This window comes from Venturia canescens, chromosome 6 (assembly GCF_019457755.1).
Source record: "Venturia canescens isolate UGA chromosome 6, ASM1945775v1, whole genome shotgun sequence".
NCBI classification, from domain to species: domain Eukaryota; kingdom Metazoa; phylum Arthropoda; class Insecta; order Hymenoptera; family Ichneumonidae; genus Venturia; species Venturia canescens.
The window spans coordinates 10,307,403-10,451,581 of record NC_057426.1 but is presented as its reverse complement, the minus strand read 5'-3'; the positions used below and the strand labels follow the sequence as shown (position 1 = coordinate 10,451,581).

The following is a 144,179-nucleotide window of genomic DNA, read 5'->3' as shown; positions in this document are numbered from 1 at the left end:
TTTATTAATTAATCGCCAATTAATCAAACGCGGCTCTGTATACGCGCAGCTCTCAGCCCACAAACTCGATCTCAGATGCGAATGTAAATGCCTCTTAAGCTTCCTCTCTTCTACGTGGTGACCCTTCAACTCGAAAAAAATATAAAAAAAAATACATAAATATATAAATATATTTTTTATTTACTGGTTTTACGATGAAGAAAAAAGAAATTAAAAAATAAATAAATAAAAAATACAAAAAAAAAAACGTGGAGAGAAAAGAAATAGACAAACTGATAAATGTGGTGAATTTTCGTTCGCTTCTTTCCTTGGTGCATCTTCTTTTTCGATAACGACCCGCCGCCCCCTGCCCTCCTCGCCCGAAATGAACTCAAGTTCAGCCAACCGAGGTTGTTGAAAATTCATATAACAGTTGTCAATCTTCAATCCGAGGTAGAAAAAGATTGACAATATATAACAATGAAACTAGAAAATCAGTATTTCCAAGATTTAATCACTAATCGTAATACGTGGAATGTGTGCGTGTGAGTGCATGAGCAAGAAAGCAGAAGAGAGAGAGAGAGAGAAGTGGCGCGATGATGAAAAAAAAAAGTCGGAAAAGCCAGTGAGATAAAAAAAAGTGAGAAAAGAAAACGAAACGAGAAATAAGCAAATTTTCAAAGAATCAACGATAAGTCGATCATTCTCGGGATATATTAGATGGAATAATAAAATTTAGATAAAATTCGAAGGGTTAATAGGCTTTTGAAATGATGCTGGTAATTAGATAAATTCGCCGCAGGCCCAGGCAGGAGCATTGAGAGCGGAAAATATCGTATTGACTAAATAATTTTATCGTACCTAAGCAAAATTCATCAATTTTCGTTTTTTCTTCATACTTTTCTTCCCACATAAAAACACACACACACACATACACGTACACAATTTACGATTGTACTTAGATGTGTCGACGTGCGTGCGATTGTGCACATCTAAATACACTCGTGTCACCCATTATTACAATTGTCATATTACTTATTATTATTATCACGATTATTATTATTATTATTATTATTATTATTATTATTATTATTATTATTATTATTATTATTATATTATATTATATTATTATATATTGAATGTTGTGCGTGGTTTTTTTCTTATGTTTTTCACAATCTCATGATGAAACGTGGGACGGATAAAGAGACAGAGAGAAAAGAAGTGCAAAAGTGAGACAAATATATATTTACGAGTGTGCGTAGCAAAACAGAAGGGGGGAGGGAATTAAAAAAATAAACATGAAAATTTGCTAATCACGAGTTAAGAAGCAAACAAAAATTGAGCATTAATATATGTAGTGAAGATATTTTATATTTGACATTTTATCATCACATTTATTACTACTATTATTATTATTCTTATTATTATTAATTATTATTGTGAATGATCAATATTATTGTCATTGTATGTCATTGCCGATATTATTAGAGAATAATTCTATTATTGCCGTAGCATGACCCAATCGCGAGCAGCACTGAATCATTATTATTATTATTATTATTATTATTATTATTATTATTATTACTATTATTAATTGTAAACAAAGGGAAAGTGTCTATTCTGAGTTGTTCCGTCGGGACTGACGGAGAGAATTTGAAAAAAAAAGTAAAGTAACTCTAACATTGGATAACAAGAAAATAGGAAATGAAAAAATAAAAAAAAAAAAAGAAACTAGAAAAAATATTAAAAAATGAACCCTCGCTGGATTGACGATGCTGCTCGCTCTGAGTCGTGCACTTGTGTTTACTTTTTCAAATATTTTTTTTCCCCTTTTAATTTTTTTGTTTTTGTATATAATTTTATAGACAACCGGAAATAGAAATAACCGAGCGTATCAATTATTATTATTATTAATATTATTTTATAGTATTATGCAAAATCTCAATCTAGTAATGTGCTCGTAATACGAGAGCACGTATTGCATTGAAGGGAGAATTGGAAAATGAAGGAAAAGGAGATTAAGAGAATTTTTAATGACGATAATATCGAGGAGCGAAAAAAGATAAGGAGCTATGAGAAACGGACGAGAAACAATAAAGATTCGAGAGTAATGAAATTTTGAGTGACGGGACATGAGCCCAGTGTTTATTTTTATCAATTATCGCTGTCGCATATTTGTTTGTTATATTTTCCTTCTCATATCGTACGAAAACAAAAGAATTGAAAAGAGTTTCTATTTTTTTCTTTCCAAATTTATTATTATTTATTTGACACTTTATTTTTTTAATAATAATCTCATAGAGAGAGAGAGAGCGAGAGAGAGAGAGAGAGAGAGCAAACTCTTCTCAATAACCAAGAATTTTTTCGACATTGACAATTTTGTGTGTCATACGAGCTTCATAAAATAACAAACAAATAATACGAAATAATAATAATAAAAAACATCACCGTTGCTGATTTATTCAATAAATTTTGACGCTGTAAAAAAACCGACTGAGAGACACGTTGCATTTAAAAAGGCAATATTCTATGATAGAGTTTTGCTTTTCGAACTTTGTGAAAAAAGAAACCGGCGTATTGAAAAGAAACAGGTTGACTCGGGAGTTTTTGTACGCTCTTTACTTTTCGTTTTTTCTTCTTTTTTTCATCCGGGGCATTAACAGCATTCGAAACACTTGACGGTTTTATCATTTTTTTTCCTACAAATATATTAAAACTCTCGGGACACCGAACTTTTGAGACGGAATAATGAGATTAAAACTGAACTTGATACAGTTATGTTGAGCAATCGCAAAAATTAAGGCTCCAACGATAAAGAAAAAATGATTTTTTTCATAAATGAATATTCTCAATGCGCTCATACTGACACACGAAAAAAAAACAACAACAATTCATCGAAAACATAAAAGAGAATTCGGTATATATACATGATTTAATAGATGATGCAATGACAGCCATGATAAGAAAAGAAACAACATCACACATGTGTACCGATAAAATACTACCTATTATCATTATTTTTATTATTTTTCCCTTACTATTATTATTATTATTATTATTATTATTATTATTATTATTATTATTATTATTATTATTTTTATGCATAACTATATCTAAACTAGCCGATGACCGTGAGAAAGAAATACAAGTTGCGATAGAAATATTTTCGAAAGTGTGCAGAGACCGAAAGAATTAAAACGACAAAAATAAAGCTACGAGTTTATTATTTTCTATATTTTTTTATGTAATTTTACGAACAAGCGATAATATATTATGATTATTATTATTAGTATTATTATTATGAATATTTTAATATATAATATGATTTTAATATAACGTGCACTTATTATTATTATTTTTATTACTTTTATTATTCAATTTCCTGTTTTGTTTTTCTCCCTTCCCACCTAAATTCATCATCGTTTTATAATTTTGATCGGTTTTGCCGAATGATTTTGTTCTCTTTTTCAATCGTTTATCATCCTGATCTTCTGTCATCGTTTATTCGCTGGATTGCTCATCGCTGGCATGCTATTTTCTTTGGTTCGTTCGATCATCCGACTATATATGAACTTTTTTACTTTCGCTCTCCTCGTGTTTCGGGATACTGTTCGTCTTGAGACTCGACGATATTCGGGTGAATAAAATGTGTTGATATTCGGAATCATTTACGGAATACTCACGGAATAATTGTGCGTGCGTGTCTGTGTGCGTGTGGAACTCGATGAACGACGCGATTATCTTTCACCTTGTTTCGTCATTAATGCCCCAATTATTCATCATTTTATATTCATTATAATACGGTAGTGAAAATCAAATGGTATAAACGAGAAATAAAATTGAACGAGTTTCCTAAATGACAGAATTAAACTCATATATAAAGTTATATTTATATATCTATACGTATATTCGTGAAAGGCATGATGTACATTTGTTTTTATTACCGACATTGAGGAAAAAAAGAAAGAAACAAAACAAAAGATGGAAAAAAAAAAATCACAATTATTGCAACTCGAAACAAAGTAAATGACAATGAAAATAATACGAAAATGCATGATACTCGTCATATCTTGTCCGATAATATATTTTCGACGATTTATTTTTTTATATGATTCTACTGTACCTTTCTCGAAGTCACAAATGAAGTAACAAAAAAAAAAACAAGAAGAAGCAGAGAAGATAAAAAGCATGAAAGAGAAGACAGAAATTAGACGAAACTTGCGATGCTCATTGAAACAAATCGTTGTTCGTCAACTCCATAGTTGTACGTCGGCAATAAATCCTATTTTAACGATTATTTTTCTACGATACGTATTCTCGTGTGTCTTTCCGTCGTATTAACCGAAATAATGCAACACGTTCGTCGAGTGTTTCGTAAAGAGAGCAAAAAATAAAAAAACCAAATAATAATAATAATAATTTAAAAAAAAAAAGAAAAAAAAAGGAAACAAACGAAAAACAATAAAAATAACTAAGTTTAATATGAAACAAAAATGCGATAGATTCGATTGAATTTTCAATGAAATCGCGACGATATTATTCATCACGAAAGTATCGGTGAGTGTCAAATTGAAGAAAAAAATAAAAGTAAAAGTGAAAAATAAGGTCGTTTAGATTTAAGTATTTATATAAATTGGTATCATATATTTTAGTAAAGAATAAGAGGAACTCGTCCAAATGAGATTTATACTCTTGCGACTGAGCAAGTGCGACGATGACGAGAGAGAAGCGTTAGAAAATCCACTAATAACATCGTAACACTTATATGAGACATGAACCAACAACAACAATAAAAACAAAACAATAAAACGTTATGCAATTTTTGTAAACCGAATGAAAGCTTTTCTTAATTTATCTTACACACTTAACTCTATTTAAATCTCCATCGTTAGCTCGGTTTCGTACATTCTTTAACGATATCGAATCGTCTAGCACTAATCGTTCCTCATAGTCGAGGAATAATCGTCACACACGTACTCATTTAATTGATTAATTAATCGCAACTTCGTTAGAGTATGTCACGCGTTTATAGGCGAGTATAAAGTCTCCCCCATTTTCGTGGTCATGCACCTGACTGATGACTGAGAAACTTTGAACTAAGCTAAGCTCGCTCGATTAAGAGTTTATTCGTCTCTAGACTAAACATCGAATCAGACTACCTTGAGTTTGTGAAAATGCGAGTTCGCTAGTTGAAGAAAGTTTGAGAATTATGGATGAAGCAACGAGAGCAAGAATGAAAAGTAAAATCGTGCCGCTGGTCAGTGCAGACTCTCGGAGCGGCTCCTCCTGCAAAAGAGTCGGGGAAATGAGGAACAAGTGTTCAGTCTCGATTTTCCTGGGGATTCGATCAGCCCCGACGACGTCCCTGGCGAGGAGTCACGTGTGCCTGAGCGTCTCTCCGACTCGATATCGAGGCGCTTCTATTGATCGATAAATTCTCGAATAGTCGAGAAATTTCGGTAGAAAGTGAACTGAATCATCCGGGCGAGCGGCGGCGTTTGGCTTGGGAAGGAGAAACCGAGGGATCAAGAAACAATTAGCAGATCCTCGAAACGCTCATTTGACGGATACACGTTGCCGGTCGCGGTACTCGAACTCGACCGAGTGCGAGGCGCCGGTGTACAAAAGTTTAGAGAGATTCGTGTGCACACGCTCTGATGAAAATTCCCAGCTAACCGAACATCTCCGCACGAATAGACGGGAGAAAAAAGAGCGTAGGAAAAATAGAGAGGAACCGAGCTCGGGGAGTTTCCCGCTCGTTTTTCTTTCTCACTTTGATAACCGAGACCACGCTGGATGCCCGGCGTTGCAAGGGCTGTTGCCCGTTGGGATGGCAACGTCGCATTGCAGCGTTGGGGGCTGCGGTCGATGCCGCTGGGGCGGTAGAACGGTGTGGAGCAGAAACTCACCAGGGCTGCCGGCATTTCACCCTCTCGCACTCTCTTTTTCTGCTCCCTCCCTCCTCTCCGTATCTCTGTCCCCGTCTCCCTTTTCCTCTCGGCGATGTCGCTCTCTTGCGAGAGGGTGGCGATGGACGTCGGCACCGGCATCACCACCGGTGAAACGGGCGAGGCTCCCCAAGGGGTGCGGAGGAAAACGTGGAGGGGTTGCTTTGCCGGCGCCGTCGAGGGAGGTCGACGCCGCTCCTCGCGCGTTACGTCCATGGGGAGTTCCACTCCGAATCGATGCAACCAACATTCTCGCATCTTCGAATGAACCCCGCCACTTCTCCAGGCTCTCGCACCTCTGAATAAAACATTTCATCCGCTGAGCAAGCGGAAATTTAAAAATGGAAAATTCTACCTGGATCTCACTGTTTTACATCGTCTTTCCGATTCCCAATTCATTTCAAGCCGTTGACAACATATTTTGAAACGTTCGCTCATCAACTTCGTGCCCACATCGATCCTAGTTAACTATGAAATCGGAAAGAATCTTCGGAACGTTCAGAACACCCCGTAGATTCAACTGCCAACGGCTCCCACATCATACGCTTCGTTTCAACTGTAACGAATAACCACCGGCTTCTTCGCTCCCCTCTTTTTTCAATCGGTCTCTCAACGCGGCACTATCAGTCTCCCTTACTCACATTCGCTTCTTTTAGCTATTTGCCGTACTTGGACGCGCCTTTTAACCCTCCGGACATTCGTTATACGCGCGCCGCCGCGGTCTTGATACTTTACGGAAACGTCGAGAGCGTTTCACCGCTGTAAGCGCAGTGTCCAGGCCAGCGGATTCTCGTCGGTGGGAAAAGAACGGTTTGAGTACCAAAGGAACGAGAAGTAGTGACTTTATTCGTTGCATCATTTGGGAGTATAATTTTCACCTGAATTTAGCCTCTCCAAGACCTGCTCGTGTAATGAAGCTCAACACTTTTATTCCCTACGCAATGAATTTATAAAGCTCAATTCCCATGTAATGAACTTCAACGCTTAAATTTTCTATGCAACGAATTTTAACCTTTCAATTTCTTGTCCAATTAGAATCGAGACTTAGACGAGCCTTCCACGAGGAAGCTCAATTAATAAAACTAATTTGGTTGGGCGATTCCTGCGTCAAACGAGCCTCCAGCCTTTCAAAGTGATCCGAATATTTATTCGTACTGGTACGATCCTACTGAACGTCATCTCGAACGGTAGTGGACGCATGAACGTCAGGGGATTTATGTGTAGGGCTCGTCTATTCAACGGCTTTTAGTGAAAATCGATAGGAAACCGCCCTTTCTCGTAATCCGCACTCGCCTGTGCCTACGAAAGAGAACGATGAAACGGCGAGTTTGCCAATCCCGTTTTATATTGCTCCGAGGACGAAAATGTATATCGCGGTAACCGAGAAATTTGACGCCTCAATTTTCCTCGTTAATATTAATCGCAAGCGTGTAAGTGCATTTCGAGCCCTCGGAGTTAAAAACGAGTCGCTGCGAGCGCTCAGCGCACCGGGCTTCCGTGAAAAATAAGCCGATCGGAGGGCTATTCGGCAATTCTCAAGATCAAGATCGTTGCGTACTCTTCGTAAAACTTGGTCTCTCAAAGCTCGGCGTCGGGTCCCCACGGCGTCACTCGACGAGCGCGAATTCCGAGCAAACCTGTGTCGCATCAATGTTCATACATTGTTGGCAGTGCTCAAGGTTTGAATAAATTTTATTATTTTTACATCGCGGGAAGGCTGCTTCCGATGGCGCACGTGGGCCGTCGCTCAAGGCTGTACAGAAAACGAGCTGACACGTATGGACGATCGTATGTAAAGTCGAGGGCGATTTCTGGCTCGGGTAACGCGACTCCTCGATCTCGTGATTTAGAGCGAAGCCGTACAGCGATTCTCTCTTTCTCCATGTCTTCCTTGGCGCACGATGAAACCGTTTACATTGATCCCCAACTGATTTTACGATTCGTTATAAGTGGTGCACCCTGCGCAGCTCATTTCTCGTGGTAACCTCGATTTTTTCGTCCCCCGAGCACCGTTGCCGAACGAGCGAATTCGAAATATCCTCCCTCACAATGTCGAGAAGCAAAAACAATGCCAGCAGAACGTAACTGCTGGAAGCAAAGTGAGGAATTCTCGGTCTCTCCGCCCCTCCGATCTCTCCTCTTCTCTTTCCTCCCTTGCATTGTCTGCACATATTCTCATTCGCCGCCATCTCCCTCGCACTTTTTCCCTCCGTCTTCCGCAACCCTCTCCGCTTTTCCCGTATCTCTCCCCACTCATTTGCAAAGAGGCGTAAACCGTACGATCGCACAGGCTTAGTCGCCCGGGCTCGCGTCCCTTTTCCACCCAACGCTTGGCGATCTATACGTATATTCCTCTCTGTGCATCCTCGTCTCTCTCGCCAGTCTCGGTCGATAGCTCGTGGGGGTCGCGGTGGAGAGACGCGGCGACGCCCTGCCCTCCGAGCCAACCCCCTTTAGCGATTCCCCCGCAGAGGTTCTCATTCTCTTAAAGTGCGGACTATCGTTTGCGAGAATATTCCCGGCGTTGCTTATTCGTTAGGACCAACAATCCTGCCACTCTTCGTCCCGTGCTTCGGGAATCATTGACGATCGTTTCCATAAAGTTCTCATTCAAACGATTTTTCCATTGCTCCAAGTACTTACATCTTTCGCACGTTCTCAAACTCACGGAGTCGGGATTCCAGTTTATTTCGTATCTCGCATTCTTCGAGATTATATCACGAGATTGAAATATTACGCGAGCTTCGTCACACCGAGCCGAGCTAACTACTATTTATTGATCAGGCTTCTCACGTCAGTTTCTCGAGTAACTTTCTTCTTACTGAATCAAACCTTGAAAGGTGTCAGAGTTTCCACAGTTGGATCATTTTGTACACGCATGAATTTGCAATTTATATGAACGATCGTCGAAGCATACAATTTTCCCGAATAAAGTTACAAACGTCTGCTCGTGAAGGTGCGAAAGATTAGCTCGAACTTTTTCTTTCGTTCTATTCCGAATAAACTGATCCATTCCCAGAAATCACGAATCCTCGTGTGTAACCATTCGGAATGAAAAATCTCGGTGACATTTCATTCCTCCAATAGCACAACTAGGTAGAAAGATTTTTCGGTTGCCTCAAAATCTCCCGTTGATACCATCAACTTTGTAACAGCGCGAGATCGTTCGTGGGGAGGAGGGTGAACTAGAAGAATCTTACACGCGACGCTCAGTGGTTCTCAAGTGTTTCGAATCGATATGAACTTCCGTTTTTGTAGCGAGTACGACTCCCAGAAAACACAAACATGCCCAGCGTACATATTTGGGCAATAATTTATCGAAGGGAAGATAACTAAATAGGGGATGATTCGAATCTCATGTGAACGATTTTCACGAGTCTCGCTTCTCTCTCTCTCTCTCTCGTCGTTCCCCCTCCGCCCGTTTCCCGCTCGCCTCTTTTCTATTCCGCTGTTAGAAAAGCATCATCCAACGTTAACGAGGCTGGTAATTTTTTTTTCCAACTGGAGTTTTTTCTTAATGCAATAAGCTGGAGAGGTGAGAATAAATTATGGCAGTGGTACACACGAATTTTAGTACGCGGATATGGGGCGAGGATTTATTTAGCGCGTCGTCTCTCTTACTCTCAGGCGAACGATGCGGCTTGAACATATTGATTAAACAGGCACAACATTCTAGAATAAATGGAACGACTCAGGCGACGACCGTTCTCTCACTCTCTCTCTCTCTCTCTCTCTCTCTTTCCCTCTCGCTTCGGTTCGAGGGTTGCTATTTAGGTTCGACCCTTTCAGCGACGTAAAACGCATGTTTGACGAGCGCTAGTTTGCGGAAGTTAATTGAAAGCACAACGCAAGGGAATGGCGAGATAAAAGGAACTTTTTAAGGTAGGCGTATACGACGGGTGTTTGAAGATTGTTTAAATTTATATTTCCACGCGTCTATTGGAATCTGCTTTCTTAAGCGTCCATTTATTCGCTCCGGCAAGCTTACTTCATATTTTCCATGTATTGAGACTGAAACATCATTATTGCTTGATCGAAAGGGAAAAAAGTAACCCGTGAACATGCCACTTGAACGGAAGACGTCAATCGTCGACGCGGCGAAAACTTCCAATTAAGATAAACCGAAGAAGAAGCATAAGAAAGATAAATAAAATAAAGCATAAATAATCTCTCGCGAAGTTTCCTCGAAATGAGCGTTTTAAGGGGAGATAGTTAACAGACTGACGAGAACGTATGGGGCAAAAATTAATCCAGTTGTATTAGATATATCAAAGGAATTATGGTGTCAATGAGAGACTGTGACGGCGAAACGCGTATACTTTCATTGCTACGAGAATGAAAGATAATTATCGATGAGTAAGTATGAAGTGAGTGAAAAAAAATGAAAAAAATAATGAAAAAAAAAAAAAAAACAACAACAAAAAACAAAAAACATAATAAAATTGAATGAATAAATGATTATTATAGCAATGTATTAGGTGTTTAAGCAAAGCGAGCGATGGTTGGGGTACGAAGGGATGCAAAAAAAAAAAAAAAAAAAAAAAATAAACTAGCTTTAGCCAGTCTCGGATAGTTTTAGGGCTTTTTTCTATTTTACTATGATATCATCCTAAAGAGCGAATAAAACATTGGTACGACGACATAAATATACATGCGTATTAACATATTTAAATGTAATGGAGATGATTCGCGATGGAGAAACAACAGCTACGACTGGGCGAGGCAATATAACAGGGGTGCGTGATTTCAAACAATTACATACGTGTACACGCATATTATATATTTGTATATGCATATATACATGATATTTATTAGCGCGCGTGTGTGTGTGTGTGTGTGTCTGTGTGTGTATGGGTATATATGGATATATAATATGGTGTGCATCGAGTATATGTGAACATATATTTATATATCTATAGTCGACTTGATGATACGCGTAATCTGTCGTGTTTTTGTGAAAACACTAGCGCTAACGCGTCGTGTTGCCCCCCCCGCCCCCGCCCCCGCCCCTCCCAGCTCCCCATCTTCCATCTTCGCGGCCCTCAAGCGGTATGGAAGATCGTAATGATTACACTAAAAAAACTGAATAAATTTTACGACTGAATATTGCAATGTTAAAAGTAATATGAAAAAAAAAAAAAAAAGAAAAGTGAACAACCAATATGGCGGACAGGTGTGAATAAAATGATTTAACGATATACCCGATTCTCTCCCTCTGTTCTTTTTGACACGGAGGAGGGAGGGAGGGAGGGAGGGAGGGGGGGAGGGGGTTGGGGTTGGAGTAACGCGCAATGGGAGAAAGAACATCCGAAACTATGGGGAAAAAAAAAAGAAAAATAAAAATAAACAAATACATGAGAAAAAGAATATTAAGGATATGTAAAGAATTAATTTTGTACTTTTTCGTGTACTTTGCGAAATGCTCAACAAAAAAGAAAATCGTATCTATCGTATTTAAAATGAGAAGAAAAGAAAAACGTAATACTCGGTGTGGTAAAAAAAAAAAAAAGGAAAAATGAAGTGGAAATTCGTGTTTGAGGGCTTATGGATTGAGAACAAATTTCGGTGGTGCAATGCAGAGTTTTCGTGTGTGTATGTGGAAAAAATGTGACGCGAGTGGGTTGAAAAAACCACCCTTTTTTCCCGGTATTAAAAGATAAATAAAAAGAAACGTTTTATGAAAGATGATAATAAATGAAATCGTTACTCGCGTAACGATTGAAAATTTAATAGTTGGACGAAAAAAATCAGGGCGCTCGTACACGTCGAACTTCACGTCCAGTCTTCCGTACCATGGACGAATGAATATTTTTCTTTACATTCTCATTTTATTCGATTGTAATTCGAAAATATTTTGGCGAAAAAGGAATTAAAAGAAAAAAAAAAGAAAAGAAAAAAACAAACACGTTCGATGTGTACGAGCGCAAGATCGATTTTCGGTATGCGGAGATTAATGAAAGAGGAAAAATAATGAATAAAAAAAAAAGCAACGATTGGACAGTGATTTTCGGTAAACGTGAGACAAAATGTGCAATCGATAAGAGTCGGAGATTAAAATTGTACGGGAAATGGGGAGGAAATGGGAGAAGAGAAGAAAAAATCGATACAAAATATTAATACCTAAATGCCCGGTTTATTTTTATATTTATTTTTCGATCTATGAAACGTTATAAAAGTTTAAAAGTAATATTAAATTAAAAAAGTATATTATGAATGGAACGTATGACGATGAATATTCATTAAACCTAAACGCTACTGTACATTAATACAATATTTATTATTATACGAAAAACAACAAAAAAAAAACATGTTTCTCACAGACACTCACACGTAATACCGAATATTTGCTAATCGCGATTGTTACCGATTCAATACTTACCATTCGCGATAATGAGACTTCGATATTTCAATGAAAAAAAAAAATTCATTTTCAAAACGTATATTCAGTCGAAAACGAGCACCCTCCTGTCCCGTTACTCGCCCTATGGCCATTTTTTTTCGCTCGCCGCACGCTAAATCACCCGACGAAACTTCTTTTTTCCAGCCATTTCTCGCGACCCCCCCGGGTCGCTCCAAATTTTCCGAATCGGCAAAGATCTGGAGCTTCAAAATTCGTAACTCCAATTATAATCGAATAAACAACGTAATGGTGACCGTATTATTCGGTGTAGTGTTGTAGAACTTAAGTATTATTATTAAAAAAATACAGAAAAAAACGAACAAAAAAAAAACACGAAAGAACAAATAAAAGTAATCCAAAACAAGATCCTCGAAGTAGATATTATCTCATTCGAAGAGACACAACAAAAGTCCTTGTTTATCCTTTGTTTAACAAGTGTTCGATGTATCATTCTTATCATCATCTTTATTATTATTGATATATTATAAGCATGTCGCAGTTGCAACCCCTTACTGTAATTGGCCGATCAATAATCGCAATAATAATAATATTAATATTATTAATAATAATAATAATAATACTAATAATATTAAAATAACAATAATAATAATAATAATATGAATGCTCCAACAATTAACCATTGATACTGAGTATAGAAAAGTCGTGTTTGACATTGAGATAAACAGCAGACCGGCGACACGCGTATACCGAGATATATTGAACTTGTCAAAGTAAAGAGTTTTGCGGACACGTCAGCGAAGAGAACGCACCATTTTAACGAAGAGAAAAATAAGTACATTTAAAAGTCATTACTGCCCAATTGCTCCCGTAGATTTAGTTCGTGTTTACGATTTTTTGTCGAATGTAGAGCTGTCAAGAAAAATGCATGAATCGAACTGAACACAAAGATTCTAGAAGCAGAGTCATTCCAAAGAATCAACGACGCCGTATGAGCTCTGTGTATTCAGTTGATTAAAGAGCACACGACTACGTGAAACTGTATGATTTTTTTTTCGAGTATAAGTATATAGCGAGACATTCGTTGTAAATTTAGCGAATGAGAGAGTGCGCTGCGTTATGCGACAGGCACGAAGCTCGTAAAATCTCGTGTAACAATGAATGACTCTCCAGAATTTCAGTGCTTCGTAAGCGTATGGAAAGAGCATGAATAAACAAATAGAAATAACGAAATCGGACGAAGTGCCGAAAAATAAGAAGGAACAGACACGGAGAAAGGAGAGAATCGAATCGACAGAGTTTTAGCACAAGGATCAATGAATATTTAATAATCGATATCGATCAACCAAATTCACTCACTCATTTTGCATAACTATTTATTAATTATTAAACTAATGGCTAACGTAATGATTTGTGATATACGTATATATATCTATATATTTAAAAGTTACTCTGTATATACATATATATTTATTTGTAATATAGATGTATGGCAATGTCTCACGAGATATGGATAAAAATTGAGAAAGAAGATTTAAAGGCTGATTCTTGATTTGTTCTTATCACTTAATTCTCGTCGTTTTTTTTTTATTTTTTTTTTTATTTTTTTTTAAATATTTTTAATTAATTATTTTTTAACGATCTTTAACGAGCTGATGAGCAACTACGTATATTTCATTTTTCGGACTCGAAACATTGATAAGCCAATCCGTGGGATATTCTGTGTATGTGTAATACGCGCATAGCTTTTCGACTGATTATCGTAACTTGATCGGGAATTATTCTATGAAATATTATATTTGAAAAAAACAAGAAAAAAAAAACCACATTTGAATGATATAATGAAGTTGAGTTTTATGTGGTCGAATGAATAAAAAATGATGGAGAGACAAAATTGAACACACCAAAACTGCTGATATCCCATAATCAGCGGTACTAATTGCTATTCCTCGGGCTTCTGGTGGCGTTATTTGATATATTGAATAAAAAAAAGAGATCATCCCTAAGCGCTCCGCCGAAAAAAATGAATAATAATAATAATAATAATAATAATAATAATATTAATGGTACTGATCATTTCGAGGGTGGACGATTTGATTTTTTTTCTCATAATCAGAACGTTCGTATGAGCCCTCTAAACGAAATGAAAATTATGAGAAAAAAAAAAAAAAAATTAAAATTAAAATTCGTGTCGGATGCACTCTTCGATCGTCCGTAAATTATTTTTGATAAATTCGCGCGGGAATGAGATTCCCCCGATGGCCCCACCGCACCAAGGTGACTAAAAATCTAAAGACAAAAAAAATAATTAGAAAAACAAAAACGAAGAAAGAAAGAAAAGGAAAACCAAAAAAAGCATGAAAAAATTGAATGACGGTAGAGCTGATCGAGAGTAAAAGAGCTCTTTCCCTTTCCTCGCGACCCGTAAATTCTTGGATTATCGAATTGGCTGATAAATTTATGCACCACTGTAAAAATATTCCTTCTGACAAACGTGCAAAAGGGTTAAAGGAGGTGGGACTAAATGAAAACACTACACTCCAAAATTGGACAGAAAAGATAAGGACGACGATTGAGGGAGGGGAACGAGCCTTCAATGCGGATATATATATGTATACATAAAATATTATATATCTATATTCTCATGATGCATGGTTAAGGCCTAAATTGAAACAACACACGTATACATTACACGAAAAAGGAAAAAAAATCGTAAAGATAGAAAAATGTGAAAAAAAAAATAAAAAAAAAAAAACATTACATTCTGACACTGGTACACTGATAGATATTTGTACGTACGTGAATATTATTATATGGGTATATAAACGCATATATGAATATATATATATATACATCTCTGTAATAATCGTTACGATTAACTATTGATTTCTATAAGGAGTCTCGTAATTTCGTCATACCCGAAAAAAACCCCCCATTTCCTGCCCCCTTAAACTCCATTCCATGTCCCTTTTCCCTCTTCCTTCATGCTCCCGCAATCCCCGTATAACCGATCCTGACGTTTGCTCGGTTTTTTTCACGTAAACGACACGTCTTCGATATGGAATTTCAAAGCAATAAAGTATGAGAAAAATTGAATAAATAATGGATCTACCTTAAGGTTTACCGTAGGACGAGATTTAAGGATGCAAGAGAGCGAAAGAGAGAGCGAGAGCGAGAGCGAAAGAGTTAGGATGTTGAAAAATGAAGAAACTAATGGGAAATAATTAAAAAAAAAAAAAAAAAAAAAAAAAAAAAAAAATTTAGAGGAACATACGAAAATGATGTGAGAAAAATATACAATCCTCGCGCGTAAGGGTAGTATTTGAAGATTGTAGAAGAAAACTAATTAGAGAGAGACTCATGACGCCATTGTTATGTAATATCGAAGTCTGTTCCGTCGAAATGGAAAAAAGTCGGATCAGTTTTATGATTTTTTTCTTCTCCGAATTCCTTACATCTGATCCTTCATTTGAAAATATTATTATTCTTGCTCCTTCCTTCTCTCTTTTTCCCACTCGCTCTCTTTTTCGTGTCGAGAGTGTTACACCAATAACTTTTTCCTCTCGGTACTGCACAAGCAACAACGAGAGCTTGAGAAATAAACTTAGTTTATTTTCGCATCAATTCGTAAATGCACATCGAACAGCCAAAAGTGGAACTGTGCTGATCCGCATTCGTCCTCGGAAAAATAAAAAATCCAGCGTCACGAATCCGCGAGTCTTGCAAAATAAAAAAAAAAAAAAAAAAAAAAGAAGAAGAATGATACCACGTCGATTTTACATAATCTAATATTTTTTACTCAAACAAATATAAATATAATGTGTCGTAATGTGTGTCGCGATACAGTAGAGAAAATGAAGTAATTAAGGGTGTCTTCTCGGAGTTCAATCCAGGACGCGTACGAAAAAATAAAAAAAATTTTTTAAATAAAAAAATAATAATAAAAGAAACAACTGTACTTATAAACAAAAAACTCAACCACGAAACCAAAGCAATATTTAATCGCAATCATGCGACTGAGCTTGATAAAGAAAAAAAAAAAAAAAAAAGAAAAAACGAATTAAAAGAAACTGAACGATTTTTACCGGGGTTTGTCGATCCGCAATAACGTAAATGAAAGAAATTCTTTTCCAAAGCTTTTGGCCGTATTTCTCGAGTTGAAACGTTCCAAAAGAGAATCTCATGAGCATTGAGGAGGTCAGGGAATGGACCTTAAATGGTATGCGTGCTCGAGAAAACCGTGGATTATTCTCGTCAAAGGCCATATCAAAGCTTTCTGTGATTAACGAAGACTGATCATCCGTTTTATTTGGAAGCGATTGAAGCGCAAGAAAAAGTGTAAATGAGATTGAGCAAAGAAGTAACTACGGAGGAAAAAAAATTGGCAAAAACCATGAGAAATTAGAGCCAAAGGGAGGAAAAATAAGGACAAAAGAATAGAATGAAAAAACGAGAGAGGAAAAATAACGTTATGAGGGATCGACTCGTTACAGTTATCGTTCAAGCGTCAGTTGCTTTCTCGTCCTGCTCACTATTGTACGACTCGCGGAAGGTATCGACGAAATATCCGAGGATTATATCAATCGCGAGACAGACTATTCAAGAGGATAGCGATATGGCTATATATTTTTTCTCCCTTATTTATTATCGAGAGACGAAAAAGGAGGAGATGAAATATAAAAACACGAGGAATTTCAAGCGATTCGAGCAGTGTACACTTCGACTTTTACATTTTTCCCAACAGATATAAATACATGTATGTATAAATATAAAAGCAAATCTATGTTTATATATACATATAAATTATCCTCAACTATTAACACACACACACATGCACACACACACGCACGCACGCGCGCGCGCACACACACACAGACACACACACACACATATTAAATGAATATAAAAAAATCTTTCTCTCTCTTACACAGAATTGACTTAAAAGATAAACATAAGAGAATGATGAGAAATGAAAGAAAATGAGAGGAATATGTGAACAGCAACAAAAAGTGAGGGAAGAACAGAGAAAAGGAAAGAAATTAAATCGATATTGTAACGAAACAATATATGAGTATAAAATAAACTATATGAAATAACACATATTATATATTTATGAAGAGAGGGTATATGAAGAGATGTATTTAATTTTCATTGGTTTACATTACAATGATTTATATGGAAGAAATGAATCTATATATATATATATATATATTAAAAAAATAGGAATATTATATATGTATGACAGAACAAAATATAACGATAATAATATATCTATTTTAAGTGGCACGATTATACGTGACGCTATTTGGTCTGTAGTCGATATCCAATGACCTTTTTTGCATCGATTAACCAACCAGTTTACTTAAAATTTAGTGATTAACCTTGAAGGAGGGTTTGGCCGTATATAATATTAATATTGATAGTTGGTACGATGAGACTGTCATCTCGCTGACTAAAATACGATATTGTCATGCTCGATAAATCGCCTGTGCTGATCAGCACAGATCCATTTCCGGCCTTTTCGCGTAACAATTACCCTCGCTCATCGCCCCATCCCCTTTGCTCCCGTTTTAATCCATAAATTCAAACGAATACGCGGCGACGCACTGACACACATTAACACGAACAAATTGTCACTATGATGTCTCAAAGTTTTACTATATAAAATTACGTTTTAACCCGAGATAAACACACGCACAAATCGTTTGAGATTGATCAAATAAATCTCTCCTGTACGCTACCGTAAAACAAACAAACTGAATCATCCCGATCGTCTCTTGTTGGAATTACGATGAGCATTACGCTGGGGAGAATGAAAAATCGAGGGAGATAAAACAACTGGGGAATGTTCGTTCGTTCGAAAAACGATATAAAAATTACTGTCAGCTCGAATCTCCCTTCGTTCTCTTGAAACAATGTTTTTTCTCCTCTCTTTTTCCTCCTCCATAAGATTCAACGATTTTTTCACAGTTTCAGTATACTCATGAAATATTCAATAAATCGAGAATATAAGAAAAACGATAGGAAGGAGCTGCATGCAGAAATCGAAGGGAGAAACGACACGGACACGATCGAGATGCGCGAATGAAATGTCTGGTATATTACGTACGTATATTTCTCTAAGGCTTAAAAACAAAAAAAAAAAAACAAGTGAATAACTAAATTAAAAAAAAAAAAATCGTGAAATAAGTTATTGAAAGAAAATAAAAAAAAAAAAATACAGAGACAAATCTAGTTTTGGATAATATTTGATCGCAGGCGAGCGTTGCGCACAAGACGACGAGAAAACGTTGATAGATAATTTTTTAAGCACGCCTCATCCTATCGCCAAAAGTTTCATCGTTGAAAAACAAAAGAAAAAGAAAGAAAAAAAAATAACGATTGAAAATGAGAAAAAGAAAACATTCCATGAAACCACATGAGCATCGATATAATCGTTTGTCATTGGCTTACTCTATTGGTGAAAAGAAACGTAAAATGCCTAATTAAGGAACCAAAATTCGCGAGCACCCAAAGTGTTGCTTGCCACAATAAATTAGAATTTGATATCGAAAGAAAAAAAAAGTGAAAACATTTGTGAAAATTCGAATGAAAAAAAAAAAAAACAAACAAACAAATCTGATTTCGTATGATTCGGCTTGAATAATGTACAAGCAAGAGGAGAATAATTGGTATATTTTGTGTAACGACTAATTGCGTATGATGAATCTCGCTTAGGAAATAAACTTTGAAGGATTAATTGATTGTTTGTATAACCTAGCCGCGAATGAAAATAATTGATGAAAAGCGAAGAAAAAAACAACGAGAAGAAAAATTAATGAACTTCAAGCGCACTCGGTCCGAAAATAATCCACCGTATGAAAAAAAAAGGCAAACGAATTCTCCCGAATTTTTCAAAAACCCTTGTACCATCTGACGTATAAAATAATGAATCCTTAGCGATAAATATTCCCCTGAAGAATGATAGCGAATCGATTTGAAGAAAGAACGAGGAAGGGAGTAGGCCCTGGTGCGGGTTAGGATTTGCATATTCTCAAAGAAATTTTTTAATGTTCGACTTTTTGATAAGATACCATGACAGTAAAGAGAAATTAAAGCTGAAAGTGGAGGAGGAGATGAAGAAGAAAAGAGAAAGAAAAATGATGGAAAAACCTTGAGCTCAGTAGAATGGAAGATTACCGCGGGATCGAGACTCGCGAAATTCTTTTTGGAAAATCACAATGGGCTCTGGAGACATTTTGAGGGATCGCAGGGGTTGCACGATAAAATGGAGCGAATTGAAAAAACAAAACAAAAATAAAAAAAAAAAAAAGAAAAAAAAACATTCTCATTGCCATGTCAATAGGAAAAAACGGGCGGCAGGGCGCATTCGCGAGTTTTGTAATATTTCTCTCTCTCACAATCTCGATGCAATTCGAATAAAGGGGGCTGACAAACTAACACACGCGTACACACATATATTTGAGACACTCGTTCTCGGCCTCTCGTCGAACGTCTGTATCGATCGTACCGTTCGAGTCTGGCGATAGAGAGAACGAGAGAGGAATCAAAAAGAAAAAGCGAGAGAGAGAGAGAGAGAGAGAGAGAGAGAGAGAAAGGAAGGAGAGGGCGAGGGGAGAGAAGAAGAAAAGAAAAAAATACAGGAGCAGCAGCAATGGAACTGCTGGGGTGGTTGGTAAAAAGAGAGAACTTGTTCGAATTCGCTGGCAGCCCCGCGAGACGGAAAGTCGCTTCAAATGTTCCCAGTGATTCTCAATCTTGCTGAAACCAAACTAAAATCCGAAAACCAATAAAAACAAAGATTGTAAAGTTAATTGAAAGAAAATGTGAGCGAAAGGAAAAATGATGTGAACGAAAATGGTTATAGTTTTAGGAAATTTTTACTTATGTATGTAGAACCCAATGAAATTAGGTATGCAGAAGATCAACTCGAAACACACACATTTACATGATGTACGCATGCACAACCACCCACCCACCCACTCATAAACACGCACGCACACACACACACACACACATACACACACGCAAACAAGAAAGCAAAACCAAAAGATTACCCATAATCCCACAGCTATATTTAAAAATCGGTGCCAAAAATTTTTTCACCTAACGAAACAAATTCAAAAAAGAAAAAAAAAACACAAAAAAAACATGTAATGTCATAAAAAATAAAAATAAATATTTAAATTTTAAAAATACAAAAAAATAAGGACGAATAAGAAGAAGAAGAAGAAGCAAAACTATCCTAAACTATAGAAACGTGTTTGCACGCTCGAACTTTTGCAAGTTTGACGGGGGTTCGCTGTGAGTGTACTTTCGATCGATAAAAGAAAAAAAAAACAAAAACGGAAAAACCACTTGCATGTGTCAAGCCGTGTGAGATAACGAAAAATCTGTTGCTTTCTGATCACGATTTCTGAAGATCTAATTTTGAAATAAAATAATTATTTGTTCTCGTCGTCGCACAACAGTATGATTGAAGTTGATCGTTGAATCGTTCAACAGCCTCGACGTTCGATTGGCATTGAGTGAATAAAAACGAAGGTCGTATAAAACAAAAAATGTGCAACCAGCTCGCAATGATTCTTGAAAACGTTGATGGATTTTTGCCCCCCCCCCCCCCCCCCCCCCCCCCCCCCGCCCCACCGCACGAGCATGATCATAATTTTGTAACGTCGACGCTCCATCGATTATATTCAGCACGAATCAACGAAACTGAAATATTTGACCTCCGTGAGTTCGCGAAGAAAGTAAAAAATTTTAAACGAAAGAAAAGAAATCAATGAAAAAAATAAAAAGACGAAAAAAACGTCGCATCCACCGCCTGTTCATCATTCGATCGCGCTCACAAAAAAAAACAAAATGTTTCACTCAACCAATCGAGTGAGAATTGAAAAAAAAAAAAAAAAAAAAAAAAACATAAGAGGCAAAAGAAAAAATACGACAAAATATGCATATATATTTTTACAACGGTCCCATACGTCTCACGCATCATGCACGATTTTGGGACAATCGTTTTCGATATGTAATATTAATATTAATAATAATAACGATAATATTAATTGTAATACATGATTAATGATAAAAATAGATTCAATTTTATGCGCTCTTTGGTCGCGGTGGTCGTTGACCGTTTGAGCGTGCATACTGCAGCAAGTAGTACGAGTCAATGCAACCGCACTCGGTGACGTCTGACGGTGTACACTTTACGCTCACGCTATATATCTATACATATATATTTATTATATTTATATAGCTTTTCACTCGTCCTCGCGTTCACTCTGAGGTCACATATTACGTCTATATTGATTGTTTCCTCGCAGCTCGAAATTCCGTGGCGTATGAACGAAAAATAATGCTTTCGGCATTCGGAGTTGATGGACGATTAAACGTTTCGGCTCTGTTTCCGAATGGATACAGGGCATAAAAATAATCATGTCGAGGGATTTTTCATTCGAATGGCTTTCAATTGACGGTTCTCGGTGGCCAATTGTCGAGTGAAAACAGAATCCATTGAAATAATTGTAAACCGCTATACGTAGAATCTGGCTTCACTCAATTTTCCAGTTTTCTCAAATTTGAAAAAAAATATTTTCAACGTCTCCGATACCATGGATCGATCGCCAGAGAACAAGAGACTACGATTCAACGATTTTATATCGTTAAAACACGAGCGAACCCCCGCCAATCTCGAAATGAAATATAGAATGGAATAACGAGAATGCGGAAAAGAAAGCGAGAGAGAGAGAGAGAGGAAGAGAGAAGGAGAGAAGAAAAAATGTAATCGAAGTAATCGACAGCTGTAATCCCAATCTATCAGGGTTTTATGTATGTTTAACAGTAATGTAATACGGAAAAAATATATGAATAAATAAAATAACAAAATAAATGAATGAATATATGAATAAATAAATATATAAATTTATAATATATATATATATATGTATGTGTACATGCATAAGCATACGTATGTTTATGTATGTACATAATGGAGCATACATACACACCCACTTATACATGTATATATATTACGAAATACATTATATTAATAAATAATATCATATCTGAGCCAACTTGTATTTATTTTTTTCCTGAGTGTGGAAAAACTCAAGAAAATTCCAAATATTCCTGACCCATTTGGGGCATGGGAAAAACGTTCGTATGGAAAGTCGATTGCCAAAATGCAGTGTGTGAAAAAGTTGGAGTTTATATCTGAGAATGGTAAGAAAAAATGTCGTTAGTTCTTGTTTTTATAAGCGTTGTTAGTTTGCCTGAGTTTATATTTCCCAATGAGCCCCCCATAAAGCCCCTCGATTTCGAATCCTCGATTTTTTTCGGCAATGGGAAGTAGAAAGAAAAGCTCGAAAATTCGAGTATCCTGGGCGCGTCGGGGGATGAAAGTAGTTTGCGAGAGGGAGTCGCCCTGTCTGGCGGTTGAGAGACATCGAAGCCAGTAGTGCAACGAGGACTGTCGATCGAGCGATGCGAGAGCGAGGGAGACACTCTGGCACAAGTTTATGAGAAAGGGTGCAGAGAATACGCCGTTTGCCAACGGCGCAGCGATGGCGGAGGTCGGATCGATTTCGAAGGGCTCGTAAGGCTGCTGCACCTCTCGTCGTCGTCGTGGTCGTCGCCCTGCATGTATGTCTACAGCAATCGCGCGTCTCTCTTTTCCCTAACCAACCGTATTTACTGCGCCGGCAAAGCTTTATCCTTTTCTCCATTTTGACTTATTTCCTTCCCCTCGTCCTGGCACAGTCAGCGTGCTCAGGGTGTTCCTGGAGACTTGGACTCGTCGTAAGCTATATACGCGTGCAACAAACGTCCCAGACATCACCGGTGTTCTCCAATTTATGTAGCCACCCATACATCCACACTTATAAGGTTGTTTTTGCATGGGGGTGCGCCGATGCTGATTGGGAGAAAAGTTTTGCTTGTGTCAGGGCACACAGTTGTACGTAGCTTTTCCTCTCCTCTCTCTTGGCCTTTAACACGCAGATAACACAGAGTGGGACGCTTCGGTTGCGTCGCTCAGTCTGGCGATGTTGAGGACCGGCTCACGCTACGCGACGAATCTCTGTCTGGTCTGGAAAGCGGCACGACGTCGCCATAGCAACGTACCCAGGAAACCCAGCCGCGCTATATATCTTCCTCCTTCTCTCTCACTCTCTGCCACCATCGAGCCCCGTGCTCCCTCTGCGCCTCAACCTCCGGTCCACCCTCCGTCTCTGAGCCCCTCTCACACCATCGCCTTGTTCAACCCTCGTCAGCTCTGTCTCGCTTGCACCCTCGCTTTTCTTCTCTCTGCCTTGGCACGTATCTGTGTCTCTCTCTGTGTGTGTGTGTGTGTGTCTTTCTGTGTGAATGTCAGTTTGCGCGTATCCATGCAGACTTCTGCGACTGGTGCCCGGTTCATCCACCTCCCAGCAGTCGCTACAAGCACACATCAGTATACTACCACCCCTTTAGCTCAACCTGTGTTTAGAAACTCGCATTCTGAGACACTTAGAGGCGTATTCTCGAGTGCTTTCATTGAATCAAATGGATTTACTCGAGCCCTTCTGTCTGATAGATTCTCACTCGTCGCGGCTCGCTGCATCGCCCCGTTCATAGGATCGCCCCGTAAGCGCACACGCTCTCGGATACGTACATCGCCACTGGCAATGCCCAGGCTGTGCGCAAACCCGAAGAACCGAGCCAGCAACCCCTGGAACCTCTCCGGCCGGAATTTATCCCGGACAGAAGAGAAAAGAAGGAGAGAAAGAGAAAAGGGCGCCGACATCAAGCTTTTCCGCTCCCCACGACCCCCCGCCGGTGCTCTTCCTCTTCATCCTTTCCCTCCGTCGACGTCGATCGCGCCACGCAAAATCTCCGGGAATCGCCCCCGCCGCCGCGGAACACCATATCCTTCATTTACCTTCTATTAACAGGAGAAAAAAAAAACGAAACTTCCGGAATCGACTTGACGGAATTTTAAATTCTATGCGGTCTACGTGTTGCCAAAATCTATTACCAACTCCGGCTCAAATCCGAGCATGGGGTATCATAGTTCCGCCAACTTCCGACCAAGTTTACGTGTCCATGACCAGAAGGACGACTCACGACCTATCCCCAAATCCTATCCTTCGGTGAGCACAATTCTCGTTATAGCAACTTTGCTAAGAAGCTTCCAACGAACCAACCGAATGGAAGTGCATTATGCAGAGCTTGTTATTGTTAGTAACGGTTACGTTCATAACAGAGTGACTACGGAGTGACTAATTATAACAATAAAAAACGTTTGTTTACACTGAGAAAAAAATGATTGGTTCAATGCTATTGGAAGGGTTTTCTGGATTTAAGATAGCTTATACGCGAAACGATTTTCTTAAGAAAGCCTTGAAATTCACAGAGAACTTCAATGGGTAGTCGACTCACACGCATAACAAATTTTAAAGGGTTCGTCTTACTAATTGAAGTGATAATATCTTTAATTATGAAGTAGAAATCGACCGAATTTAGACACCGATAAAATACGACCCGACCGGCACGCATGATCTACCTTAACTGCAATGTTTTCGGAAAGAATGAATCTGCAGTTTGATCTAAAACTCTTTTGTTCGTTTGATCATGTTTAACCTTGTGACGACCGCGCATATTTCATTGGCATTTCGTAATGCCACATTTCGTTGTTCCAATGACTTGTTTTCTTAGTGTAGATCCGTAAGATTTAGCATATTTTACTTGTATGATGGTCATAGCAAATAGTTGAGAATGGATGAATGTCAAATAATCAGTAATTTTCCTCAATACATGGGTTTTCCAATATTTAAGGGTATAATCCGTGCCTCGCCTTTCTACGATGAATTTTCTTCTTAATCTCTGAAGAGTGCACTTGCACAACGGGAAATCAGCTCTTGAAGTGAGCGGCGAGATTTGGAGAGTTTTTCTTGAAATTTTTGGCATTTCGTTAGTTCGTGAACCCATCGGCTCGCGATTTTTTGAAGGATTTTTTTCGTGTACGCGTGAAATCCACTTTTTAGTCTACTTAACGCCGTAAAATCAGCCGGAGCACGAATCGACAGTGAAAAATTGAGAGCATTGGAAACTAATGGTTCCCGTTTTTCATCCTGACGGCGAGGGTCGTTCCGCGATTTTACGGGATTTTATAGCCACGATTTTGTTTCACGTTACATGTAAAAGCAACGAATACACATCAAACGGTGAATTGTTGTTAAACATTTATAAATCCAATCGCAAAGTCTAGCGAGAAAAAAGTGTTGTTACGAATATAGTACATGCAACATTTCTGTGAGTTCTGTCGTAGTCGAATTCTCACGAATGAAACGAAACCGGAGAAAAGCCAACGTGGAGATACTCGGAACAGGATAACTTGCTTGCTTCGATTAAAATGTTGATCCAATCTTTGGCGAGTTGCCACTCGACGCTACACAAACTTGGTACGCACGATTATAATCTCAATACGAACGAATCTTATTACGTAAGGAATCCTGGTTATTCATCGAGTTCGAAAAGTTGTCTCGATTCGTAACTGAATTCCTGTGCATTCCCTGTTCACTGTTATACGAGAGAATGGACCAAAAGTTCCATGTTAATATGAACCGAACTCAGCAGCTAATTATTGGAAAAAGTTGGTATTCGAATAACCGCGAGCCGAGAGACCCTTCGTTACTCCGAGTTCGTCGACCTGGCCCCAAACACGAGCAATTGCGTATTTACGTTTTATAAATAACGTAGCATCGTTTTCGGCGAATATAGTTGTCTCGTTCACTCGCCAGATACAAAAACTGTGAATATTCTCAGTCCCATGGACAATCTCCGGGCACGAAGAAAATAAATAATGCATAAAGAATTGAGGGGTGAAAACCGGGAGGAAAATATCAACCGCTTTTGTCAAAATACTTCCCATTTTTCTTCCCATTTCAGCATCTTTATTCAAAACGCTCGTGAAACTTTAAAAATCCGGTGAAAGAGCCATGAAGTATGGTCTTTGAAATGGAAGTAAATTGAGTAAAACGAGCTTGATCGATTCGAAAAATGTCGTATTAAAAAAATGCGTTCATAGGCTGTACGAAGGTGCTCGGTGGCTCGAGGGAAGACGCTTCACTGAACCAGCTCTAACAGCATTACGTACAGCGTTGAAATATTCCACAAACCATGTAGGTCATAATTCAATGAGTATCAAATTTCTCGAATAAGAAAGAAGCGTTTCATTTTTAAAAAATCTCACAGGTAAGCCTTGAGAAATTCTCAATTATTTGGGAGCATCGAGGGCGAGATGGAGTTTACAAGAGAGCAGTTTTCTCTCGTGGCGACGCAATGAAGTCACCAACAGGGAGTGGACAGCGCTGGTCAGTGTTATCAGGAAACTTGGCTACATATATGTTAACATGGTCCTGCAATGTGTGCTGTACACACGTATATATATCGCAAGCATGTGGACATTGTGCTCTGCGAGGTACTAGCGCCCGGTTCATCCACCTCCACGAGGCGCGCCGGGGCGTCTTGCCGGGATGCCGCATCGCCGAACGTGGAGAGGGATCGAGATAGAACCGGGTGAGGAAGAGAGCGAGGAGGAGGGAGCTCGACGAGGGGAGCGGAAACGCGGAGGGTAAGAGGATTGCTATGCGCCATGCACGGGGGAGGGCTGCGAGGAGGAAGTGAGGAAGAAGGGTAGTTGAGCTTCCAGCCGCGCCGTCGAGCCACCCTTCCGTTTCACGGATTCGCCACAGAACGCGATCGACGCCGAGCACCCTGAGCTCAAAACGCCCGTGCGAATATCCCGTCCTCCTTTCCCCAGAAGCTCCGGAAAAGCCCTTCCCGTGTCCCAAAAAGAGTAACGCAAATGGAAAATATACTTTCGCGGATGATTGTAGACATCGGAACTGGCAAATTTCATTCCCCACGGTCTACCCTGCTCGGTTATTCCTTCGCACGAAGCACGAATTTTATCGGAAAGAACGAAACTGAGCCACGCGACTCTTCCAGATCTACAAAATACATAGCTTTCCTTCGAACGCTGCCGATTTTCGTGTGGGCGCGCGTGTACGTATTTTACGCCCCATCTGAGTCTTGACCTTTGCCAACGAACAACACTCTTGCGCAGCTCACGGTTTTTATACTCTCCTCTCAGCCTCTTGGTCTATTCCCTCTTCCCTTGCTCATAGCCAACCTCGTAAAATCTTCCTCACATTTTCTGCCTCTCCGTACAGCTTGATATTGCTTCTGAAGACGTTGAGACTCTGGAGTGGGCTTCGTGCTACTTCTGGTTAATTAAATGATTCATTTAATGGACGATCCATTTTGTATAATTAACGAAACGTTTTCAGCTATATTTATGAGACTATTTCGTACTGGATATTCATTTTAAATATGTCGACCGTTGTTCATCTCGCTGACGTTGTTTACGTTGTGCAGACTCCGAAGCACGCGCGTCGTCCGTGCAATTTAATCAAGAGATTTTCTCCCGTTTTAATCCTTTCAGACTGATCTCTCTTTCATTTTGCAACGCGCATTGTGCGCCAACCTGCGTGCGATGACAGACAGTTTTTCCGCTTCGACGACAACATCATATGTTTTTTCGAGAAAATATTCTTCATCGCTATATAAAGTTCGAGAAAAATGTACAGATATTCGGAGCGCCGGAGGTCTCCCGGATCTGCCTGGAACGGGAGGTTCCATCTTTTTTCACGCTCCCAGGGCTGTCTCACTTCCGTTCTTTGCCCAGCATTCAACTCTCCTGCGCGCTTGGACTGTGTCACTTTGCAAAGTAGCTTTCTCATTCGACTCGAGTATTCCCGGCGTATTGAATCGACATTTATTTTCGATCCATTTCATTTTCATCGCTTTCAAACTAATAGCTTTCCCATTGAAATTGAATTTTCATTAAAACGCATTTAAGACGCAATCGCGCGATGCAATTTTGTCACCCACCGAATCCGACGAATTCTATCCCGGTGCAATGACTCCAATGAATTTTATAAAATTGAAAATCTCAGTGCTCAAAGTCGAGCATTCACAGCTCGAGCATACGCCGACGTTTCTGCAAATGATGAAAAGTATGCCTATGTATATGCTGTGAGAACAGGGTGCAACTACCCCTGCGGACGGGCCCGGTGCGAGGTGCATGGCCGCCGGTGGTTCTCTCGGTGGCGCTAGCTCGCTCTCTTTCTCGCCTCTAGCTGCCGGTGTATTCGAGCGACCCCGCGTGCACCAGCTCCGCTTGGCAATCCTCCTTTTCTCCCTCTGCCTTGAGCCATCCCACGTTTTCACCGGCCGCATCTCGCGCCAAGCTCTTCCGCACCCAGCTCGTAACTTGGAGAGACTCTTGGGAAGTTACATAAGATTACCGTCGGCCATAAGTCCTGCGGAAGACTTTTCCTTGTTTCTTCTTCTTATTGTACGTTTTGCTTACATCCGTTTCGCCCCGCGCAATCTCCTCGCGACGGGCTTATCTTTTTATTTTCAATCGTCTCGAGGAGAAAAATTAAGATGTTTTTATCTTCAGCCCCCCCCTGGAATCGTGCTCGATCCTGAGATCTCCAAGAAAGCTGTTCGCGAACAGAATCACCTGCTGTTTTCTTTTTAATTTCTCGGAACTTTCGAATCCCACGCATTTTTCCTCTGCTTATTTTCATTTAACGTTATTTTTCGTCTATACTTATGCGCCAAATGGTGGCAAGGGATGGTGTATCGATTTACGAAAAGAGCCGCTGCCACCGACGCTCCCGCACACCATCCCCACGATGGTTATTTCCATACGAAGGGAGAAGAGAACTTGGGAAACGAGGATTGAGAGAAAGAGAGAAACGAGGAACGCGAGAGGGCGAGATGAAAGTATATAGTGAACGCTCGTAAATAGCGGACTCCGGGACGTGGCCCACGGCGGCTCCGAGCTCTCTAACGGAAGGGCGTTCACCAAGCTTCCAACCCCCCTCGTCTCTCGAATAGCACAAAGCTCGCCGTCATTCTCGCACAGAAACTCACACACAAAGTTGAGGCTTCGTACCTTCTGTACGTGGCTTTCCATATCGAGTTCAATGAGCTCTCACGATTATTTATTCGCGCAGCAATGTTCATTTGTATATAAACTTCGTTGGTGCAACACCGGTCAGCCAAAGTTTGCAATTGTTTACCAAAATATTGCCGGATTTCATAAGAGGATACTTGAATTAGTCGCACGGTACTTTCGTGAGGAAAAAAACTTGATAATTTGTCGTCAAATTGATTGGGGACAAGAAAATTTGATCAAAGCAAGCTTCGCGAATTCTTTTACCGTATAAAAAACGCAAAGAAATTCGACATGGAAGATTCGTCTTTTCCATCCGATAATTTCGAGCACGCTGCACCGAAAGATTTGTTTTTATTCTGCAATCAATTATTTTAAGAGCGATAAATTTTTTTCTCAGAATCCTATTAGGCTTGAATTTTCTAGAGGAATTAAGCACGAAATATCCCATGCATGATACATACTACGAAGATTAACGTACACGAATGGAGGTTCAAAGCGTACATACGCATCTCGAGCGTGCAGATGAGCGACCCCCTATATCGCCAGGGATTCAGAATTATTCGTCTCGTCCTGCTGGCGAAAACGCCGTTTCATGTTTTTTTTTTTCATCCCCCGTCTGGCTTGGGATTCCCACATTTTTTATTCCTCTCCGGCGCGCATTTGCTTCGGCAGCTTTTTAAAATTTTTTCCATACGATAGTGGTTGATATTGCGCGGGATTGCGTGGGCTCGTACAGTCGATTATAATTAGCGAAGAAATCTTTCATCGAGATTCGCACAAGTGGGAAAAAAAAGTCCGGCGTTTATATTGAATGATGAAAAAAGTTTGAGCATCTGTTAATATAATCATTCTGCGGTGGCTATTATTGCGAGGAATAAAAAAGAAAAAAGTAGAAAAAAAAAAAAAAATACTGTTTGTACATCGAGTTTGTGGAAATTGCGATGGCGGTTCGAGTAGATGCAGTTTCGAGTGACCACAAATAACATTTTTCCTCCAAACCGCAGATGGCGGCGGAGCTAACTTTGTTTTTATTAAATTCTCGACATGTCGATACTTTATGTTCTATACGGGTTTCTCCGCATTCAGGAATATTCTCTATTATCCGCGTCTATATACGCGCATACGTACATGCCTATATTCATATAGGTACAGTTTTTTATAACACCGAAGGTATACGGACAGCGCGTTCGAAGGTTTATTGAAGAGCGTATCAGGCACGTACGAAATGCACCATAAAATATAGTTTCTAATACCGTACGAATTTTTTCGCTTTTTGCTTTGACGTGTATTTGAGCAATAGCTTCTCGATGGCCGACGAAAAACGAAAAAGACCTGCGATTTCGTCCCGGAAATAAACAATTCGACTGAAACTATTCAACGTTTTTTTGTTAACTCTTTTTCTTCGACAAACAACGTAAGCCCTCCAATTTTTTTCAGCCCCTCTCTGGTTGCCAACGACGAATCATTCTGCCTCAAAGGGGCGAACACGAGCGTGAATCATCGTGAAACACCACTTTTTCAGACGATATTTTTTAATCAAGAGTCAATCAAATTAACCAGTTCAACACTTCACGTTTTTAAATGCATTTTTAAAATGAATATCGGTTTCTCATTCCGCATATCGTGCAATGTTTAACTCACTCAGTAATTAATCATCTTTGCGCCAAATGTTTCTCAACGTTTCTGTCCTCTCTCCTCCTCCTCCTCCTCCTCCTCGTTTCCCTTCAGACCTTTTGATTCGTGTATCGTCAATTACGACGTTGCCACATGCAGCCAAGGCTAACACAGAATCATCAATATATTACAAGAGCCTGAGGGTATATATATATATAAGGAAGCTGTTGTGTGCTCGCCTGGATGCAGAATCGGAGAGACGATATATAGCAAGCACTACTGTACTTGGAAGCTATCAAACTACACAAGCCAGTGGGGTTGATATTGGTTTGGAGGCTTGGCAACGCTTGTGTTTCGCCATTGTAGCGTTCGCTGTAGATGGTCCATGCGAGTCCTCTCCACACGAGGATTGCGGTTGTGTTACGCAGTTACTATTCCGTTTAATTAAACAAAACGCGATTTACCGATTTCCAAGATTCAATATGCCGAACGTATTCTTTAGGATCGTCATAAAATCAACAGTTTGAAATCTCACGAATCACGATTGTAGAATATGGAGTTTGGGACCTTTAAGAGGATTGCAGAAAATCGTTCTTGGATTTCGATGGTACAGTAAAAAAAAAAAAAACGGAGCCCGCTGTTGTATCGGCGATTTAGGGTGGGAGATGTCGTTTCGCCGTTCGTCATCGACCCCGGCGTATCGGCTTTCAGACTCGATGTTCGAAACAGTGTTGCCAACACTGAAAATTTTAGAAAATATAAAAAATCGTTGATGCGGTTCATACGATAAATGATTCGTTTCTTGCTTTCAGTCACGAAGACTAGGATCACCGATAATTTGTCTTCTTTGATCCAAAAACTTCCCCATAATCGACGATTTTGATTGTATTTTTATTTTGAATTTGGACGTCGTATTCACAAGTTATTTATTCGGAGTAGACAATCTCTGGAGATCGTTACCCGTTTTTTCACTCGTCGCTCCCTGCCACAATTAACTCCCTTCGAGCGCTTCGAATTGAACATCTCAGACTTGGGAATCGTATTTTCTCTATCTCTCTTTTTTTCTCTCTCCATTGCACTCGGTTTACGACCCACCCGGCACTACGACCCCATATTTTCCTCTCTCCTGGGTCAGCACGCGCTCAAATTCCCCTCCGTTGTGCCACAGATTAACTATCGCTTTCTCCCTCCCACTTTAAGCTGCCATAACTCCGTATATTGTAGGTGATTTTCTAGCTACGATGTTACACACCATGGACGAGCTAACACCCGAGGAATATCGATCAAAGCCTGAGAGCAGCAACGTTGCACTTCGGAGCGGCCCACCATGTTATACGGCAAATTGTGTTTCCATATAGATCGCACTTCAGTTGTGGCAAACTGCAAATAGTGCGCATACACTGAACATCAGCAACGCTCATCTAATAAACTTGTCCCGTTTATACACAAATACGCGTCGACTCTTATCACTAACGAGCTTTTTGTTGCTTGAACAAAAAAGTTGCAAATTGACATCATAGTTCCATGCAGCATCTGATATATTTTTTTTTTTCTTCACTTTTTTCAATTTACAACCAAATTCGGCCTCTGTACAAATCTGTATGTATTTAGAACTTTCCAAAATATCGAAGAATCTCATAAACTATCAGTGTGACAGGCTGCTGATAATGAGGTATTTTTTGGGATTTTTTTTTTAACGGCTCGATCAAATTACTTGAAATTTTGTGTATCAATTATTGAAGTAATAAAGTATATAAGAAAATTTTTATTTTTTATTTTTAGTACGATTTTATTGGGCAGAGGAGCGTCTCTGAAAATGACGTCTCAAAAAGACTCCCTGACGGTTGACAGCATAAGTGCCCCAGCAAGCATCTGAAATAAAAAATTTAAAAAGATCATCAAATTATAATGGTACAGCTATTGCAGCATCGTAGGAAATTTGAAAATTTTGATTAGAAAAAAAACGGCGGCCATTGAAAAAAAAAATCGAATTTTACACAAAAGTTTTCTGAAGAAAATTCTTTATGAATGATGTTAATTCAACAAATTTTGACGGAGTTATGCTGCCAGGTCAAAAAACATGGTTTCGAGAAAAACGCGTTTAAAGTTTTGAGAGGATTAAATTGAATGATGTTACTTAAATATTAATAATAAAACGAGTTCTTGCCGATCAGTCTGCTATGCCTGTACCATACAGAAGCTGTTTTGCGTCCAAGCTTTTTTGTTTTCACACTGACATTCCCCCTTAAAGTACCAAAAACCTTCCTCAATTTTCGTTACCTTCGACTTTTTTGATCGATTTTCTTATTCAGATCGAATGCCAAATACTTTATGAGATTCTGTTTAACATTATTTAAAAAAAGACTTCAAGTTTCCATCACTCAGATCGGACCAAGCGATGTTTTTATTAACATTATTAGGTAACTCAATTGAAAATGATAGAAAGCACGAGAACGTTGACGATTTTCTATGTTCTTTTCCAATTTTTTTTTCGTCATTACGAGATTATTTTACATTAGTAAATATAGTCAATTCAACTCAATTGCACATTGTAGTGCATGCGTAGTAATGGGTAAAATGATTAAAAATGAACGTACACTATTTACCGTATATTCATGAACTAACAGTTTGAACGAATAATTCTGTCATTAGTGATTAGAACCGAAACGTGTAACTCGCTTGAAACATTTGAAATGTTCCATGGTTTTAATGAATATTAAAAACAGTAAAATTTACTAGCATCACAATCCATAAATCTCTACCAGATTTTCCGTTAGATTTCCGAGCACAGATAAGACTGAGATAGCAAAAAAGTATTGTTGGAGTAGAGAAAAGGAGGGGAGGGTGAGCGCACTAGCAATATTTTCTTGTGCTCACTTCTATGCAAATGAGATAGAATTTTTCAAAGTAAATCATGGGGCTTTCGGTACAGAGGTTCAAAGCGAAGAATAGGGGTAGGTCGGGGCTGGGTGTGTACGAACAGGGAGGAGCGCAAGGGTTGCTGACATCGTTCCGCCATATATAGCTTGTACGTCTGCCTCCCCCATACTCTCGTCTTTCCCCTCGTCTCTCTTTCTCTCTTCTGTCTCACTTTATTTCGCCATCTATTACTCCGTCCCTTTCCGTCTTATCCCGAACGGATTCTAAGCCGAACACAGATCAGCACTAACCCCAAACTCGACTAGGATCCCCCTGAAATCGGAGGGTGAAATAAGGGCGCGGGGGATGTAATACGCTCGTTGAATATTTTAGGGAGCAATTTCTAAGCCCTCTCTCGTCGCTTCTTTTTCACTCTTCATCCTTCTCTCTCTTCTTCTGTGAAATTGGAGAGAAACGACGCGTGCGTCTTGTTTCAAGGACGAAAATGAGAGCTCGCCTCTCTGTCTGGGACAACAGAAGACAATAAAATTAATAGGCTGGTGGTCCTGGCGTACACTTGTGAGGCCGAACGAAACCCTTCGTCCAAACTTCCTCCCTTCAACAATGTACCGTGCCAAAACGTGTCTCTAATACTCCCTGCCATTTCCTCCCCTCGTACAAGGACGAGCATACATATTATTTTATATTATTCTAAAACTATATCTATATATTTATTCAAACTGACTTTTGCCACGTTGGAAAAGACCGTGAGCATTCGGGGTCGAAACCGCCACCCGAGGCAAAATAAAAAAGCAACTTTTCGTTCTCACATTTTTCGCGTTAATTGTTACGCATATAAGCAGTGCCCGTTGGAACACAGTAAACTCTGTTAATCAGTCATTTATACCCAATCCGCCGAGAAGAGCACATTTTTTTACCCCGTATAAGATGGGCAGCTTCAAATTAAGTTTTTTCTCCTTCGCGTTTAGAAGCGGTGGAATATTTTTACAAATAAAGTAGCCCTCGATTCGCACTCTTCTTCGAAAGTTACTACGATCAGGTTACTACTGTATCACTCAGCTCATTTATTTTATGTGTCTCTCACTGTTGTCATAAATTCTCATACTGTTCATGTTAATTAAATTACATGAATCCGACGCGAAGCTCAATTCAAAGCGGAGCGATTTTTTTCTTGTGTCATCAAAAGCCAGTGAAAAAAACCGCTGGGGTGGATCTCATTCGTAGAGAATTAAAGGGAGGAATAATGAAGGGCGTGCAGGACGCACGAAAAAATCTGCATTATACAATTCTCAAGCGGTTATTTTTTTACCTCTTTCCCTCATCCTCCCGTCTCTCTCTCTCTCTCTCTCTTTCTTTGGCTTACGTTTGTTCGTTCAGTTTTTTCGCCAGAATGCGAAAGAAACCGCTGCTAAGCCGCGATAAAGCTTTCCGGTGTTCTCGTATTTAATCACAACGGCAAAAAGCAGAGAAGGAGAGAGTGGGAGAGAGGAGCGAAGAGGGAGCAAGGGAGAGAAAGGTGTAAAATTTCGTCGGAACAATATCGACTTGAGGGGGATGAGAGCGAAGAGGTTTCCGTGGAAATGCGAGAATAACGGGCGACAGGAGACAAAGTTTTTCGTCAAGATATATGTACAAGATGTACGAGGAGAGCCCCGGAAGAATAATCGGAGTACTTGGGAGGGCGAAGAACGCAAAATTACGCGAGAGTATAATAAAGGAGTGAGACGACGCCGAAAGAAAGAGGGAGCGCAAGACAAAGTAAGAAAGAGATAAAGGAAACGCGATAAATGCACTGTAGACCAGAAAAGTCGCAGAGCTGTGCAAAAGGGGGTTGAAAAGAGTACGGAGTCTAACGAGTTTAACGAGAAACTCGTCTCGACGAAGGGAAAGGGCGCAGTCACCGTCATATTTTCGAAGAAAACGTACCGAGCTTGTTCACTCTTTTGTGGACATAAATGCTTTGGGTGGTTTTGGGATTTCAGTAATATGAATTAAAAGAAAAAAAAAACAAGAAGAAGAAGAAGAAGGAGAAAAACAAAATAAACAGAACAAAACCTTCGTAATGGTCGCGACGCGAAAGTAAAAATTGGTGATGCGGTTCGTCGACATCTGCGACGTCTCTGTGTACAGAAAAGAAAAGAGAAAGATGTGCTGGTTTCTTCGCGACCCAACGAACCCTTCCTTTCCCCCCACCCCCCCCCTCCCCGCCCTCGCCCTGCTTCATTCCCCTCTCCCACACGATTCTTCGTTCTTATCTTTTTTCCTGTTCTTTTTTTAACCCGCATCACTTGGTAGGGATAATAAGAAGCAGGTGGTGGCGCGTGCTTCGAGAGCTTCGGCTCCATCCGTCTCTCCTGCTCTCCAATCGTATACTGGTGAGACAAAAAATAACGCGCGGGAATGCAACACGAGAAGAAATGTTAAAAAATGAGAAGTGGAGACGCGAGAGCAGCTCTCATTTCGGTGCTTTCGTAATGTAAACTCTCATTTTTTGCCCCTTAACGTCCTTCCGAGCGAAATTGAGCCATTTGCTCAAAGTTACAGAATTACGGAAGAACGGAGATTAAGAATTCGACGTTATTCCTTTGCTTCGTCCTCCCGTTTCTGCCGAACGATTTTTCAGCCCTGAAAGCTTGGATGCTGGGAAAAATGGTTTGCTGCATAATTGGAGACTTTAAAACCAAGTCGTATGTGGATAAGCCAACACAATTTTGTAATTTTCTATTTTTACAAATGTCATTGGTCGTAAAAGTTGTTACAAGTCTGCTTAAACTCTCAAAATCTTTCTACGCTTTGCTCGTTGACGCTGCATATATTTGAGGCCTTAATTTTCTTCGGACAAACGCTCTGACAGCATCGCAAACGCAACGCGAGCCGAACGTGTACGATCAATCAAATAAGTCAACGTGATCGATAAAATGCAAATAATGAGAGAGATGGAAAGATTAAAGGCTGCTGACTGCAGTTGGTCATTGGCCTGGATTCTGGCCAGACCTCGCTCGAGATGCCGACGCTTATGTCACGCTTGAAGCGCGATTCTTCATCGAAGAACAATGCACATTTTGGGCTGAGCCACGAGTCGAGGGTCGCGTCAAGATCACTGCGTTAAAGCTACATGAAAAAATAATAAAAAGGAATCCTCCGAAATGCGCGTTCGTCTCGTGCCGGAGAGAAAGAAACGCCTAAAAACATAATAACAGTGATGCTCGTCTGGACCGAAAGAAAGAATAGACGGAGGAGGAGGAAACGAAGAGGATGGAAAAATGATAAAAAAATGTGAAAGGAGCAAGGGGAAGGAGGATCCAACAAAAAATGAGGATAAAAATAAGGGATGTGCGTGTGAGCCTGGGTCGATGCTTTGCAAGGATGAAGGGATACAGGAGAGCACCGGAGAGCACCTGCCACGCGCACTCGGGGCACCCGCATATGCACATGCAACGGAATATAGCGTGCGATGCACCAGCAGCTCGTGTCTCGTCTTTCTCTCCGTTCTTCTCTCTCTCTCTCTCTCTTTATCCTCTTTTTCTAACCTTCCCCTCACTCTTTCTCTCTTATTCGTTCTCTTTCTTCGTTCGGCGACGGCTTTTCTTCCTCTCGCAATTCTGAAAACGGGTCCCGGGCCACAGCATGCAACAGCAGTACATCGGAGCACACGCTCCTATACCAAAAGGTGTACCCTAGGGAGAAAGAGGAATAAGAAGGGCAGGTGTTGCCAGGGCGGGCTCCCAGTCTCGTGGCTCTTTATCTTTCTCGCTCCCGCTCAACGACTTTTACCTCTTTCTCACTCCGCGAACATCACTTTTTCGTTCGTACGCCTTGCAGCTGCCTCCCACCTGGAGCCTCGAAACTGTGGTGGTTGCGTTCGGTGTCCTCGATCATCGTGATTATGATAGTTTTCGTTCTCGACTTTTCCTTCCTGCTGCACATTCAACAGCTCATGAATGAAGTTTTTCAGAAAAAAGAAAAAAAAAAAAAAAACACGATCTCAACAACACCGTTTTTGGACACTTAATCATTCGTTCCAGGTGGCTCAGATTCTACGAATGCCTGCATTACGAAACGAAAGAATTTACCTTTCTTTGGATCTTCAGACAAATTATTGAAAACTCGATTCCAACTTTCCGACACCCAATTAATTCTTCCAGGTGTTTAGCACCTCGCAAAGTTTGCATGATGAAATTTCGTCCTTTCCTCGTCGCAACTTATTCAAACAAACTTCTCGGCAAGCTATTTCGAAATTTTCAACGAATTTGTGTTTGAGATTAAAATTATTATGATTCCAGGTGATTTCAGTTCTTTCGAGTTGTGGAAGATTACATGAATAACCTTTTCTAGACACCCAGAGATTCATTACTGGGCGCAGAGTGTTATGAAGTTTAGGAAAATTTCAATTCGTCCAAAATGCATGGGAGCGACCGCTCCATCACTCAAATTTGCCTACGTATCTCATATCCAAATCTAATATTTTTTAAGGATAAGAATTCTAAGTGAAAATGTAAAGTAACACGTACGGTCATTGATAGAATCAGTAATTTAAAAGGAAAATGAACATTTACCTGCGTTGTGTCTTTTAATGAAGTCCTTCGCAGGAAAAAGGGAAGGTCGGCCATCTGGTCAATCCAAACCCTCGAATTTGGACGTTGCAGGAGGGAAGCAAGGTGGGCAAAGCGAGTAAAATGCCTCTCGTGCTTCGTGTCAAGAGCGACAGAGGGAAACACGTAGCATAATGATTTTAGAATGGTCCTTCTCACTCCTCGGTTCTTCTAATGGCCCACTTAACTGGTTAAAAGAAACACTTCGACGCGATCACGAATCCATGAACTTTATACATAAATACAGAGCACACACATGCATATGAGGAAAAGGTAAAAGTGCAGCGAAGGAACCTTATGTTGAGTGACACGAGCCACACGCTACTGCCAGGAAAATTGCCTTCTCAAACCCTTCCGGTGCGTATTTACCTCTTATTTTTGAAAATAGTATTTTCATGTACGATTAAAACGAAAAATTGTACAACAACAGCTGAAGAAAGAGCAACGTTTTTACGAGGGGCCACAAGCGGAAGTGTAGGGGCGACCGGGGCTAGTTGCGGCCAACGGGACAAGTTGATTAAAAAACAATAACATCCAAACCACGGAATGTAAACGTATACGCCCGGTTGATATAATTGTTCACTATTTTCTCATTTATATGTGTCCCAACGCGTCGGTGCGACACGTCGTTTAGGAAGAGTAAAGAATTTTCATAAATCCAGGTACAACACCAAATTTTTACGTCGATCTTATCCATCTCCTGCTGCCTCGTTTTTTTCCAATTGTTAGAATAATCCTCTACATGAATGTTCACATATTGAACTATAATTGTGCACAGTATTTTTCTCAATTATCGCTATGATTTGCTGGTAGAACGTTTTGTTGCTAAAAAAAAGCAGCGTCGGGTAAGTCGGCCAGCAGTGGTATGGGGTTGGCTGACACACGTGTCGACGTACGTGGATGCTCTAAATGGGCCCACTCAAGGTGTGCCAGTAAAAATATAATATTCTATATGTGCAAAAGCTGCAATTCTGATTTTTATGACGAGGATGAGGATCAAATGTTCCTTTTTCTCACACTTATGGAGAAAAATGATCTTTACATTGACTTATGTCAACATTTTGTATGAATTGTTCGAATCATCAAATAAACAATATTGATGGCTATCTGTTTTTATTTATTTCACTGATACGTAGTTAATTATCGGGTAAAAATAGTACGGTAGTCAACTTGCCCCGAGCGCGGGGTCGGTTTACACAAAAACAAGCGTTCGTCAAAAAAGCGATTCGGTAACTCATCCCGTTTTGAAAAATGAAAAAATTCAAATTTCCATCTGAGATAGAGGAAGGTTGCTTCTATTCGAAACAACCATTTGGTTTTTGAAGTTGTCTTTAGTTCCTTGTTTACAAGCAATAGTTTGAAAAGTTGGCCAACCAGCCCCGGCCTCCGCTGCAGGCCTTAAACGTTATTTTCAATAATTTCAACAAGAAAACTAACTTCGGTTCACGTTTCTTATCGTAAATTTCAAATTTATATCAATGAACGCGATCTGCAAAGTCATCGGTCTGAACTGGGCAGGGTGAGTCGTAGAATACGCCTAATCCATCAGGTCCTTTTACCAGCTTGGGGAATGTTAAGCACTTGGGCCATTTTGGATTTTCGGAATAATAGCGAGCAACTCCACCCCAAGACATTTGGAATCGCTCGCTTGGATGATTCCGTTTTTCGTAGTCTAAAAGGGCTTTCCAGGTATCGTGAAGAAACGCCACGTGCCGTCACACACATGCTCCAGTACACGAACGAGAGAACACGCGTGCCATCGCCCATCCCAACGAACGAAACGTTCCCATTTGCCTGTGTGCCGGTGTCTTTTGTCAGTTCACGGTCGTTTGCTACGGAGCATGTGTCACCTGCCCGATTAACGTTCTTATCTTTAAATTAACGATCGTTCGAAAGACTTTAACAGCCTCTGAAGTTAGCAAGTGCTAGTAAAAGGGTCCGCTTTTACGGCTGATCTCTTATTTATAGTAATCTGCATTCTTTCTAGAATATTTCGCAATGAACAAAAGATGTTATAAAATAAAGAAACTTGTTATTTGACAATTGGCTCATTCTTTGATTCGATGAGTATTTTAATAATAGATAAAAAAAAGGACGAAGTAAAGACGTTTGTTTACTTGGAGACAGTTTTTCTCCGACGAACGGAAAAAAGGACGTAAAGTTTATGTCATGGAAATATTCAACAATCAGTTTATCTAATATCGATATTTTGTGTTATAATTACTTCTCCACCCTTAAAATTGTACTTGAGTTGCCAAAGAACAAGAAAATTTCTTAACGTGATCAGATTCACATCTGTGTGATCAAACGAACGAGTGATGAAGATTAATTAATGGATTACATTTTTTTCTTCACTCGAATTACAGTTGATCAAGATTTCGTCAGATCATCTACTAAAACTTGACGTTTTTTTATAATTCACACTTTTATAATCATATTGTATTCGTGTGTGATAATCTCTATGCTCTATTCGATTGCTCACTCATGTTTTTTCTCTAATTCAATAAAGTTCCTCCTCAAAAACTATCTCATCGATTGTCTCAATTCCAGCATCATCATTACATCTGAAAATGATCTTATCGTGTGCGATTAGTCTTGCTCCGAATCAATCATCATAATATTTTTCATTCTAATCACTGAATCCTAATGAAATTCCTATTTGCCTTTCACAAATCACACATTTTCTTCAACCAAAAGGGCTTCATTTCAACATACAGTGACAAACTACAACGTTACGAAAGTAATAAAACGAAAAGACGACGGAGCAAGGGGATTTATAGTGATCGAAGGTCACGCCGATCAAAGAAATTGAAAAGTGTTTTTTCTAACCACAAGACCTTGGGGTATGCGGAAAAATATTCGGTTAAGGTGCATCGGAGCCATTTTGCAGTGCTCAATCCGCCGCGCAATTTTCGCGCACTACTTCCATCACTCACACCACAAAATGACCGCGGAAAATGATTAATTAATGACCCAGCGTAACTCCCTCCATTTTGCCAGGTTGTTTCTGCTACGTTCTCAGCAAATTACATGGACGAGGCTCGTGCGCGCGATCAATGGACCCACTGGATCAACTCGAGAGTTGCAAATAATATTTACTCATGTATTAAGGAAAGTTATATCCAGCACATGTGCGGAATCGTGTCGCACGCTATAGGCAACAGAAACCAAGATGCCAAGCACCAAAGAACCTTTGCCGCGATTCGAGAATAATTTCCTCGAGAATCGTGCATTCTCAACGACTCTTTTTTCTCTTCACTCGGATTCACACGCACGCGAGAAGGCTGAGGAGACTCGATACATAGTAATCTCGAGGGGATTCGAGCTCTGAACGACTTCTGGCCTCTAGCCCGTCTTCTGCTCACCGTGAATCCTTTTCTCTGGGTCTCAACACTCCATATCTCTTGAGAGATATTAGCAATCGATTCTCCAACGTGCTTCAACTCTGTTTCATGTCTGTTGGTTCCCCTGCTCGCTGTAAGCGTATCCGAGAATTCACGATTCAACAAGTTCAAGATTAATTCAATAAAGATTGTTTGAACTTCGGATATAACTCGTCGCGAAATAGCGAGGAAGAAAACTGCACGATTCGCAACGAGTGTCTAGAAAGAAACCGTCAACTGTTTTGATCTTATTCAGAATTGAAAATTTTGAAAAAGTCTAAGTTGGAATTAATCGCTTCGAAAATCATGATTTACTAATTTCTCGACAGAGTTCTCTCGTTTTCTGTATAACACGGATTACGAGAATGGGGACGATTTTTTCGCCCCCTGGATTTTTAATATAAGCAACAAATTTTCAAGTGATTTTTTTCACAAAAACATTTGTTGTGCGAGACGATAATTTTTTTTTCGCCGACCATCGAAATTAAGGCGGTGGAAGACACAATATTTGCAATGATTCAGCATTATCATTTCGTTTTTTCAACATTCCATTGAGCTCGAGCATTCACACGTTCAAGAGGAATATGTCGAGTCTGCTAGCATGCGCGAACCTCGAATTCCTCCCTGACTGTACGCACTCCGCGTCTCCGAGGCACGTACAGATAATCAAATCTTCTGCAATTAATTAAAGGAGTGTCCAGAAGGGTTCACGGGTTAACGGTCGTTTAATGTGCTTAACGCTGGTGAAATGATTAATAAATGAAGGTGAATATCATTCTTCGCGCTAATAATTTATTTTTCGCGTTATTCGCATATCTTATAAATTTTTCCAGTTCTCGTATTCATCGATTGAATGACATGAGACAGATTTCAGACAAATGGGTTTCCCGTGGGCAGTTTCAAACAAACATTGAACCAGGATTTTTCTTTTCTTTACGAAAGAATCTCGATCCGCTCTAGTTTTGGAATCCTTTCCTTGCCTTTTTCATCCTCAATCTCTTCCCTTCGTTCCTCTTTTCGGTAAGGTCCTCGTGCAAGAATGATGAAATCCTCCAGGCGAAGATCATCCTCCTTTGTTCCTTGCGAATAGAGCGAGCGAGAAGAAAGACAAAACGCCAGGTATAGTTTCGGTTTCGTTTCTCGGCGAGCCCGAAACGAGGCTGTACGATTATGGGAACGAAAACGCTTGAGATACAAAACGACGAGCAGGTATCGAAAATCCCTGGGCTAACGCCGTGCGAGATACATGTACACTGGGGCTGTTCCTTGTTCGTGTTCCTTCAGCATCATTGCCAAAGTGATCCACATCGTCTGCCGCAGACGAAATCTCGCCTCGTTTCTAACCGAAAGAAGCAAGGTCACGTTGCTAGCTTTTTTTTTTATTTCGGTCTCCTTTTTTTCGAAAGTGTCCATCCCTTTGTGCGAGTTATTTTCTCAACTTCGTCTGGATAAAACGGTCAGGAAATTTCGTAATTTTTGCTACTTCCTGAGCTTGAGTGAAATTATCGTTTCGGGCGGAGCTATCGGAGACCTCGCTTAAGCAAGCCCGAAGGAATTTGCTCCTATTTTCGTAATTCCTCGACGCAGCATGGTGTTTTACGACATCTTGACCTTCCCTCACATTTCTCGTGTCAGTTATGAAAGTTATGGCGCATTCGTCATTGTATTCAGGTCGTGAGTTTTGTATAGAAAACTGCATTTTCTAAGGGACAAGGAAGCTGTCGGCGTATATACATTCACGATAAACTGCAGACACTGTTTTACGGTGGAGCACTTATGTCGCCCGGTAGAGTGAGCAATCGCAAAGCTTTTAGGTATAAAAGGAAAACCGATGAAGTTTTATAGCTCGAGAAGAGGAAGAGCTGAAACTTTTCCACCCGGCAATTTCTTCGCCGCGCAACGATGGATACAAAAATTACCGAGTTTTAACGTAAATTATATATACGTTTCACCCTCTCCTTCGATTCTTTCCGCGACTCTGTCCCTTTTCTTCCTTATTTTCAGCAACTATTTTTCATTTTTACAAAGTGGAAAAGTATCCCAAGTTTTTTCACCAACCCCATCTCTTCGGTGCCCCCTTTTTTCTCTCCCATCCTTGATAAAACCCTCGACTCGTATTTTCACCCTCGACAAGGTTGGTTAAACGCGAGCACATATGCCAGACAGATGAAAAAAACAATAGTATAAGAGAGTTATGAAACATGGAAAAATATGAGTGCGAAACAAAACGGCGAAGAGACGCTTGAGCCTATGCGCGTCTATGTATATTTCAATCGTTCCCTCTTTGGCGTCGTTGGACCGATATGTTCTTGTCATGCGAGAAGATTTACTTAAATTATTTATTTATATTTAATACATATGACGCATCCCAAGAGTTAATCCTGCCCGGAATCGATGCTAGGAATACTACAAGTGTGGAAATATATTTCAGCTTTTCCCTAGCGTTGGCTATTTTGGTGAAAACCTGAAAGTCTTTCCATGCTTGACTATAATATTCAGCAGCAGTGAACATACCCAAGCAACTCCGAAGTATTCGAGCAGAACAAATACGCTTACATTAAATCGCCGCGGCGGAGCAAAATATATAGGAAACTTTTCCGGTGTGCGCGTACACGCAGGATCATTTGTTAAAAGGGGAAAACTCAGCCGAGTCTCGAATGATAGCTGTACAATGCGCACAGTCATACGCGTTTATGTGCGTAAGGAGGGTAAATAAAGACGGCACTAAAGATTTCCATTCCGCGTGGAGCGTCGTGCAGGGGCCATTCGAAATGAAGTGGCGCGGATTTCTTTTACCAACTGGTTGTTCGAAGCCGCGTAGTTCATCAACGGCGAGTTTGGAAGTTTGTTGGCTCCTCTGCCCTTGATAAACAAAACTTGAGTAAACAAAGATATTTAAAAACTCGACTTTTTGACCGACCCCGATAAGCTTTATGTGTGTTTTTCGAAAACTTTATGAATTTATCAATATTACGAAAAATATTAGCAGAATCGATGAGAAATGAAATTTCGAATTTGTCGACGCTTGGAACGAACGAGATGCTGCATTTATTATTGTTAAAATTCGAAAATTCATTATTTTTTATTATCCAGCACGTTTTTCCAGATATGCGGCTATAAAAAATATTCCCCTCGTTATGAATCGTGTAGTATCATGTGGAATATCCGGTGTGTATCTTTTGAGAAACGATGGATCAAGAGAAGGGAAGAGGCAGGAAGGATTGGCAAGCTACACGCACATCAGTTGAGAGAAATACACGAGTGAATGCGCGAATTGAGCCCGAGGCTCTTCTGCGAGTGAAACAGTGATAGATATGAGATTTCGAGGGCTGCACATCAGAGGGTTGTGAAACAGTGAAGGCAGAGGAAAAGATCGAGAAAAAGAGGGAAGAGTTCACCCTCTCTGCAAGCAAAGCAAAGCAAAGCATAAGGAAAGGCAGAAGAAAGTGGATAGAAAGAGCGAGAGGGAAATATCGGCGAGGAGATGAATCGAGACGACTGCGAGGAAGCTTTGCTGCTGATGGAAAGTATCACGGGGTGTGTACAATAGCAGGAGCAGGCTAGACAGCGCACACAGGAGAATCCTTGAGCACGAACGCTTTTATTCCCATCAGAATAAACGATCGATCGACCATGGACAAAATTTCACTTGAGCTGCAATGTGCATATTTAGACCTTGAGTACTGGTAAACGAAGAAGCATCCAAATATTGGGATCACAGGGGCGGAATCGGTCCTTGAAAAATTGTTCAAAAGCTACGTTAATCAATAAACCTTTTAGCTGCACTTCTCCAAGCTTATAATATTCAACGAGAAGTATCATTAGGAAAGGGGCTCCCGAAACTCGTGTTAATTAAAATTTCCTTCTTTTGTAACGGCATTGGATAGGCGATACTCGCTGATCCGCATTGCCCAATCAAATTTCCGGTAGACTGAGCGACGAACGGAATTTATAAGCGGCGAAACAGGGGACGAGAGAGAAAAAGACAGAGAAGAGGGAAAGAGAAAATGAATAGAACGAGAAAAGTGTAGAGAGAGAGAGAGAGAGAGCGAGAAAGAGAGAGGGAAGGAGGGAGACTAAAAAAGAGAAAGAGAAAGACAGAACGTGGAGGTACACACACACACACAGAGGAAAGCCTGCGAAACGTTGGATCGTTCGATGCTGCCGGTAGCAACGACCCTGGATGCATCGACTCCTGGGGTTTGTTCGGTGGCAAGGGTGAATGGGGCGGGTACAGGACTGAGGGTGTGTGTATCCGCATACATATATTCATTAATATATACCTACATTCGTATACATTCAAAGCGATATATACAGACGAACGTACAAGTATAAGTTTGCCGGTGGGAGGATGGAAGACGGAGAGGGTGAACTTATCCAACGTGAGATGAGAGTGGGACAGATTGGCGAGAGTCCGAGCTAGTAAAACAAGACGGAGAAAGATAGAAAGCTTGTACTGAGAGTGTAGACAACCTCTACACACAAGTTCCGGGCTGCATATACAGACCTAAATACACAAGTCAGTGAGGGCTCGAGAGCCTCCCTCCGTGTACAGGCTAGCAAGCAGCTCTCTGTCTCTTTTCCTCCGAAGCTAGGACCACACTGCGATATACCCAGGCAACGAGATGAGCGGAGAGAGAGAGAGAGAGAGAGCGAAAAGGTATCTAGATGTAACGGTGAGGTATACAGAATACATAATGAATGTGTGCTCTCACACATGGCCGAGAGTTTATACATAACATCGCAGCGTGGCCGGCTAGCTTTTCTCGTTTCTCTCTGTCTCTCATATTCGCGCAGTTTCTCCGGATCTTTCTGTGGAGAGTGCACTCTTCCCTCGGCATTCAGCATCCCTCGGACGATTTCCTTCCCTCCAAGGATCTCCCATAGCTCCCTTTCTCTCGCTCTCACTTCACGTATAGGTATAATAATTTGGTGTCCAAGTGTGTGTATATACATGCACGTTTTTGCTATAGTTTTGCTACGGTGCTCGTGCAACTTCTCTCAGCTCGCTCAGGCTCCCTGCTCCCTCGCTTTTTTCTCCATCCAACGGACACACTTCTCCCTCTGATTCTCCTCTGACTTTCCACATATATATTTATCTGTATATATAGCACACCCTATTCTCTTTCACCCCCTCGCAGCAGCAAAAGTCTCCGTCTCTGTTCGCCTCTCGCGAGCGGCCCCGACTACGACCGCCGACTACTGGCGAACCGACTCGCACACTCCGCTCTCGGTCCCGTTTTCTCTCTCGGTCGCTGCTTCGGTCCTCCGCTCCCTCGCGCTATTGATCCCGCAGCATCCACCGCGAAATAACGACGTACGCTCTCGCCAGTACGCTCGTTCGTCGTCGTAGTAGTAGTGCCTCGCTCCCTGCTCTCGCGTCGCTCTACGTCTCTCCGCTTTCCACAGCCAGAAGGGCGCTTCTCGTACGAGTCGATCGACTCGTAAACCACCGTTTAATGCAACAGCCCGGCCTAGGCCAGGCAAAACAAACCCGTGCAACGTTGCGATGCAACCCTGCTACGTACACGCTCCCCTCCCATCCCGTATCACCTATACGCGACTCCACTTCCCTACGGAGACCCTTTCAGTACACGCTAGTTCACTCAGAGGCCGCTTTATGCGAGATGAAGCTGTAAACTTGGCCTGCACTGTATAGCTCCGTTGAGCATTTCAACGCCCTCTTTCGTATGCATTCACAACGAGAGGAACTTCCTGACCAATGGAAATGGGTGTAAACTTCGTAATCAATGTGCCTTCACGGATATTATCTCTCATTAATTTCATACTCGGCGTGTTAACAATGCACGGAGAGAAAAAATGGTAAGAATTGCTGCCGTGGTATTGGGGTTCTATATCGCCCATTTTTAAAGTTTTTAATAATGACAAAATATTGTCATTTCCAAGTCAATTCTGCGAATGATAATTTTTCAATTGCGTATTTTGCTGTGACAAAGGTTTAAACTATGCTATGTTTTCCTAAGATAGCTCACCAAGGAAACGTTGTAAAATTTATGTTGACTCGATGATCAACTTGTTTTCACAATTGAAATTTACAGTTTAACATAGTGAAATTTGAGGAGCTCGAACACGAGGATCGGTCATACGCCAAAGTGTTTAGAAATTTACTATGGTAAATAACAGAATTTCCATAGTAGTTTTTAGTGAAATTTTCTCTCCGTGTACCGAAGCTACAACGAAACTTTTCTATAACCCAGAACTATCGAGCTACTGGCTTTTCTTACACGAAGATTTTCTTTTATTTATATAGCGCGACGAAGAAAACTTCAACCCGGTTTATTTAAGCGGAAATAATTCACATTGGTTTATCGTTTACCGTTGTCGCGTGTTGAGCAACATTTTTAATATCGCCGCCTGTACGCGTATATTTCGATACATTTTTCTTGATTATTCTGAACCACGTATTATAATGATTAATGTACGTCAAAGATAACATCGTCATCGCTTCTATAGCACCGAATGACCGAGGGAAAACATCACTGCTCGCGACCAATGGGATGACGATACGTGTGAACTCGAGGATTTTCGATGGATCAGCCGACTCCTTCGTCTTTCAGCGTTGCTATGCTATTAATATATTGTCCGTGGAGCAAAGCGAGCAGCCCTTCGAATATATTTTCTCGCCCTCCTTTCAACGCTTTTTTTTTATATACCTATATTATTTCGGCTCACAATGCACGACTCCGAGAGACACCATTTATCGCGTACTTCAGCCTCGTTTTCAGTTCAGCCGGCTCCGTTTATTTGTTTATTTGCAAATGATGTGAGGATTCGTTTTTCGAATTTTTCTTCTGCGGTCTTAAAATGGGAAGATTGATCTTCGTTTCTTTTACGTCGATCCCCGCGGCGGCAGGAAAATCCTCGTTGAAGAATCACCATGCGTAGAATCATGTGCGAATTTTTTGTTCATTTCATCTCGCACGACTATGCGAACACTAACATTCGATAATCGTTTTTACTCTGTTTTTTCATTATCACGAAACATCCTTTTCCACGATTCTTCATTTTTGTTACAATTTCACAACACGATTTACTCGTTTTGTTATTCGATGTATCGAGCTTCTCTTTGAAGTTGATGTTGCAAAATGAAAAAACATTTATTTGATGGAACATGTTCGTTCCCATTCAGACAGGGCGGATCACTTTCGCCATTGCAGCTAGACGTTCGGTGCGATATGGATACGGGGCTCTGTCCGATCTCCGCTCCGGATCAAGAGATGAGCTTAGTGCTTTCGTTCTTTATTTATCTCTGCTCGTTCCACCTCGATCATTCGCTGCTCCTCTCTCTCTCTCTCTCTCTTGCTCCGAATGTTTTTTCATCCAACTCTCTATGCATGTCCCTTTTCAGAGAGTGATCTGGCAGGCTCTCGCTCGGTTTCTCCCAGTCGTGGTACGATAATTTTCTATACATGATGTTGTACTGCGTGGAAAAGCCATTAGCTGTATTTTCTTTCTATATATAAAGTTGTATGGGAAAAAGTATTGCAATAGAGAAAACGATTCGACGATATCTCTGAGCCCGACGCGATCCTGCTCGTTCGCTCACGCATACCCGACAAAACCAGCAGGCATGCAGAAAGTTTTATCCAGTACAGCAAGGGTGACTAGTCCTATCCTCTTTTCTTCTCTCCCTCTTTCTCTTCGACTGTCTCTGTGCGTTTATCCCTGGCACCCCATCGGAGAGACTTTGCTGCTACTGCTTCTGACTACTCGTGGGATCGATCGATGGGTTGCCTGGACACAAAACCGAATGTATATATGTATATTAACGTATGCGTGAATGATACGGTTGTATGGAATCTTTTTGAGCAGCTATGAGATGTTTGAAAAATTAGTGAAAATTGTTGCGAGAATGCGTAAAATTTCGAGCTACCAATCACAATTTCGTGGATAAACGTATTTCCGTTTCACTTCGCAGGTGACGTTTATACGTTAGGAATCCGACGATACAACGAATAGCATTGGACATTCCGGTTCAATGTAGCATCGACGTTCGAAGATAATTTCCTTCGTATTATTGCTTGTTATTTTGAGCATGGGGTGGGGAAAATTCAGTATTATTCGTCAAGAAATAGGGCTGCACGATTTCCAGTGCCCTGGACATTGAACTGTCTCGTCGAAGAAAATAATGCGAGATCGAGAGCTCCTGTGTGTTAGAGAGTACTACAAGCGAAGAGCTCGTGGCAGATGCTCGTTTCACTCTGTCACTATTGATACGGAATTTTGAAGATCGGTTCATCTTGTTGGGCCATGCAGAATTAGAAGGACGAGGGGAGAAAGGGGAGAGAGATTGATTAATATATTCACACTGGCGAATGGTCCCATAGGCAAGTTGTTAACGAAATTGCGTGAAATACGTTTAGGTAATGTTTAGGTAATTTGGGCTCAAGTTGAAATTAGCTTGAGCAAGTTCGTATTGTTACTTGAATAAATATTTTGGTACGTATGGGCGAATCATATTGTAAATGGAAATTTACTGGTGACAACAATTTTCAGAACATCTCAGAACTTTTTATTATTTTGTTTACAGGATTGTTATAGAAGGGAGAGCTCATATTAGGCTGATCAACGTGGCAATTATAATTAATTCAAAAGAGAATAATTTTCATCCTTGCATCAGATACGTTTTCACTCTCTTGCATTTTCGGTGAAAAACACTGTGGGGTTATGGTTGACATAGAAAAATAACGACGAGACTAACTTGACACTGAAAACTATCCACAGCAGAACAGTTCGAAGCGTGATACGTTGTGAGTTCTGGTGGAAGTTTTACCAGCATATAACCAACCCTGGCAATTTATGGCGTGCCGGTGAACCGTATCTCTCTCGTCTCTCATTTTTTCCCTCGTATAACTTCTCCTTCGTTCTCTTCATTCCCGGTAATTGGCCATAATTTTTGCTAACTTTCCTCCCAAAGTTGTTCGAAATTTAGTCCGTGGTTTTCCGAATGAAAACGGATTAATGAACACAAAGTGGAGAGACAGCATACGAAAATGACTTCTTAACCACGGTGGTGGACGAAAAACTTATCCTCACCGGTGATGGCTCAATCATCAACGAAAATATTTGGCATTTTAACGTAAAGCTACATCGAGTATAACAACGAAAATGTGTAGGATAAGAATGAAAGTAATAAAAAATATTGCTAACTTATCGAGCCTCCATTTTGGGCTCGTATCGATAACCCCCTCGATCTCATTCTGCGCCACTTTTCGTGTATACATATTTACAAGGCCTGTGCGACGGTTGACAAATTAGCATAACAGGGAATCGACCCAACCGCCGAGTCAAGCCTGACGTCGTATCCGTAGTCGTAGTCCTCGTCGCCGTCGTCGTCGAGTTGAAAACCCCCTGCCAGGGTTACCCCGTCGTCTCGAGTACCAGTTAGGCATCAATGCGACCTAAGATCTGATATAACGTTAACCCATGAATCCACACGCACACCCGTACACCACTACTTCAGGATCATGTCCGACCACGAGTATACAAACCACCCCTTAACCTCGTCTTTTGCCCCGCTCGCTCACCCTTTTTTATTCCTGTACTCTGCTGTGCTTATTTTATTCCTTTTCACTTCCTCTCACCTTTTATTATTTTCCATAAATAAATAACCGACCCTCTTATTCGAGTCTTTTCAGAACTCCATTACCCGAGGGCTCGTTGACGAAAAAAGAAATCATAATACAGTCTTCCAGCGACAACTCCGTGATCCTTCCAGGGGTTGACGTAGGCGTCCTATTTTAGGCAATTTCGCTGAAATTATCGCTGATTTATTTAATCGCTGAATCGGATCAAGAGTCATTTATTGATCTGCAGAATTTTGGGGACTTTCGATCGTGGTTCCTATGTGAGCAGTCAGACGCCGAAGTCATTTGTGCCAGTCTTTCTGTACGTAAAAAAATGATGAATAAATACGATGGACGAAAACACTTCGACTCACGAGGATGGAGGATACTCCGAGCTTCGAGACAGACGGGATGAACGCTCGCCCGAGCCTCCAGGGGTCGAACACCTCCGACCGGAATGGGGTGCGGGCGAGCCATGGGTTTTCCCGTCGTCCCCGTTGAACTTGGGATTCGAATCCTAATCTCTTTTTCCAGGGGAATATGAAATCTGATAAATGTCCTGAATCAAAGGGCTGCCGTAGGAAATTGGATTCGTTGGAAAGGCATGAAAGGGCCACCGGGTATGAATGTCACCCCTTCAACGTAGTGCGGGTTACAAATTTGTTTCCGAAAGAAGTACGTTCCATCTACTGAATTAAAATGATTTTATCAATACCTATCTACGTACCGAGTTCTCTCTTCTGACGTTTGTTATTAAAATACAATATTTGGATAGCCAATTTGAAATATTCAATTGCACGGATTATTTTACTCTCAATAGTACGAAGATATTGCATAAATTTCACATTGAAGTATCTCCGCGACTGAAGAACAATTTAACGGCTATTTTCACGATGACGTCCCTCGCGATCGAGTTCCATCAAGGTTCAACGACCCGATTCAAACTCTCCTATTTCTATGCCCAGGTTTGCCCGGTCCTTTTTCTCGGTGCTCGAGCTCCAATCTCCCGCACAACTGGTGAGCTTTTATAAATCAGTCAACGGGGTAGAGTTCAGAGTTCGAAACCACCCCTTTCTTCTCTTTCTCTCTCTCGTTCTCTTCTCCTCTCTTTCTTTCTCTCTTTTTTTTCGTTTTCAAGCTCCTCTTTATTCTTTCACACAGGCAAAATATTAATATCCATTTGGCAAAGTGGGGTGAGAGCAAGAGAAATGACCAATTATTCAAACGAAGTATTTCGTCGAGACCAGTTTGAACTCCGACTGGCAGCTCTCTTTCTTCAATATATACACGGTTTTACCGTAATATTCTCATCCGTATTGATCGGTCGCATAAGATAAACAATAATCGATACTCCCAAGGGTAATAATAATTTTCGAGTTCTGAAATATTTTGATGCAAACGTCATCCTGAAATTCGAAGGAACGACAATATACAAGGGAATTCTAAACAGCGATTGACTCGATCTCCACCCAAAATCGTATCTGAAATTGTCATCCAATACTTTTTTTTAGTACAAGAAATTGTCAGATTGACGCTTAAATTCCTGTGTCGAGGCATACATTTTCGGCATAAACCATGTGCAGTGTGAAGACAATTATGTTTAGATGAAAATGACTAAGAAGAATATATCACATGGTGAAACATATTTAAACATTTACTGAACATTGCATACTTAACACCCCAAACGTCAAGATAGAAGCGTATTTCATTCGTATATTAACGCGATTAATAGCTGTCGCAGTTTCACAACTGCACATTCCCGGTGCTCCATGACAATTAACATTCGTTTGAATTAAAAATTCAATAGCAATTCCACTGTACAAATAGCTCTTAAATTTTAAGCATGTAAGAAAAGATGGCGATTAGGTAAGGAACGAAGAGCAGTTATCGAAATGACGTTGGTCACGTCGGATGCAGGAGCAACCCAGCGGCATAGATAGAGTCCACGTTATTTATAAGAAGTAGGGAATAGATATGTGCGGGTCTGTCCCTGGGAGTGCTGCTGCGTTTCGATGCGGTGTGCTTTGCACCGGGGGTTGGTGCTCGGTCTTTCTCTCTCTCTAGCTTTTCGCACTGGAATATACACAGACATACAAACGCGAGGTTGTACGTGTGGGGAGACGTGGGGCAGGGTGAAAGGGGCGAAAGGGAAGAGGAGGAGATTTTGCAGCAGCCGGGTCCTGTGTACCACGGCGAGGTTGAGGCAGCATGGGTGTAGCCGACTCTGGGTGTATTTGGAGAAGGGGTGGTTTTTGCTTCGTCCCTCTGCCTCCGGGTCAGTGGCCTCCGATAACATTGAACCACCCTGTGGTGCAGTCACGGGCGAGGAGTGAGCGCATGCGTTCGGGTCTCTGCCGGTACTTCGGAGTTGCGCGCGCCCTCCGAGGACGCGAGAGAATCTAACCGCCATGAGGAGTCGAGCGCTGCAACCCTCTCGCCTTCCGTCTCTTTTCCTCCTTCCCCGTATTCTCTTCTCGTTCTCTCTTGCCCCGTTGGTCTCTTTTACCTCCTGCACGTTACTATAAAACTAACCACCCTCTACCCTCGTGCGATCGCGGGCTCCCTGCACGCTTCGCCGGTACCGCACGCGGCCGGATGTCCTCGCCCTTTTAATTCCAAGTCCCTGACGCCGACGCGAACCTTTCGCCCAGATGTTATGGCGCTGCTCGCCGTGCATACGTGCGGAGAGCATCGACGCCTCAGCTCCAATTTAGCATCGCGTCCATACTCCAAGGATGCTTATTCCCTCGCCTTTGTAAGAGCATTCAATTCGGCGTTGCAAACTCGCCAGGTTGTCCGAGCATTCGGAACTGTAATGCGACTGACGACACACCGAGCCGGAGGTCACTGCACCCCTGGGGATTGCAACTCTTCTGGCTCGAATTGGCGGAAGCTCGTTCCGGCCCGTCACGCTATCTGCCAATGAAATACACTCATGATTTTATTCAATGCTGCTAAATGATTACAGTCGTTGGAAGCATTGCGAAAGATCCGTGAACGTTGACTTCGCAATCATACGTTGAGGGTCCGTCGGTTCATTCGTTCCGGCAACTATTGAAAGAAGGCACAACAAATTTGGATATCTCAATGATCCATTTGCCGATCTGGGCTCATCCCACGAGCCTCGTTTCGAGAAGGATAAACAACGGGGAGCAAGACAAAGGGTAAGTTGCCCGAATAACGTTCGATACAGCGGTGCGAGATTGAGTAAAAGGAAAATGCTGTTGCACCGAAAATTGCCGAGGGCTTTCCATAACGACTTGGAATATCGACGGGGTGAAAAACACCGCGTCGTTTAAAAGAGTTTGAACCAGTTTTCGCATCTCTCACTGCAACGACTGCCGCTCGCCTAGTGCTGCCACTGCTCCTGGTGCTGCGGCTGCTGCTTCTCCTGTTGGCGATCGGTGAGCTCGGGTAAATGGCTTATCGATCGCGTTATTATGTGGAAAATTGCTGCTGGCGGCAGTGTGGCATGTCACGTACAAATATAGGCGCGAGGGTGACTTGTACAGGCGAACGTCGCGATGATCATCTTTCCCTCTCTTTCTCGTTTCCGCTGGTCTTTCCTTGTGAGCAAAACCGAGAGGCATGCATGCCCCGATGCTATGGATACGGAGCCCTCGCGGTGTCCTCGGTTCTTCGTGCACCGAACTCTACTCTACTCTAGTGCTTCAACTAGTCGATTGTTCTAGAAGCCGCGACGACGTATCTCGGCGACGATGACGACGAGCCGGAGGCTCGAAGGGTGTAAGGGGCAATGTCCTCGTTTCCGAGAGGAGCCTCCCCGTTCAGCCCCTATCACATGTTTATATATACACCTATGTACGAACACATGTATATTTATGTATTTTACTATTACCAGTATGCTACGGGAGCCACCGGGTTCTTTTCTTTTTTCTCTTCGTGCCACCAGTTTCTCGCTTACACGCGCCACTACGTACAAGTTTCTACTCTACGGGGTATAACATTATCTCGTCGGCTTTTCTCGCTATCGTCCTATAAAAAACGAAAGCTCACTGTTCTATGTATGTGCATATAAATGGGGTGCGAAACAAGAACAGCTCGAGCAAGCAGCCCTATCACCATAAGGGTTGATGTCTTTTCTGCGTTCCATTTATTCCCTCGTTTCTCCTCGGCTCGCTTTACTTTTTCCTTATTTTCGAAAACAATGAGCCCATACGTACGCATACGCATAACCATTTGGATGAACCGTAAATCCGGAGGGAATATACCGAGTTCGGCGGATAAACTCTGCTGCGAAACACTGTGTCTACCTGCTTCTTTATGATTACACATGGCAAACGATAAGAAGCCTGAAAAAGTGAACGAGAGAAACGCGGGTTTTTGGAAACCTTTTGATGTTCGATGGTTAGAGAGACTGAGAGGTTAAAATGTGCGATTTTAGGAGGAAAATTATTGCGCGAATGTCTGATATGCGCTTCCTTTTGATTCCTGCTCTTCTAGCTCTGGCATGAGATATTTTCAAAGTTTATCATCAGCAGTATCGGCACAGCACCGATTCGATTTTGGTCGAAGTGAAGAGATTTGTAACGCACAAGTTTCCGGTGAGGAATTCGGCACTCTATTTCTCGGCTCCATAATACGATGATTAATATCTTTCATCGTTGCACGAGTCTCTCGGAAGAATAATTACCAAGAGTCTCCGTGAATGTCGTAGGAGGGTGTAATATATCTCTAGCAATGAAAGGAGCAATGTTCAAAGCACGAAACGAAGAATAAATGAAGGTGGTAACGTGTGCGTGTGGCACCCGATCGCATATCTCTCGCTCCCATTTTCCTACTTTCCTACGGGAGGCCTGAGCCTCTGTTTTTTGGCTCAGGCCGCCCCAGTTTCACGGCCTCGGATCCAGCTGATTGATGCCAAGGGATGATAAATAATTTGAACGATGGAGGAGAGAGAGAGAGAGAGAGGTTCGACGAGTGTTGGGTGGACCGACCGGATCGCATTCGATTCTGCGCCTACAATAATGAACCAAAGTACTCTTCTACTCACCCTTCGTCCAGGGCCCATGCCCACGTTCGTATATTGTTCGTTGATGAAGAGAAAAGCGGATCACTCGATCCTTGTAAATGTCTAGGCTGGAGTTTCACAGCTGTTGTTACGTAGGAGCCGACGACGCGTGAACCACTTTCGTATTTTGGTTTCGCCTCTGCGTACACGCACAAAATATCATGCCTGAATGTTTGGGGTAGTTTTCTCAGCCAGTCCTCCAACGTCTGGCGTATCAGTGGCTGCAATTACGCAATAAAACTTACGTGGAGGGTAGGATTGATGGACGCCATTTCCTCGGTTAGTCTCCGTTCCTGAGCCGCCTATCTGGAGCGATCTCGTAGATATTGCGAGCCTAGAAAAGCTTCGCAAAGCTGTGCGAATGCGAGCTGATGAATTGTCAAAGTTCTTATCTACGAATGAACCCATTTTTAGCTGCCACCCTTCGTCTTGTTGCAACTTCTTTCACCGTTACGATATCGCATCTTGGAAATGATGGGAATGCAGAAATCACTGAGCCCCTGCCAGGGCTGACTTTAGTAGCAAAGAAAAAGAGAGAAAAAGACAAGAGAAAGAGAGAGAGAGAGAGAGCGAGAAAGGAAATCAGAGAAGTCAGTGACGACGCGGAACCGCGCACCGAATGAAGATCGATTCCGAGTCTGGGTCAGCCGAGGGCGTTCACCCTCGTTGCAGCCCGGGAGAGACACACCGCGGCACACCAGGGTCGTAGCTGGGGATTTGGCGGGGTAGTTGTACGTATAGACTAGTTTCTATCCTATGCGTTTCTATTCCCCTTTCTCCCTTTCCTTCTGGCTCTCGCTTTTTTCAACTCACTCTCTCTCCCTCTTTCTTGCAGCCAGCACGACCGTGACAGAAGCGGGTGAGCGCGTGGGGCACTCCCCATACGTGGCCAAAAGGACATTTGAGTCAACGTTCTAGCTTCGACCGAACACTAGCAGCAAATATCTTAAATAGTAAAATGAGGGATAGGAATAGAAAGAGGAATGGAAATGTCAAATCCTCTCAACCGGGAAAAACAATCCACCTTTTGGCAACTCTCGCAACTTCCATTCCCCAGGAGCTCATTTTCCGGGAGCGACGCCAGAAGAACAGCAAAGTGTTGAAACTTTGAAAATTCTATAATTAGAAAACAAATAAAACAAAATTCCTTTTTGTTTTGAGGATTTCGTAAAAGTCCATGGGAACCCTAGCGTTTCTCGTCGAGTCCGTCAGTCGTCGACGTTCCGTTAGCAGCTTTTCAAGCAGTTACAACATCACGATAACGTTGGATGAGCGAACACATTTATCGGATCCTAATCGGTAGACCTAACACGGAAAAAAAGATTCTTGTCATTTTACGAGGGGGAGGGAGAGAAAAATACACGGTGCTTTATCAGAGTGACCGGCCTTCCATACTGGTCAAGCACGATATGACTTTGGGCACTTTGCAATTCGTCCCCTCTCACAATCTCCGAAATCAGTTGACCTAAAAATCTACAACGATCGTTAACCAAAGTAGAATCTCGACAAAAATTTCGAACTCAAGACTCCGAGGTATCAAAAAACTATCATTTTGAATAAAAAAACACGCTAAAAATTGCTTGAAGTTTTCAACCGAAATAAATTCCATTTCCTACATTTATCCGGGCTCATCAAGGCTGCGCATAAAATTTTCTTCTGCAAAATTGAATTCCCACCCCGGACTTTTGCTTGCCAATCGGCACGGTTATCGTCTGAAGCAACGCGACCGTAGGTTTTGTTTAAAAAATTTCAATTCCGAAAATACACATTGAAGCACGAGACCTCAAGACGAAAAGAAATGTAATTACAATAAAAAATTGAGGCAACCCTCGGATTTTTGAGGCAATTGCCAAAGGTGTTTTGTCAGAAAGGTGGAGTAAGGAATAAAGCTTTGTATTTTTAATCGGATTCTTTAAGAGATGTTTTGAGCGAGGTACAAAACTGCTAGATCTTCAGCTTTAACCTGGTTACGGAGACTGGCAGGAGCAGATCCTGGAGGATCCGAGGTGAATGATCGACAGGGCGGGACGTGACCTTTTGCACGAAGGGTAACGCGCCGGCAGGGTTGGCCATGCGGGGTTGCTGCGAGTCGTGTGCGCGCGAAGGGGCTGTCTGGGGAGGGGATGCGATATGGTTTTGCTGGTGTTCATATGACTGCTACTGCGCGGATGAGGTTAATGCACGTACTACCTGCTCCCGTTCCAAATTTCAGGCGTCCATTCCACGTTACGCTAATTGGTACCCGATAAGCTCATAAACTACTTCATCCACCCTTCCTTTCCTCTTTCCGCAACACGTACGCTCACTTTCGCCGAAAATATTGAATCGTTGCTCGGCCAGATTATCATAAATGCGCATATAAATCTCTCCGCATCTCTCGACTGCTTATCGAAGATCGATCTTCACCAAGGAGATTCAAAGACGAGAATAAATATTATGGCTTAATGTATTCCGACGTTTCTTCTGTCTTTCCACACTCCAGTGTTGGATACTCAATCTGAATAATTTATATGCAAGAGATATCTTCGTCTGTAACGAAAGGTAAAATGGTAATCAATACACCGCCCGCTTTGCGGCCGTTCGACCACAGAAACACTTTGATTTGCGAGCAACGTTCGATCTCCAGAAGTCCACCAGAACAGGGATTGCACCACGATTTTGTCAATGGCCGCAGGGGGTGCTTCTAAAATCGTCGATCAATTTCGTTACTTGATTCGAGACTTGACATGGTACGATATTTAATGGACACGAAGACACCGGATTTACAGTAATTACTTGATCCACTTGGAACAGACAAAGTTGCCAATTTGCGAGTGGAACTTTATTGCTGTTAATTGGGGGAATGTCCATTTGCCGATTTCGCTTGATTATCTGGCGAGTTGTTTCAGAAGTACCGAGCACGTCCACGGAGGCGCCACTGCACAGACGAACTGAATATACCATCAGAGCTTGTGAAATTATATTTTTATGAAACCATTGTGGTTTGACATGAGGTTTGATAAAATTTAATGAACATCGCATTGCAATAAAACGTCGGGGTTTCTCGAATGTATTTTCCTCTTATCGGGCTTGATCATTTTTTTTTCGTAGATTGATGTACAAAATTGGTGAAAAGAAAAATCGTTGTGCGGCTCAGTAATTCGAGGTACATTTGTGTGACATTTTCGTCAGTGTATTCGGAAGATTTTTCTAAGTTTTAATGAACACGAGTTTACTTCGTTTACTTTTAAGGACAGTAAAGAATAGAAAATCTGTTTCAGTTCAATAAATTTATTGTTCGGTTACGGAAAAGATGGAGCCACTCGACGGGACAATCGTCCAGTAAGCCGACTATCGAGTGCCGGTTGCATAGCAAGTCACAGTATTATATAGCACGTTGGCAACAGGACTCTTAAGGATTGCATGACAGAGAAAATTGTTCCTCGCCACCCGAGTCATTTTTCCGTCCAATTGTCAGTTCACGCATAGTTTATTATAATTTCAAGTGCAGCGGAAGGCAAATGTGCGTGGTACTTGGGTGATTCGTAGATTTTTCTGACTGCGACATCGTTTTGTTACTTTTTCCACCGGGTTTGTAAGTGTAGTTTTTTTTTACGATTCCTCGCTTTTTTTTATACGATCAGAACATTTTTGCGGTTCGCAAGATGATGCTTGATTTTGACAGCAACTTGTTTCTTTACACATTTTTATGTATTAATGTATAAGCCCACCGCCTAACCACGATCCTAACCACGAATAACCGGAACAGCGGGCGGTTCACTTCATTTGTGCACTCGCAGTGGTAAAACGAGTCCGATAAAGTAGAATTCCGCATAAATCAACCAACTTACCACAAGATTTAGTAATTTCCTGTTACATCGATCGAGAGGAGCTGACAAGAGCAGTTCCATCTGCAGTCGATAGCCCCGATCTCTGCATCAAGACTGTCATGTCTTTGAGAATCATTGAAATAATTTGTAAATTTCCATTGAATTTATTTATATTTTCGCAGAGTTCGTACGGATTGAAAAATGGGAGTCTGGCTCGGAGTTTCTCTCATAGGTTTTGTTTTACTGGTCTGTTTCCTGTTAGCTAAGAATATTCTATGGCCTGGAAAACCGAAGAGAAACATCCAAAATAAACATGTCGTGGTAAAGTTTTTTTTTCATGTCATCTCAGTCGTAAATTTCATCTGATTTATTTAATTTAGTTACCATCGAAATGTCATCAATATTCATTTGAAAGTTCCACAAAAGTCTGTTTAAACTAATTGAAATTCTGTTAAATTCAAACTGAATTATTGTTGAGTAAACCATCAAATGATTTTTCGAATGAGAGTATTTTGTAGAATTATTTTGTAAATTTTTGTAATTTACCAACAATTGCAAATCTCTTTTTCATTCAAATATCAATATTCTTGACATTAAAACCGCGATATGAAAGGAAAACCTTTTGAAATAATAGAATCGCATCCAGAGATATTTGAGTATTTCATTGCTGACAATGATTTTGACATCATTTTTGGCAATTCGTGGAAAACAAAAGTATACAAAAAGTGTCAATGGATGAACTTTTTGTTTTTTTTTTCTTTTGAAAGCGATGTAATAATTGAATAATTCTGATGAATTCAGGTCACAGGAGGATCGAGCGGGATCGGAAAAGCAGCAGCGCTTATCGCCGCGAGAATGGGTGCTCACGTAACGATAATAGCACGCGATATAAAAAAGCTAAAAGTTGCCCGAAACGAAATAGTGGAAGCTTGCCTTGATAAAGACACACAAAAAGTTGAATTCCTCTCTCTAGACGTTGGCGAGAGTTATGAAAACGTTGAGAAAGCTTTTAACGAGATGGAAAAATCGATGGGTCCCATTTATATGTTGATAAATTGCGCTGGTACCGCCATATGTGGCAAAATTGAAGACACGAGATCGGAAGACCTTAATCACATGATCAATCTCAATTTGATTGGAACTTATAATTGTATCAAAGCAGTGGTCCCCAAAATGAAGAGTTCCAGAGACGGCATAATTGTCATAACTTCTTCACTAGCAGCTTTTCTTGGTTGGTTCACAGCAGAACATCTCATTAAGATAAAAATTTATTAACTGGGTCCATTAATTTATTAGAAATTCAAAAAAAATGATATTCAAATCAATATCGTTATATGACAAATAATTATGACGACAACACATTAATTTTGTGCCTTTTTTTCATTGACTTACATTTCTTCATTGCCCACAGGAATATTCGGATATTCTGCCTACTGCTGCACTAAGTTTGCGTTGCGTGGTCTCGCAGAGAGCATCGCTATGGAGCTTCGTCCTTACAACGTTTCAGTGACCTTAAATTTGCCCCCCGATACAGACACTCCCGGTTTCGCTGTTGAAGAGTTGAGCAAACCTCTAGAAACTAAGCTCATATCTTCCAGCAACGAATTGGTCAAACCGGAAGTCGTTGCCGAGGGTTTAATCCAAGACGCTTTGGTAAGTGTTCCGATGCACGAAAATGCTTTGGGAAAGTTATTCGCTGAAAATTCAATTTTTGCTGTGATGAAAAAGTAATCAAAAGAATATTTTGATTGTTTATTTTTCGATTTCGCGCTGATTACACTTTGAATTTTGTTTATGTTGGCAGTCGGAAAAATTCTTCTCCACCGTTGGTTTCGACGGTTTCATTCTGACTGTTCTCTGCTCCGGAATGTCGCCATTCGCGTCGATCTTCGATTTGATACTCCAGTCGATTCTAATGGGCCCATTGAGACTCGTGGGTGCCTGCTATCTCATTTCCTTCCGCAAAACAATCGAGAACTGCATGAAAACACGCGACAAGAACAAAAAATCGAAATGAGCGGTTCGTACGGCCCATTACACATGATCGCTCAACGTTCCAAAGAAACTTACTAATATTACGGGCTAGAATTCGCGTGGTAAAAGTGTAAAACAAACAAAAAAATCACGTTCTTTAATGTTCAATGTTGGTGTGCTGTGAAAAATGATATAAAAATGTTGTATGGAAAATGCTTCGAGTATTTTCCTTCTTCCTTGCACAAAGAGAAGTTTGTACGTAATAAAAAAAAGTTCTACGAATAATTAACCGTAAAATCAGTTTTCTCCTCGCTACTGTAACTGATAAAAGATTAAACGTTACTATAAACCTGTCAAAACATCAGGGGAATATGGGGCAAAATGGATTCTTCAAAATCTGAAATATTGTAAAATTCATACATTTTTTTTTTCGAGCCGAAACTAGCCTGAATTGGTAAATTTTAAGGAAAAATGGGGGTGAAAATGGAGGCACGTAAAATGTGAAATCTGATAGAATTCATAAAATTTTCCTTTAGAATCCAAACCGTGTTTTGATCCTAAATTACCTAATATTGTTGGATTCTAGGGTGGAATGTACAAAAAAATTTAAGTTTGAGTCTCGAATAGACTCGCGTCGAATCCAAAATTGTATCAATTTCATAAAATTCTTATGAAAGGTCTGATTGCTTTCCACATGTCACAGGGATCGGATTTTACCCGAAAACAGTTCTCACGAAATGCGAAAAATGTCATTTTCCAATTTTTTATGCCTTTGAGAACTTGTGTTCATTTTACCCCGAAAATGTTTTTTTACCAAATTTGGGAAACTAGAACCGGAAATCAATTGGGGACTCCAATACAATTCAATCAGCAATTATACCTCAGCGCGGTCGACCCAAAATTCATTTTTTGCATGACTCAAAACATGAACCAAATTCGACTCGAGATTTCGTTCATTTTTCCTTCACCCGTGCCAAGAAATTGGAGTCCAACTGGTCTCTATTTTTTTGTTGTATTACCGTTAATATCGGTTTTTTTATTTATATGCCTCAGCGAGTCTGTGTCCGTTTTGCCCCAAGAAACTACGGCCGGAAATCAATTTTGGGACTCAAACATGGTTGGAAGACCATATGCTTATCAATAAAAATTGCTTAAATTTTTAAGCGTCGATTTTGCCCCAAATTCCCCTACTTCCAATTAATCCTCGACGATATTGTATTAACCAAAATATTTTTCTCAAAAATATAAATAATCTTGAACTCAATCATCTAAAAACCGAGCCATTAACATACAGAACGCACCCTGTTCCTTGTATTTTCTCAGATTTTTTTGACAAGTACACCAAAAATGCTTTCTCAGCGGAGAAAAAATGTTTTAGCACGAGAAAAAAATTATTTCTTTCAATTCGTTTGCGTTCTAGGCTGCTGGTTAAAATTCAAAGAATCCCAGGCATTTAGAAGTCAGCCGCAGGTACAGGATGAAAAAGCTTGCATCGAGTTGGCAGATCCGACTGGAAGCAGAAAAGAAAAATCGGAAGTGCGTCAATAAATAATCGTTTAATCGAAGCAGACCAGTGAAGACCAAAATTTGAATAAATGTTGGGGTGGAGCAAAATCAGGGATGAAGATTGGTATCGACGTTTAGTGAATTTCTCAACGGTTTGGCTTACTTTTATTTAGTATCCCGTAAGTTTCATAGTATAATGCTCTTCATTAAGCTTTATGGTTCTTACACACATAGAGCGGGGTTTCACTTTTATTTTTATTTTTATTTTATTTTATGTTTTTCTTCATTCCACGCCGCCCCTGCCACAATAGTTGTCAACGAAGCGTTCGTGTCGCGTCGTTGTTTCTTCCCCTTTTTTGTTCTTATTTTCTTCTCGTTTGTAAAGAGTACGCGGACGAGAACTTTGCAATCTTGTAGAATCAGTCGACGAGACTTCCGCTTTGAATCTCGCGAGATGAGAGACAAAAGTGTCAGCTTCGGAGGAAAAAGAAAAATTGGAAAAAAGCTGCGCTTTCGAGTACACGAGGGATCGAGTCTCCTCGCGTTGGGATTTTCGGAAGCCCCGTCGAGCGAATTATAAACGAAGAGGTTTCGTCAGTTTTCTCATGTATACGTGTCTCATGTTCGCTTATGCGCGCGCGCGCGCGTGTGTGTGTGTGCGCCTGTGTATGTGTTCGTGACCGTGTGTAGGTTCTCGCTTCTACTTTTCACTCTTTGTCTCTGTAGAACCGAGGTTGAACTTATGCGTACGAATGTCGGTAACGAATTGTCTTAAAATTGCGAATCCATGATCGGGGTATTCCTGTATTTTTTCCCCCCGTTCTCTCAAAGTCGTTACACACTCATTCATACACGAAGATTACACTTTTGCCTTGTTTCATTCACACGTATTACATTTTTCCATTATATATATATAAGTCAATCTCTCGCCGGATCCAATCGCACTGCCACATTCGAACTCACAAACTTAGCACGCACTCGCACATACACTTATTCGCGGTATTATCATGATTTATTTCGTCCTCGCTCGTCTAAGCATCATCTCGCGGATTCGATAGTGCTGTATTTACTAACATATTCGTTCAGAATTTTTCGGAAGATTTATCTTTCTGAGTTAAAGTATGTTTGGGTTTCTCTTCTTTCAAATATCTTTTCGAGAATCCGTGAGACGAGGCAAGTTCCGAGGTTTGAGTCTTTCGCGATGTCCCCTTATTCGCTCGCTCGACAATGCTTCGTTCGCGTATATTAACGAGTCTCTTTTATTCCTTTTGTTTTACATTTTATAAGCATCTTCCACAGGAATATAATTCACGGTGAAAAAGGATTTTTAATAGCAGAAACTATCGAGTGCGTTTTTCGTTGATCTTGATTCAATTGTGGAACAGTGATGAGGAAACATTTGAAATTGCGAATGAAAGTAAAATCGTATTATCATCGAACGTTCGAATCAGTGGACGAATCTCGGTTCAACGATTAATTAGACCAATCGCTAGTGAACGCAACCATTATTATCCGTAGACGATGCGAACATTTATCTTCCTTTGAATCTCTCCTCAAATGAATTTTATTCTTTGCTTATTCTTTTGTTTTCTAATAGTTTGATGATTCACACAGCCTACACAGCCCATCGAAGCTCGTACATGTGCGTGCCGGAAAACCAGTCTGTTCGAAAAAGACAGAAATGTTTCCTTCTCAATTATTCAATTTCGATTGATTTTTGTCCATTTTTCGCACTTTTTTTCCGCTATACGAGACAGTTTTTATTTTTTTTTTCGGCCAGCACTCGTCGAGGTTCAAGTTTATTTTTATTTCACAAAGTATAGGCAGAGCGTCGTCATCATTGTCGTGATTTTTTTTTTTTTTAACTCGTTTAATTACAATTAGTATCGCGATTGAATTGGACGCGACGAATATACAATCTCTGCGCAAAGTCCCGAGAATCCCGCAGGAAGCGATATGATAATTTGGTGATTTCGATCGTTCATTTGTTTGTTCGTTGGTTTTTTTTTTTTTTCGGGGGTCGTTGAAACGTCGGTCCTGCGGCAACACTCGGGACCGAGGGCACATGATCTCTTTTGAATTATTATTTTTTTCTCATTAGAAAGAATATAATGGAGAGAAAAAAAATGACTGGAAAAATTGTAAATCGTGAAATGAAAGATGAAACACATAACAGCATTTGAAACGCATACGCGTATGGGAATCGTGCATATTTCGAAAGAAAAATGACAAATCAAATGCGCGACACTTAATTACTACAATAGACATTGGTACAAAATTTCAATGCTCACTACCAATTATCTCTAGGCGAATGTTATCTCTTTTTTCTCTCGCTCCCATTTTAATTATTTTTTCTGTTTTTTTTCATCTTCTGTCAAAGGAGCGACGAGGACGTCGTTGACTTTCGTTTTTCGCGCGACGGGGCCATTTTTTTCTCTCTCTCTCTGTCTCTCTTTTGTTCTCTCGGTTAGTCCGAAACGGAGAAAATGATTTTGACGATGGTGAGAGAGCGGGGAAAGGCCTTTTCCTCGCGAACGTTCTTCCCTCCTAACGGCCCCGAGCGAGATAAGAAAGTTGCAAAAAAAATATATAGAGCAAGGTCCCTGTCGCCCCTTTTTCACATTAAAGTTGTTGTCATTCGACCAACGCGTTCAAAGCGTCAGTCCAACGAACCTCTTTTTCTCTTCCCTTCTCATTCAAATTCCTTCTCTTCACTTTTTTCTTCCTTATTTCGCACTTATCTTTCTTTCGATCCGTGTAATTTATTCTCCTTGTCTTAATCCCGCTGGTTAATATTCATCGGACAATACTCATTCGTATCATCGAATGGATTTTTTCCCTTTTTCGGTTCTGTTAATTAAACCCTTAGTTTTTCACTTACGCTACGGCGTTAATTAGTGTTACATCTATGGCGTGTGGCCTGCCCGTGCTACCCTTGATCGTGTTTGCTCAGACGATTTATCGTCATTCAAAAAGTTTTGTATTTCCCCCTTTTCTTTTGCATTTCCCATTTTTTCTATTTCCCTTATGATCCTTTGAGAAACAAACAATGCTAGTCTTCGAAAATGATGAAATTATCAAAAAAATGTAAATCCAGAAGTTTTCTGCCAATGGTGCAATTAATTTACATTTGCAGATCAAGCACAATTTTCCAATTCTCTAAATAATTTCATACGTCGAATTGATATTATCGTTGCTCGAATACATTCGAATGATTTATGCCGTGGAAGCTGAATAATTTCGTTGTAGAACGATTGAATTGTTCTCCTTTGAAAACGGCTAGAAAGTTCAGTGAATTTTTCACTGTCAAGCTTGCTCAAATCACGCACAGTTACGCAAACGTGGTATTTACGAATCGGTTAGCACAGGCGGCCAGACAATCATTACCGAGTGTGCGGTATTATGCTTCGTTATTTTCATTTCAGTATTCACCGTGTCGACTTGTTTCGTTATTTATTTCCGTCCATCCTTTATTTTTTGCTCTCTCACTTACGTAAATTACACAGTAACTGTTTGAGTGTGTGTGTGTGTGTTTGTTTGTTTTTTTTTTTTTTGTTTTTTTATTTTTTCTCATGATTTTCTGGCTGTTTCTCGTTTGTTAAATTTTATTAATTTAAACACGTACGGCATATCATAATTAACATTATGTCATTTTACATACTATTTATTTACAGACAATCACATGAATCCGTAGGTAATTCTAATATCGTTTCGTATAGTGTTTTTTGCCCACTCGTGCGGAACTTCTCCCACTTCGATCATGTAAGATCAACTCGATTTCCATTTCCCGATAAACTTTTATTTGTTAAAATTTTATCATGAATTATTCCCAGCAGTACGCAACAACAACTGAAAAGGCGAACGAATTATTATTCTTTATTCCGCGATCTTCGAGATCGATCTTTCATGAATGAGGAATAAAAATAACCACCTCGACCACAAGTCTCCTCGTTTATTAATCGTGAGAGCTGAAACTTGTTCAATACAGAAATCAAGAGGGTAATGTCAACAGAGAAAAATTTCTCTCACGCCGAATGCGATGACCGTGCGAACACGTTTATATTCTTTCGTATACTCCATTCGTATCTGCGGATACGACAGTATATTTTGGAATATAAAATTCATTTGTGCCGCAGGAAATCGGACGCCCGCGAAAGAATCAACAGTAAATAACATTTAGCTAATTTTTGCTTGTCATCAATAATTATTCTTTTGTCATAAGCGATGTATATTTATATAGATGTATAGATATAGTTATTTTCTTTCCTTTCAATAATATTGACTCGTGTGTTCGCGCGTGAATTTATGCATATTTATAAATATTTCGTAATTTGGCGAACGAATTTATTGAGTGATTCCGAGTCAATAGAACGAGTTGCATTTTTTCGCTCTCTTTATTTCTCAAAGTGTACGCAATCAATATTCAACTGGAGAATTATCTTCGACCACTTTTGTTGCCCGCCGTCTCGAGGGTGGATCATCGTCGGTTAGCCCTCCTTTATTTTCTTTTTATTTTTAGTTATTTTTTTTCAATCTCGAGTTGAGATTATTTTGAAACCAGTCGAGACGAGGGGCACCTGACTGTGGAAGTCGACTGCGTACACTATTACGATATCCGCTTTTTTCTAATTAATTTTTTCAAGATCTGCCGTCAACGATCTTCCTTTTTGGCTACATATATAATAATATACCTTGATCGAACAAGTTTCAATTCTATCGAGGAAGACTTTGACGATCCATGGATTCGTTATTGGCCGTCCCCGGAAAGCCTTTTTTGCTCTTATTCATTCGTAGTTTTTCCATTCTTCTTCGAATTCGTTTCTAGGTTTTGATATCATTGGTTGAGGGCAGATGAACGCTCAACGGGCCACAGAAAATTTCGATTTAGCCTCGAGCGTCGATAAAACGTCACGATCATAGCTCTAGTACGTATACATTCCACGTATATGACACGGAAATCGAATATTCGTGGAACATTGACGGAATTCTCGTTCACGATCACCCACCCTCCCTCCGTGCGGGGGGAACCGTAACTTTTATTGTTTCAACCTCTTCCATTCCACTTTTTTTCGTCGGCTGCTTGTGACTTCTAGCGATTTTGTCTCGTCTACTTTGTTATCCTCGAGGATAACCTCGCGAGTACTCATTACGTTGACAAAAGCGTGAGTCGAATGAGGAATTTTTTACTTGAGAAAATGATGGAACTTCAAGAAATGTATATCATAAGATAAAAAATAAAACAGCGATTGAATTTCTCTACAAAAATCGTGTCATTTCTTTTTCACAAGATTTTTCATTATTAGGCAGTTGAGAAGTTAGTTTCCTTTCGACACGATCATTCAAAATTCCTCGGCAACAATACAGTCGTGATTGAGATTTCACTATTAAAAACTATAAATTGCACGTTCGGAGACGTCAGTCAAAATAGTCGACGAAAGGCGGAAAGGAGGAAAGTGCTGATTGAAGAATTCAATGAAATCGATGGTAAAATCAATGTTTGAGTTGTTACGTGGTTTTTCCCCTGGTCGGATATTCGTTAGCTCTACCTGTCGTCCTATATTACTCGAGAATGAAGAATAGTCTCCGTGCAATGAAGGATAGATACGAGTTTCTCGAACAGACCGGTCTGTAATCAAATTTCCAGCTGCTCCGACGCCCCTTATCGTCATAATACACCGTTGGTCTTTTCCGAGCGTTGCTTGGCTTTATATTTAGCTGAGGCGCCGGGGCACGGAGGGGGAGAAAGGGGCAAATTAGCCCGAAGAACATTGGTAGAACTCCGGGCTGCTTTGCAGGTCGCGTCTTCGAAGCACCCTCTTATAAAGGCAAGGGAAGGGGAGGCTGAAAAATGTGGTTGAATTGAAATGCCCCGGGGGTTTAACCGGAAGCTCGACCCGCCTAATAGCAAAATCAATGCCACGGTTCGTTCACGTTCCTTCATATCGCTTGCACGCAAACAACCAGCTAGAAAATTCACGTTCAAGAGTTCCGGGAGCGAGTTTTCTCCTCCGAGCTTTTTTCCCCATTCTTTTTCTTCCTTCAAAAGTTTCATTGAATTTCCGCTTTCGTGCTTGATTCTTCATGGCTCATCGCGATCTCGTATCTTTCGGATAACGAACGAATTCGATTCGGAGAGCTACGGAAAAGCGACCCCAATCTTTTTCTATGGCTCACTTTTGGACTCTCGAACAACTGAATTTTCGAGCTCAATAAACCATCTTGATACAATCAAAAATATCTTTTACCCTTATTTCTAACGGCCGGATCGTACTGTCTTCGGATTTAAATACACACCCTCGGATTGCAGTTTCTCGACGCCTTTTGAGGAAAATATAAATCTTTTCATATCTCGATTTAAATACACACTTTCAAGTTGTTTCTCGTTCCGTGCTTCACTTTCTGGGAGAAACATTTAACCTGATCGTAGATCGAACAGCTCATCTTTTGAAGAAGGAAATTCCTACGAGTTTCCACAAGAAAAAACGATTATTGATTTTTGTACATTGCGAAACAAGAAACGGAGATTTTTATCTTCAGTTTTTAACCTTTTGACCCGGTACAGAAAAGCAAATTAGACAGGACGTTGAAGTGCAATTTTTCTTGTTGTTCCGAAACCGTCATTAGATTAATCGTCCTCCAAGGAACTGCGCAATCCTCGAAACTTTCGTCGTCACAATTTTTCTTCGTCTAATCATTCGTCATTATTTTCGTAACATTATCACCGCGCTTAGTGGCTATTACATTCGCTGAAGATCGATCACGTATTTTCAGGCGGTCAAACGTTATCTCGGGGGTTTATTGAACGTAAAATTATTCAGGAAGCTGATAAGATCGGTGGAGAGTTTATATAAAAATCAGTAACACGAGAACGAGCGAGTATTTGACGGAAAACACGAATCGAAATAATATGCTTTTTATTTATCGGGTTGAGTTTTAACCTCCGCAATATCGATACCACAAAGGGGACGGAAAATTAGCAATTCAATCGTATTAACAATGCGAGAAAACGTGGTGGTTACCGCGATTGATTTTTTGTCTGAAACAATCGAAAGCATCAGTGTATTTTTCTTTCCGTCAATTATCATGGGTATGAAAACTAAAGCTGGACGAGGAAGAACAAAAACAAAGTTTAATGCGTAGGAAATTCATTTGGAGAGTGGGAAACCGAGGCGCGATGGTTGCTCCATCAACTTTCCATTCCTTACATTTTTTCAATTTCTATCATGCATTCTCACGCTCTCTCTCTCTCTCTCTCTCGCTCTTTTTTTATTCTCTGTTTCACTCAGAGACAAGTGGACGTCTTGTTCGTCATAGTTCAGCACGAATCTTGTGGACTCGTGGATGGAAAGAGATCGCAAGATAATGAACCAGTATAAATTTCATTGATAAATAATGATCTGCGAGTCTGAAGTATTGTTTTCCAGAGATGTTAAACTGCTCTGGATTTTCATGAAGTATTCGAACGCTATTCGAGGCCTCATAACTCGTGCAACAGTGTCCTCGGTTGTGCATCTTTGTTATTCGCTTCTCTTTCGTCGAGAGCGAACAACACTCGTGTAGTATCTTTGCTCTTTTCACCCGAGCGTTGTTCAGTGCTTTTTTCTTCGACCTTTCCACTTGCTTCCAGCGATTTTCCAGCACCATTCGATGACGCGCAGCGACGTCTTTTCCCAATTCTCCTGAATACCAGGACATCGTGACATCGAGGTCATGATGATTATCGCACGATCGGCAAATCAGCGCTGTAAGCGAGACGCACCGATTTCTGATAGGTGAAGAGCACCAGTGACATTAATACGGCGAGAACGAATACGCGTCGTCCATGATTCGACGACAAACTGACGGAGCCTGCTAACCACCAGAGAGCCCGACAACCACCTGGCGCTGCGCTTATCCCTCTTTGAATGGCTGCCGGATGCTCGCCTACGTAATGAAATTTGATTAATCAGCTTTTATCTGGCGAAATCTTTACATTATAGATATTATGAAAACCAACAGGATTTAAAGGGTTGAACATTTTTTTATATTGCATTGAACTGCATTGAAGACTTTTGCGTATTTTCCTGCAACGAGCAAACGCCTTCTCTGGCATTTTTTGTCCTCAGCTCATTGAGGATTGTCGAGTGGAAATCTGTACACAACAAAAATTCAAATGAGGGGATGCAAAAAAATCATTTCTATCTCCTACAGAAATGATGATTTTTATATTACTTCGACGCAAAGAAGATTTTTCGAATGCTTTCTTTTCATGTATCGCCGACGTAGCGTTACGCGTGAATTCGAACAACTTAAGAGGAGCAAGTGCAAAACAAAAACGAGAAACGTGTCGATTGAATTTTAGAAGAATTACAATGCAATTTTTTCAATAATACACGAATATGGTTTTCATTTTTACGTGAGTTTTATTCAAATGAAGAAAATTCTATTTCTCAGGTCCATTCCTTCCTTAATTTGTGCGAAAACAATTACATTCAATCGAATAATCGCGATTCGTTATGGTTTCCCACATTCGAGTTACCCAGCAGATGAACCAACAAAATTTTTTTAGGCCAACTTCATACAGTTCCTTATTATTGAAGTTATATAATTTAACAATGATTTAATTAATCCGAAAGACCGGCGCGGTCGAGCAACTTCGAAGCTCAATTTATTTTCTTCTGTTACCTTGTCTCTTATCCCTTATCAAACTTTCAGGATCATTAAACGAGTCGGAAGGGAATGGTCCTCTCTCTTCCGGCAAAAACGAACGAAATATCGCAAACGAAAAATTTTTAAACCGAACAACGTAGGATGGTTTCCTTCTTCTAAGAAAAATATCGGAAAGAAAAGTATTGAGAGGTTCTCGTCGCGGCGGGCGTCGCGATGCGTGAGTGCGCGAGTTCGATGCGGTATTTATGAAAAAATGCCAAACAAAAAACGGGATTGTGAAAGTCGCAGCCCAAAACGAATGGTTAATTGGGACAAACGGAAAAAACTCTCACCAAATTGACTAGTAAATTCGAATCTCGCGTTATAATATCGCGACAGGCTATGAAAAAGTATCGTGAAAAAAGCACAATTTGTGACACGCACTTCATAATTTTATTAAAAAAATAGCGAGAGAATAATATCGAATATTTCATAAAAATTCGATAATTATTTTCAGTTTTACGTCACGAAAAATTCACGTCAGTGTCTCTTTCAAGTTAAAATTAATGAGAGACATATCGGGTTTCCAATAAAAATTTTATCATTCTTTTCAATGCTCACAGAGCGTAACATTTTTCAAAGAGCTTTATACCGAGGAATCACGTGCAGCTACGTGGCGTTTGAAGCTTTGAAAAAACTTGGTAATTGGCAATAAACACAATATTCAACCTTGTTTCCACGTCCCGGTGCATCATATTTGTTTTCACTGTGATTTACTTCATAATTTTCTGGAGTAATTGTGGAATATTAACGCACGTTATGACGTATAAACTCTCGAGAGCTTCCAAACTTGATTGCTTTTTTGTTGGATATTACTCTACAGAAATAAATATACGTTGGCTGAATAGACTAAATTTTTAACCGCCGTCCGCGTCCCCACGGAGAATTCTCAACTTCCCTATCGTCCAACACATTGATATCGATTCCTCGCACCTCCGTCCCCCCAAAAAAGCTGTTTTTCACCGAATATTTTTCCTTTTTGTTGTTACATAAGTTTTGAAGGAAAAAAACGAGCTTCCATTTATTTTCTACTCACCATTAAGAACGTGGAGGGTGACACTCGCACTGTCAAGATTGCTAGGACTGCACGTGTAATTCCCCGAGTCTTCCGGCCTCGCGTTGTGAATAACGAGGCTACTATCGAAGCCTGTCTCGGTTCTCGTCACCGGATGAATGTCAAGTTTGCCATAATGGTCGCTCAAAACTCGATCACCCTTGTGATACCAAAAAACGTACGACGGCGCCTCGAGTGACTGATTTATTACGCATCTGAGGGAAACCGTGCTCCCGGTTCTTACGTACCTGTCTCGATCACCCACTATCTCGACCTTTGGCACTGTCAATTCATAAATCATTTTATAATGTAGTCGTTGTACCAATGATCTTTTAACATTTCAATAACGAGGCGAGTAACGTTATTATTCGGGGGGAATTGAGATCATTTGTCAATTTATTCATACGGAAGCTCATCTCAATTTTGTATTTTCGAATATTTTCATAAACTTCTGCTCGTCATCAATTTCCATGTGATTTTATTGATATTTGCCGTCTTCTCGGAGCTTTATGTCATTTTGCTGTTGTCGTTACAACGATGATGCGAATTTTTATTTTGGGTGTTTAAATTAGATCATTTTTTATTCTTTAATTAAAGATAAAGATGTAATCACTTTAAATTAATGTCAGAGTTATTTATTCAGAATAGCAAATACATTTTTTCCCACTTATGTTTTTGGCGAATGAAATTACAAGCCATTAATTGAACGCGGATCCATCACCGATTGAGAATCCGCAATTTCATTCGTCCCTGGCGAAAATACTATAGTTTTTTATGTCAAAAATCGCTTTAGAGAGCTCAAGCCCAGAAGAAACGAAGTGCCGAAATAAACGAATGTGAGGTTATACGAGTGCTCGTTACCAATTTCGTTCAATCTTTAACGTAATACATCTTTATTGCTAGCAAAACAATCCTCTCAAATTTTTTCCAAACCTTCATTATATACTTCATTGTTATGGTGTACTTTTTCTTAAACTCTGTGTAAGGATAAGCGTTCATTCGTAATATGGAAAGACAAACGACTTTTTACGCATAGTCCCTATACTCCTGTGTGTTTTTCTTCACATTTAAGGACGTTTATCTAAACAACCTAATTAAATAAGACCTAAAAACCTCTAAATAAATAAGACGGAACCTTTAAAATTTGGTATGCGTGTGAGTCGACTAGCCATTCAAGCTGAGTAAATTTCAAGACTTTCTGAAGAAAATCGTATCGTGCATGAGCGACCTTAAAAGAATCGAATATTCAGAAAAGTGTTTTTCCCATTCCAGTAAAAACGCCGTTAGAAATATCTGTTCATTTTCTGCATAAATTTGAGCAGACAAAAATGAGAAAATATTACTCACCAACGACGTTGAGATGCACAAAGTGGCTCGTTTTGGGTTCGGTCGAAATTTGACACTCGTAATCGCCCTCGTCCCTCGCCTGTACGTATTTAACTTGTAAGGTCCACGTTTCGGAGCCTTCGACGAAAATCGCCTGGAATCGCTCGTCAGCGATGAACATGACTCTATCAACTGAGAGAATGTGAGCGTCCTTCTTCCTGATCCATGACACCTTTGTGTCGAAAATAAAGAGAAAATAAAAAAACATTATAGAACCAATAATTACGAGGAAGCAGAGATGAGAATATTCCTCTCGTTCTTGTTGCAGTGAAACGTTTCTCATTTATGAAGAACTGCAATCGGAGAACATGCTACGTGTGTTTTCAAGTTAAAAATAGTTCCGAGTCGAGGCAAGGGTGCAGGGTGTTCTACAGAATATTAATAAAAAAACGGAGCGTTAATTACACTCTTTGGGAAGGGTTGTACTCGAGGATTAACGTGCTTGTACGATCTACCGTACACATTTAATTATAGACCAAGATACCGTTGAATGCTCCATGTAATCGTATACGTATGTACTGTACATACATATATACATATTATTATAACCACAAGTGTGTGTTTATATCAAGTATTACACATATATTACTCCGGCTGTACCACCGTACTGATTATTATAATTTGCGTGCCACCGGATACTTTGCCGAAGTCGAGCACTAAATTTTCTCGTTACTGCGTAAAGGTCAGTCGCGTATATACATAAATTAATATACATTAGTTATATAACCATAAAACCGAGTTGATGAATAAAAATTCTATTTAGACTGTAATTGTGTCATCAAAATTAAATATGAGTAGAAAAAAAAAGAGAGAGAGAAAAAAAAAACACGAATCCTGGACAATCCATGGCATCCTGCGCTTCGGAACGGTAACGGAATGTGTCGACTGTGAATTGAATTATGCTTCGATACTTAAGTTAATCGCAGTTCGTCACGATTTCCTTTCGGGAACGAGAAGGAGAAGGATAGAGGGAAGCGAACATAATTAATGTAGGCTGAGGAAATATATTATCTGCAGTTAATAAAACACGCGATCTAAAAACGCTTTTATCATTTGGACGTTAATTTATTGTATGGGTAGAGAATAAAGTAAAAAATGGTGTTAAGTTTCATGTCGTTGATGAAAAAGATTTTGAAAAATAGCTGCTTTTACGCACACTCAAAGAGAGCACCGAAGAGAGAGAGAGAGAGAGAGAGAGAAATGGAGAGGGAGAGATGGAGAAAGACAGCGAGAGCACGGAAATCAAAGGAACAAAATTCACACGCGATATTCCAGGTCGGTCGTAATAAAAGTTTCACCAAGCACCAAGCAAAGTTTCGTGCTCCAATTACTCGTGTATATTCACAGTAGTAGTGTGTACAAGGATCTGTGAAGCACTCTGGCAATCTCCTTCATTTTCAGGGTTCGCGATGACTTTTCGAGATCCAACTCCTTGCAGAGGGATAATCAGAAAGTGGCTTGGGGCATGAAAATATGAGGGGCATGAGGGAAAAAATGAGGGATGATGGATTGATCAAATAATTTGATTAACAATAGCTCGAATAATTGGCGCGGTTAATTATGAAATTATACGGATATTCTTGGGGGCTGAAAAATGGTATTTTCTAACAACGTCAAAATAGTTGTGGAATAAATAGATCGCGACGTAGCCTTGCCTTTTGAATAATAAATTGGGCTGCTATGGAAATTAAGAGAAGCGAGAAGAAAGAAGTAAAAGAGATGAGATAAGTTTGAGGGAGTCCGTCAGGGCGACGGACAGGCCATGAGAGAGGTCTTTGCGGTAAAAGTTTTTACAGCTTTGCCAACTATAACCTGTAACGGCGCAGAAAGAAGGAAAGAGACGGAAAAGCATTGGCCAAAGTCCCAATTTCACTCGGAGCTTTTCTTTTGTGCCTTTGGAGGCAAAGCGCGGGAACGAGAGAGAAAGCGAGGGAGAAAAATAAAGCAGAAAGGACGAAGAAGGACAGCGAGCCTTCTCTCACATTTTTTTTCCATTTGTGCCTCATGAAAATTAATTTCACGACTCTTTACCACGTAAAAAAGCCCATGTGGGTCCATTCCAATCTTTCACCCTTTTCTCGCACTCCCTCTCTCCCTTTCTCCCTTCCTCTCAACACTTTCAAAGCTTTGCGTGGAATGATAATAAAAAAATTTGCGATTCACGCTGCTCGTGTTTCTCAACAGTATCCAAGAGCTCAATGCCCTATATTACTCCAACGGCGCCCTGGAAAATCGATCGACTAAAGTTTCACGAGGAGGTCATCCGATCTCTCTTTGTCTCTCTCTCTCTTTCTCTGTGGATGCGATACTCTCTGGAAGAAAAGAGGATATTGGTTTGCACGAGTTTATCGCGTGGAAATCGATTGCACTATCAAAAAGAGCTGCGTTCCAACGACTAAAAAGCATCGGACGCGTACATTCGGAATTTGGAGTAAAAGCTTCCAGATTGCCCGTGGAAAATTAGAGAATTATTTGCAAATATCTCCTTCACTCTTTCTGTCTTTCGAAAAGTTTGTTTTTATTTAAAATCTCATTGAAACGTAACTCAATTTTCAACAGTTTGAGGTCTGGCAGGAGTCTTTTTCGTAAATTCAACGAAATTATACAAACGAATTCTCCCCCCTCTCCCTGTGGATCGATCGTGGAAATTTCTAAACTTTCATCCAAGCAAACTGTTCGATCGTACCCACAACTGAAACTCGTTTTTCACGAAAAAGAGGGAAAATTGGCATTCGCTACGATGTTTGATCACGTGATAGATGATTCGTTATACTCGTTCGAGCATTGCGTCCGAGCTCACGATCTAATCCAACGAGTAATGGAAAAGTTCAACCAGTAAAAAAGACCATAAATGGGTACCAACAATCGAGTATAAAATCAATATCGACCTAACCGAGAGGTTTAAAGTTCCAACCGTTAAATGCTGTCCCAATATCCCTTGAAACCTAATTCATCAATAAAATTGGTCAGCAAATTGTCCGACACCGAGTAGGTCAATTACTGATAGATAACTCGTGATTATTTTGGTAAAGATGACCTAAAATCCGGGACAATATTTTGGGCTATCGAGAAAGTCATACTGCCACTTTGTTGACGCGCGATTTCATCTGATATCCCGCCACGGGTATCGGTTAGGAATATTACTTTATACATACATATATGCGTATTTATTCACATATTATATACGAATACACAGAATATATATATAAATATATATTTATAAGGATCTCGATATATATTCATGTGAATTGAATTTCACAAAATTATTCTCTCGGCTGTAACCGATGACCCAGTTTGATAGGAAATGAAGGAGTGGTCGAACGATTGCGGGAATATCCTAGATTATAGCTCAGCACACACAGCTGACCAGGATTATTGGTCCCTGTGGCAGGCTGATGTGGATAGATGTATACGAACTCGTGCGACCTTTCGTGGCTCCAATACCATCGCGTTTTACCATATACAAAAATTCGTGCACGGATACGAACTTTTATAGTGTTGGCGGCGATGGCACAGAGCCGGTCTGATCAGACGGGGTTGTTTCTACTTATCAGGGTGATAGTCAGACAATATTCCGAGGATCCTGGACATTGCCGATGACCTCGTAATTTCGTTCGTCATCATAAAACCGCTTTCTAAGACGTCGGGCTCACTCTCCGTTTCTTCATTTTCCTCTATTCGTCTCTTTCCTCGTCTCCCGCTCTCTCTTTAGTCGTTCTCTCATCCCCTTTTCGCTCGTTCTCATATCTTTTCTCTTTCTGTTTTTATATCCTTCCTTTCTTTGACTCTCGTCTCCACCGATTTTCTCCTATCTCCAAATCTCCCTTTCTTTGTTTTCGGACGTCTGTCTCGTTTTCTCCCCCCCACTTTCATGCCCCCAGCTACTCCCTCTTTACCGTCTTCCTTTTTTCGAGGGACAAGAGCGAGCAGAGAGCTCACGCTCTTATCTCAAGCCTCTCTCTCTCTCTCTCTCTTTCGAAGACCACTTGACCGACGCCGCTATACCTCTAGACATAAGAATATCCCCTATCGCACCCTCGCTTTATCCTAACCACTGTTATCGCGAAGCGAGTCGCCACTCCGCATATACGAGTATACTCAGATTCGTATGTCTATACATTTGTGTTAAACTGTACCTCGAGTAAATAGAAAATGTCCACGTGGCACGAAACAGTACAAAAGGAAATATTTTTCTTCAAGTTTTGCCAGAAACTGGCGAAAGAAAACCACAACCAACATGACCAAAGTGATGAAACTTTTCTAGTATATCCGGAGGGATATATTCAAATGCGATGCTGAACGTTTGTTCTACTTAATTTCGCACTTGTCCCCGCGAGTACAGATTTGTAGCTTACTACATATTTCTATCCCGTTTAATAGATTTCAAGATTACATGAAGGAATAGAGGAGGAAATAAAAAATATAGTATGGAGAGAAAAATGAGGTTGAAAAGGGACGAGGAAAATATGGTGGCACGAAACATGGTAAGGTTTTAGGGCTTTCTGATATCTATTTTTGAAATATGTGTATATTTTACATGAATATATTCGAGAAAGTATTATCGTTTGATATAGTATAATCACCGATTTATTTCCAAGCTGGCGCACTTTGCAAGGCAAGAAAGCGTGGGTGCCAAGCTGGGCGGTAAAGTTTTCCGGATTGTTCGAGTCGAAGTATGGGCCTGGATAGATGCCTGTGTATCTTTTCACCAACGAGTGCGATCTCGTGCTCACCCCTGCGAAAATAAATATTGAATAATTATTGAGAGTAAGAATACGGCGTTGGCACCGGGGCGCTTCGCTCGAATATGGCACAGAGGTTGCAATACTTTTATTTCTGCATCCACTCCAATAATGTTTGTCGCCCATATTTTTTTAACTGTAGAAATTCAACGTAACACTTTCGGTTCTTCGCAACTTTTTACATTTCGCTAATTGTAAGTCAATACTCAGTAAAACCCTCGCGGTGCATCGTGCAGGCGTAAACGTATTGCAAGTGTTACAGAAACAAGAAAAAAATACACGAGCGACGTTACGACCAATTAGAAAAATGCTTTTTTGTTGACCCACGAGGCTCTCGTGCCGGGGCACAGAGCTTCAAGGGTCGACCCTTTTTTATGTCGTCTGACTTGACATGCGACGTGGCGAATTCTGCAATTTTTAAGAAACGAACTTTCTAACTGGATCGGCGGGTCGTAGCCACTCGTCCGTCATCACTGACTCGATCAACCCGATTTTGCAATCTAGGGAAAAAAACGGAACTGATTCATAAGTCAATGGTATTCTACTGGGCGATAAATTCCTTGGGTTTCTGAAATAAAAGTCAATGTAATGAACGTTGAACGAACAAAGTTATTCCGAGTGTTCTGAAATGTCACAATGACAGCTGATTCTTTGGAATGTCGGTGCCAAATTAAATCCCTTTTTGCCCGGTCACGAAGAGAAAATAACGATGGCGAGCGAATATTATTTCCAACAGATCTCGAAGGGAGAAAATTTCATGAAAACTTGAGTGAGTGATTAACGGATAATTATTTTTTCCGTAAAAGACTTTTTTATTAAATTCAATTTAACGGTTCGATCGATCAATGTTGAGCTTCGTGTCATTATTAAAACAGGGCTGAACGGGAAAGCCCGGTCGGGAAGAGCGCGATTGAATCGCTCAGTAATACAATAAAATCGGTGAGTGGTCTGAACATAAGTTCGAACGTACTTGATCCAAACTCCCCGGAGTCTCTCGCTCCGGAGATCGAATCGGCGTCGAGGATTAAATGGAATCTGTTCTCCGCCAGTCTCATATAATTCCTTTCAAGTATATTTATGAAAATCCTCTGGACGAGAATCAACGACGTATTTTTAATCGCGTGCTTCAGAAGACATTTCGATTCTCTATTTCAGGTAGATTCATTTTACGAGAAAACTTACGGGCGAAACCGCACGAAGAAGAGAAGCGGAGAGCGTTAATATTATCTTTATCTTCACTTCGATTATAAATATTTAAGGAGCACTCCGAAGCATCTTTCTATTTATTCTTTCCCCCTCTGCACTCTCTCTCTCTCTCTCTCTCTCTCTCTCTCTCTCTTTCTTCTGCGTTCTATCGTTTCATCTATACGTATAGAATTTTGCCTGTACCGGAAGTGCTCTCGCGGGAACATGCCTCCACTGGAAGCAGCATCCATCCAATAAGAATAATCCGGTCTGGGAATAATCCAATAATACTTGGAGAATCCTACTTCCGTGCGGGCATAAGGGAGAGAGAGAGAGAGAGAGCTCAGAATATATGTATATAAGGAAAGATAAAGAAAGGAGGAGAAAAGGAGAGCGAGAGAGAGAAAGAGAAAGAGAAAGAGACAGAATTTGAGATATCTGTACTTTTTCTTGCTCACTTCCGTCTTTCTTACTATCACTCTCTTTCATTCGTCTCTTTTTCAGAATACATAATGTATACATACTACATCTTGATTTTACTTCCATACTTTTCACGGTAAATCCTATCACGCCACTCCTTCCGGTCTTTCTGTGCCTTTATGTACATATATATCGACGAGTCTATATATACATATGTATACATTGATGCTACTAGATGGTACGACACTATTGGGGCGCGGAAATGGATACTAATCCCCGGGATTCTGGGTCCGAGGATTCTTCAGACACGGTGTGAGATCAGGAGCGTTTCGTTTCGCGCATTGCACCAACGTTAACGCCGCCCCCTGCTCGTGCTTTTGTACCATTTCATCATTCTTTCACTTCTACCGCAATCGACTGGAACACTTGTAACACTCTCGTGTTCGTGTATCGTTTTATTTTAGCTACCATAACGTATCTTTTCATTCGCTATTCGAAAGGAAATTTTTAGTTTTAGGGCCCATAATATGTTGCGGGGGTTGTCATCCTTACGCGACATCGTTACACTGTCAATTTTTAGGACATCCAGACGATTCGCACGCATTTTAAGGAGTTTCGGTACAGGCGATACAATGTTGCCATGCTAAACCATGCTAAAAGCATAAAAAATTTCAAAAAGTTCAGAATTTTATAAAATTTGGTGAACATATTCTTTAGTGCCAAATTTGACAATACAAATTTTTTAAGATTTTTCTTCTACACAGTTATCGAGTAATTGATCACTAAAGTTGACGTGTATAAGCATAGCGTTTCCATATATATAGGTATACATTCCGGGCATAAGAAATCTGCTTTAATGCGTAATTACTCGATAACTAAGTAGAAGAAAATTTTGAAAAAATTTGTGTTTTCGCACTTGATGTTGAAGAACATTATCACCAAATTTCATCAATTTCTTAATATTTAGACTTTTGTACCGAAACTCCTTAATGTTGTAAATCCAAGTACTGGTGTGTACGTTTAGAATAATACGAAATGGAAATGCGGCTTATTCCCGCGGCGTTGTACTCGGACTGGAATTTGTTGTGTCCTCAGGTCACAATCAATGTTTTCGTAGCAACCGCACAATTTTTTGGGTTCTGAGGAAAGCGATGGAACAAAGTTTTCTCACACTCTGCGGCAGTTATTTTTCTTTTCATATGATTGTTAATATTCCATGTGAAATTATGAGTTTCATATATTTTGTTATGGTCCAAACTTTTGCAACGTCGATTATAAATAGTGGTTGAATGTAAGTAGTAATTGTGTGACCCATCGAGGAAGGAGTATTTTGATTTCATGAGAACCTGCGAACTCGGATTGTATCTGTGTTGGAATTCATTCATCTTCAATTTGCGGTTAATTTTAATTTATCTCGGTCTGCACTCTAAAGAAAGAAAAAGTTAGATCGAATAATTACTCTAAATCAGAGGGAAACCATTATCGAATCCTCAATGAAAATGCACTCGTAGCATGGATCGTTTCAGGGCTAAAGAGTTTTCTTATATTTTCATTTTCCATCAATGAAACAGCAAATGTATAAATCGATGAACTCCCCACGGCATTTCGTGACCGCATAATCTAGCGTCGCGACAGCGACTCTGAGTCAAGTACATTTATGTTATGATTTCATATTAACTGCCTCATTTTTGATTGAAAGCTTTCAAGTTTCAATTTCATGCTTAATCGTTGTTTCGAACTCTAAAACATCGCGACGAAGGGGGTTCTATTATTTTTGTACAAAATACCGACCTCAACACGTGTGTCTTCAAAAGTAATTACTATTAATAAAGCACCGACTAAATTCACTAATAATTGGAAGTTTCGGTTCGAGCAATGTCGTCGTATTTACTTAATTGAATATTTTCTGTCATCAAGTACTGTGACTATGATTACAGAAAATTGTGAGCAATTTTCCGAGCATATGGAATATCGTAATGACAACTAATTGACATCGAAATTTGAATTAGCCTCTTTTACAGGAGTCTTCGTGGGTTGCATGGGTTTGATGTAGAATTTCTGCTCAAAGAGATCCGACGATATCACGCATCGCGCAAGTGCTGATAGTTTTTCAGAGACTAATAATATTTTATCGTAGATAACGAAATTAAGAGCATGCGCAAGTAATCGCGTTATAGGTCCAGTAGAAATCGCCTTAAAAATGGCATTTGAATTACGGAGTAATTCGATCGAACCACTCCGTAGTTGACGCGAGTTTTCTGATATTTTCGGCGATTTTAGCCTCGCTACAAACTTCAATGTCATATTTGCCGTGATATTTAACTATCGATTTATCATATTAGAATTTAGGAGTAAAGCAAGGGAAATAAAACAAAATAATTGAATGAGTGCGATAAAAGATTTTGTTGAGCTTTGAAAAAATTCGCGTTGACCATTCGTCAATTTGAACTTTTTCGTAGACCACAAAAAGGCCATAGATTTTATCCGGAAATGAGTTTTTACCAAACCACAAGGTTCTCAATTATCTTGGAAGTCGCAGATGGCATGGCCGGAAATTTATTGTGGTACAAGCGTAACGATCATGAAAGAGCTTAAACAGGAAGCTCCGGTGAGATGATTTGGTCATCCAGAGAGAAGTGAAGTCACCGGAAATAAAAGCCAAAGGGATTTATCATTCTTCGGGAAGAACGTACGTATTTCCCTCGAGAGAGGATTAAGGGGTAGAAAAAGGGGAGAGATGATAAGACGAGAGAATACGCAAAAAGAAGGGGATAAGAATTGAACAAAAGGCCGAAAAGGATATCGAGTGGGGAAAGAGGGCAAGGTGAAAAAAGATAAACAGATGGTAAAGGAAGAGAAAAAGCGAACGAGTGCGAGGCTATGCGGAAGTAAAGCTTTGATAACAAACGCGGCAAAAGTTACTGAAAGAGCCTTCCTATAAAGCCATCTAAAGCGTCGTTTTTTACGACTCAAACGAACGTTGCGTAAATAAATTTACACGACGATTGGAATAAAAGAGACTAAAAACATGGAGGATACATTTTTTTCTTGAGTGAAAGGAAAAAAGGTTCTATCCGGTACCGTCCGTGTTTTCATCGGTAGTAAAATTCTCCATCGTCCTCGTTCCAGTGAAATTCAAAAGGTGATTTTTTATTCACGAGTTCCCGCAGGGGAACGCACTTCGAGCATGCACACGTCGACGATTTTACTTTTTCAACCAATTATCACGTCCACAAAAGCTCTACGTCGAGATTCACCCCTCCCCGAACCCCTTTATCTGCACTAACCACGTCGAAAAGTATTTTCGTTGTCGTTCAATCAACTACCATCGCGTCACCTTCCTGTGACCAGTGTATTTTATCTCCAATAAAGCCACATCGTATATGCAATGAAAAATGTGTGTGGCGTAACAATTTTTTTAGTCTTTCCCTAAACCATCCATTGTTTCGGCAAATGGTGTTCTAATGAATTCAATTCGACGAATCCACCGGGTGAAAAAAAAAAATCTCTTTTATTTTTAACTCCATCCTGTTATACACGAGCATAAAAACAATGAGCACTTTTCTTACATTCGAAGATACAAATGAATAAACCAATGTTTGAAACAAACAGCTCCAGTGAATTTTGTGCTTAATAGAATTTTTCATAAGCACCAGTTTTATCGATTCTCGCTTAATGTCGAAACTCTACCTGCCGTGGTTCCAGTGTACAGTCTTGTACAGTCGGAATTAAGCTTGTTGCTAAATCTTTTTTGAGGGTGGGGGTTAGAGACGAAGCTCAATACATTGAGTGACGCTAGCAATGCCACCTTATAGATATCGAATGATTACTATTCATTCGGACGAACAACGCGAAAAGTTTCAAGTGTGTGAATGATAATATTAATTATTATTCAGAAAAGCGATTATTTTAATCACTAATATTTGATAGAAAATTTATTCTCGCTAATTGAAAATTGCGTCGAAATAAAGACAAAGTTTGGCAACGTTGCGTATAATTTCTTCGTACTCAGCTGTTGTTATTCTGTCAACGACTGCCTGTCGAGGAATTACTCTCGTTGGCGTCGTAGTTGCAGGTTACCGCATTTCTACGCCGCAGTCTGAGTTAACCCGATATGATCGTGATCGCATATTTTCGGCGATTTCTTGTCATTTAAGTCGGTAAACTATCTGCTTTTTTCAGTGAAATTATTCTATATATCGTCCTGATCCGAACTCTTGTTTTTCGAATGAATTTCTTCATTAATGAGAGTGTTATAAGCGAAAAAGTGTGAAGTGTGAAGGTAACGACTTCGTCCCATATTCAAGCGATGCAGTGAAATGACATTTTTACTCAACCTGGACATTTAATTTCTCAAAAATGAGTTTAGTAACCTCAATTTTCCTTGAACCAGTACATTCAGGAGATATTCATAAAAAAATAGAAACATTTTTATGGACATCTATTCACCTGAAAAATGTTAAGCAACAACCTTAATGCTCTCTAATTGCAAATGCTTTTAGTACATCCGTTCACATTGCAGTGTACAGGGAATAGCGGAAAGTGCGTTACGAGAGTTGTGCGTCCTCGATTTGACAGTAGTCAACTGGTAAAGTCCTACTTTTACGATCCAAGAGCACTTGCAACCTGCTCCCTCACTCCCTCTCCCTCGCTGACTCCCTCTTTTCGTAATGATTCGTACACGGAGAGAAAATTTCACTAAAAAGTACTATGGTGCCATAGAAGTAGGGTTCTACATCGGTAATATTTATTAATTCTTACGAACATACGTAGTAATTTTTTGTGAAGCGAGTCGATGAAAATTGATGAGTGATGTCAAAATAAATACATTCGGTACACACGTATACCGGTATAATATCGTACAATCGCGAATGAAATTCTGTTATTTACCATAGTAAATTTCTAAACACTTTTTGGCGTATGATCGATGCTTGTCTTCGAGCTCCTCAAATTTAACTATGTTCAACGGTAAATTTCAATTGTGAAGACAGCACTAAGTATAGCAAAACGACATGATAATTCTACTTGACAGTTCATCATCGAGTCAACATAAATTTTACAACGCTTACTTGGTGAACTATGTTAGGAAAAAATAGCACAGTTTAAACCTTTGTCACAGCAAAATACGCAATTGAAAAAATTTCATTCGGAGAATTGACTTGGAAATGAGAATATTTCATTTCATTCAGGCAGCATAGTAATTCTTACTATTTTTTTCTCTCCGTGTACCAAACAAGCGAGAGCTCTTTATTTTCCAATTGACATACTTTTAACTTTATATATATTTTTTTTCATTGATTATTAGATTAAAAGATATTCATTATCTGACACGAAGCAATATCAAATTATTGTAAATACGTGATGCTTATTTGATTTCCGTTGACCTCAATTGGAGCGGTCCTCGATAATTCTTTCTGCTCAATCAAAAATTCATTCCTCCGGAGTATGAAATGTAAACAATATTACAAAGACTATTTTATAATTCAAAGGGTCGTTTGATTGACCGACAGAAAATTAAGAAGTGAATAACTTTTGAAAATTTTAATAGAAGGACTCACGATGATTGATGATTGAAACGATAAATATCGGTGTTTCTAAAATGTCTCGATTCTCATAATTTTCCATGCACTTTATACTCCCGGCTCAAATAATCATTGTCGACTACATGTACCGAGCTTTCTCTTATATCGTTTTTTCAAATTCTTTCTCGTCTCTCGTAAAATAAGTCGTAAAGTGTGTCTCCTCAATAAAATTCAAACGATCTAAAAGAGGGCAAGAAAAAAAGCGATACGAATGCAAGTGTTAAGATGATTTAAATGTACCTCGAGTTTTATACGAGGTTTTACGTGATAGAGACGCGCATCCGCTATAACTGCATTTGCTATTAAATATATACGTAGTTATAGCCTCTCTGCACTGTTAGCATCGGACGTTTATCTGGGTTATCGAACTCGAATAAATTCGTCGAATGTACATCGGCGAGAACATCGATACATAAGACTGGAGTGTATAAATAAAATGGTAGGGAGTATTAAGGGGTGAGCGTAACGTCGGCGTCGCCTTCCTCGTCATCCCTGTAAATGACTCTTCACACTAAATAAAACCGCATGAGGGATTCACGAAACTGCGCACACGTGTACGCTGCTCTCTCGGTGCCCATAAAAACTCCGTGCAGGATCCATTCAATCACAGAAAACAGTGTGTTTGGATGAAGGTGAAAACGAGAGCGTCGAGGGCAGCAAAAAAGGGTCCTAAATGAACGAGAGGAAAAGGGCCAAGAGGAAGGGAGTGAGGAAACGGAGAAGGAAAACAAGGAGAGCGACGGAGGGAAAAAAACATTATGAGGGCTGATGTAAACGCGAGAAAATCAACCCCAGTGGATATTTTCACACGCTTAGGGGAGCCCGGAGATCCTCAAGAGCTGTGACACGATATTCGTGTCTTTCGTTCAGCTGCAGTGTCCCTCTTTTTGCCACTTTTGCCTAAACCGTCAAACAGCCTGTCCCCTTCAACTGGACTCTGGAGAGTCCATAATGCTGTCAGAAGTAGATTGCTTTGCGCCCAAGTAATAAACGACGAATGCATTTGAGAGGGTGTTCTTTGTGTACTTATTTTTACACGTGTGTACACAGAGTTTTGGCTGACGCGAAGAAAACGTGCGAGAAAAAGGAAAAAAAGTTTTGGTGGAAAAGCTCTTCTGGAAGTGGCTTCGAGTTCTTAAAGTAGTTTTTTGAGTACCAATCTTTTTCAGGGATCCCACTTTTCCCATTTTTATATATAAATGTACATACGCTAGTACATATATAATATTTCAGACCGGTGCCAACTATTTTTCCCTCAATTTCCGCGCAACCACTCGTATTTTCTTTTTATATTAATGAAACAAAAGTCTTTGGAAAATATCAACTTAATTTTTCACAGGTTTTTTCCTGTTGGGATCTGAGATTGCTTTGAAATCCTGAAATAACGCACAGTCACAAATGTGCTGTTTCACTTCTCTTATCGGTTGTTCAAGCTTATATTCTTCTCACTAACTGAATTATAAACTGCTCAAAATAAACAGTCTAATATTACGATAATCTGGAAATATTGAATTCGAAATGTAAATCTCAAGCGGATTCTTTATTCCATAAAAATAACAGATTATTTTGGTATATAATTTGATTCTCGTTTATTGCTGACCGTTACCGAGAAAGTTTTTCACATCATGTTTGAATAATTTAATTTTGATTGGCGTTGAAGCACGATTTTCCATTTCAAATGAAAAAATTGAAAATAGCAGCGCCGAAAAAATGAAATTGTCACGTTAAAATTAAAACAATGGATCAATAAAAATTCAAGGAAATCTCCGAAAAGACAATTTATACTCTTCATTCGCCAGCATGTTCTCCATCTGGAATTTATATAAATAACTCTCGCCGCCTGCCTGACTTTAGGCAAGCGAGGAACGTGTTAGGGTGGTCGGTGAATCGAATCTTTACCCGCGATCAATCCAACTTGATTCCCAACATCCATCTCTTCTCGTCCTCCTCCCTCTCGCCCGCGCGCGTTTTCCTTTTTGTTCTCTCTTCCTCCATCTCCTTCTACTTCATCGTTTCCCGCTGGTTCTCTCTGACTGAGATACGGGGCCATGTACGTCTGACCCAAATTCGTCGGCCAACGATCTTCTACCCCTTTGCCTCTTCGACCATTCCACGTTGCTTTCATATACAGTCATACAAAAATTAATCAAGTACCTTGTCCAGTGACTCAACTTTACTGAACGATTAACTTCCAACATAACCGCTCAATTATAAGTCCAACGAGGCATAATAAATATCGTTTTAGAACTTGACGATCCTACCATTCGCTTTTCACTGCTTCATCGTTATGCTTTTACCGAATTGATTACCGCTACCGTCGATTAGAGTGGCAAAGGAAACTTTATACTCATCAAACGATGAAGATACGCTCCCACATTTAGCACGAATTCATAAAAAAGGATAGTAACGAGAGTACAGAAAAAAATGAGGAAAAAAATATAATTGAAGTTCCTTCGACATCGCGATGTCTCTGGAAAATTATTCAACGTCGAATATGAGCTTAAGTCGCGACGAGGAACTTTGAGAGGTATTTTCCTGTCGAACATCAGTCATTCCATCCGAAAATTGTAAAAGGATCATAAAGGTAAGAAGGGTAATTGGAACTGGTGAATTTAACTGTAAATTCGTTGATTTTGTAACCGTCGTTCGTTCACATCACGGAACTATATATCGATTTGTCTTTTCTCTCTTAGCACACTGTCCCCGGAGCTTGCACAGCGTTATAGCCCGAGCGCCCGACCCACTTTTCTGCGGTTTTTTTCCTTTTCTGCCTCGCGCTCTTTCTCTCTCCCTCGGTCTCTTCCGTTCTTTCACACTCTCTCGCCCAATATCTGGTACACGCGAGCATGGAACGAAAGTACACGAGTACAGACACAAAACGCGAGCCCAAATACATTTTTCCGCTCCGCAACACGTGACAAAGTAGGGAATAGTTGCAGGGGTGTTGTAACGAATAGAAATTTTAGCATGATAATATGTGCAACCGTTAAGCGAGAATAACACAAAGAAGAGAAGAGAAAAAAGCGAGTGAAAAAGGAGAAACGGCACGAGATCGTTGGACACGAGAAAATTCATTGACCCCATGGCCCCGTCGCTTTGTCACTCGTTCTCAACTATCTACCTCCTCAAATTTCAATGAGAAATCGATTTCGTGGCAATGTTATACGTCTCTGCACTATGTATAGGCTCGTGTACGTGCAATACGATAATTCACACAAGAGCACGGATCTTTGATGGAAAGGGGTGTGTTGGGTTAATGGTCTGTGGTTACGGATGGTGCTGAAGTGCGTTATCTCTGTTCCGTTAACCTATATATATTCTTATTCATGTAGAATCCATTTATCCTGTGCGCCAAGCAAAATGGCCAGATCTGCATAATTTGAGGAGCAAAAGAGCGCCCTTCTGCTGGGCAATGCTGTTCAGATGTGGTCATCCCGCATCCGGCTATCGCTCATGTTCATATCCTACTTGACGTGGTTTAGTACATCGTACGATGCTTCCCTTGTACCAGGTAGATTAGAGGGAAGAATTGCGGACAAAAATGAATGGTTTTTGGCTGGGAGGACGATCGAGAGACCCAGTTAATTGGACGTTACGTGGAGGCGTATTGAAGAATTTCCCTCCAGTTATCCGCGATCGAATACTCGATGGAAAACTCATCCTTGCCATTTCAAATGAATAATCTTACCCGTGAGAGCAGTTAAATATCTACGAATCCGTTCCACTTTGATCGAAAATCCCCGTAGCCTTATCTATTTACGATATCTTCTACGCCATTAAGGTAACTCTGCCTCGAAGCAGTGTTACCGGCAGATACATTCCCTCGCACTACATAAAACAACATGTAAGTATATATAATAGAGCTTGGTTTACAGCATGTTATAGTACACATCCTCTTTCGCGCACCCGAACCGCTCCATCGCTACCACCACCATCACCACCACCACCAGCACCACCACCACCACCACCACCGCCGCCACCACTGTAATTATCTTCCACAATGATCGCGTAAATACACGTTATCATGTTGAAGATTGGAGAATCCTCAATCCCCGAAAGAGAACTCTTCATTTGGCTTGTTATGAGAGAGAGGATAAAAGCCAAGGGATAAGATCAATTGCGCGGATGGTTTTACCCTAATTCTGTCTTACCGGTGATTCCAAGAAGAATCCAACATACGAGGCAGAGTACGTAGTAATTAATGTATGAGGAAGTCCTCATGGCGACGACAAGGACCATGGCTCGACTAACATCTCAGTGCCTCGTCCACCAGTGATAACTTTTATTATTATCAACGCTGAAATAACTGGCTCGACGATCGTTGCCCTCGACGGAACGAAGATGCGATCTCGAGTTGACCGTTTGCCGGTCCATCCGTATTACCGGCTCGCCGAATAGCATCCAACCCGTCCGATCCTCCTGGGCCACGTTCTCGACAGTCCTGATGCCGGAATAGTCGATGAGAAGCCGATCGTTGTGCCGCGACGTCCGGTAACTATGTTCGACACTTCCACTTGGCGAGACCGAAAAACGACAACGACGACGCTGCCCTCCGCTTCCGGCAGTCTCGTGCATCACACACTCGCACACCTTCCCACGGCCAAGCACTCTCCCACGGTTTTCACATATTCGCCGAGAAATCCTTCTTTACTTTGGGCTCTTTCGCCTGCCTGCCTGCCTGCTCTGCGTGCTTTGGCTCTTGTCAAGCGTTCCTCGGCTTTTGAACCCGCGGAAGCCTCGTCCCGCTTCTTCCGTCTCGCCTCTATTTCCGCGATAACTTTCGGGCGACACAGACGTCACACGGACACACTGACACGCGCACATGCACAAGGGCTCAAATCACGACGGCACTGAAATCAAGAAGGGAAATCTCTTTCGTATTGTATCAAATGAGTTGTGAGAGACGATGAAAGATCGAGGGAAGCTGATCGAAGTATCATCAGACGCAAAGTACCGGTAAGTTTGCAAACAGTTGAATCTCACTTCTCGTTTATTATTGTGTATTTATTTATTCATAAAACACATTCACATTGAAAGCTTTCGTTCCATGGCAATGAATATTTTGATCGTCAGTGAGAACACGCGTTTAACGAGAGCCACATGAAATTAGTATGCAATTTTATATTTTAACATTCCCACTGATATTTGTGCATGTGTGTTGAAACGCGTGATTCATCATTGTTATTTTCTCCAATAATTAACGTTCCGTTGGGCAATTTATTCTGTGGGAAAAACGCGTTTTGTGCGCGTCGCGCACGATTCTAAGGGTAACACGGAAAGTTCGGGTGGGCCGCTCTCGTCGTCCCGACGCCCGGGCGAAGCTCTGAACCGCCGGGCTCCAGTGGCACTGCCCGCGCCCGCCCGGGATCCGCGCAAGCGTGTCCCGTGTCTCTCAACCACCAGCTTTCTCACTCCTTTTTGCCCTCTCTCTCGCCCTTCTTCTCCGCGATGCTCCTTCTCCGTCGCTCTTTTCCCCCCCGCTTTGCCAGCTCGCTCTCCCTCTCCCACTCGCATAAAGTCTCAAGCCTCGTTTCTACCACCCGCAGCTTTTCCACCCCTAACCACCTTACAGCTTCGTATGTGTCGCGATCTGTATTTCTTGCTCGTCCCCGTACACTTCTCTGTAGGACACGGGAGTGTCTCTCCGTTTCGCTCGATCTCACGCGCTCGACGTTCCCGTCTGCACCCTCGGAGGCCCCTCTGCCCCTTGCCAACTACCGCCCCGTATGCAAGGGGCTGCTCGACCGAGAACGAGAGACACGACCAACAGCAGCGAAAGAAGAGGAAAGAAATACGCAAAAGTTTCTAAGTGGGGGGGGGGGGGGGGAGCAGAGTCGTAGCGAAACTCTCGCTTTCTCCTTCTTCTGCGCACCCCTGTCAATCCTTTTTCCTTACTAATTCTCCGTCCTCCTTCAACCGCTCTCAGATCTTCATCTTCCAGCATACTCTTGGCTACGATGTTGTAGCTTCACTGGTGTGTCTATCTCTCGCTCCTTTCCGCTCCTTATTCTTTCACACTGTACATCTTTATACGAGACGATCCCCCTTTTTCCTCCTCCCCGCCCCGGCCCCTCCGCTCCGTTACAGGATCCTTCGAAAAATTTGCGACGCTCTGTGAATTTCCTGGTTATCTCGCCATTATCGAAAACTCTTCTCATCTTCTCAGGCTTTAGTTTTCCACAATCATGGGTGATATTATTAGCTCGTGAATGTAAGCACTGCTATTTCAGTGGATTCTGTTCCTGGCAACTCGAATATTCTGTGACTATTGACTGCTCGTTTTCACGGAGTATCACTCTCTGCCGAGGCTTGCAGGCTTTCCGTGTGAGCTTCAGTCATCGATATTTTCGCGGGGCGAACACGAACGAGCAAAGTGGAGGTAAAAGATTGCCGAGATCGAAGAATCTTCGAGAAGTGTCGATCGAAATTAGTCTTTTTTGCACTGCAATTTAGTGTTGTCGGTATAATATTAATTGGCGTGTGAAACAACAGTGAAAGATTGAGAAAGAAAAACTTGAATGAAACGTTTGTTTCTGTGTTACGGACGATTAAGCGGTAACCGTCATTGACAGATTGCAAATATATAGAGAATGAAATAAAAAAGAGCCAGTCCAATAATAAAACGGAGGAAGCAAGACTTTCCAACTTTCCTTCATTACTTTTACGTTGAATCGTAAAACAAGGTCGAAATCTTTTTTTCCTCCAGTGACAAAGAGTTGTTTTATTTTTTACGAGGAACATAAACACCTGACGTTTATTTGGCTCGGAAGATTTGCACGAACGGTGGCTCACGCTAGAACCACCCTTACACTCGAACCTCGTGAAGCGAAGGGTTGAGTTTTCTGCAGCGGTGGTAGTTCCCGTAAGGAGGGAGAGCGACGAAACAGGATATGGGCTGATGTGAAAGTGAATAAGGCTTGAAAAGAGTACGGACAAAAGTCTAGACTTTACCGGGGTGCTGCATAAAAGATTGCAATCGAACAGATTCAACAATCGCTATGATCGATATTTACGGAGCATAATAATCGATTCTCAATTGGCATACGAATTGAATGGTTACTATTGCATGCGACAGCTCCGCGAATGGAGGATGGAAGGTTGGAATGACGTCACTGATGAGTACACGCTTATTCTTAATCGATGCGTTGAATAATTGACCGTCTAAGAATCGAATCGCCGACAGAATTCAACGGAAACGTCGATATGAAACAGAAGTTTGTGTAATCGAAAAGCTTACGAATGACGAAGCTGCCTGAACGGGCTCTTTGTGAATTTATTCACCATTCTTCGCCGCTCGATGATCAAATCTCCGCATACGCAAAGATTTGTTTTCCTAAATTCAATGTCGACCCGATGCCACAAAGTAACTTTCGAATGAAAATAGATCATCGGGCGTTGTACCTTGTTAGAAAAAGCTCCGCATATAACAAATCGATGTGTAGGATCGTCGCGATAAGGCAGTAATATGAAAAAGCGTTTAATGTTTTTCCGTGTCGGGGGGTTGGAAAGTTGAAAAGCTCGAAAAAGTGTGCAGGTATAACGAGATAAGTCGTCTCGGAGCAGGTGAAAAGCCTCGGCATGGAAAGAGGTTGTCTGCGAGCGAATTCAACGAGAAACGATGTAACACCCGCCCTCTTACTTTTGCTCGCGCACCCTCTCTTCATTTTCGCGCTCACCCTTGGCAGAGGGGTGTCGGAAGTGCTCAGCACGCTCGGGCACTCGTTCTTCTTCAATTAGCGATATAACCCGAGCCTCTCGCACCGTTCCTCGTCACGAGGAAGAACGAGCAGGGACGGGGGGGAGGGTGAAAGACCGACCACAATTCCGGGAGAGCATAGTCCCATCGTTTTAACAGGTAATTCAAATTTCCCTGGGTCTTCTCTTTTTCTTTAGCACCCCTTGATCTTCGCCTCACCCAGTTTTCATTTAATTTCAACTGTTCTCATTTGAACTCGTCTCTCCGTACACACAATTACCACCTAATGTGTATGTTTCTGTGTGGGTGTGTGCAGAAAAAAATTTCCATGGATGACATTTAGTTACATTAAAAGTTGCATAAACCGAAGAGTCGGGGCGAAGGAGGTCTTGCTTAATTCGATAAAACCCGTTACACGTTCAAAACTTTTTGATGCCTCTTTTCTGACTCCCATTCTCTTCTTCCATTTATCCCTCTATCCTCCTCACTATACACACATTGAATTTAAAGTGTGCCCTAGTATTGGTGAGTTTGCCTCGCCAACGAGAGATTCCGCTTACCTTTTTCCTTTTCTCTCTTTCCCTTCCCCCCTCCTCTCTTCCTCTCTCTATGTCTCCCTTGCTCTCAGGTTAAAATTTTCTTAAATTCTGGTCTCTACAGTGCAGAAATAACACAGCCTTGCTCTTGTACTAACTCGGCGCTTTCTGCTTCGTCGCGCTTTTATTTTTTGCCTTTCCGCGCGTTGTGTACAGGGCGAAAGAGACCTTTTTACCGTTTTGCCCTTTTACTTCGCTCTTTCCTTATTTCTCAGACTTTTACTCTCTTTCCTATCCGCAATGCTTTCGAGAAAGATCTCTCCAACTGCGTCCATAACTACATCCCAAACCTCCCTGTTCTCTCTTTCTCTCTATATATTCTACATCGACCTTCCTCTCTCCGCCATTCGTTCTCCTTCTCTTTCAGGTGTATCTCGAGATCGCGGCGGCATTCGAACTCGCGTCCTGCACTTGGTCGATCCATTTTCCGCGGAAAGCTAATTTGCCCCGGCTGCGAAAGTTGCGAGAGCGCACGAAACACGTAGGATAAATACGTTCTTCCGGCCGTGAAACGTGTTTTGCTCGCTCGTGAGTATTTCGCAAGAGAGAAAGGTGGAAAGAGAAAACGATGGAAGGGATAGTGGAAAAGGGTAAAATGTTGGGCGCATATCGGTGTCGTAAGTCATGTCGTTCCCTGGCGTATTCTCGTAGAAAGCCTGCTCTTGTATAACGGTATTATCGGATCCACAATGCTTTATACATCCAACCCAAGCTAACTTTTACAACGCGCATTCAATGACAAATCACCGTGATCCGACAGTAATTTCAAATATTTATGATCAATAATGAAAGACCATTTCTAATTCATCCATTTCATCTCCATTTTTATTCAATTTCCACTTTTTCTTTATCTCACACTCGGAACAAAAATATGAAGAACTTTCTATAAGCGTCAACAAATTAGTAGACATATCTGCAAAAAATGAATTATCCCCTGATAACGGTGCAGGAATAAAAAAACGTTATCTTTATTTCATTATGAAAGAAACCGACATTTTTATAGTTTTTTTTTTTTTTTTTTTTTTTTATCGTAAAAACTAGCGATTTGGAATGATTAATAATTGCATTTCATAACTGATTCGATCTTCTGTTTGATTGAGCCTCTTACATTTTCTTTATGATGCAAGATTCAACGAAGAACGTGGTTGATCGAGCATGAAAAGTCTCGTACTAAATTGATATATATATATATATATGTATATAATTGGGCTTTCTTCTACCCTTGCTTCTCAGACTTGGGTAAGATTAATTGCAGTCGACAAATCGAGGAAAGCAATCGGAGGTGATTTTCGTCGGGGGGTATTTGTAACGATTTTAAATCTCACAATGAAACACCGGTAGATTATAAATCCTGTATGTTATCCGAAGCAGAGATCGAATATCCACGACATTATTTTCCTTTTTGTTCTTCCTCTCCCCTCCTCATTCCTTCTCAAATGATACGTAATATTTTCCACGTCACAGTTTATGTCCACGATCGATTGTGTATATGAACGATGAAATATGAAGATGATAAAGATCTATCTGGAAGAAATTTTGTGAATAGAAGAAACGTCGAAGAATGAGGGGTTGAGGTATGAAAACGATCTGCCAAGTCAGGACGATCGTGGCCCGCCAGAGCACATAATAATATATATGTTCACAAACGATTCGGCCAAATGCTAATTAAGCTTCGGCTACACATACAGATAAAAAAATATATATATATATTTGTGCATTTATACGAAGGCGAGCGCGCAAGTGTATTTATGTAGAGCGCTATGCACCAAACGTCGTAGTCGTATATACAACGTCGTCGACGACTTTGTTCCTGAAAATAATGATCTTCCCATTATCCAACCGAGTCCCTTCAGTCCGTACATTTCTCTCGCTATTCCCTTGATTTTCTCTCATTTCCTCTCTGTGTCTCGCAGTATCCGTGCTCACTCTTCATCTCTCCGTCTTTCAATCTTCTGCACGAGCATTATCCACTTCATCGTCTGTATTATCGTCCCCGGTGGTACTCACGCCAACCAGCACCCTTCTCAATTCACAGTTCTACTGCTGTACGATCTTACACACGCACGTATACATATACCAACATTTGTGTATATCTGTATTACATATATAAATTAAGTATAGTATAGCGAAGTGTAGTGAAGCAAGAGTCACGGGGAGAGGGATATATAAAGTTGGGAGGAAAAGATTCTTCGAAGAGAATTTGCCACCAAGTCCACCGGCATCATTTGGTCCTTGGAGACTTACCTCTCTGAAAGGACCAATTGTTTCGAACGTCTTGAGAACTCTACCGTGACTCTTACCTATCTTCATTCTCTTGTGTTCCTCTTTTATCCTCCACTGACCTTTTATTATCGTTTCTCTATATATAGCTCCATTCCTATTTCACCTTTCTCTTCATCTCTCAGCTCTCCTCTCGATAGTCGACCATTTTCCTTTTTCTCATTCAACTGTTCACCGTACCGGAATCAATGAGAAAGAACTAATTATACGGCACGTGGATTACCGTCGTTCCGTCACTACAGACCCCTCCAACAGTCATGGTAATAGTGCAAGCCCACGCTTTGAACTTTTAACTTCTACACACTCTTTTTCGAATGCCTTCAACTCGCGCTTCGATTGAAAGCTACCCCGCCGACTCTATACTTGTACGGCTACGAGGAATTCGTGACAATTTCGAACCGCTGTCAAACTTTTAACACTCTCAACTCTTGCTGCATTTTTCCTCGTTATAGACAAATTTAATCGTGATTACCGGTCGGTTTTACGTGTGTAGAGATTACCGATGGGCACGATGAGAGCTCGGGGAGGAATTTTTACTTTGTTAAATGGCACACCGACCTTCTTTTTATTAGAATTTAAAAAATAAACGGTTTTCTAACGAGAGCTGTAGGCTCTACATGGGATTAAAGGGCTCGAAAGAATTCGTATAATTGTAGGACGTCACGCCGATCGGGGAATATGCAACCGCGTGAGAAAAAGCTCTCCACCGTTTCCTCTACCCCGACAATAACGATTTTTCGCCCTGGAGAACTCAGACTGAATTCGAAGACTGTGCAAATTTTCATATAATCGAAATTCAACTCGCTACGGTGACTTTTGTTACGTTACAGCTTCAATTTAAACTTCTACATACGTGAGTATTTGAGCAATTTCTCATGACGTTGACTCGCACGCTCCATCAAATCTGTCCGCGGAGGTCAGAAGTTGGATTCGTTTTGTGATGATTCTGTGTTTAATAACCAGGTCCACACGAGTCGAGAGCGGAACTCAAAGCTGAAAAATGCTTTACTCTGACGCTTGGAAGACCATGACTTTTGAATATTCGAAGAAGGACGTTAAAATGATTGAAAAACATTGGAATTAGGATGTGCAAGATAATTGAATAGTTTGAATGAGCTTCGTGAAAGTTTTCTGAGCCACGCAAATGATGAAAACAAAAATGAGACGAGAGATGAAACGAGGGAAAAGCGAATGGCCGAAATGATTTTCATTCCAAATCGAATTTGCATAAATTCCGTTCACAATCAGTTCAGGCTTATAGTCCGTGGGATTGGGAGTAATCAAAAGGATCAAGAAGAACAGTAGGTTTCTGACGCTTTGGAACAACCCCTCGCGTACGTTGACGCGAGCACCAGAGGGATGAACAGCAAGAGTGGATGCTGGAAAAATGGAAAGTGACGTTAAGGGGTATGCGGGAAGCAGGAGAGAGAGCGACGAGTGGAGTGGAGTGTTGCTCGAAGCGAGGTGATCGAGTGAGTGAGATGAAGCGCATGAGAAATTGGGGATGAGCAGAAGGGCGGAGGAGGAAAAAAGGGAATATTAAAATGAAAAAAAAGAAATAAAAATCGCGGCTGCTCTTCCCACTCTCGAGGATTTAAACCTGGTAGCATACCGTGGGGCAATCAAACTTTTACTCGTCTCGACATTACTGATAAATCTTCGAGCTCGCTAGTATCTGTGCATGCGTGTCTCTCTCTGTCTCTCTCTCTCTCTCTCTGTGTGTGTGTGTGTGTCTATCTAAACGATTCGACTCTCCCACCTCGATTCTCTCCCTCCAACCCCGAAAGTTTTCATCATAATTACATCGCGTTGGATATATAATGGGACGCGAAAGGTCGAGGCAAAAAAAAGGCTAACGCATATTCATATATCTATACACGAGTGAAACTAAAAGTTTAAACGCAATGAACGATTCTTCAGGAACGACAGAGAGAAAGAGGGCAAAGGAAGGTGCGAAAGAAGGATCGTGAAAGAAAGCACGAAGCGTGACATTGACATCACTTTCGGAAAAATCTACGCCGGAACATTGTCACGTTAACCGCCCACCGCTGACAGTGATTCGAAGATTGCCCCGGAATAAGAGAGGAAAGTAGGCAACCAAATGAGAGAGAGGGAACCGAGGGCGACGATTAATGGGCCAGTAGCACGCGATGTTCCCATTAAACCACTTTTTTCTTCTTTCCTTTTTACATACTCCTTTTGCTCGCTCCAACCCTCTCTCTAGTCACGTGTACACGTCGCATGCTGCGACTGCTGTCCACCCTCGGGACGCAGCCCTCGTTACACTACCACCCTCGGCTTCATGCTCTCGCTGCGGTTCGTCGATTACTGGAACCGATTACTCGCGATCATACATTAATTGGATAAAAGCTTCTCGAAACGGAAATCAACCGAATGGGTACGACGTGCTTTGTCTGCGGAGCTCGCATTTCCATAAGGTTTCACAAAAAACCAAACGAACTGATTGAAAATACCATGAATTATTTGTTTTTACTCGGCACCACACATTGCGATAATCACGAACGAATTGCACTGTTTTCAGAAATGGGGAAATTTCATTCTGTCAGAAGCTATCAAACGTGTTCCAAGCTCGCCCGTATTATTTCAGAACGATATTCAGCGACCGTACATTCAAAATTAAGCAGGAAAATTCGTTATCACAGCGATAATATTTAACTAATGTAGCACTCGTTCGTTGGAGTTGAACTACAAAATAAATGCTGGTATCATTCAATTATGGGATTAAACCCCAAGTAAAATCCTGACGCGGATAAATACAAATAAAACAATTAATAACTCGTATTTTCCATAAATCATTTCTTTATATATGCTTCTTAGAATATTCAATAATAATTATGAGAGGCGTTGTTCCCAAAACGGTTTGCTGCATTCCTTGTTCACGTTGTCTCTTTTTATGCTAGAATGGAGAATATGAACTGCACGAAAGCACGTCATGCTAGCTCAGCTCGTAAAACAGCATGAATTCCAAAAAAAGCCGTTTCAGAAATCCAGTATAATTTTCTTCGACGAAAAGATATTTCCGTATCCGAAAGATCGTGATCTACAATAACCAATACAACCACCAATAACGCCAAACAATATTTGGTAAATATTTATAATACTTATTTTTGATAAAAATAGTCCTGAATTTTTTTTTCAGCATTATTATCAATAGAAATGATATGGAGATTCATTTTAGAAAAAATCCGAAAGAAATTTCAGTTTCTTCGCTATTGTCAACAATCAAAAATGCTCCTTTTAATGCTTAAGGCTAATTTTTAAATGCTCCCAAAACGTGCAATATTGATGAAAAATTATATTACGAATAATTTTAAGAATGGTAAAGGTAAAGTGTTCTTACGAACGAAATTTCTATTTTTCAGCTACTGTAATCATTCATTCTTTCAGTATTCATTGTTCCAAATCCATAAAACCCCTTATCTTTACCTTCAACACGTAGAAGTGGTTGAACGAGTCCTCATTCCGTATTCTTCCCCTTCATGATTTTTTTCACATTTGCAAAGAAAATGATTAATAAAATTCTTACCTTCCCCTTCCCTAAACAAATCGCGGTATCATTTTTCATCAATGATAATGCTTAAAAAATAATTTGGCATGCTTTTTCGAAAAAGTAAATATCGTAAACATTAACCGAACATTTTTCCCCCGAAATAATCGAGTTTAACGACGACCAAATATGCCCTCATCACAATATTCGTTGCGCTTCCTCCCATCTAACTCCGATTCCACAAAAAAATGCGGTTGCAGTTTTCGTGTGTAATTAACTCTCGTGGCATGTAGACAATATCGGAGGGTCCAAGGTAAATGACTCAGTGCATTTCCCAGGTAGAGAGAACCTAATTGGAAGAGCCTTTGGGATTTCAATTTCACTCGGTACTATGTAAACCTCCCTCGTACGTACCTATCCTCGTCAGCATCGCTTGTCTTTATGTACCAATCCAGACAAAAACACACAGCTATGGAATATATACGTAAATACTAACATTTACAGGCTTTCCACTTCTGTTTTGTTTCTAGTTTGCATCCTTAAGTACTTGGCGATTGAGTGCAAACGAACTTGCTGTTCACACCCGTATGAAACAGATATACACCGATGTATAAATGGATGTACGTATCGTATATAGAGCAAGTACGTAAGCGTTGCTCGATAGCGCTTGCGCTCGAGTTTACACGTGCTTTCGCATAAATTTACGCCGCGAAAGCAGTGCCACAACGCCTCTGTATGGAGCACATTACAATTTTATCGTACAATAAATACATATCCATATATTTATGTATATGTATACATAAAGACGTGCATAATGTAATTATAATGGAGCGTTACAGTCTTCAACGAGCTCACGCGTGAAATTACACGCGTAGCCCATTTTCCCTTGCTGCATGGCATTGCTCTTCAACATATACAAGGCAGAGCCTAGCAAAATCACTGACACGAAAGCTTCCGAGTGTTTATATGGCCCACGAAATGTGTGTCTATGTATTGTTAGAATGTACAAATGCTTGTAAAATTGTATGCGAGTAGGAGAAACGACGGAAGCTTTATCACGAGACGAGCAGTGCAACTGTGCGATAAAGTGGTTGAAGAATTATGAATTTCGCAAAGTTACTTGAGGAAAAGTCTATTTATAGGTTAAAGCTCGCACACTGTTTTGATGGGAGATTAGATCACGAGGGAAGAGAGAGAGAGAGAGAGGGGGGCGGAGATGGAACAATATTATGTTTTGGAGAAGTGATAAAGGAGAGAAGAATGTTCTGGCCTTGTTACGAATTCAACTCGTTGAATTACATACTGGTTAGAATTGATACTCATTACAGTCGATGAAGAAGAGGCTCCTGCAGGAAGAACCTCGCAGAGATGTTCCTCTCTAAATCCTCGCTCATACAGTTTTGGTATCAAGTTTATATGATTCAAAGGCATAATAGCGCACAGTTCGCTTTTACTCAAGTAGAGCTCTGCTAATGTTCACCGGCTAATTCACGGGTGAACCTAAGCTACGCGCAACTTAGCCCAGCCCCCGCAGCGAGTGCCTAATGCGCAGCCTTGATATATGCAGGGATATTAAATGAACTGTAATAACGTACGATCCTTGAAGTCACATTTACCAAGAAGCTTTGTTAATATATAGAAATATTTATACATGTGGATATTATTGCGAGCGTCTTTCCGCCCCGTTTCACATCAACTAGGTTTTGCTTCCCTGATATCTCGTCTCGTATGAATCAGCCATCTCTGTGCTTTTGCGTTGATTGAATTTAGGTACATCCACGTCTTTTCATACATTTCAATCCAAATAACAAAAGATATTTCACCCGTGTTCTTTCAACGTGTAAAGTATCATTCGAATCCTCGAACATATTTTTTTAAAGTTTTCTCACCGCGAGAGCTTTCGCGAACGCTCGAGTCCCTCTTCCTGTTTCCCTGTTGTCCGACCTGATGACCTGAAACAATTCTTCAAAAGAATTTTCTACTATTACGCACTGAAACTAGGGGAGAGAGAACCGCTTTGAAAATGACACAACGAAAATAGTTTCTCATTTTTACCGATAATACATTTGATTTATTTTATTTTTTTTTTTTATACCCGCGTGAATCTGATTGGGGGAAGTACTTTCCCCGAAGTCCAACTCTAACGAGCACTTATCAAATCTACTGTTCAACTTCGAGGCAACCGAGAGTAATATAAAGGTAGATGGTGTCTGTTAACGTGGCGCGCATGATACGTGTAAACATAGAAAATATTTGTATACCGAAAGATATTACCTCAGAAATGGTTACTGCTTTAGTGGATTGAGTCGATGCGGGCAAAGTGGAATACAATAACTTGTTTTCGTCCTATCGTTTTAGCATGGGAATGCGGAAGCGGTTATTTCTATCTACGTGAGAGAGTCACGACGAGGTAACCCTCGACGTAGTTCTTCACATCAAACAACCCCGCATTACCATAATTCGTATGTCAAACAAAACATCTATTTTTCAGTGGCTTTCCCCACTCACGAGGATGGCTTTTTATGTGAGCTCTTTCGCTGTCAGCGAAACGGACAAATAAGCGGGTGTTTTGCCCCGCTTTTTACTCGAAGCTTCCTCAAAACCCTGTCATTTAATCATGGCAAGCCCACATACTACTTTCTCTCCCTCTTCCCTTCGCTTTCCTTTAGTTTCCCTCTAGACTTTCATTACGCATTCAGCATTTCGTCTCGCTTTATCTCGCGCTCATCTCCTTAACTTCTCCTCCCCCGCCTCCTTTCCTTCTTGTCTCTTCCACCCTCAAGCTTCATGAATAAATCCGATATTGCCTGGGGGGCTGCAACGGGGCAAGGATTCAACCCGAGAGAACAACCCATCAGCTCTATCATCCCACCCTCTTTCCTTCTTCTGCTTATATGCACGAGCATCATCACGGCGAATAGGACAAGCCATATAACCAACAATATCATAATCTGGAATAATCACGAATCAAATTCTGTGATTTCATTCTACAGCTCGACTCATCGCGTTAATCCAAACTTCCCTTTGAACTATCTCTTTCTGAATATCTCACCGTCTCTCTCTCTCTCTCTCTTGCCTTCCCTTTTGCCGTTTGTGTGCCACGGCGGTAACAAACGCCCAAACCGCACATAACGGCACCACATTCCGAGCTGAATGCTTTCCCGTGTACCATACTCGTGGATTGCCTAACCATACACATTCAATAATATGTCCAACATTTTTGCTCCAATTATTTTCTCATATAACATGTTATTAGAGTCTGTCTGTCTCATTGATTCTGCGTAATTATTACTTCCCCCATTCGGTACAAAATTATTCGGCGTTAATTTGTCATGGAATGTAATATTGAGCTGTGTTTGAATAACTTTGCGTGTTTCAATGGAATCATCATGATTGCATTTTTCATGCGAATCGTTGAATCTACTCCCCCTCCCCGAACCCGCCGTCCTTCGACGCTCACATTTTTGAACAATATTACAGGGAAACTTGCATGATAAATTATTAACATAGTATAGAAATTTCCATCCATTTTCAAGTGATAAATTAGTATTCTCTGATGGTTATGATGCTAGAAAAAAATTCTACGTAAAAATTGGATTAATGTGTACAAACAAATATTAACGAAAACGTGCTTGAATTTATTGGAATGATCGTTTAGGAAATCTAGGCATCTGAAAATTCATCGATGGAACGAAACTCGGTTCCAAAGTAATATTTTATCCTTGAGAAAGTATACGTAGAAAAGAACGAGAGAAAAGATACACGAGAGGGAGCACGTGTTTGGAGACTCTTGAAGAAGAAAATCGAAGGGGCTGTTTGGGAGTTTCAAAAAACATTGAAATCTTTAGTGGTAATGAATTCCAAGGCTCTCCGGCTCTGAGATCGACAATTTGCCGCTTATGTTTGGCCCTTTCTTTCTCCGTTCGTCTCTCTTCCCCCGGCTCCTTCATTTTCACTCACAGTCTTTTTATTTATATTCTCTTTCAACGTGCGTGAGAATTCCGAATTGCCGAGAGGTCGAAGAAAAATTGTTCCTGGCTTTGTTCTCATCGTCTACTCTTTTCGCTTTTTTCCTTGTCCCTCTTTTTTCATCCGCCAGCTTCCTCTCCCGATCGAAGCCTTGACGAAGGGTCGTGCTAAAAATAGCAACCACAATTCTCTCGTTTATTCCACTTTTTTCTCTTCCCTCCCTCATGTATACTGGAGATCGTCTACGTCGAGACTTGGCTTATTGTTATATTCCTCATCGGTAGTAAAACGATCGACATTCACGAGAAAATGATTCCCTGCTCTCTTACTTTTTTCTATCAAAGCATATAATCCTGTGCAGATTTTAAGTATGTTTTGAGTAATAGTGGGGTGAGGTGAGACAACTTTGCTGGGCTATGAGTAAATCCGGACACTCGAGTGTGACACTCCCATCGATGTTTAGGGTTGTTACATTATACGATTTCATCCACTTTTATGTAACGTTAGCACAATATGTGAACTGATGAAATAACTTGTTAAATTATTTCGATGTTATTTTCAGGGAATTTAGGGAACATCCAAGCTTCGTGTGCGTGCCAGCAGCGTCGTTAGATCTTGGATTTTATATATTTTCTTTTTATTAATTGTTATTTTTTTTTTGATATATTTCGTAACTCGGAGAAACAATAGGAAAATAAAATGTTTACAATATATCTGTGTCAGCTTGTATTCGGATGGTCCGCAATTACACGAACTTGTTCGTATCCATGCCAAATGCTGTTCGGAATTGCCTAAAACTGTCATGCCCAATGTGAGCTATAAACGTTTAATTTTCTCCATTTTTTCGAGCATTTTTTCCAAAAAATTTCAACAAGAAGCAACATTTTTCACTGAGAAACGTTTACACAAAAAATATCTGGATTTGTAACTCTCGGAAACGCAATCATTCCACGTAAAAATACTCCAACAAAAATATTCTATGGACTAGAGCTCACAGATTGTTAAATTATATCTACCGAAGCTCTGGCTTCCCTGCTCGAAAAGAAGACGGACGTGCGAGATACATTCGTGTATTTGTGGTGAAGCGAAAAACTCTACGAGTGGATAAAAATGCATGTATACATAGCACAGTATATGTATTTTTAGGGTGTACGTATTCACATAAAATTGTATGTACGAACAAGAGTATATGGATATGTAAATGCCCTGCGCCGAGGCGATACAACATCGCTTGATATGCAAGAGAAGCAAAGGAGCGAGTAGATAATCGATCGAACCAGTGTACAATGACGTGTATGCTTATATATAATGTGGTATTACTACTGTGCGATGTACATATCACACGAATCTTCAATGTACAGATACACGTATATTTATATAATACATAACAATAAAAATTATATACATGTTCTATACATGCACATATGAGGAAATATATACCTAAGGTTTTTCTTGGCTGCCTCGAGATGAACGTACTTCTATAAATAAAAGAGAGGTGGCGCAGTAGCTCGTGATACCACCAAATATAATCAATCTAAACTATCCACGAGCAAACTTGGGGTCAAACGAAATTCTTTTTGTTCGCGTTTTATTTCGATTTTTAAGGCAACCCTTTTGCGAGCGACGTACCGGAAAATTTTTCATCGATGTTTCAGTGATTGGATTTTTCATCCAGTTAGCCAGAATTTATTGCTCATGAGAAAGAAGAGTATGGGCCAGAAAAAACGCGATAGCAGAGCATTAGGGGGGAAATAAATTGGATGGGTCGACGCGTCGGCTCGTGAGTAGAATAATCGCGCTCATTTGTGGTGAAAACAAGCTTTTAAGTTTAATTGGAATAGTGATTTTTTTGATTAATTTACAGGGTAGAATGAAGTGAGATGTTAGTTGAATTCGGTTTGAAAGCTCTTGACTGTATATGTTTTCTCATGAGTTTTTATGGATTAGAGCTTTTATAACAAATTCAGCATCCTCCTGAACATCCGCTACTGTAATTAACTCGAAAATTATTATTGACAAAAAGATCTTGTGATGGTTGCACAGGATCTCGTTTATGAATCCCAAACCATCAAATACCCTCGTTTGCTCAGATTTCTTTGCATTCCATTTAAATAACATGACCTAAATTGGTAAACGAAATCATTGAAAAAATTCTCGTTGAAGTATGAATTAGCCAGCTCGAAAGTGTGCCAGCATTACTAAGCATAAAATTCTGCCCAACTTTACAACTGGGTTGAATTATTATTTTCGGAACGCTTCGTTAGTTATAAAGGGCACAAAAAAGACTAAAATTCGCTTCGCGGCAAAAACCTCCGCGTTTGTTTTTTTTTTTTTGGTTGAGAGCTCAAAAATAGAGATGAGACAAAAGAGCGCGAAAAAAATGAGTTGAGAAACGATTCGAGTAAATAGAGATCATGTATAAAGCACAGAAGAATCGACCTGGCAAAATGTTCTCGCACATTCAGTTGGCGCATGTGTTTTAAGCATTTTACGTTAAACCCCTCGCAGTTCCAAACTGTCATCTCTTCCGATTCGACTAATTTTTCCGCATGTTATTCTTAACCATAATGAAAAACAACGTCGTGTCCATATGCAGTCTTGATTCGATCATTTTTCTGGTGTCTGCACTTGTTAGAAATATGATCGTACCTTAACCAATATGTGGTAAATAAAAAACCAAGTTAATGAAGAAAGAACATAAAAATAAGTAATTTTATTGATAAATTTGTAGTATACAAATTCTAAGAATGATGAAGTGAGAAATGATATACACCTTTGAGATGATTGACTAATATTTGATAAATTGACAGATTTATTAAAATCGGTTTCAATTCTAAGATGCGGAATGAAAAAGTTTTAGACCATGATGAACGTTCATAAGGTGGAAATAACCAGACAAGAATTGATTTGATGATAACACTTGCTTTTGATTCCGTGGATTTAATTAATTGAATGACCCAATTCAATAACGATTTCAAGGTTTTACTCCAATATTGATGATAAGTAGCAGCACCATCACTTTATGTACCTATCATCTTAAGGAGTTTCGGTACAGAAGTCTAAATATTAAGAAATTGATCGAATTTGGTGATAATGTTCTTCAACATCGAGTGCGAAAACACAATTTTTTTCAAAATTTTCTTCTACCTAGTTATCGAGTTATTACGCATTAAGGCAGATTTCTTATGCCCGGAATGTATACCTATATATATGAAAACGCTATGCTTATACACATGAACATTAGTGATCAATTACTCGATAACTGTGCAGAAGAAAAATCTTAAAAAAATTGTGTTGTCAAATTTGGCACTAAAGAATATGTTCACCAAATTTTATAAAATTTTGATAATTTTGAAATTTTTTATGTTTTTAACATGGTTTAGCATGGCAACATTGTATCGCCTGTACCGAAACTCCTTAACCATAATCTGGTTTCTTTTATTAATGAAATGCATAATATACATCTTTCTTATTCTTGTGTGGGTTTATTTCGTGGTTTTTGATAATACATTAATGAAAAGACTGACTACCAATCAATAAACTTCATCACCAACCAAAACAAAAATACAACGTTATAACATATATCATTTTTTATATTTTCCTCGTCTACTGAACAAATTCGATTTATTCTTTACGATATTTTTAACAGCGCTTTACTATATTTTCTATTGCTTCTCCAACATTTTTGGAATATTACTAAGCCGAAGAGCAGAATTTCATAAAAGTGAAATAAAATGTTTCGTAGAAGAAATCATTTATTTTTATTCCATGAAATTCACATTCTCCTTAGTAACAACTACTAAAGTTCTGGGTTGTCACTGCTGCTACTGGACGCTTATTTTTAAACTTCAGTCCTCTTCGTGCGAGCGACATTTCTTTTTAAGAGCACTTTCGCTTGTACTCTTGTGAGAAATATTAACTATTTACATTTTAAAAGTAATAATGACGAGAATGGAGGTGCTTATGAATTTTAATAAAAAATGTCAAAATAGCTGAAATTTTCACATAAAAAATCAGCTGCGACTTCCACGGGAAAAGTGAAACTAGGAAGCTTCGACCGAGTTTTTATATCAAAGAAAAAAGTGAAAATGTATTTCGGAGGGAATTTTAATATTTGAAATGCTGGTAAAACATAACCAGTAGTAGCTTCGAGTAAATAATAAAATTCATGGACACATAAATCGCTTCGTCGCCACTTCAAAATAATCTTTATTTCTAAGGTAATGGAATTTTCAGACGAAATTTCTATTACAGAAAAATTAAGTAATAAAACAATATATCAAAATGATGAAAATCTGAGTGCGTGACAGAAATCAGGAGAAAATAGGTGCAGAAGAGCAGAGAAGTCTTCGATATTAAGGACGCATCCATGAGGTTGACCCGAAACAGAATTCGATTCATCTCCGATGAGTCTACAGTAACAAACCAAAGACTCGTAACAATGCAGCCTCAAACGAAAATTCACAATATTAATGAAAATCTTATGGATTTTAGAACGGAAATTAAAGTTTATGGATCGAGCAAAATTTAAATTTCGAACTAAAAGCGTATGCGCCGACTTTTCTGACGTGAACTGAAGAGAGCTTGTAAAATATGAAATAACGACCGTGTACGATAACTTTGTATGCGTGATAAAACGAGTGAATCAGCTCGCATTTTGTATAGAGAGTGAGTGAAAACCTAAAAGTCGTGGAGGCTTTAAAGGCTCATCGCGATTGGCCGAGTGACTTCCATATGCGTGAGTTTCGATTCACTATCGCGGCGTGGATACTACGCATTTCGTTATTTCGTTTTCTTATTAGATCGACTGACAACGGAAACCGATATCCTCCGTATCGTCAAAGATACGAAGACCCCGAGGACTGGATGTTTCGAAATTTCAGAATATGGAACTTACAGAAATAGCGCCATTTTTTAACGAAATATATGCAAACATCTGTCACTGCACTGTGGATGATCCTTCATTTTCCGATGAGAATTTATTATTCTGATTGACCATGATTGATCGTGAAATTTCAAAAACTTCTACACTCATTGTGCATTGTAAAGTTTATATTTTCAAACGAAATAAACACGACGATGTTCTCGTTACAGTTACCAGAATTAAAGTTACCGTTTTGGAAGCTTTGCATCTCCATTCATCGATCCGCTCAAATAACTTCAAAATGTATGGTTTTTACTGTTTCGATGATTTTTGCAATCCGCTGGTCTAGATTCGCCTTTAATTCTGAAGAAATATCAAGGTAAAATGTCAGAAAAACGTGAACAATATGAAAAGCGCAAAATTTGTATAGCCATAGATTGACATGGAATGACCTCACGCCTGCGTCTGCGTACCATCCAAAGTATGAATGTTTTTCTTCTGGGGTGGAAAGATTCGCGTTGAGTGCATATGGAAGCTCAATTTCAAGTACAGGTTTCGTTGCACATTCGATGTTTTTACATTTTACATTTTTAATTTAATTGTTTGGCATGTGAAAAGCATCGAATTTTGTCTACTTTTTGAAGTCACAAGCACATATTTCAGTGCTTTGAATTAGAAAGTAATTCTGCAATTTAAAAAAATAAAAATTCACAAGTCATCTCGATCACTTTGGCAAAGTTTCTTTTTTATTTCGGGATCAATATTTTCGAGTAGTATAGTTGAGGTGGGCCACAAGCAAATATTTAGTACCGGGAGGCTGCTCCAGCGTATGCTATTGAAAAATGTAGATTTTTGTGTCGCGTCATACTGCTATTTATCCGTAAAATTTTCGGAGCCAGAATAGTAGCATATTTGATCTTCTTATTGACCACCGGAGCTATTCTTAGTCGTTGGACTAACTTTTATTTAGTCGCAATAGTGAAAATAATGAATTTATATCACGCGGTATAAAATTTCGTGTAACACGCGTACGAAACACTTTTTCGTCCTAGTGTTATAATGTATTATTGTTTAATGTTTGAACACAACGTTGTATTGAAATACCCAGGGACAGATCCAAACTCAGAATTTATCTATGGCCCAGTCACCTTTCACAATTTTATTTTCATACATTTTGAGCGACACACCGCATGTATTGCTCAAAATTTGAGAAAGCATGGATGGACACTTGTACAAACGACAGAAAAGTTATCGTGCTGCTTGTGCGTCTTTCGTATCACTAATTACCATGCTCCTGCGACACTAATAAATAGCCTATTACCATCTATTATCAGCTATGCGAGGCGGTATTTTACTTGCGTCATAAGAGACAAATGAAAGATAGAATATCATTATACTAAGCAAACCAAGTTGACCTTTGTCTCAGTCATTTTAAAATCGTTATCATTTACCGATCATACACGGTCCTCAAGTTCATTAGAGATCTTTCAGTTAAATTTGATCCAAGTGAGCATTTTTCCAGTTAAGGAGTTTCGGTACAGGCGATACAATGTTGCTATGCTAATCCATGCTAAAAAAATTAAAAAATTCAAAAAGTTCAGAATTTTATAAAATTTGGTAAACATATTCTTTAGTGCCAAATTTGACGACACAAATATTTTAAGATTTTTCTTCTACACAGTTATCGAGTAATTGATCACTAAAGTTTACGTGTATAAGCATAGCGTTTCCATATATATAGGTATACATTCCGGGCATGAGAAATCTGCTTTAATGCGTAATTACTCGATAACTAAGTAGAAGAAAATTTTGAAAAAATTTGTGTTCTCGCACTTGATGTTGAAGAACATTATCACCAAATTTCATCAATTTCTTAATATTTTGACTTCTGTACTGAAACTCCTTAAGGGGGATCGGCTATCACGCAAAGATACGGACTTGAAATTTTTATGAGTTATAAACAAAGACTATACGCAGCTATTCCCAAAATTCGAGCAACATTGACTTCTTCGTTCGTTCACGTCCCCTTATGGAGGCAATCGACGGAAGTTCAGTTATCACAATTTTTATACTCTCACAGTAAAGTTAGGTAGTCCAAAAATCGGATTTCGGTAGATAAGATATAACAGATGTTGTGAAAAATCGAGAGATACCGATTGATAGTCTCAATTAATAACAACATAACAACAAAGCTTCACTTCGCCCATATAATTTTCGGAGAGAGAAATAGTATCAACAGGTTTGGCAACGTCGCTTATATGACTCGGGGTCCAGTAAGCTCCGTGCGGGCCATGGGCTAGACAAAGAACAGCTTTATACAGCCTTATGCGCATGCGCAGGCCTGCGCGACTCACTAAAACCAGTGTAACAGCTGATGCGTTTGAAAAACATAAACTCACTTCACTATATAAACGACTCGAATCGAGCTCGCGAAAAAAGAAACGAATGTGCAAACAGTACATAAATAAATGATTTAGAAAATATTCTTGGAACTATTTTTCAGTCTATTGTTACGTCCCGAGAGGGAGATTTAGATGAGATCATTCAATTCTCGATGTAGAGAACGATGTGTCGATTGGTCAATCACCGTTGGCGAGTCTTCCTTGAGCAGGTTTTGGACGATTCTCGATTACATACGTTATATTGTAGGTAAACGTGACCTTGAGTTGGAGGTTTTAATATCCGTAGATTGGGAAGAGATTTTCCAACCAGGGAGCCGATGTTGAAGGTCGTTGAATAAAAAGTGTTCGAAGATATTTTGTTACTGCAAAATATGACTTTGTTTATTAATGCAGAGTTACACTTTTCATTACAAGTTGAGTTGAGATTTTGATTTGAATTTCGCTGAGTTTAACTATTTTACTGATTGGAGAAAAGTGATTACGTTTGATATTCGATTGTAACTTTTCGGAGATTCGGTATTAACTGACTGCTGTGTTACAAAAATGGTAATTTATAACTTCGAGATTTACTTTGAGACAGTTATGGAAGGGGATTGTTTTTGTGTTTAAGATTCGCTGTTGAAGTGATAAGAGGTTTCCCAAGCTTGGATGCTGGTGGGAAAAAGTATGGGAAAGTAGGTTATAGGGTTTGATTGGTTCGGTTTTTAGGATGAGGGAGTTTTACGTAACGACCGGGATTCAGTTCTAACGATATCGGTGGACTTGGACCGGTTGATCATCATGAGTTAGAACTGTAAAGAGTGATTGTTTTTCCCAGCTGATGTAGAGGCGGATAATTCGGGTTGGTCTTATCGATACTGTTTAGCTGTGTCTTGCTCGCGGGATGATGAGATAGAGTTGTTTTTGTGTACCATGAGCTACGAGTTATTGTTACTGTTCTAAATGACTCTTACCGATGTCGACAAATGATGATGTGGCTTTAGTTTGCATACTATCTACTAGTATGTCGAAAAAAATTAGGGGGCTACATAGGAGTATGTGTTAGGGCGTAATATAACATTAAAACTCTATTGAGACCGAGTGTCAACAAGAGCGTCGGAAAATACAACGTTGCCAAGTATTGCAAAGCTTGGTTCATAGGGAAGGGCTCCGCTGTGACTCCCAAGTCGTTGAGAATTTAATTATTCATTTTATCTCGACTAAATTAATTATTTATCAAGAATGTGGGACATTATAAGTAATCATAATTGATAATATGAATATTCAACATAAATCAAGATAATTGGGAATAACTTTAATTCAAGCTCTTTTTTGACTTCAGAGAAATAGCCGATCCCCCTTAAAATCGATGCGAATGTGATTTAAAATGAACTTGTGATGACTTTTTCGTTAACATTTAATGTTGATAAATAAAAACGTTTTGTATGAGTCACGCGCTTGATCCGAAGTAAATGAACAAAACGAATACATAAAGCTGAAAAAATCATTTTCCGAAAGCAATCACTCCTTCACGTGCAAATTTAGAAATATGAGAAGTTTGACTTTTCTTCATGCTCGACTGAAAAATGACCGGAAAGTTTACAGAGAAGAATACGAATGAATCCATGGAAGGTTTTTATACCAATTTTTGTTGTTATACCAATATGAAAAATCCTTATTTCATTACTTCGAAAGTAAATGACTTTTTGATAAGAATTTGGTCAAGTAGATCAGGAAATCGTTCGAAGGTTACTCCAAGAAAAACATGGAATAATTGTATTCCGTACCGTGATCAAGACGCAAAACAGGGAAGCACAGAAGCAAAGCGCATCAGCGAGTCTTATGAAAAGTGGCGAAAAGCCGCAATTGGGACTAAAGACTCGAGTGGACAATTCAGATCCAAATTAAGTACCAGACAGGAATTTTTTCTCTATTCAATTCGAACTGGATTCGATATCATATGTTTCCAACGATGAATATTCCAATTAACCCGTTATTCTCACTTTTCAATCGATTTTCATTAAAATAAACAGACAAACGTTCTTTTGAGACGTTTCGTCTAAAAAATTGATCGATACGATGGAATCCAAAATGATGTCATCAAGAAGCAGGGAATATTCGGTTGAAGAGTTGAAGGTCCCCCCCACTTATACGGTTATTATAGTGATTATTTGGTAACTTATGACACTACTTGACAATCGAGTATTGCCACAGATGTTATCTTTCGATTGTATAAAGATTTTCGCATTGAAATTATTCTTATGAAAGTTACACGTGTCGTGAAGGTCACGCTGCTTCAAACAAAAATACTTTGACGATCATTCGAACACGTATCATTCCTTCTTCTACACGAAAACAACAGAAATATTCATAACAAAGAGTCTCACCGATATATAAACCGAAATTTCTCTCGAATTCGTAACAGTTCGACTTCTCCCGATCTTCGACTAACAAGATATCGAACTTCAATTCTTTCTACGAAATTTATATCATTTTCGGTCTGCGCATCAGTCATGGAGAGCCATAAATACGTCACCATCTTACTTCTCGTTTGTGGGATCTTCGAGGGTTATTCCCATCCTCAAAGCAACGTAAGTTTGAAACGATATTAAGCTAATTGAGCTTTATTAAGCAAATTGAGCTTTTCCATATTTCTCCATATCTTTGTTATCGAATATTAATCAAAATCGACATGATCATTTTTTCCTATGTACTGCAGGAGTCCTTATCGCCCGAAGCAGTTCGCACGTTGCTCGAAGAGATGGTGAGTTGTTTGTTGTAACTGAATTCCCGAGTTCTGATATATTTTTTTTTCAGTCCATTCACACCGAAGGATCCAATAATGAACCTTTAAAAGAAACAGCCCATGAAATGGACATTGCGGAAACAGAAATCAACTACCAAAACGCTGCAAGAATTAAAAGAGACAAAAAGCCCGATGGTATCGATAAGTCGAATAAAGCTAATAAGAGCCAGAGACTCGCCGGGCTTATGCGACCGAGAAGAATCGACCATGCTGCTATACAAAGATATCTACAAGTAGTTCAACAATACCAAAGAACTATTGACCAATATATAGAGCAGGGTCTAACTCAAGATGCCGCGATCGCTCGCTTTGAAAGTGAACATTCGGATCTGGCTGACCAACTAGTTCATGGTCCAAACCAAGGGAACTAAGTTTTTCGGAGCAGCCACAAATGTATCCAATCGGTTTATCCGAAGACGTTTACCCCCATCGCATTGTCTGAATGAATATATTGATAAACTTTAATAATTTTATTTTTCTTAAGAGTATGCATCAGTCGACTAACCTCACTTGGAATTTTCGAAATCAAACTGGCGTCAAAGAATTTCGATTTCGAAATTTGCAGCTATCTTCCGGTTGCGATATAACGACAGATCCATCCTCTTAATTATCGTTTTTATTTTTCAAAACACTTGAAAATTAGTAAGTGACAATCGCGGCCTTGTTTTTGTAGGATTATTTCGAGACTTTTTTCTTAGAACTGCTATGCTGAAGTTCTTGACAATTGCAAAGAAAAAAATAAAGAAAAAGTGCTGTAAAAAAAGTTATGGCGAGTGCGTACATTTTTTCCAAACAGTAGTTTCGGGTGATCTTGTAATATTCAAAATGAATGCTTGTGGAGAGGATTTTGGAGAAGGGATCGATGCGCGAGTTGGATCGATTTTGAGAGGATTGAGCGTCGATCAAGCCCGGCTCGCTCATCGATCGTAACGACAGAAGCTCTATTATATATTCTTGGACCGTGCGCCTCGGAGCGAGCTAGGGAGAATAGACTCGACTAGGCCTGGCAAATAAAAACAAGATAAGTATTCTTCCTACCGTCCGTTTCGAGGCTCATATTCTAAAAACTTTCTCCATTCGATATCATCACATATTTTTGTAACGGCTGCTTTGTCTCTTATTTGTGAATTTCGACCAATATAAATAAATTGAATGTAATAAAAAACAAATATAAGTTATTACAATCTTTGCAAAAAAAGTTCGTAAAATAAATGAATCCGTCGAACTTGTTCGATACTCAATCGCTTCAGAGGTGTTCTAGTCCAAGGACTTCCGCGGAGTCAACACACGATCTTTGAACTTCCTTACATTATATCATCATAGTATGAGAGCAAAGGAAAAAAAACAAACATCCTGCAAGATTCACTGCTCGTCGACACACCCAAAGACGCTCCAACACCGTCAATTCGTTAGATGGATAAATGGAGGCTCAGAAGCGGAACAAGGTCTGCAGAAGGAATGTCATCAACGAAAGACTAAAGTCTTGGCGTTTATTTCTCTCGCGAAATGCACAAATCGAGGCCAATAAATTCCGATAAAATAAAAAATTCTAAACATACGTATACTCATTGGATAAATTTTAGAAGCAAATTGAGAATGAAATAGAACATATATAAAATTATACCGAACTTTTTTTTTTAAGATCGACGAAGGGGGATTGGAGGGGGGGGGGGGGGGCGAAAAATTGGTGGAGGTAAAACTGAATAAAAAATTTCGTTGAATACTGTAATGAAACGCTCTTACTGACCAATCAGAATTTATTCAAATTAAAATGATTCTTGTACACGACAATTTGTTTTTTTTTTTTTCGAATTTGATTTTTATTCTATTTTTATTCATGGTGGCGTTCACTGATAACCAGAAATGATGTTTCGTTGGTACTTTCAAATAAAATTGATTTTAATTGCGCGTTATTTTTTGCACACTTTATCTTCACTTATATTAAAATTTAAATACTGGAAATTCAAAGAATATTTTGATAATCCAAAAGTGAATGAATTTTATATGAGAATTATTTTATTTGATTGATTGTTGCGATATAATACAAAATTCGTATCGTACGACCTTTTCGATTATAAAAAATTAACAATATTTATATTTAGGGCAATATAGGGCAAAATGGAGACTTAAGGATTTAAGCAAGTTTCATTGATGAGCATGTGGTCTTTCAACTATTTTTAAGTCCCAAAATTGATGCCCAGTCCTTGTTTCCCGAATTAGGTAAAAAAAAAAATTTCGGGGCAAAATGGCCCCGTAGAGGCATAAAAATTGAAAACCGACATTTTTCGAAATACAGCCGTTCTAAGCGACTGTTCCCGAATAAAATGTCAACTCGGTAATATGGGAAAAGAAATGGGACCACTCAGGCTCCATTCCTTGGATGTAAATGAAAAGAAATGAGTCAAATCTTATATTCCATTTTTGTCATGTTTTTGAGGAATCCAAAAACCAACTTTGGGTCCATCGTGCTGGGGTATATTTCGTGTTCGCACTATATCGGAGTCCCACTATTGATTCATGGTCCTAGTTTACGGAATTTTTTCAAAAAAATTTTTCGGGGCACAAGGAAAACAGCCTCCAAGAGGCATAAAAATCGAAATATCGAAATTTTTCGAAATGTAGCAGTTTAGCAGACAGAAATAAGCTCACCAAGACAGCCAAGTCCTCGTATTTTGAAGACGTTGCTTGCATTTTTTGCGAAGGGTTATATTCGTCGTCCTCTGAAGATTGGATTTACTGTGTAACATGCAAAAAATGGATACACACCTTGTGTACAAGTGTTGAAGACGAAGATGTTAGCTATGAGTGCGATTTTTGTAAAAAATTAATAAAAAACCTTTTTTCCTTATTCGTATTTTGATTACTATTGTGGTTTTTAAAAATAAGTCAAAAGAGCGAATAGATAGTGAGAAAGTAGTTCAGAATCTATTTTGCTCTGAAACTTGAATTTTTGGGGATGTCACCGTGGAATTCAACAATTTACCATGATTTATGGTCAGGACATGGTTTGGAACCGAGAAAAAAAATTTATGCATTTTATGAAATTTCAGTTTCGAGAAAGTCCATTTTACCCCGGAATTCAACTTTATGGGGCAAAATGGACACTGCGTCCGTTTTAAATTAAATTTATGAATAATAACAAAATTACGTACAAAAAATTTTTCCTGGTTCTAACAAGCATAAAAAAATATATAATGAGAGCGTGTGTCAGGCTCCAGACATCACCGAATGTCACCAATACGCCTCCGCCAGGCAGATTAGACTTGAAATCATTTGCATTTTCTTCCATTTGATAAGAGAAATAGAAAAGAATATCACTTGTCTTCCCTCTCTACTTCTTCTGTTTTCTTTTCTTTACGATTAGAATTAAATGAGGCGTTATAATCCTCATGAATATATTACCTCAATTCGATATCTTACGTCAATTCAATATCTTTTTCACTTCGTTTGCTTCAACTATTTATTCTATCGAACTTTTCGAAAAGACCATTTTTTCATGAATCGATATTAAATATCTGTATTCCTAAGAAATTTTTGACGAATATTCATGAAATATTCTGACGAATATTCAGACAAATATTCTTAAGTTCACGCGAGGCGTTACATGTACTCCACTCATTTAAGCAGGAAAATTCCAGCATTTATTATAAGTTGTTATCATTCTACATTTACATAATAAATTTAATGTAAAGCAGACTCTCGGCAACGTATAAAAGCAGATTTTTTGCCTCATTTCTCATCAATCGTTTGCTTGTCGTTGATTAGTGAGACAGCGTGTCTTGATTTTTTAATATCTGCTTGATTTTTCATGTGCATTTCAATCATGAAGAGACATAATTATGCCACGATGTTTCTTCTGCTTTTCGTGATTATCGAGGCTCATTCCCACCCCGAAAGAAGTAATGTAAGTATGAAATAATGGTGAGCTAATTGAAATTTTCATTGATGAGACTACATTTTCGTATTGTATCCTCATTAAAAATGCATTATAATCTATGAGATCATATTTTTTGTTGAATTACTACATTTGAAGTCGGTCCAAAATGTGAATAATGAGAAGACGAGTTTTTTAAAAGTAGTAAATCCAGAAATATATTCTAATACGAAAATCATTGTTACAATTTATCCAAATTGTAACGTAATTCTGGAGGGCTTGGGCGATACTTGACATGGCTATTTTCAATCGAGCTTCGATGCTGAAATCTTTGACGATGGCAAGCTCAAAAATAGCTTCCTCCCCTGAAATCGCCCTCTAAAATATTCAATTCAAAGGAAGAATTTTCCAGCAAAACATGCCCCCAATTCACTTTGTTTTCATTTTTGTCGAATTCGAAGATTTCAAGGTTCATACAATTTTTTACAGTTGCCTGATTACGAAGCTGAGGCAAAAAACAATAACGAGAATGGAGTGCACAACGATTTGTACTTAAAAGAAAATCCTCGCGAATACGATGGTGTAAGAGTGAGAAGAGATAAACAACTGTCTTTCACTGATAAGTTGGAGAAAATGTACAAGGACCTGAACATTGCCAGGCTTGGACTACAGGCCAGAACAGTTGATGCTCAGCATCAGAGGGAAAGAGAAAAAGCACAGTTACTGCTGCAATTTCGTGCAATTATTGAAGGTTACCGTCAGCAGGAACACCTGAGTCTTTCCGCTGCGATAAATCGGTTCGAAAGAGACTATCCTCAAATGGCCAACCAATTACTTGACGCTTTCGATAATCAACAACGTAATTAAGGGCCACAAATGTGACTTATTCATTCAGTTCTTTTCCATTATTATATTATAATCAATATTTCTTTTTCGGATCAATAAAAATTCACCAAAAAAAAGTCTGTGAGAGGACGATTATTCGATCAAACAGATCGAAAGATTTCTTCCAGTTTCCACACATTTCTTAAACCGTCGGATGCTGGAGGGATTTCGCAAATGTCGACAGTGTGCATTGAAGAAATAAGAAAACGACAAGAACAAACCCAGAAGCAACCCAGATTTGCTTACCTTCACAGTTTTTTAAATTCATTTCTCTTATACATACAAAGTAAATTATTTCGAACACCACAATGTTGCGTCTTTCTATCCTTCCGTAGCTCAGTAATCTCTGTTCAGACCAGACATCAGTCAAAAGCATTAAAATGAAATAAAGAAAAAGCATGTGAAGCTATATCGAAAGTCCTCGATGTCTTGGATCGTTTTTATCTAGAGTTGTGATAGCGACTCGGAGACGAATATATTTAAAAAATCGAGTTCGCTCCCAAAGACTCTTCACAAAAGCCATCACATTTCCAACTCTTTTCAAAATATTAAAATTTTTTTCATTTAATAATCAAATAACGACAATAGTTCAGAAAATATTGAAAGTTCACGTATTTTTTTTTCTTCATCTACTGAGATAACGTAAAAATAACGTTATACCTCTCCACATGTTGCGATCGTCATTTTCTTCTTTGCACTTTATATAAGTGATTTTTTCCCTTCAGACATAGCCAGCGCCAGGTGCTAGAGCACACACTAGAAATCGTTAATTCCGGATACCGTCGCGAATATTGGAATCATCGGGATTCAAGAAATAACGAAAAATTTATTTCGGTTACACGTTTCCGGGTGTGGTTTTTTTTTAAGCCTGGATGTTCTCTATCCGTGAAAAAAAAAATTATATATAATACGAGACGATTTATTCGCGCTCTAACAGCTTCAACGTCGCTCACGAATAATTTTTTATACAATTTCACATCCATTTTGAATTATTGGAGGAGCACGTCACTTAAAAATATATCAAAAAACATTTTTTGCGTGATTTGAATGAAAAGCAGCCAAGAAATCAAATATTTCGGCTGCGAGGCATCCGACGTATGACAATGACGATATAGACATACGATTTGCTACGAGAGGCACAACCCTCGATTTTTAGTTTGTCACGTTGGGGGAGTTTGTCAAGTGGGGAACTTCAAAAGTTGTGGAAATTGTTTCTTTTTTTTTCATTTTGGTGTATTCTTTGAAAAAAGATAAAAAGGAGGGCTTGTAAAATTTAAAAAAAAAATTTCGAAAAGTTAGAAAAGGAAGAAATTAAAAAAAAAAATAAATGAAAAATAAGGAGAAACTTGGAAAGATTTTTATTTTTTTGCGACTGCTTTTTAAAGAAGCAGTCCAAGTGAACTGGATTGGAATTGCAGTAAAAAAAAATTTGACAACTTTCAAGGGTCCTGAGAATTTTTTCTCGAAAATTGCAAAGATTCCAGTACGTTTCTCGGTGGACTTTGAGATTAAGAAATAGATGAAACTTCTCAAACTTCTGAAGATCACGATATTATTCACCTTAGGTACAAAGAATCTATCACGATGGCAATTATACCAATATGAAAAAGGTTGTTTGCCTTATTGCCTTGTGATCGCTTCCAGAAACGAAATGGAGTTAAAGAAATTAATAATTCAACTAGACAAAGTTCCCAATTCAATCCATTCGATGCCCTCTTGACCTACCAAATATGAAATAAATTAAATACCTCGATTCGGAATTCAAGAATCATTTCTTACCTTATCGATTGCAATAAACGAATGAATGAATAAATATACAGCTGCTCTGATCAGATAAAAATTGGTCTCGTATTTGAGCTATAATTTTCTCGGATTGAATAACAAATCTCCTTTTTTATTTCATATTTTAGGATTTCTTTTAAATCTATAAATAAACTCTTCGAATGAATATTGTAAGGATTTCTCAGTTGAGGTATTCCAGCATGCACGAATATAACGCGATCGAGACGTGAACGTTTTCGCCCCCTCATAAACTGATGATCGAGAGATTTGGAAGATTCGAGCAAATGTAACGGTTGTATACTTAGTCATGAAAGAGGCTTTTGAAACTTGTAAACTTTCATTGCAAATATTCTTTATCCTACGCGTATTGCCAGGCTAAAACAGCGGTCCCATGAGTTTTTTAAAATGCTTCACATGTAGTGCAACGACTGAAGAGAACAGAGCTAGCTCTAACTTACGAAGCTCTACTCTTAAGGTTTTACGTTCTTTTGTTGTTTTAAAATTCACCGTGTATATATTCATACACGGGGGGAAGTACATGAGTTCGTTCCAATCTCTTATCCAAGCACAGTACATGAAAGAACTTTATATACATGTACATCGAAAACAGTTTGCATCGGGCAATAAATAGTACACGGGAGATATCCTCTTAAGACGAGGTTTTACGATCTTGAAAAAGCGCCGGCACTAAGATTTTCAATTACGTTATTTTCCCTTTTTTTTACGAGGCACACACAGGTTGAAGTGATTGTGGCTTACAACATTGGATATGGGATGGAATCGTGCGTGTCGAAGGTTCGGAACATCTGGCTGGTTGTTTCGTCCAGTGCACGTTCGTTCGTCACGTCCTTAAAGTTGTTAAAGCTCGAGTAAAAGTCCCTCGGTCGAATACTTATTTTTGCTACAGAGCTCATTTTCTTCAAGGAAACTTCCTTCAAGGTTGTATAACGAGGCTAATTCTCGATGGAAAAACACTTGTGAAACGAGGCTGCAAAATTCTCAGAGAGCTCAATTCGAAAGCTTCCCGATCGATAAAAATTCAGCCACGAAAAATACTGAGGATTATCAAAAGAGGAAGAAAAAACATTCAAACACGTATGATCGTTGATAACGAGAATAGTTTTGGTATCTCTGGATTATTTTAGAGCAGATATAACGCTTAAACATCGAAGTGAATTCTCGTACCTCCGATTCATTGTTTCATCGTTTCCTCAATGAATTTCAGTCGTGCTGGTTGCGATCCTTTCAATATTCGCTTTCCATCAACCCTCGTATTGATCACAACTGCTCCCAAATAGTACGGCTATCACGCCGACAGCGAATATAGTTAATAAAAGTGGTCGATCAGGAACTTTTTCCCTCCGAGAGAATATGCCATATCATCAAATGAGTATTATCAATTTTTTCACCAAGCCGAACTTTCTGAAAAGGTACGTATTATATTAATTATTCTATTTTTACATCGCCCTGATTAAAAATTGAGTAACCCAATCTCGAAGTGGGAGAATTAGCAAATGCTTTTACCATAATTGACGAATATGGATAAAATTACCATAAAATAATACGTCCCTTTCGTACGCGATGTTTTTAATTAATTATCGTATCACCAACAAGTGTTAATACGCAGCTAAAACTTCCCCACACTATTAGATTGGATAAACATACTTTCGTGGCGTATCATATGAGTGCGATGGCACAAGAGTAAAATTGTGTGTCAAATAAAACTCAGGAAACTCGCCTTATTTTCGAACGACGAGGCTTGGAAAGACACGAAAAATGGGAAAAACTTGCCTCACGAGGCAGAATATCGGGAGGCGTGCACCTACGCAGATAATTAAGCAGGTTTCGAGACGCAGTTAGAACTTTATACATGCGAGAGGTATGTTTATATATACGTGTGTGTACATACCCGCGTTATACATTATATCCGGTGCACCTATAAGCAAACGATCTCGTTGTGGTTTCAAGCAAACTGTAATCTACGCATGTGTACGCACGAGGATAGAGTGGAAAGCATACGAAGGCGTTTGCCCTCTTTGTTACCCTCCGATTCTCTTATATGCATATATGTATTTACATGCCTAATGTATATAGGCAAAATACGTTCTATGGCATTGTGTACCAGCAGACTACCGCACATCACCCGATATTTCTATTTGCCATGCGACTATCTATATGAACTTGCTTCAACGTACATACGCAGACAGCATATTTTATCATGCATATATAGGTGCGGATGAAATCCCGATCAAAATCGAATTCGCGTGTCGCCTCGGGCTTTATTCAAACTCGTGCGACGAAAAATAGAATAGACAAAAGTGAAAGCAGGGAGCTGCGAAGGTTTCGAGTGTAAACTCCCCCCCCCCCCCCCCCCCCCCCGCCCCTTTTCATCCCTTCTCACCAAAACGAGAGTTGCAAAAGGTGTAAGAGTAAGAGAGAAACAGACGAGAGGAGGGAGGAAAGGGGGAATGTGTATCGTGTCGCATCTGTATATGGGGAGTGTACCAAAAACAGGACTGCTCTGAGCGATCGACGCTTGGATTTATGTAGGGCGTGCGAGCGTTCCAGAAGAGAAGAAAGCCTCACGAGCAGCAGCATCGAATCCGGATCACTTGCACCGTCCGCGATGAGCCACCATCGTTCTGTTCCTGTCGAAGGGGCAAATAAAAGAGAGAGAGGCAATTTCAAGCCCGAGGGCTCGACAACGCAATCAGTACTACTAGCATCGATACCAGGATTTATTTGTATGAGCTATTCCACGTTTAATGCGACGCTTCTTGAGACAATTTCATCGTTTTTCGTACTACGAGCATATCGTTTTCGCGGTAAACAAATTTTGGTTCCAGCGGACTTTTTTTCGAGATTTTCTACGCTCGGCTGTAATACATTTCACTTAAAAATTTTAAATGCACGACGTGCGTCTTTGCTCAAAGTCTTTTCCCGAGAAAAATCAATCCCATCGGTTTTACTCGTTTCTCCTACGCTTCTATTCTTATTCGGTCACATCTGTCAAACCTTTTTTTAAGGGGTCTACCCTAATTAGACGCGGAAAAAAGGCTATTTTCGCGAATTTTTTTGACCAGTATAAATTATAAATATGGATATAAAAAGTGTTGGGCCTAAAAAATACACTCTTCAAATAGACAAAAAAAATTTTATCTTTGTTTTACTCAATTTTTTTACGGACAAATGGGAACGAAGACAGGTCCAAAAACAGATGGGGGCCCGCTGTTGATAAACACTCTGAAACAGATCGAAGAAATAAAATAAAAATGGTTTTAGATTCAATAGGTAAATGGCCATAGCGCACGACATACGATTTTTTATTTTATCCAAAATGACGAAATGGCGGCCATTTTTTCAAAAAACTACAAAAGAGAATGTTTTTTTTTTCATCGTTTTTTTGCAAAAAAGAAATAGTTTCACTCGAAATTTCAAAATTCGTATAATATGCGCCATAACTGTAGTCATAAAGAACATGTGGCCAAATTTTGTTAAGGATCGGTTTAATAGTTTCGGAGATTTGATCAACGAGCCATCCAAAAATGTGATTTTGAGAAAAACGCGTTTAGACAAAGGCGAGTACGCGGTACCGTACTGGGCGGTGCGTATCAGCGAGCTCAAACAACCAAGTAAACGTCGCTCAAAAGTTCACTTAGACTGCTCAAATTTTCATAAAATTTTAGTACGTTACTTTTAAGTATGTACGCTTTCGAAAAATGCGATAGAAAAATCGATCTTTTGAAAATTATAATTAGAACAGACTCTTTAATTAGGAAACACACAGATAGAAACAAGTCGAATATCATGAAATACATATGTTGAAAATTCATTCACATCGAATACATAATTACTGAGATGAACGTAAACGTACTTATTCCGATAAAAATAACAACAGCAGCAACGAGTACGACGACTGAAAAATGATCGCATGTTTGCTGGAAATGCTCAAAGGGTTTGACAACACCGACACGGAATCTGTAGTGGCACAAACCATTGAGCGTTCTTTCTCGTCAATATTCCAAATTGTAAAGTCATGTGTTTTTAATAACACTGCAACAAACTCTTTATTGGCAGTCAAACCGTCGACATTGATCCACCGTTATATATATGAACATAATCAACGAATATAGTCGACGCTAAAAAGTATGCAGATACATCGTAGGAGGAAAAAATATCGAAATTTTTTACGGTACGAATGATCGGTCAAAAACGTGAGTGTTGAAAACGCACGAAAAAGTATTCCCGCCGTTGTATGAAATGCGCCGCAGAGACATGTAGTCCAACAATCGATTCATATTCATCTCGCGCTTATCGGGCTGCTTGTACTCATTGATTTTTTTCTCCCCCTTCTTCCTCCCTTTTTTGCCTCGTTTTTGTTCTGTTTTTCATTCATTTGGTTTCTAACCACCACAAAACGCGCTATCGTTCGTGTTCGCGGTCTTGATAACGGAATGTACCGAGAGAGGTAACGAGGGGAGAAAAAAACCAAAATGTATGTGTGACATGCACACGAATGATTTTTTTTCCCCCATTTGGCGCATATACGTTCAATATAGATCGTACGATGGAGCCATTCGTGCGGGTTACATATGGAGCAATATCACCGAAGTTTTCTCGTTGATGAGCAATAACAATGCCAAAAAAAGAAGAAGAAAACAAAAGAAAACAAAACAATAACACGAGTACAGTGGATTTTTTCTTCGCAGTGATGAAGGAGTGTCTTTGCCCGCTACGAAATCGTAAATATCCTGTTACAGAATCGCAAATTTGTCCCCTATTTCTCCGACTTTCCTTCTTTTTTATTCGGAGCATACTTGAACGGGATGCGAAATGGGCGAACGTACACTAAATATTCGTCCTGTCTCTCGAGGGTGTACATACACAGGTGGAGGATCCTGGAGAGGAAATATGCTACGTCCGTATATGCACATACTGGTCGAGCCAAAAAACGTAGCATTTTATCCACAGCTTTATCCTTGTTTTCGTCAAATTCAGCGATTCATCGTTCAAAAGGCAGCACTTTTCCGAAAAGCAACATCAATGAAAATGCGGAAGCCGTAAAGCCGTAAATTGGGGGGACAGCGGAATTTGAAAATTCGTTAAATTCGTAAATTCATTTCCGGTGGAATAGCAAATGAGGAAACTCGAGACAGTGTGAGGATGGCGACTGCCTGGATTCCGTACAGCACACGAATCGCTAAAGACTCACTTTCATTAGGATTAGCGTGTATTTGGGTTGACGTTTTCAAACCTGTCAAAAATCATCCAACGATCTACTTGAGTATTTTGAAAAATGCCGCAAAAAATCTTCGATAAGAATCGAACGATATAATCGGAATTCAGTCGTTTCTCGAACGGAACGGAAAAGGTTATGAGAATTTTTCATCGTGGAACGTCGTTTCTCAATTTTTCTTTTTTTTTTTTTTAATAGTCGTTAGTATAGAAATCGTGCAACACCGCAGAGACTACCTAGTCTGCGTGGCTCTGTACACATACTCAAGAAGTTTTGTGTACAACCTACAAGTTAGGAATAACATGCTCACTACAATACTAAATAGTACAGCGCGTGTGCAAGCTTATTTACTATTCAGGTGCACATTACAGGGGTTTCTATTTCAAAGGAGCCAACACCTGGGAAACTTGTGCGTCGGGAAAGCTAGTTCATTTTAATGGGTCCTCAATCAATATGAGAGAATGACAAAGGCATTGAGATCTGGAGCTGTGGATTATCGAGTGAAAATAAAGCATAGAAAATGTATCTTAAAATGATGAGGAGAGGAAAGGACTTTGGCACTGATTAACTCGTTGAGGACAGACCTCTGATGAAGAATGCTTTGCATGTTGGATAACAAAGGACCCTCGCATTCGAGGGTCGAAATAATCAAAAGGTTTGCTCTTTTGATTTTTATCCTTGGAATTATATAAATACCGCACTGTGCATGTATCTACGAAGATGTTTATATAGAGTACGTGTGTATGGCTGAGTAAAGCTCTACCGAGGCAGCACGGATGTTTCGAACGAGCTTTCACGCTTGTGTGATAGTACACGAATAGAAGGGAGAGTCGTTTCTCTCTCGCTTTATACCTATTCGGTTGCCTCGCTCCATGCCTCGACGAGCTTCTCTAGCCGCGAGACTCGTGTGCTTGCAAGGAGAGAAATCTTCTATACAGAGGTTGCCTCGGCTGCTTGGCTCTACCGAGCGAGCTGTGGAGCCTCGTAAATTCCCTCGGCGTCGAGAGAATGTGTAAGCTTTCTCTGTCTCTCTATCCTTCTCTTCCTTCACCTTTTTTCTTTTTCCCCTTGCTTACACATTCTCTCCTCTCTCGCTCTCTCTTTCTCCCTCTATTCCTCGCTTTTCCTTTTTTTTCTCGCTCGCTCTATCTCTTTGCCTTCCTATTTCTTTCCTTCTTCGTGTGTCTCCGCGAGGGCGCTTTCCCAGAATTTCTAGTGGAACCATTCCTCTCCTCAACCCTTTTTTCCACCCTACCTTTTGCCTCTTTTCTTTTTCCTACCTCGTCCCTGTGCTATACGACTGCGAAAAGAAAGAAAACAGATTGAGAGCCCCGTTCTGGCAAGAAAATATACTCGACAGTTACGTCGATTTCGAGAACTTCGAGGTTGAAGGGCTCCAGGAATCGAGGCTTAATAACTCTGTTGATATAGTGATCGGTATTGATATCAAAGAGTGACCGCACGGTATCATTCTGCAGAAAATGTCTTGCTACGTGTTCCTTCTTCGAAATGTGCACGGTGTCATTTTCATATTACATACTTCAACGTTGTATATTTATTTGTCAGAGAATATAAAAAATTTTCGACTCCAAACCATGATAAGTTTTCAAAATCATTACTGAGGAAAATCTCTTTAAGGAATTCCTTTCGTGGTTATACATGAAAAGCTTCCGCTTCTGCCACTTTTCCAACTTTTATCGTTAATATCTTTTTTAAGCATGCGGTAACCCTTTATTTTTATCTTCCCCATGGATTCCTGACATTTTTTTCTATCTGTGAGACAGTTTGTGTCAGAAATTTAGAATTATTTAGAATTATTGAATGGAAATGTGGTAATGATGGAATCTCCATAAGCTCACGTATAAATTTTACGATTTTTTAAGTTTTAATTCTTCATTCATTACATGTTCGATAACCTGACCTGAAATTTCGCCGCCGATCTGCTCCCATGCACTTTTACTGCACTCTTATTTAAAATCGGTTATTTTTATAGAATATTCGGGTTCGTGGAAGGAATACCTTAATTGGCTTTCAAACAGTGGTAGGTTTTTGCCAATCCATTGTAAACTGAACCTCCGTTAGATCCGATTCTAATTATGGGCGTAAAACCGATTGATGTTCGAACCATGATAGGAACTTGACATTCTTGTCAGGAAGGTCTCCAGTGAGTGTCCGGACCTCGATCTCGAGATAGTCAAATAGTCGACATCAGTTTGGTAATATGTATTCATTTAGTACAAGGAAATAAACGATGAAATTATCGTGAATCGCAGAATAGCATTGACAGCTTCAAGAAATATGTCGTTCGGATTTATTTTTAATGTCTTGAATTTTTGTCACACAACCGAATGACAATACCGTCGCAAGCGGAATGTGCCAACATTCCCCTCAGAAAGATGCTTAAATTCTAGACCTTTGCGAATACACCTTTTCCAAGAGAATCCATTGAAGCGAGTCTCTCGCTCTCTTCGAGTTGACGCAACGTTTGAGTGTAATTCTGAGCTCAAGGAGCTGAAGAATATCGTCTGATTTGAAAATGTTTCATTAGAGAACCGTTAATGTTTTAACTGTGAAGCTGATGAGAACTCAGTCATTCGAACTTCATTTAAGCGCAACGAGAGCTTTCGATATTAAGTCAATTTTTTCGTTAATATTATTAGTGATCATTTTGATTAAGGAGGTTCAAGCGTATCTTATGGAAAATTATTTTCCAATTTGCACAATCAAATTTTTGAAGCAGAAAGCTTAAGACAGTATTAAACTTCCGGTGGAATATGCTGATGATTCACAGTCTCGAAATTCACATGTTTATTGTCAAAGTTCACAAAAAGCTTCCATAAGAGCTCACGTTTAACCTGTCGTTTTCTACAATGAATATCTCGATTACCAGGCGGTGAAACCTTTCCAAACTTTTCACACATAATTAAGCGCTGTTCAAGAAGATACACTCAAATTTTCAATTCATTGACTTGGAATAATAAAATCTAATGTATTATTTTTCGTATGATATCCTCTATATATCGCTTGAACTCCCTTAAATCTTACGGATTTGTTTCAAATATGAAAGATACTGAAGTGACTATATTTCCATCGTTTTTATCAGTTGTTCAAAGCATTTAGATTCTTGGAGCTTTTCACGGAGTGTGATCCACGAAGGAGCTGGTGGCCACCCATTCGAGTGGCTCAGTCAGAAACATCCGAAATTGGGGAATCGTCAAAGCCGCATATCGACCGCTTGCATATCGCTATAGGCCTACTCTCAATATCATTTTATTAAAAAATGGAGTTCAAACGTGCACTTTTGCTTAGTTTTCAAATGATATTCCTGAAGCGATTTTTCAGGAAAAAAAGTTTGAGCTTATTGAACAAATCATCGTTATTTTTTCTAGATTTTTTTTCGCCTCGTCCTGGAATATCTTGTGAATTCTACGGGAGTATTTCTCATTCTCATCGTATCTATAGTAGCAACGAGCGACCCAGCCAACGAGATTTTTCTGAAGCGAATTGATCAGTCAATAATATTCGAGAATTCATTCCCTCTTCATTTTACAAACCTAGATTTGACTATCAGCTTTTTTTTCTTTCCCAAGCTGTCGATCATCTTACAGCATTTTTCGTGTATATACTCGAAGACGAAAAAGCTCTTGACATAACTGTCGATTGAGAGATAACCCTGACACGTGTTTATTATGATAACATAGCGAATTGACGTTTCAGGGTTATGGGGGCCAACATAAGTGAACGGGATTTGTAGCATATGCTCTGAACCTTTTTCCTCACAAAAAGGGGTTGACGACAGAGGAGTGCTTTTTTGTTTCTCCGAAGTGGGTAATAAGACCTCGAAGAGAGGATTATTGCTCCTTTTACTCAGCAACCGTTGACATCTTCATCTCTCCTCAGTATCATTTCATTTACGACCAATAAAATATATTCGTCGACAAAAAATATTTTCCTTTTTTTATCTACAGTTTCGGATGCAAAATATTCGTGGCAACGCAACGTCTGAATCCATGTTTATTCCAATCCACCACGTGCATCGAAGTGAATTCATTCCATCAAGCTTCATCCATACATGCGAAATAAACGTCAATAGCATAATACGTAACATGTATATGCATGAATACCCAGACCTGAGCAATCAAAATCTCAATAATAAACTTTTCAATTGTGTGGTTATGCCAAATCTGAGAATTTCAAAACGATATTTTAAAACTATCGACTTTTAGCCACATAATTTTTGTCTCTCCCTTGGACATGAAATATTTTCATGAATTCCGGTCACGTGGTTCTCGTTCAATCAGGGGTTGAATGACTCGAGGATATTCGGTGAAATTTCGAAGCTACTCACAGTACCGCGTAGCTGCACAACTTGCCTATGGTGAGTTCATGTTTTTTTTTGTATCAAGGCTTGTTTGAAGGTAAGTGCGCGTGTGTTCACGGAGAAATATCCATTGGAGCCATTTTTGGTTTGGGAAGGAGTTTACACCATGAGGAACACACGGGGGTACTACTTAAACCGATACGGAGAATTTCCCCATAAAAAGTTCTTAATAGACTCGAGGAAAGAGCGGTTAACCCCTGGGAAAAAAGCAACCCCATTCAACCCCTTTCAACCTTGTTTTTCCTCCTTTTTTTATCTTTCGATGCCTCATTCACTCTCTTTTTCTTTTATCAACGCGTATTATATCCCTTTATCTACAATCTTGCGAAACCAGTTCCTGCCTCCTTTTACAATTCCTCTATCCTCGTCGTTCGATCGTAAATCCTTATACGACTTATATACAGCAGCAGTGGCAGTATGTCGTCGACGCTTACGGTAATTGCACCGAAGCAATTTCCTCTTTATTTTAGTATAAAACGGAAAAAAAAGAAAATGACGAGCCTCGTGCCCTGTGAAATACATGAGTGGACTCCTTCGCTTCGAATGAGCTTTCGAAATATGTTAGAATTCGTCGCAGGAGTTCATACCACACGTATGAACACAGACAATGATTTAAGACGCTTCGGACAGGCAAAAAACGATCTTTTACCGGAATGTCACTTTGTCAATTTATAGATTTCACAGACACCATCAAAATCGTTTCGTTTGACACTTCGTAAGCCCAATGGAGGATTACTTTTTTCGTATATTTTTAGTTTCAACGATTAACCGATTCCATGTTAATTGAATATTCGTTTTTTTTTTTTTTTTTTTTTTTTTTTTTTTTTTTTTTTTTTTAATTCTCGAACTGGACTATTTTGTTTTTCGTTGATTACGAGGAAATATTCCGTTCCCGAATCGTATTCGGTCACGTTACGACGATTCTTCTTCGTTTATTGATTTTACATGTAATCAAAATCCATACTTCGGCAGCGTATTTATTTTACCACTATCGCATGTGCTATCGCAAGAAAAAGTACGCGAATTCGTAGAAAAAGCACTATTCCAAGCGCATAAGGATTTGTCAAAGTGTCGATGGCGGGCACCATTTGAAGCCAGGCCATTTTGCCTCGTTCTTAATCTTGCTTCCGTGCCGTTTATACGAACGAATAAATTGCTTCTCAAGAACGGATTATTAATCCAGTAAGATATTGGGAATCGAAAGAAAGAAGGAGCTTTTGTCTCGTCGATTGGAATACATGAAGGAAGAATTGTGTGTGCTATAATATGACGTTTTTCCCCCAAAGAAATTCCTTTTCATTCCTCTCTTATTTATTTAAAGAGCTATTTCTATTCTTCATTGAAGAAATAGTCCTTTATTCACGGTAGTTTATTGGTAGCAATGAACAGTGAGGCAGCTCGTATAGCTTGGACCATTGTACGAAAAAGATCATTATATTCGCCTCATTTGCATCAAAGGATCGATGTCCAACGTTCGTCCGATCGGTTCGAATACAAATAAGATGAATAGAGATTTGATCACCAGATTCGCCGTGCCTCCATTTCGACCGATTGTTACGTATCTACTGAGTCTGGTGTAGTGGATTTCTTAGTGAAGCAAATCCCTTTGCTCTTGTTGTTGCTACTGTTAAACTCGAATCACATCAGCTCACAGCGTACTATCTTCCTCGTCTCTCTGTCTCTCTCTCCCCTGTTCTCTTTCGCTGCAGGCTACGTGAATGGCTGGTTGCTTCACTGGCTATACATGACGCGTCGACATATAAGTATACAAATGATGTTTCCCGATTCTCGAGTTGGCGCTGTTTCTCTTCCTCCCGATCTGACTCCGAATGTAGGCCAAATGGCCTGAGAGCTCAACTGTCCGAATGTGCTAGATCCCAATTAACAATCCACACATACCTACACCAATTTCCCAAAACTATGTCGACATGTGGCCAAGACAATTTCACTTAAATATCAAGTTTTTAGAGCTCGTTTCCTCGCTCATTTTTCACTCTTTTTTCAACACACTTTTGCTATACAAATTTTAACGACCCTCCACTAGAAACGTTAACTCAATTTATCTGTAGACAGTCACAATATCCCCGTAAAAAAAAAAAAACAAAAAACAGAACATAGAGCCCAAGTTATTATTCGATATTGCTCTACCATTTCCAAAAAAATTACTATCCATGCGACATCCCATCATGTACTCCTTTTATACGCATGCATCCTCCGTGTTTCGCCCCCGAAAACTTCTGACCTATGCAACGTTGGTTACAAACTATTCTTATTCAACGACCAACCCTTTGCACTGTCCCACAAGCTTCTCCGATGTAATTAATGCCTTTGAGACTCGCCTCTGAAGCTTGAAGCTACCCGTATAGCATTGATGAACCAACCGAGTATGCTTACTATGCATAATGCCAGATTTTCGTGCAAACACAGAATCAATGGTCAAGATCCACTCGTCAATTTCAGATAATGAATTTGACAAAAATATTAGCACAGTATTCAGTGCTCTGGATGACTTTTATTGAAGTTTTATGATTTTTGTTTCGATCTTTGCTCTGTTAATTACAGTATCACCCGGAATATAGCATGTGTCCTCAAGAAACCTCAGACTCAAAGAACTCACTGTTTGAATAGTACAAATAGCCAATATGAGGGAATATATGGATTCCCATATATGCATGAGCATATTCTATACCACAATATAGACATGGAAGCACAAATATGAGTACGTTTCAGGGAGATGCATTGTGCGTATCAATGGTAGCAATGCATAACAGTAGAGCCCCTGGCAAGTTGACTATGCAAATTGAACATTGTCTTCAACGTCAACTCATCATCGATTTATGCGCATTGGAGTATATTGGCAAGACACGTGGGTTGTCAAATGATGAGAAAAATAGCGAGAAGGGAAAGTCGATTGTATGGAGGAGTTTGTGCTCGCTCGAGCGTTGATGTGTGAACACGAAACATTTTTCAGTGACACCTAGACTGATGAAATGTTCTCAGAATCATTTATAATGGAAAGCGAGAGAAGGGTACGACCCCAGGCTTTCATTTTCACGATAAAAGTTTTGCCCTCCGAGAAGAATTTATTGCTTTCACTGTATATTTTATATCGAAAATACAAAAGATAAGCAGTTTTTCACTAATACAAGTCGGAGAATAAAATGCTGCGAGAAATATACGAGGACGTGAAGTCTATACCATGATAAACCGTTTCAATAATGACGATAAAAAAAACAATCAAATCCGCAGAGATTTCTATCACTGAAAATTCTTCGTTTCGTGAATTCATCATTTCTGTAAGTTCCGTCTCAGCCTCTCCAACGATCTGCATTCAGACTACTCGTTCTCATAATTAACAACGAACATAAGAAGAAAATCATGCTTCGTCAGGGGCCAAAGCTCTCGTAATTAAAACGCTGCGTTCTTTGACGAAAAATTTCATGTTCGGAGTACTAAAAAAGTTCGTCAAAATCCTAAATTTAATGAGCGAATTGGAGAGAGTACACTGTCCTATATTTACTGTAATATTACATTACACTGTACCGCTGGAAGCAATGGGTACACTAAAGTAGATACGCAGTGGTAGCAACCAGAAATTGGTCAGACCTGCGTATAGCTAATGTACGTACCTATGTCGTAGAAGGCAAGTATCCTCGTTAGTGTGTGCTGCTCAGAGTGGGACAGCAAGTTGCATATGTGCAGTCCTCGGGGCTGCAGCAAATCCGTATGAGATATAAATAGATACGGAGCGAGAGGGAGAGAATTAAAGGGACGTAGATGCATGTGTATGTCGATGTAACGAAGGCACCACTGTTGGGCCTGTCCCAGGTGTATCCGGCGTTCCGTAACGCTCTTGCATTCGATTTGAGAAAATCTCTCTCCAACAAAAATTTCCTCAAACGAGAGAGCTCCATATACGAGTGCCGGAAACTGCCTTCGTAGTTTCCCAACTTCTGCATTATACATATGGGCTGTTCAACGTCACGCGTAAGCTCGCTACGAAAATGAAGTGCAAATCACATGTTTGTTTATAGTTTACAAGCGTTTTGTCTTTTACTCTTGGAAAAACGATTTTCAGCTGATCTCGTAGCCATTTTGTTCAACTTCCCATTATAGTTTGAGTTTTACCTCAGGAGAGAATTTCGAGACAATAAAACAGAGATTCTTCGTCGAAAAGGGCTCCAATTCACCACAATGTTGAATGAAAACAAAAATGGATAATAACTGACAGAATATGCAGTCTACTGAAAGCTGAATAGAAATAATTTTTCACTACACTTCGATGTTCTTGGCCCCAAAATTACATGTACTTTTTATCCGAAATCCCCGATGTATACATATTTGAACTGCTGGAAGCATAAAATACTTTTTCCTCATCATTTAACGTATGAATTTCCAGGAATATTCGCAGTTTAAAAATGTATTATTCCTTCCTTGTTTTTATACTCGGATAACTCAATGAAATCTGATAAAATTGAATTTCGGATTACAAGGTCCGTTCCATTCTTTTATTCACTCGATTGAAAATAATATTTTAACGATTCAGTTTTGAGTTCCACAAGCGAGTTGAAACGCGTTCGTGAATAATCAAAAATTCATTTTTCCGTTACAAGCTCTTTGACAGAGAAAAAGCGAGCGGAGAATGAAAAAAGTCAGACGTAATAGAGTTGCGTATGTTTGCGTGCGTCCGCACGCGTCTCCGTTCGTGTGTGTATTACGTTAAGGAAAGTTCAGAGCTTCTGTTCAGAAACTACAACTCGCTAGTCTTATAACTGACTGTTACTACTGTGACCCTTCCTCTCGGAGTTTCTTGCCAGCCGGTATATATACTGGTTGACTAATCGTTGTGACAACTACTCGCGTGCTCGTGTAAAAGCCCGTCCCTTGGATGTGAATGTCAAAACTTCACAAACGTGTAAAAGATGTATTAACTTTGAAAAAAGCAACGTGCGAATATCTGCAATTTAAGGTGGATCATGTCCAAAGGATCGTATTTTGTAGGCGTCTAAATTGGGTGGATTTTTACTTCCTAATTAAGGATATTATCACTCTAAATTAATGTCAGAGTTATTAATTCAAAATTGTACATACATTTTTTCAACTTATTTTTTGGCGAATTAAATTACAAGCCATTAATTGAACGGGGATCCATCATTGACTGAATCCAAAATTTCGTTCGTCCCTGGCTAAAATACTAGTGTCTTTTATGCAAAACATCGCTTTAGAGAACGCAAAGAGAAATGGTTGAAGAAAAAAATGTTAATATATAGACAGAAGGCTGTGACAGGAATAGCCCAAGCCAAGAAGAGGCAAAATGCCGAAATAAACAAATGTGAGGTTATACGAGTACTCTCATTACCAATTTCGTTCAATTTTCAACGTAATATATCTGTATTACTAGTAAGACAATCGTCTCGAATTTTTCCCCAAACCTTCGTTATATACTGAATTGTTATTTAGTACTTTTTTATAAACTTCGTAAGAAGCGTTCTTTCGTTACATGGAAAGATAAACGATTTTTTACGCATAGTTCCTCTAATCCTGTGTATTTTTCTTCGTATTTAATCGTGTTTATCTCAGACGAACCTTTTAAAATTTGAAATGCGTGTCAGTCGACTGCCCATTTAAACTCGGTGTGAATTTCCAGATTTTCTTAAGAAAATCGTTTCGTGCAACTACCTTAATCCTGTTATAGTTCTGTAGTCGACGAATATTGTTCCATTTGTTCTTTGACCCATCGTAAAGTTCATTCTTTTTCTCAATAACGGCATCACGTTTCATTTTTTTTCATAAACATTATCTCTGCGATATTATCAATTTTTCCGATCATATTTCCTGAAAACCGACTCAATTCTGTATAGTGTGTGTTCGAGCGAAAAATGTATGATTTCCGAATGTTTTTCATATTCAATTCGCCTTCCAGGAGAAATAATGTGGAGTACAAAATAATATTTTTGTTGTGAAAATTTAACGAACATTGTTGAAACTTTGAAAGTTTTTTCAAACGCTCAATTACTCACTGCTCGCTAAAGTTTTGACATTCATAATGGCGGTTTACCCTAAGTACATAAATATATGAGTACATATTTGAATATAAACATGTATACTAAATATATTCCGTAGCAATGGGAAGCCATAAAGTTGCACACAGAACAAACACGTTGAGATAGGAGCCCTGTTAAATGTACAGTATAACTTTCGGCTCGTTCAAGTTTGCTTTCAACGCTCGTTCGCATGTCACTGATACGTTAATAATCGTATTTATCGCGCAAAAAAAACATACGACGATGCCACACCCACCGCGGGGAGTCTCGATTCGAGGATCTAAATAATTAAGATGGTAATTGCGGATGTTTAAACACATACGTAATGCGTAACGTGTTCTTTTACGATAAGGAAAAACGCTCTGTGTTTTCATATTGATAGACGCTATAATAAAAGCAGTTTCGCGGAGTTGAGTATATTCGAATGTGAAATTCAATTATGGCATATCGAATGAAAAGTTCATCGGAAATTTCAAGCTGAAGCTACTAAAATTTTCGTATAAATTCTTTGTTTCAATATTTAAACGAGATTTATCAATTTATTTTCGATTTAAGCAGATATCGGAAGATTAATTTTCGATGAGTGCCAAGCGACGTGACCCGCTAAAGCCAGGATTCATCGAGTTATTTATCCTCGTTAAAGTCGACGATAAAGAGACAGATCGATGAGAATAACCATGCGATCCGCAGAGCGAAAATTTCTCTCGAATCCCCTGTGAGAGACAAGCAGCAGTGAGGAAGAGAGAAAGAGAGCGAGCTCCGATTTACAGTGGCGCGGTTTATTGCTGAGAGTTAAGTTTATTACGAATCCTCTCGGGTATAATCAACCTAAAGCTTTAGTACACACATATACAAGCGCATGCAACATGGAAAATTGCACGAGGACAATGGCGCACCACGATTATAAGTGTACATGCACAATGTAAAATGGCACATTGGATGACGGAAGAAACGACAGATAGGCGAATCATGAAATTTTCCACAGCCTCAAATTATGTCAGAATACATTTACGTGGTCGGTGATTCGCGACTGTACTAATTGGACTCCAAGTTTTCAAGTCTTTTTATATATACTTGCTGAGAAAAGATTACAAAAGTTTAACTGAAACGATTGGATCAAAATGAAGCTCACCAAAAATTCTTATAAAGAAAAATTTTTTTATCAACTTGAAAGACCATTTTTGTTGAGCCAAATTTAGAAAATTATTGGTCTTCGCTTTTCGTGATAACTTTAGTTCACCGTCCTAGTGAAGAGCCGGTTCGATGAATTATTTCACATTTTCGAGTGAAATATTAACGAGATTTAGTCTGGGAGACACGAAAGATTTGAAAATTCGTGATAGCTGACTTGTGCAGTTGAAAGTTTTTCAAGATATATGCAAGTATCAGAGGTCGAAGGATTTTATATTCTTCCCTAATGACATTTATCTCGACCGAGACGTGATGAATTTTTCGGTTTATCAACAGATTCAGTAGGAATCGTATCTCAAAATACGATTCCTTCTCTCTCGCATGGATTTCATATTTTAGCCTACTGTAAATGGCTTCATCCCCGAAATTTCATTTCCTCATTATCTTTGCCTCTCAAAGTTAGCGCACTACGATTCTCGAGTGGGGGAAGAATACAAGAGTTCTCGTGGACATCTACAGAACCTGGAAAGTGGGGGTGTACCATTTTCTTCATATCATCGGCATATGGTTTACGAAATGATCCTTTTATCAGCAGAAAATAATGCCCCAGAGCCTCCATACATTAGCTATTTACAAGACGAACGAACATTCTGGACACAATTTGCGGCCTCCGTTAAGGTAGTTCATGCACGAAACGATTTTTTCTTGAGAAAGTTTTGAAATTTACACAAAGTTACACTGGGTGATACGCATGTCAAATTTCGAAGGGTTCGTTTTATCGGTTATTGAGATAAACGTGATTAAATACGAAGAAAAATACACAGGGTTAGAGGGACTAGGCAGGAAAAATCGTTTATCTTTCCAAATAACGAATTAACGCTTCTTACGAAGTTTATGAAAAAGTACTGAGTGACGATGAAGCACATAACGAAGGTCTGGGAAAAAAATCGAGAAGATTGTCTCACTAGTTATAAAGATATATTACGTTAAAGGTTGAATGAAACTGATAATGAGCGCTCGTATAACCTCACATTTGTTTATTTCAGCAGTTTGTTTCTTCTGGCTTGGGCCATCTTTGTCATAGCCTTCTATTTTTTTATTAACATTTTTTTCTCGATCCATTCCTCTTTGCATTCGTTAAAGCGATTTTTACATAAAAGGCTGTAGTATTTTATGCAGGGCGAACGAAATTTCGGGTTCACTTGGAGATGAAAAAATTTATTTAGAATTTTGAATTAATAGCTCTGACATTAATTTAGAGTGATAATATCTTTACTTAGGGAGTAAAAATCGAGCCAATTTAGACACCCATAAAAAACGATCCTATGTACGGGCATGGTCTACCTTAATCGATATTCTCCTGTATAACCATGAAAGAACACTCGTTAATTTCGTCTTTCTTTTTTATGTATCATTATCTCCATACACACTATTTTCGTTTGTCGTCAAATCACGCCTCTGATGTTGAAGCTTTCACGGAGGGGTCGGATAACAATCGCGTAGTCATTTCGTAGAGTTGATGATAAGGAAAACGCCCTCAAAATATATCGCGAAGCTCGTTGATCTGTGAGGTGGAACGGGACTGGAGGCTCGCGATCTCAGACTTATCATCTAATATACAGCGCGAGTTTGCGAAGCTTTACGAGAGTCGTGACTGATTAATGACACGACACTGGGTATTCATGAGAAAAACACATTATTTATATAGACAAAAGTAGTATTTATGGTGTCTAATAAGTTGGGAATCGCGTCGAGCTCTTCGGAAATTTGCGAAAAAAGTTTTTATTGATCTTTGATCACCCGGTCACGAACAAACTCGATGAATCACTTTCCAATTGATCGATTGCGAGATTCTGACTCCACCGACAACGGAAATACAGGTATTTATATTTATTTACCTACTTATCCTGAACTTGATAGTGTCGACGTTAATACATCAGAGCAAGAAGAAGAAACTAACTGACTCAACTTGGAGCATTTATATCTGAGTGAAAATAAAGCTACATCATCGTTTCCTTTTCAACATTTGGCCACTTTCATTTCGCTTTTGGTCGAAGTATCATCGTCAAATATCTCTCGTGAATCGCGCTTCAACTCTTGGTCTGTTTGCCTCTTTCTCTATGCAGTTTTCCTCATCGACAAAGTAGCTGAGGCTCCCTTCCTTAACGATCATACTTCGAAGCTTTCGTTCTACATTCATCGATGTATGTGTGTAAGCGTTGCTGGAATCTCAGCGGAGCTTGGTAATTCTACCGGAGAGTTCTTCCTGTCTACGTGCCTTTTTCCATCCCTTATTTAGCCCACACGTTTCTTCGTCTCCCGCTTCAACACTTCTCATCTGACTCTCTCTCTCTCGTTCTCTCTCGTTCTCTCCCTAGACTCAACTCTCGTCTAAAATGTCTACAACATACATATATACTCGTCCAACTCTCCCATTCCTCATCGATCTCTTTCGAGAAATTGGGCCAGCAGTTGTCTGACGCAACCCCCGTCGACTCGCACCGCGTATATTCTGGCCAGTGTGTTCCTACACTGGCCAATTATTCATAACGTTCGTGAGCTTCTCTATCTCTTTCCCCCTGTCCCTCCACAAACGTCCTTCTTGATGCTCGTTTTATGCTTCTTCTACCATTCTCATTTCCCCATCATTGGAGGGTCTTTTCGCAATTGAAATTCTCCGATGCTCCAAGGCTAATAAATTACTAAGATTTCCATACTGTACAAAATGTTTAAATGTTCACGTCATTTTGTTATGTCGACGATCATTATCAAGTGTGAATATTGCGGGTTCATAATTGATGCTTTATTGAAACATAAGAAACTAGAAATAAGTGAAAAAATAGTTGGATGCTTTTTTGTTTTGTTGCTCAGTTTTTATTCCATCAAAAAATCTTGACGAAATAAGACCACGACATAAACCGATTCGACCGTTAGTTTTAAGACCAAATTGGTTTATCATTGGTCCCAATGCAATTGGATATTTCACGGTGAAACAATTTCGGGTATTAAATTTCATCATACCCAAGGTAATCTTGTCTGATTTAATTAATTATTGTATCTGTTAGCGATATAACCATGCAATATGAGCTAACCACAATTATGAAGTTTGCTGCTGTTGGTCGTCTCACAAAATTTTAGTTAGAGCTCATATGTCGATTTTGTGAGGCCTTGTTGGATGTAGAATTATAATAATGTGTTCTCGTTGTTACGAACCTATGATTATTCGAAATGAACAATTATTTATTGAGATAACTATCGTTATTCACATTTCATATTTGTTTTTCGAGTGCAGGGTTCGTATTGATGAAGTTTACTGTTTCACATTGAATGCTGATATGGAGAATATTTTTGAATGACAATTTGCTGAAAGTTTCGACACGTCGGAAAAAAAAAACAAAAAAAAACACAAAAGTGTGTACACGCCTGTTTGCAGAATCGCGTGCACTGATATGTGATCTGTATTTACGTGCATGATCGAGTGTGCAAAACGACTCGTTCAACACCAGGACTCGTTTGTCACCGAGAAAAGTGACTAAACTACGTGTTTGTGTGCATATAGATGAATATATACGCAGGAATATTCATTAGTATAGAAAAATAAGTGGAACAAGGAATGAAGAGCGAGGCCGAATTCACCCTCTTGTGTATTCATTTATTACTATCGTAAATTTGCCACGTAACTACGTGTGCCACGTGTGCTTTGCTCGTTATCTTTACAGCCATAAGGCAGCCCGCAGAGACCAAAATTTTCTGTAACCATGCGGAGGTGTGCCGTGATTGCTATATTATTTGGCAATTTGTCGCCACCGGAAATCGAGAGAGCCATACATAAATTCTATTCCTAACGGTATAAAAGTAATCATAATAATTTATGTATTATTCTTTTCTGAGATACTTCGAGGAAGGAAATGTGCGCGTGGGAGCAAAAAAAACTACTTTGAGGATAATGAGCTTTATTTTTGGACTTCTATGAATATATATCGATAAACAAATAAGCTGATACGATTTCGGCTCCTAATTTTCTTCGCTCTGGTTCAATGCCCTGACTCAATAATTTCAAAGACCTCTTCCATTGGAGTCGCTGCGGGTGACAGCTTTTGACAATTCTCTGGATTTTAATAAACAATATTTTCAGAGTGGAGGCTATTGTGAATTTCTGGTTATCGAGCATTCGTATAAATAACAAGAATACTTGTGGTTTTGACAATTCAAATGGTCGTCGGTCTGTCAGAGGGTCCTCGATTCAATGGGTCTTAAGATAAGGAGAAGAAATGTGGTATGCAAATAGTTCTTATGAACTCAATGACTTTGTGACTACTCGAGTCTCAACTGCTCGTTTCAAGGCTCAATTTCCTATGAGAGCCCTAAAATATTTCACGTCTTTTGTATAGTTTTGGGTGTATGGTTCGTTGGGAATAATCTACGTAAGGTCACAACGATCCAAAGAGTTTAACGTTCCCACATTAAAATTGGGGTCGTTTTTATGTCATATTTTTGGATTGTCAGGCAGAGCTGAGAACGCAATTCTAGATTTGCAGGGTCTAATTCTTACTTGACCGCTTCACATTGTTCGCGTGTTATCTGTCGTAATAAGTGAAGAATGTACGTTATGCTTCTTTTGTTCCTTTTCCATGGAGAGTGAAATTTTTTTGAAAAAAAGGGCAACCGCACAATGTGTGTGTCGTTTAAGGATGATCGCGATGAGACAAGGCTTTTGGATAATAACACTTATTAAACAGAGTGTATCCTGTAAATCCCCCCGAGGGTGTTCGAGACAGGGAGAAAAGAAAAAAGGAAAATAGAACGAGATAAAGCTCGTTGGCTCGTCACATTTTTCCTCAACTCCATGTTTCACCAGGTTACTGCACATCGAGACAGAAGGAAAAGAAGAAAGAGGAGAAGAAGAAAAGAGAGAAAACTTTTGCTACGGTTCTGTAACTGGTTGAGAGCACAAAAGTCCTGACACTCTACGAAAACTCATTTTTCTCTTCTCCTACGAATTCTTGTATTCCCGTAGTTTTTATATATACGTATAGCAACAACGTCTGTTTCGTGCCACTCTTTTCTCAGGCCTCTTGCAATCTATACGTATATATGTATCCCTTCATTTTTTTCCCTCCCTTCTTTGTGCCACGTTCACGTATCTCTCGGCTTATTTCAACGTATACACAAAAGCTCCCATATATTTTTTTTCACTCGTCCCTATCTCGACTTCCCCCCACCTTCCTCTCTTTCGCTCTCTCTCTCTCTCCTTTTTGCTTATTCTGGCTTTTCTCTCGAAGCTAGAAAATAAATTAACCGTCACGCCGAGAATCCTCGGCCGAACGTCTGTCGAATTTTTTTCCGCCCTTCGCGACTGTTTCGTTCTCAAGAAAGTCGTCTCGTTCTTTCAGTTTCCTTCTCTTTCCCTTTCTTGCGTGCCTTCTCTCTCTCTCTCTCTTTCGATCTTCAACGTCCATTTCTTCGATCATTATATAACGATTTCGGCGATTTCAATTCTTCTTGTTCCAACCTCTGACACGATGTCCCCAAATCCGAAAAATCGTTCCAACTCAAATGGCAATTTGAGAAAATGATATTGACGACATTCGTTGTAACAATTGATTCCGATTTGCTTACCGTTTTTTATTGAAATTTATTCATCACTTTATTTCAAACTTGATTGATGGACAACATGGCACATTTCGTACGATTAAAAATGTTGAATTTGCGAACAATATTCGTATCGCGAAAGTCGATAAATTTCTCTGATTTCCATTCCAACGGTTATTATTCATTCGGCAGGATTATTAATCGCCTGTTCTCAGTAGAAACTTCCCATCACGGCACGAGCAATTTAATTAAGCGCTGTAAACTCAATACAATGCGGGAGAACGTGGAAAAGAGATTTTAAAGTAATAGAGAACCAAAGCATGCAATAACGAATAGTGTCATTAAAGGATTACAAAATAATTACCAAATAAACTGCAATTCATTACTATCTCCAAAGTTTCCGGATGCTTTTTATATGATTTAT

General features: G+C 39.7%; 4 protein-coding genes and 1 long non-coding RNA gene across 8 annotated transcripts; 2 read left to right on the top strand and 3 right to left on the bottom strand.

Annotated features, from left to right (window-relative positions):
* Positions 1-32,430: 32,430 nt before the first annotated feature.
* LOC122412424 (uncharacterized) lies at positions 32,431-46,992 on the bottom strand. 2 transcript variants are annotated; one of them, XR_006261340.1, is made up of 5 exons: positions 46,882-46,992; positions 38,347-38,569; positions 37,864-38,017; positions 37,565-37,709; positions 32,431-32,782 (listed from the first exon to the last, which is right to left on the bottom strand). It is a non-coding gene; the product is annotated as an uncharacterized lncRNA (long non-coding RNA). The 2 variants fall into 2 exon arrangements; XR_006261341.1 differs by lacking the exons at positions 32,431-32,782; positions 46,882-46,992 and adding an exon at positions 37,331-37,467 and having other exon boundaries at positions 38,347-38,675.
* Positions 46,993-48,990: 1,998 nt separating this feature from the next.
* Positions 48,991-56,858, bottom strand: LOC122412408 (uncharacterized). Its single transcript, XM_043421884.1, has 3 exons — positions 56,630-56,858; positions 56,367-56,523; positions 48,991-49,520 (listed from the first exon to the last, which is right to left on the bottom strand). The coding sequence occupies exons 1-3, from the start codon at positions 56,790-56,792 to the stop codon at positions 49,493-49,495; spliced, it is 348 nt and encodes a 115-aa protein (XP_043277819.1). The 5' UTR covers positions 56,793-56,858; the 3' UTR covers positions 48,991-49,492.
* Positions 56,859-59,387: 2,529 nt separating this feature from the next.
* On the top strand, positions 59,388-62,452 carry Kdsr (3-ketodihydrosphingosine reductase). The gene is made up of 6 exons (XM_043421165.1): positions 59,388-59,529; positions 59,645-59,958; positions 60,376-60,514; positions 60,995-61,424; positions 61,605-61,846; positions 61,998-62,452. Exons 3-6 carry the CDS (start codon positions 60,395-60,397, stop codon positions 62,208-62,210), a joined length of 1,005 nt encoding a protein of 334 aa, XP_043277100.1. The 5' UTR covers positions 59,388-59,529; positions 59,645-59,958; positions 60,376-60,394; the 3' UTR covers positions 62,211-62,452.
* Positions 62,453-63,811: 1,359 nt separating this feature from the next.
* Positions 63,812-91,463, bottom strand: LOC122411990 (lachesin-like). Its single transcript, XM_043421166.1, has 5 exons — positions 90,882-91,463; positions 79,385-79,536; positions 74,763-74,973; positions 73,398-73,697; positions 63,812-71,596 (listed from the first exon to the last, which is right to left on the bottom strand). The coding sequence occupies exons 1-5, from the start codon at positions 90,967-90,969 to the stop codon at positions 71,391-71,393; spliced, it is 957 nt and encodes a 318-aa protein (XP_043277101.1). The 5' UTR covers positions 90,970-91,463; the 3' UTR covers positions 63,812-71,390.
* A 102-nt stretch (positions 91,464-91,565) lies between these two features.
* On the top strand, positions 91,566-115,579 carry LOC122411991 (uncharacterized). 3 transcript variants are annotated; one of them, XM_043421167.1, is made up of 4 exons: positions 91,566-91,686; positions 114,450-114,615; positions 114,744-114,788; positions 114,842-115,579. In XM_043421167.1, exons 1-4 carry the CDS (start codon positions 91,637-91,639, stop codon positions 115,199-115,201), a joined length of 621 nt encoding a protein of 206 aa, XP_043277102.1. In that variant the 5' UTR covers positions 91,566-91,636; the 3' UTR covers positions 115,202-115,579. The 3 variants fall into 3 exon arrangements, with proteins under 3 accessions (XP_043277102.1, XP_043277104.1, XP_043277103.1); XM_043421169.1 differs by having other exon boundaries at positions 91,585-91,686; positions 114,536-114,615; XM_043421168.1 differs by lacking the exon at positions 91,566-91,686 and adding an exon at positions 106,410-106,559.
* Positions 115,580-144,179: the final 28,600 nt, after the last annotated feature.

Excerpts from the sequence above, each read along its gene's own strand:
- LOC122412408 (XM_043421884.1), bottom strand. The coding sequence starts at position 56,792 with ATGGGTTCATTCGTAGATAAGAACTTTGACAATTCATCAGCTCGCATT. Across the intron at positions 56,524-56,629 it reads CCATCAATCCTACCCTCCAC|AGGCGAAACCAAAATACGAA; the intron begins GTAAGTTTTATT and ends GCGTGTACGCAG. Across the intron at positions 49,521-56,366 it reads GCATGGGCCCTGGACGAAGG|GCAACCCATCGATCGATCCC; the intron begins GTGAGTAGAAGA and ends TTTTGTGTCCAG.
- Kdsr (XM_043421165.1), top strand. The coding sequence starts at position 60,395 with ATGGGAGTCTGGCTCGGAGTTTCTCTCATAGGTTTTGTTTTACTGGTC. Across the intron at positions 60,515-60,994 it reads TCCAAAATAAACATGTCGTG|GTCACAGGAGGATCGAGCGG; the intron begins GTAAAGTTTTTT and ends TGATGAATTCAG. Across the intron at positions 61,425-61,604 it reads TTCACTAGCAGCTTTTCTTG|GAATATTCGGATATTCTGCC; the intron begins GTTGGTTCACAG and ends CATTGCCCACAG.
- LOC122411990 (XM_043421166.1), bottom strand. The coding sequence starts at position 90,969 with ATGGTCCTTGTCGTCGCCATGAGGACTTCCTCATACATTAATTACTAC. Across the intron at positions 74,974-79,384 it reads GCCAGCTTGGAAATAAATCG|GTGTCATGGATCAGGAAGAA; the intron begins GTGATTATACTA and ends TTCGACACAAAG. Across the intron at positions 71,597-73,397 it reads CACCCTCCACGTTCTTAATG|GCGAGCATCCGGCAGCCATT; the intron begins GTGAGTAGAAAA and ends TTCATTACGTAG.
- LOC122411991 (XM_043421167.1), top strand. The coding sequence starts at position 91,637 with ATGAAAGATCGAGGGAAGCTGATCGAAGTATCATCAGACGCAAAGTAC. Across the intron at positions 91,687-114,449 it reads TCATCAGACGCAAAGTACCG|TTCGACTTCTCCCGATCTTC; the intron begins GTAAGTTTGCAA and ends AATTCGTAACAG. Across the intron at positions 114,789-114,841 it reads GCACGTTGCTCGAAGAGATG|TCCATTCACACCGAAGGATC; the intron begins GTGAGTTGTTTG and ends TTTTTTTTTCAG.